Source organism: Protopterus annectens, chromosome 1.part0 (assembly GCF_019279795.1).
Source record: "Protopterus annectens isolate FY-2018-M chromosome 1.part0, PAN1.0, whole genome shotgun sequence".
NCBI lineage: Eukaryota > Metazoa > Chordata > Ceratodontiformes > Protopteridae > Protopterus > Protopterus annectens.
The window spans coordinates 112,261,170-112,405,348 of NC_056725.1; positions in this window are offsets into that span (position 1 = coordinate 112,261,170).

Here is a 144,179-nt window from a genome sequence, read left to right on the forward strand (position 1 = left end):
CCACCTTCTGTCTCAAAAGTGGCATGGATTTTGGTTAAGTCACAATGCATCCACAACTATCCTGACACTCTGTGACAACATTCTTCTTGAGATGAACAAAGGCCTAATTACAGGAGCCATTTTTATTCACATCACCAGAGCCTTTGATATCATTGATCATTTAGTTATCCTAGACCATTTCACTGAAATAGGCATTAGTGATGGCACACTGCCCAGGTTTAAAAACTACCCCTCTAACCCCACTTATTAGTGAATTTCAATTCTTCACCCTTTACATCAGTCCCTATGCAGAAAGGTGTCCCCCAAGGATCTGTTCTGGTTCCTCTCCTCTTTTCTATCTACATTAACAAACTTGCTTTTGACTTATCCATCTTCCCTTCCTGCTTTATGTTGTTGACATGGTTCTGTTTATGCTCCAACCACTCCTTTTCTCTTGAACTCGAACTTCAAGCTGATTTTCTTGCCCTTATTCAATGGGTCAGTAATAAGCAATTCCTACTAAACTCCTTTAAAACAAAAAACAATGCTTTTTTGGCACTAGGCAAAAGCTCACTTCTATCTCCAGGCCTCTAAAAATCCTCCATCATCTTAATAACACTATTGAAAATGTCACTTCATTCAAATACCCAGGGATTTGGTTGGACCCCTTACTAAATTTCCAGCTCCATCTGTGCCACACACACACACACACACACACACACACACACACACACACACACACACACACACACACACACACACACACACACACACACACACACAACAAGATCACCTCTTTCCTGTTCTGGTCTAATAGGGTCTCTCCTTTTTTATCTAGATACTGCAGAAATGCCACAGGTAATGGTATCTTACTGGCACAGCTAGATTACTGTCTCCAGCTAATTGCTGCACCTTCTAAAAGAAATGTATCCACCATTCAGTCCATTTCACATGCTATTTGCAGATTCATCACTCTCTTCCCTAAGAAATAAATACCTCTGCAAAACCATTGAAAAAGCTAACTGGCTACATGTGAAACAATATGCTGACTTTCTACTTGCCACTCAACTATTTAAACTTAACAAGAATGACACTTTCCCTCCACTAGCTTCCAGACTATTCACAGATGCACCAGCATAGAACCTTTGACATCTAAACCACTCATGCCCTCTCCTCCAAACCCCGCAAACTGGCTTTGCTGCACTAGACCATGCGTTCTTAATCCCTGGTCCCAAGCGCTGGGAATATCTTCCTTCTTTTCTTAAAGATCATTCCTCTCACCCCATTTTCTGTTCAAATATAATAGCACATTTCAAGACTCTAGGAAAATACAACTGCTATCTTTCTGGGCATATCATTTAACCTCTTCATTCTCTTCTGTCTGCATACCTTGCTCTGACGGCATTTATGGTTATGATTCTTTCAGCATGACAGCTGTGATTTCCCCTCTCTATGTAATGTATGTATATATTCTTTTTATTTTATTTTTTTTCACTGACTCTGCATATGTCATTTATCTATCGCCTTTATTCCCCCAAGCCAACTTTACTTACTTTGTATATAATATATATATTGCATTTTGTCATTGACTCTGTATATAATGTTTTGGATTGTTTTTCACCAGACTGATACTGACATTGGCCGAATGGGATCAGTGCTTTACTCCTGTTAACAAATTCAAAATAAAATAAGTACTGTTGCACAGACTTTCTAACTTCTTTCAGTTGTTCTTCAGCCTGTTGTGTTTCACATATTTATTTATGCTTCTGTAAATCCCTTACTTTTTAGGTCCTCTAGTTACCTGTGACTTTTATTCCATAGCACATTTGCTTTCTTTGTAATCACATTTTTAACCCCCAATTTACAATTATCCAAACTCTTTACAAGTTAGTTGCTATGTAAGGTCAAATCTAATAACTAGAAAATGCCACTGTTTATTACAGTTCACTCATACTTGCTTAAAATTTGTGTGGGTGCATGGTCTGACATTAATTACTGGATGTGTTTTCATGGTTCAGATCATATTACAGTATTATTTCAATATGTAACATCTGTTTAATCTGGCCCAATAACTACATTTTGCTGAAAATGTGTATATTCCACTCCATTCTGTCTTATTTTCATTACAGCCAAAAGCCCAAACACATGAACATCTTACTCCAAATATTTGCGCTGAGTTGGTAAGATGTCTTGGCTCACCAGCAACATTGTCCTTATTTCCTATATTGTGTCAGTCTACTGCTACTATCATACAGCCTTGATGAAAGGTTATAATTTCTCCTATATTCTCTATGCCTTGTCTCCCTATTTTTCTTGTTTAAAAAAACACCTTTATTAAATTAACACTTATGACATAGGCAATCATACTTTTATATAAATGAGGATAAATCATAATAACACAGTCCCAGTTGCAAGCATTTTACATTACAGACCCCTTTGACATAATTTTAGTTGCAAATGTTATACATCACTTATAATCTACCCAATCATTGTCAGTCAAACATTACATAGCTCATTCAAATCCTGCCTTCTTTTAATCCACATTACTCCCTACATGTATTGTTCCCACAGTTCCCATTTTTTCTATGTAATTTATTTCTACCATTTTCTAAAGATCTCAGTTCCAGTTGTTTTATCTCTGTTACTATATTCAATACTTTTAATATAGTTGGTTTAAATTTTGATTTCCATTTTCTAGTAACTGCTTTTTTGGCAGCCACCATAATTAGACACAGCAAGGCCTTACCATGTCTAGGCAATTCTGATTCTGTATCATAGCTCAGAACAATCATTTCCCTAGTTACACCAATTTGCTCACCCAGTATCTCTGACAGAGTAGTCTGCAGGGAATATTTAAAGTTTGCCAACTCATTACACTCTCAGAAATTATGTTCCCAGTTACCTCTTTATTCCCCATCACACCTCCAACATTTGCTGTCTACCTGAGGAAAATTTCTTTGGAGTTACTTGGGGTATAAAAATATATATGTAAATATTTCCAAGCAAAAATCCTAAATATTCCAGATTTTGTCTTGCTAGTATTCAAAGTTTCAGTAGTCTACTTGTTTTCCGTTGTTTTTTTTCCTGTTGTATTGCACTCCTTTTTGCTTGTTTGAGCAGAGTAGCATCATGCAATAGCATGAACTCCCATGGTAGACAGTAGGTAATGAACACCTGCCCTTTTATAGAAATTCATCTGATTTTACATTTAACTTTTAAATGGCTACACAGAGAAGCAGCTTGCATCCCTGTGCAAAAACTGTGGCACCCATGCGTCTACATTTTTGTGTGTGTGCATGTTTTGCATACTACTTTAAATTGTTATTTTGGGCTGGCAAGATGTTATGACACCCATGACTATAACACAGTGTTTGTCATGTAATACTTGTTATGTTTTGTTACACTAAGTTGCTAACTTTTTGTGGCATCCATTCCTGAAATGTATGTCTCATCTGCCATATAATACTTTGAGTTGTGTAACACACAAACCAATAGCTTGGGTCATTCTTATTATATATTGTGAATTTTCTTGTCAAATAGTACTAATATTGTTACTGTGCTATGCTTATGCATTAACTTTCATTACTTATACCTTTTACTGTCAGCTAAGCATCGAGTTATTTTTGCTGTATTAGAAATTACCATACCACCCAGAACGTATTGTACTTATCCCTGATCTAAATCAATAGATACTGTGACACCACAGTGTGCTTGTATCTCTTCTTTTGCAAGCCTTCTTGCATTAGATAAATCGAAGCACTGAAGGAACTGTCTCATGCCCAGTGGCAATCTCTGATATTCTCCAGGTACAGAATCCACTTGTGAGAGGGGGAAAACATATTTGAATTGGAGTCAAATTTCTTGTATTCCTCATGTACTCAGGCTATTAGTACATACTGCAGCCTACACCACCACATCATAACCCTTACACCAAGTCTGCATACACTGAGGTACTAAAAATATCCCTCCCAGTACCTCCTAGGCAACATACTGGTGTGACTAGGTAGTGACCCACTCAGACTTCACCCACCAAAATACATCCCTTTCCATCATGAAGACTGATCATTAACGTGGCATGTTGAGGTTTCTAAGAATACCAGGGCATATGTTATGCATGAAAATGTCCTCATTTAGAGATAACTCAATAGTTAGGCATACTGATGCACTACTCAACAGGATGAACAAAGACACTGTGATGGTCAGCTGTTTCTCATGTCTCAGATTTCATGATGTCACCAAGGCCCTTGAATGCTTTTGCTGCAGAAATGAATAGGACTTGTTTTTTTGGATATGTAGGAGTAAATGACCATCAGTGCATAGCAGCATAGTCATGGCAAAACTGTTTATGTCTGTGAAGCTGATAGACAACTAATGTTGAGCAGTACTGTGACACCATGGTGAATGATGCCAGAATACAAACAAAAAAAATGAATTGACCTCAACAATTTGTTCAGTAATTGATGTTATGCTGGGGCAGGTCAAGCAAGTTTCATCTTGCAGGAAAATGGTTAGCATGTTGTGCCACAGATAGCTTTCACCCATTGCTTCTGCATCTCAGACATAGCATTTAAAAGCTATGTCAGTCTGTGTCTTATAGACTTTTATAGACTCCTATATGATGATCTATGCTTGGTCTTCAGTGCTGCAGATTACTCTCTCCTGTTTCACCTCCTGCATGTCTGTATAACTGGAAATACCACAAATGCCCACGGTAGGGACTTAAATGTACATTTTAATATAAAGAGGCCCTATTAGCAGGATAGATACTGCTCCCAAAGGTAGTGTACCTTTGCAATAAGCAGAAATGGATAGGAAACAGTTATGTAATCCAAGTACTGGCTCCTCAACCCCTTATTGACAGGAGAAGTAAGTAAACATCTGTGGTTAGTGTCGTAATGGTCATCTATATCAATTTCCCAGTATACACATGTGAAATCTATGTCAGACAGTTTAATTTCTACCAGTATTTTGGATTTCCAATACCTTGCCAGGAAAGGACTCCTTTCCTAAGTCAAGGTATGATTAGAGTTTATATAATTAGTATTGTTTCATTCTTTGATATCAGCCAAGAATGTTCTTCTCTGCACCTTCAATGTTCCCAGAATTGCCCTCTTCTGTAGTTCATAAGGGGTTACAAATATTGGTAACATATCTAAATACAACTGTAAATTCTTTTTATTAGATCCATTGCTCCTACTACTATTGGAACTGTCTGAGTACATTTCTTCAATATTGCTTTCATTTCCTCCTACAAATCCTGATAATTTGTAACTTTGTGTCTCTCCATACATAAGGTATTGTAATCACTGGGTGTCTTTGTCAATACTTCTTTTGCCTTTTTTATTTTTCTATCAAGTACTATATCTGGTGTTTTTGAACTGTTGGTAGTGGGTGAACCCATGTGATATACACTTCAACATTCTCTATAGTGATTTTTGGTTCATGTTTCCAATGCTTCGGTGCTACTTCTGTAGTGTAGTTTTTGCACTATCCCCAATGCAGCAGTCTTGCTACATTATAGTGCCTTTCAGTATATAGGCCCTCTGCCATGAGTATATCAGCCAGCAACAAGATATACAGTTGTTTCCAGTTCCTTTTTTTTTTTTTTTATAGAACCTGCATTTGTTTCTTGAATCTTTCCAATGGATTTTATAAACCAATGTGTACATAGTCCAGTATCTTGAGATGCTATTGTTATCCTTTCATCTTTAGGTTTTAGTTCACCTCCCCTTAACTATTCATGTGTCAAATTTTGGTCAGTATGCAGTTGTTCAAAGAGATCTTTGTACTTGCCACTATATTTATAGATTTTCTGCAATGTTTTCTTCTAATCTGATCCTTCTGCTGACATTCTTATTTGTTTTTACCACATTCATTTGCTGTCTGATTTGTCTACTTCTTGTATGATTTCCAATCCTGCTTGACACAGAACTGCTTCTGTTAAATGAAGCAAAGATGTCACCTTTTCTCCTCATGTTTTAAAACTTTCACTATGTTTGGATCTGAAGAGGTCACCATATATTTGTACAGTCTCATGATTCTAGATCTAGACATAAAAACACTTTTGAGAAAGCCCACACCTCCTAGAGAGTGAGGAATATATAATTTTGAGATACATTGATTTTTATATATCAGATTGTTAGCACGAGGCATTTTTCTTGTTTTCATGTCCAGTTGATCCAGTATTTTTTGTGGTTAGTTGATTACCCCAAAACTGTAAGTTAAACATAGGGAGCAACTTGATTTAGAGCTTGGACTTTATTCCTAGATGTCAAGGCAATTTTCAGTATCTGAATTATCCCTTAATGTTTTTCATTTGTATTTATTCATATTTTATTGTTAATTCTTCATCTATTCCCAAATGTTTATACATTCCCTTTTGCTGAAGCTCCTTTATATCACATTCCTGTGATATCTATCCATGTCATACTTAAATTCTTCCCCTTTTTCCAGATGTCCTTCAAGGATGCATCTGCAGTCATCACATATGGGTTGTCCTGCCTCAGGCAGCCCTTCGGTCGGCCGGATTCCAAAGTCTGGGTCCGGCGTCGGCTGATGTCGCCCTTTCCCCGACGTCACAACGCCTGGGGTATAAAAGCGTCAGCCGACACCATCTTCCTCAGTCTTTCTTGCCGTGTGGTGCCCGAAGCAGAAGCAGTTTGCAAGTGCCGGTCAGCCAGCTCCTGTAATTTTGCTATCCGAAGACTTCAAAAGCTAAGTACCCCGTTGGGGACTCTTTCTTGCCTCAGCCGATGTCAGAAAAAGTTAATAATTGTTTAACTTGTGGGAAACAAATACCTCATAAGGATTTCCACTCTTATTGTCTCCCTTGCTTAGGCCCAGACCACGACGTCTCGGCCTGCTCTGCCTGCGCTTCCTTCAACCGACGCACTCTTAGACGTCGGTCGGAGTTCGCAGAAGAGTTTTTTGGGGATAGTTTTGCTTACAAAATGCCGTCGGAAACCCCGACATCACATTTAATTAAGAAATGGAAAGACAAGGACCGACACACGCGGACCGCGGTTTTGGCTGAAACCGCGGCTAGGCCTACCATGAGTGTCTCGGTCACGGCTGATACCGAGTCCTTGGAACTTCCGAACCCTGAAATAATACAACCGACAGCCTCGGTCCCGGAGGCTCCTACCAAGTCGGTAGGAGCTTTTTAAATTTTTTTTTCTCAATTTATCTAGCCATTACTTCATCCCATTTCATATCTTCTACATTAGAGTTCCTTACACTTTCTTGTAATTCTTCTGTCCATTCAGCATCTTTGTTATAATCAACAGGGTCTTTATAAATACTTCTCCAAAATGTGCCTATTCCTTCTTTTTTGGTAGTATTTCTATTACTTTTGCTTTGTTTCCCAATTTTCTATAAAATCTTTTTGGGTAATTAATGAATTGCTTATTATGTATCATTTTTATTTGTGTATACATTATATATATATATATATATATATATATATATATATATATATATATATATTTATGGACATATAAATGTATGTGTGTGTGATATATATATATATATATATATATATATATATATATATATATTTATGGACATATAAATGTATGTGTGTGTGTGATATATATATATATATATATATATATATATATATATATATATATATATATATATATACATATATATACATATATATATCTGTGTGTGTGTGTGTATGTGTATATATGTGTATATATATATATATATATATATATATATTTATATATACATACATACATACACATACACATATATGTGTTATGTGTGTATATATATATATATATATATATATATATATATATATATATATATTTATTTTATTTATTTTACATTTGTTAACCGGGAAATTCCGACTGGACCAGGTCCATTTTCAGCGGAGGCCCGGGGAGAAAAGCTCCAACATCAAGTTATACAAATACAGTACATCCAGCATAATACACAAAACAGGTTACATCATGTATGCTGAGCATAATAATATAACAAGAATTAATAAAAAACACTCCAAGTAAAAGATATAAAACATGGGTAAAAAGACAATGTCAGTCATACTTTGGTAAGAAAAGAAAATATATCAAGTAAGATTCTACAGTTAAAAGTACCCTTTCAGATGACCAAGCCTACAGGGGATCAGAGCTCCAGCATGTGATCAGAGAGGAATTTGAGGAGTTAATAGTAGTATGGGTAGGGTTATGTGATGCAAGGGCATAACTATGTACTAAGAAGGTGCGATTTGAGGGAGTTTTTGAATATGGATGTGGAGGGGGCAGTGGACACAGATAGGGGGAGAGAGTTCCAATTTCTGGCAACAGTGTGGGAGTAGAGCGCTTTCCCTGCATTATTGTTAGCCTTAGTGATGGAGAGGTGAGATTTTTCACTGGATCTTAGGTATCGGTTTGTAGTATAGATAGTAAGTAGGTTGGATAATGAGGGGGTTTTTTCAGGATATTTGAGAATATTGTAGGCTGTGCTTAGCTGGTGATAGTTAAGTAGCTGTGGTAGCTCAAGCCATTTTAGTTCTTTTAGTGCAGCACAGTGATGGGTTCTATAGGTTGAGTTAGTAGCAAACTTGGCTATTTTATTGTAGCATGATTCTAGTTTGTCTAGGTCACATTGTCTGATTTGGGTAAAGATTGGTGCTGCGATAATAGAGTTGAGAGGAGGTGGCTTTGTGCACGAGTGACTCTTGATTTTGTGAGAGAAAGGACTTATGCCTGTATAGGGAGCCTAGTTTTTTGTGTACTAGTTTTATGGTATGTGAGATGTGAACATCAAAGTGGAGATTATTGTCTATTTCAATGCCCAGAAGTTTGGTGTGGTTAGAAGGGGAGATGGTGGTGCCGTCATTAGAGGTTATGGTAAAGGAGAGGGTTTTTTTGATCTATTAGGGGTAAATAGTAGCAGTTTTGTCTTTTTGGGATTTAGAATTAGTTGGATCCCAGATATCCATTTTTCTACTGAGATAAAGGTATCTTGAGTGAGTGTACGTAGGGTGGTGGGAGATGAGGCGGAGCAGATCAGAGTTGAATCATCTGCATATTGTATGAGTGTGGCATGTTGTGTAGAGCATTTGAGGTTATTTGTGAAAATAGAGAACAACAGTGGGCCCAGTATAGAGCCCTGTGGGACACCTATGGTGGCTGGAAGTTGTGTAGACAGAGTTCCTTTCCACTGGACTGATTGTTGCCTGTCAGACAAGTAGCTTCTGAACCAGGCTATAGTAGAGGAGGTGAAGGATAATGATGTTAGTGAGTCTAGTAGAATGGAGTGGGAGACCATATCAAATGCTTTTGAGAGGTCTAGGAAAATGGCTGATACATATTTGTTATCATTCCTGTGAAGGTTTATATAATTAGTGAAAGATAAAAGGGCTGTGCTAGTGCTGTGATGTGGACGGAAACCGTGTTGTGTGGTAGATAGTAGATTGTGTGTGTTAAGAAATGTCATCAGTTGCAAGTGGATGCATTTCTCAAGAATTTTGGATAAGGGGCAAAGGATGGCAATAGGTCGGTAGTTGGAGAATTCATAAGAATTACCTCCTTTATGGAGAGGAATGATGCGAGATACTTTCCAGAGTTTGGGTATGTAGGATTCTAGTATGGAGCGGTTGATAAGGATGGAGACAGGATATGATAAGGAGTCACTAGCCATTTTTAGGTATGCAGCAGGTATATATATGCATTTCTATCTGTGCTGATATTTTTTATTTTATTATTGGTAAATTGTATATGATAAATCTTGATCTGTTTTGATATTGAGCATTGCTTTTACCATATCTGTCTTTCTGAGTATTTTTGATGATCCCTTTCCTTTTCTATATTCTTCTGATGGTGATACTACTTATCTTAACTGCTTTATAGTTTTCTCTGTTTGATATTTCCATAGTGGCATTTTACTTGTTTCCTTCCTTTGTTACACTGCATTTTTGTGGTGGTAGTTTATCTGTTATTAGTTTAGCTGCACAATGATGCATTCCGTGTATTTCTGTTATATCACATGGATTTTTCTTAATAGGCCTGATTGCTGTGTTCATATATGTTCTCATATTTTGGGTCTTTACTTTCTGTAATCTATTTTTTTCACTTATCTTAATGTCTACCCATCTCTCTTAAATCAAGCAGATCTTCCCTTAAGTAATTTTCTATTGAATTGAGAGCATCATCTTTGCTTTCTGTTTCCTGTGAGTAATCTACAGAAAGTTCCAGAAAATCTTCCTGTGACATAATACTGTTCAGATGCACCCTGCTTTATCTGCTGCTCCTTCAAATGGGAGCCCTTTGGTTCATCACTTCACAACATTACCTCCGTTTCCTGCTCTTTCCCTTGACGTGCAAGTGCAACTTCAACTGGACTTTTGTACTGGTCTCATACAGAAGGCTCAAGAGCATCATCAAGTTGCACATCTTCTTCAGATGCCTCCTGCTCTACCTGCTGCTCCTTAATCTGGAGACCCATTATTCCTACATGTTCTGATATTGTCTGTGTTGGATTGTCCACACTCAACCTCCCCCTTCACAGGTAATCCATATCTTCAATTTATTTGTATTTAATGTTACTAATCATCTTTGTTACATTCCCCTTTGTTTTCTTATTTTATTGTTATTGTGTTTTTGTTTTGTGAAATGTTCTATATTTGGGTGCCTTTGCATGTATTTTTCATCAAATATCCTTGGTGATGCTTTTTTTTTGTATTGATTAGTTTTGCTTCCAGTTTTCCATAAACCAGATCTTGTTTTCTTTCCCATGTATCCAACAGTTAGCTTAGAGTGTTAAGGAGCTGTTTACAAGCTGTTTCCAGTGGTACAAGGTTTTGCTGAACAATTCATATAACCAAACATAGCTTCCAGGCTGAGTCTGAAAAAGGTCTATGGAGATCACTGCTCTACCCTAGAAAACAAATATAAATACATTAAAATAAAAACATTTCTGAGTTTTGTTCTTTATATTTTTGCTCTTCGTCTGTAACTTATTTTTCCAGACAGCTCAAAGTTCCTTCATCTTTGGAATGTTTTTCATTAATTTGTTGTATTAATTTCTCAGAGATTTCTTTTTGAAACATTTGACAGTTTTTCATGTGCAAGTATTTTTCTTTCCTCTAATTTCTCTGTTAATCTTTCTAAATATCTTCTGCCTGGAAATCCAGGGCTTCTTGCTTTACACTAATAATGTATCATTTCTTCCTTATCTTTAGTAGTCCATTTTATCATCCTTATGGATCTCTTTTTGCTCTGTCAGTTTGTGTTTTTTTATGGATTTTCTTCCTACTGAGCCTGGCTTAACCCTATTGTAGGAATGTTTCCATATCCTGAGGATTATACACTGAGTTCTTTCCAGTCCTCGCACCAGTGTGTGTGCACTACAGTTGGGCACTTTTTATCTGGGGACCTGTGTGCTCAGCTGTATCTTTTACTTTTTTTTTTACCTATTGTTCTACATGATATATGCTATATAAAATACTGTATGTACATCACTGTCATCTTGGTGAGATTTTGTTATAAGAAGGTTAACCACATGAAGGTACTCACCAAGACTTGATGATGAATTCAGACCTGGCAATACTGTTCTCCTTTTCTTGCTGATTTTGCCAATACATTCAGAATCCTATTCAAATTGTGTCTGCATGTTCAGTGTAGTAACGTGCACTTTGCCGTGTTCTTAAAGGCACAGTGCACATTATTGCATGTTGAGTGCAGTGATGTGCATTGTGCCTTAAAGAAAAGGGTAAAGTGATGGGCATATGGCAGAGGCAACATTTCCACAGAAAATCAGGAACCTGAAAGAAACATTAGCTAGTTAACATGGCACTAATTTTGAGATAAGCAGCAGCCTGTCTGAAAACCTGGAGGTGTGAAGTACAACAGCCAAGTTGGATCCCTGTACATCATGGAGTACATGTGATGCAGCAGAGCTGGAATTTGGAAGAGGCCTTCAGGTTTCGCCTAATCTTTCAACCTCTCAACTTCCAAAATCATAGCAGGGGACCATCAAAAAATAATAGCAGAGGATCCATAATCACAGTACTTAAAATTTGCTTAAGCATAAATTCACATAGGGGATGCTGAAATTGTAAATTTTGGCCTCTTGGGGGTGAATGGGCATAACCTGTATAATTAGGACCATTGTAGTTCAAGTATACAAAGTTATAGTAGACAGGTAGAATAATTATATATCTGAAGATGTTTTGTCACTGATGGGTTCGGTTCCATGCCCTCAGAAACGAGTCGGCCTTATACCAAGCTTGCATGCACCAAAAACTCTCGAGCTAAGCTGCTACCCTCAATGCCCTTTACTCAGTTACCTCAGATCTCATTTGCCGTGCAGCCATATAGCAGCGTTTCACCGAGCTCTCCAGCTAAGTGATTTATCTTATACATTTACAAGTTTTTGTAAAAGTTTTTTCCCATTTATAGTTTGTACTTGATATCTCTATTTTCTCAGCTCTACCCACAGGTATGTCTTTCTTACCATTGTTGGCATTTCTAACTTTCTACCCTTGTGGAATCTTATTACCATTGTTGGTATTTCCTCTCTCTCTTTACTTCTTCATTTCCTCCACTTTCTTCACTCTTTCCCTTTCGTTTGAGAGTGTTCTGTTATGTTGGAAAAGAAGGGAACTACGGGGTTTAAACACTGCTCTTCTTACAGTTGTAAACTTCAGAATAGCGACCTCCATGAAGAGTGTGTGTACTGTTTGGGGGTTCCGCATTTGTCGGCGAAATCCCCGTATGATATTTGTGCTAGCTTCACTCAGCGGACGCTGAATGAATGGCAGAATAAACTGATTTTGAAGGGCCTGCTTGCTTCGCCTTTTTTGGAGGCTATTTCTGCGACAGAGGTCTCATCCCCTCCTTCTGTGGACAAGAAACGTCATCGCTCAGACCCCTCTTCACTGGCTGGTGACAGAGGTAAAAGCCATAAGCACAAGGTCCAAAAGTCTTCCTCAGAGCACCAAACTGCCTCCTCGGTTCCGACTACATCGGTTCTGAGCTCGGCAATAGCGAAGCTTACCAAGGTCGCCTCGTCGGCGCCTACCACAGCACTGAAGACTATGGTGCCATCTACTACCTCAGTTCTGATCAGCTTGTCTGTCTCTATCTCGGCACTGACATCACCCATTTCTGCTCCGATACTGGTTCCAATAACTTCAGAGCCATTTTTGACATCCACCCCTGTTGTGACTTCGGCTCCGAGCCCATTGTCACAACAGGGGTGGATGTCAAAAATGGCTCCGAGCCATTGTTGCTGGTTTCTAAGTTGGAATCGTCAGTGCCGTTCTGTGATACACCATGGACCCGATACTCGTCGACTGTGGACCCATTTGCCAGACAAACCTGCAGCCCCTTTTTGGACTGGCCTGATTCCCCCTCAGGGGCATCGGTGAGATCCACCAGGAGCCTTTCAGAATTGGATATGTGCACCTTTTTGACCAGATGCTGACAGCCAGGGGAATTTCAAATTTGCCTGGACACTATCCCACTCCATGCTTTGGGTCTATTACTCCAGTGGACCCCTACATACTCTCCTCCCTTGGATCCCTTGGTTCCAAGGCTCCTATATCCAATGTTTTGTAGAGGACCCCCTTCCTTGGCGCAGACGACAGTGTCTGAGGCCCCTTTGGGTGTCAGTTCTGTCAGAACCCACCGTCCCTCAATCTCATGCTTGGGGGGGGTGGAACCTACATTTCCAGTATCGGTTCCGACTGTGTTGTTGGTCCCAACTTCGGATCCAAGGGTGACTACTGCTCTGAGTTTGCTTGAGGCTCCGTCCCCGGGGGAGGACCGTGTGGAGTGGGGTGTGACTTTGGTTCCGGGCTCCAGCTCCTCTTCGGGCGGGCCCACTTTCCGGGTGATGGAGAGGGTGCTTGCTTCTAGCAATCCTCCTACGTTGGTTATTCCCCCAGTTCCTTCTGAGCTGCAGCTGTCAAAGGCCACCCCCCCCCAGGACTCCGAGAGAACAAGGCCCAGGAAACCCCTGCCCAAGGTATTTCCCTTTCTGTGTCTTCTTTGGATGCTCCCACCAAAGAACCCCCTCAGAAATGGGTGTGTAAGAGGAAACACATGGATTCCCGAGAGAAGTCCCTCACAGAAGATATGGACTACTGTGATGGGGAAGGACCCCCATGGTCACCCCCTGATGATGTCCCCTTCGGAGACATCATGGAAATCTTGAAACAGAAGGGTGACTGGAAGCCCTCTAATCCTTCCTCAGAGGAATCCGTATTCCTGCATGCCTTTCGTGCTCGGACCTCTACTTCTTGGGTGACCCCTCCCCGGTGATGAGTTGATTAAGCTCATCGTGCAGTGGGCATGGAAGAACCCGGACTCCATTGAGGCCATGCCCAGGAGATCAGACAAGGTACTCTCCCCTCCAAAGGATCGACCCCATTGGTCTAGAGGTTTGCAAGTGGATGCTATGGTGGTGGCGGCAGCCACGAAAAAGGACCTTGCTGAAGAGAGTCCTGCTGTTCACCCACCCAACAGAGAGTCCCAGGCAGTGGACAGGTTAGAGAAGCGAGTTTTTGCATCAGCGACCTTTGCAGTTAGGTCTCTGAACGTTTTGGCACATTTTCTGAGGCTCCAGAGAGATCTTATCTCCGAATTCTCCGGAACCCTCGTGGGTCAAGTACCGGATGGAGCATGAGATAAAGTTGCTTCCCAACTTGCCACCCTAGAGTCAATATCCAATTCATCCATGAGGTTGCTGTCACACGCAACCGAAGGAGCAGCTAGAGCTGCGGGGTGCAGGCATAGTCATGAGACACCACGCCTGGATGCACATTTCTGACCTTGTGGTCTCCTTCAAATCTTCCTTTTTAAATGCCCCTATCGAACCATCAACTCGGTTTGGTGCTGAGGTCAAGGATATATTAGCCAGGTGCGAGCAAGATGGAAAGACCTTGTCTGCCATTGGCCTACACTTTTCCAGATCTCATCGTTCCTTCTCCAGGAATCAGAGGAGCGGGAAGATGTGGCACAAGAAGTCTCAAGGTCCTTTGCAAAACGCACATTGTGAGGACTCCTCCAGAGGCAGAGGGGGTTCCAATAATGGAAGACACCTCTTTCAGGGCAGAGGGGGTCCCCGGAACCAGGGCTCCAGAGATTCCTTCTCGGGTAGACCGTATCAGTGCTCCTGAGGCGCTGCCCGATTGCTTTCCTCTGGAAGCAGTCAGGGAGCATTTTTTTCTGCACCAAGCTGCCTGGCTCTCCATTACAAACGATCAGTGGGTGCAGAGAATCCTTACCAGAGGCTACTATATTCCCCTAATATCTTATCCAAGACCTCCAAAATCCCTTTCCGATGTTCCACCCAGTCAAAGGGTGGAGACAGCTTCCGAAATGCAAAAGCTATGTCAAAAATGAGCCATCCAACAGGTCCCCCCAGATCAGTGTGGATCAGGGTTCTACTCTAGATTCTTTTTGGTGGCAAAGAAATCAGGGGAGCCAACTAAACAAATCGGTAGTTTAGACCAAATTCCGCATGGTCACGATTCAAACCATCCTTTCCTTTCTGCGGGAGGGTGTGTGGATGTGTTTATTAGATCTACAGGATGCATATTACCATATCAAGATGGACAAGCACTCTAGGAGCCTCCTTCCCTTCCGGTTGGGAGCCAATCACTACCAATTCAGAGCCCTGCCTTTCAGTCTCTCGACGGCCCGCAAGAGTGTTCATGAAATGCCTTACAGTGGTAACAGCTCATCTGAGACTTCAGGTGTTTCTGTACATAGATTGTTGGCTCCTCTCCACCCCCACCAAGCATCTTCTGGTCAGGCCACTCTGCTACATCCTGGTTCTAGCAGAATCACTGGGCATCACCATACATTGGGAGAAATCCAACCTTCAACAGTCACAACAACTAGAATTCATAGGAGAAATATTCAACACCCAGTCAAGCCTGATCTCACTTCCTCTTCACAGGCTTCAGAGACTAAGGGCACAAGTTCTCTATCGAAGAAAGTTGTCTGTAAGGAAAATTCTCCAAGCCTTGGGGTCTATGGCTGCAGCCATCCCTATTGTTCCCTTAGCCAGACTTCACATGAGATTACTACAATGACTTCTTCAGGCCCAGTGGATACCCAGTCTTCACCCCCTGAGCTTACAGATTCTCATCACCAACACTTGCAAACTATATCTCCTCTGGTGGATGAGTACAGAAGAAAATCTGTGGTGTCGCCCCTTCCAGTCTCCCCAGCCCAGTGCCATGGTGACCACGGATGCTTCCCTGATGGAGTGGGGGAGAACACTTCCAGGGAAAGTCAGTCCAAGGCACGTGGTCCGATGTAGAGGTCAACTTGCATATCAATGTCCTGGAGTTAAGAGCGGTGCCATTGGCGTTGCAAGCTTTTCATCTGCTTCTTCCATCCAGAATGATTGTTGTCCAGTCAGATAACATGTCCGTGGTCTGGTACATAAACAAACAGGGAGAAACCAAATCCTACCCCTTATGTTGCAAAGCCATGAGAATCTGACAGTAGGCGATAGCTTCCAACCGCTTTCTGATAGCAATGCATATCCCGGGGAGCTCCAACATGATTGCAGACAGGCTGAGCAGATGCATTCTCCATCCTCACGAGTGGTCTCTCAACCTGAGTGTGATGGTGGACATTTTCAGCCGTTGGGGCTAGCCATGCTGTGACCTTTTCGCCTCCCCCTCAAACACAAAATGCAGCAGCTACTTTGCCGTCTTTCCCCCTCTCGGGGAGTCACCGAGAGATGCTTTGATTCACAATTGGCCCACGGGTCTCCTTTATGCTTATCCTCCAATTCCTCTGATCCCCCTTGTTCTAAGGAAAGCTGTTCGGTTGAGAAGCAAAGTGATCCTCATTGTTCCATTCTGGCCTCGTCAAGTGCTTTTTCCCTCCTGTCGACCTCATCTGTTATAACCTCCTTGGATCCTAGACACTTGTCAGGACCTCATATGTCACCCACAAGGGCTGACTCCCCGAATCTGTCCACTGTCAAGCTGACAGCATGGTTTCTCCACTTCCGTTAGTTGCCAGGCAGGAAGCCCTCTCTTCACCCGTACGTGATATTATCTTGGCCTTTCATAAACCATCCACCAGGAAACTTTACAGGGACAAATGGAAAAGATTCTCTATTTGGTCACATAATCTGAAGCTAGACCCGTTCTCAGCCCCCTGTAGCCACTATTCTTCATTATCTGGCTGAACTGTTCAACAATGGGGCTTCAGCTTCCACCATTCGAGTCCATCTAGCAGTTGTTTCCAACTTTCATAATGGGTCAGATGGAGTCCCGCTTATCTCCTCTCGCCTTTGCAAGACTTTCCTCAAGGGCATTTTCCACAGCAGGCCTCCCATCAGGCAGCCGGTGGAGGCATGGAATCTGTCCTGCGTTCTACAGTCTCTTTCTCTGCTCCCTTTTGAGCCAGCTGCGACATATGATCTAAAATTCCTGTCATGGAAATCCTTATTTCTGGTGGCTGTAACCTCAGCCAGACGAATTTCTGAATTACAAGCATTATGTATCAAGAGCCCTTACCTGATCTTTCATAAGGACAGAGTATCACTTCGTACTAACCCATCCTTTCTCCCCAAAGTGGTTTCTGACTTTTCGATTAACCAGTCCATTGAGCTCCCTGTGTTTTTCCCAAATTTCACTAACAAGGGAGAATACTGCCTACATTTCTCGGATGTTCATAGACAATTACGTTTCTATCTGGATAGAACTAAATCCTTTTGCAAGTAAGATCAGCTTTTCATCTCCTTTGCAGGCCCTAGAATGGGAGGCGCAGTATCAAAAGTTACTTTGTCTAAATGGCTCAAGGATTGCATTGCCTTCACATATTCACTTACAGAGGCTACTAAGCCTGGCCAAATCAAAGCTAACTCAACTAGGGCTGTTACAGCATCTGTTGCCTTCCACTCTAGGGCCTCCATGGATGACATTTGTGCAGCTGCTATTTGAGCTAAGCCCCACACCTTTATTAAACATTACAGATTGGATCTGATTTCCAGGGGAAGAGCGGCCTTTGGTTCAATGGTTCTCAGGAATGTTCTTCCATAAGGGCCTCCCAGGTTCTTCAAGTAGCTGAGGACTCAGTCCCATCAGTGATGAATAGGAAGAAGATTAACAACTTCAGATAAAGAAGTTATGTCTTACCATAACACTCCATCTGAGTTGTTGATCTTCTTCCAGTCATCACACCCTCCCACTGACCTCCCTCCTAAGGTTCCTGGTGGATCTTCTGGGTCTTTGTGGTGTATTAGGGTTTCTGCGCAGAGATGGCCTCTGACTTATTTCTTCTATATGTTGCATGCAAACTTGATCTGAGGTAACTGAGTAAAGGACATTGTGGGTAGCAGCTTAGCTCGAGAGTTTTTGGTGCATACAAGCTTGGTATTTATGGTAAGACATGACTTCTTTTTCACAGCCTGCATACTGGGCAGTCTGTTAGACAATATGCACTGATTCTTCCTTTAGAAAGGTAACCAGGATAATATAAAAATTTTTTATCACAGTGAGACCAAGCAACTGAAAGGCTGAACAATGTAATACATGGAATAATTAGTCAGCTTACTGTAACAAGCATATGTAAAAAACCTTTGTAAATACCACTCAAGCACAAACACATCATAGCAGTATTTTAGTGTCCAGTTATGCTGTGCTATGTTGTATTCTATAAGGAGTGTGAGTGGTGACTATGGGTTGTGAATAACAGACTCGCATACCCCCTAATCAACCCCTTCCCTCATCAAACACTTAACTTGAATACCAGTACAAGGAGCTGTTGGCTGGGCTACATTGATTAAGAAGGGTGCTCGCCCCTTTAACAAAGTATAACAGAAAACAGCAGAAGCAGACCCTATGCAGACATCTTAATGATAACACACTTCTCACATTCACACATACAATAGGTAAGGGCAAAGTAATGTGTTATTAAAACTTTTGTTAAGATATTCTGGTGGCACTGTTGTACAAAACAAATTAAAACATCACACTAAGTAAAGCCCCAAATACTAGCAAAGGTTCTGTTTAAACGTGGACTATTAAGTCTAATTCAAAAATTCAGTTAGAGATAAGTCTTTAATAAACTGCCATAACCAAATGTCCTAGGAAGAAAAAACAGCTAGCCATTCTGCAAAGTTTCTTAATCACTGTATCTATAAAACAAAATAAAGGCTTCTATTAATAGGTGTTGTGAGTTTATCTCAGCCAGTTTAATGCTGTTTCATGGTGACTTGCAAGAAGCTTGCTGTCCTCCACCCTCAATGCACTTAACTGACAGTTCTGAACAGTAGACATTCCCCAAGTATGAGAATACATTAAATGTTTTAGAAGCAGTACCACCGTTTTGCTATGTATACAAACACTTAAATAAGCCACTAAATTCCACACCTCTAACCTGACTTACCATCTTGGTGTGGAATAAAGGTTAAGTAAACTTTACAGTGAGTTGGTGTTTGATTATTTTGCATAAAATCCTAGACCAATTCATCAAGCAGGCTTGAAACTGGTCTGGAGCAAAGAAATGAACAACAGTACATTACAGTTTTTTTTAATACATGAGTATACTCATTGTCTACTGCAATGAGCAACCAGTCCTGCCAAGGACAGTCTGTTTGCCACTGGTCACTCTTGGACAGTGAAACACACCAAGAATCTGCTGTCTCATAGGTTCATAGGTTCATACTAGGCTATCTGCCGTAGGGCATTTATAAGCCTAGCCAGAATGTGTTTGGCTTTCGCCACCCATTTTAAATTTATTTTGCTATGCCCTTTTTCGAGGTTAGTATACTGTGCCTCTGTCTAACAGTGACACAGAAGTGATACCCGGGGTAAACCTACGATCTCCCATCCACTCATCAAGATTCCTCTTGAAGAGAGTCATTGAGGGACTCTGCCTAACCTGGACTGGGATTTTATTCCAGAGTGAAGGGAGCCTCTGGGTTATGAATCTGTCCCTCCAGCATGTCCTATTTATTTCAGTGCTGAGGTTCAAGTCTCGAGCACGTAGCTCGATGGGATTTGGATTTTCTGAGGTGCAGCATGTCCATTAATTCGGGGTTGGACATGGCTTTATACGTCAGGCACAGATCGCTTCTGAACAGGCGGTATGCCACTGAGTAGAGCTGGAGTTTCTTTAACCGGGCAGCATATGGCATCTGTTTGAGCCCTTTGATCCTCTTGGTGAGGTACTTTTGGGGTCTTTCCAGTTGCTGCAGGTGTCTGATAAGGTACATCCCAAAAGGGCATTGTACTCAATTATGGGCCTGATGAGGGATGAGTAAAGAGGCACGATGACCTCCCTGATCTAGATGTGAATCCCTTCATGATTAGGTGGGCTATATAAAATGTTTTCTAACCACTTTGGCCACGTGGTTGTCAAATGAGAGATTGCTATCAACTTGGGTCCCCAGGTCCCTAATTACTTCTTCTGCACTTAATGGATTACCACCTATGTGGTAATTTGTGGGCACTTTGTTTTGCCAAAGGGGATGACTATACACTTTTTGGCATTTAGCTTGAGGCCATGGCTCTGGCACCAGTTGTCTGTTTCTATGAGGCCCTTTTGGAGGATGCTTGTGTCGGCTGGAGAGTCGATTATGGCGCCCAGTTTGCAGTCATCTGCGAACTTGGTCAGCCGCAGTCCTTCCGTGTTGGCCTGTACCTCCGAGAAATATATACTGAACAAGAGAGGTCCCAGGACTGAGCCTTGTGGGACACCACTTGTAACTGGTTTGGAGTCTGACATGGCTCCAGCAATTCTAGCCATGTGGGTTCTGTCCTTGAGCCAGTTTGCAATCCATCTAGTGACATAGGGGTTTATATTTAAGCTGGTGAGTTTATCTATAATGCCCGAGTGGGGTATTGTATCGAAGGCTTTTGCGTGGTCCAGGTAGGCTGTGTGGACCACCTTCCCCTCGTCAATGGCCTTGGTGACTGTTTCAAAGAAATCAACCAGGTTTAAGAGGCAGGATCTGCCCTTAACAAAGCCGAACTGGGTAGGATCCAGTGTTTGTAGGTCCCCAATATCTTTATTTATGAGGTTCATGATGATCCTTTCCATAGCTTTGCAGACCAAGCTAGTCAGGCTTATGGGGCGATAGTTTCCAGGATCTGTTGAGGCACCACCTTTATGGAGAGGGACCACTGTTGTTGTATGCCACTCTTTGGGCACATATCCTGTAGTAAGGCTGAGATTGAACAGTAGTTTTATGTTTGGGTTTAGCTCTTCTTGGAGTTCATGTAGAATATTGGATCTACACCGAGCAAATTAAAGAATGGAAACTGAAGTCTTCTACTGTCAAAGCCGAACAGCTGAGCAGTGTAATTCTCAAGACTGAAATTGAAATGCGCTTCCAAATGTGGAGCATTTGAGAGGTATACTAAGTTTTTTTCAGCAGCAGTCCATTTTTTGGAAGGGCTCTGTATGGCTGTGCATATTGTGGTGAAAAAAAATAAGATACTGGGCAGGATTCACGAATCCTCCGTGTAAGACTTAATAAGTCTTACACAGAGGCTGCAGTTGAACAGTATGATGTCAGCGAGCCATGAATATACATGAGGGCACGCTGACTCATCAATAACTCTTACACAGACTGAGTATGAAAGCAGGGGCGTGTCCGACTGCTGAGCAGTCTAAATGGCCACGCCCCTGCAAGTTGTTACAAAGCACAATGTCAGCACACAAGAGCAAGGTCACTCAAATGTAGTTGCACCCAACAGCACACTCCCTGACACTGGAAACCCCAATCAAAGTTATAAAACATAAAATATTATTTTTTTATTTTTAATCCACGATATAGCTGCCTGCATACCTCTCAACCTCTTAGAATAAGAAATCTGGACAAAGCCATTAAAAAACTGGTACAAATAGGGACATGTTTTAAATATTGCTCTTACAAATTAGAAAGTTGATAGAATAACAGGTTTTGCATCAGTATGCATGTTCTGTATGATATGAAGTCTAAAACTCTGTCATTATTTTCTAACTTCAATCTCTAATAATTTGCCAGAAAGCCACAATTTTATGAAAAATGGACCAAAAATATAAGGCAAAAATTTGGACATTCTGCGAAAATCTGTACAGTTGAGAGGTATGGCTGCCTGTATTTGCGCTTGTGTGTGCGGCTGTGACCATTGCCTAACCACAGTTAGCAATTGTGACAGCGAATAGCATATAAGAACTAATTATTCAAATTCTGCCAAGTAACAATAGTGTAATGGTAGAGTGTTAGCCCAAAGAGTAGGCATGCAAGGTTTGAGTCCCACCACTACCCTTCTTATTTTTTTATGTTTCAAATCAGTATATGAAATAATACCTGACATATATGATTAAAATATTATAAAAAGCAGTGAAATGTCCAATTTATTATTGAAGAAAATATATATTTTAAAGGCTCCAGATTTAAGCAGTGCTTTACCCAGCTAAATAGGGTTGCCCAAAGTTTAGCAGCGCTTTATCCAGTGCAATGTGTATGTGCGGACGTGTGCGCCGCACCAACCAGGGCACTGTAGGGACACATATCCTACACAAGGGTATCATACAGACAGATGCCTGTCATCTGATACATGCTGTATAGCAGTAAGCTGACTATGGCATAGTCATCCACATGTACTATACTTACTATCCCGTCAGTACCACATAGGTGGTAGCCCTCAACATGTATGTTGGGTACCAATGTGTACATACAGCCTCATGTTATGTCATGTGTCCCTTGGTATCCACATATCCATAGGTATTGTGGAGTTCCAAGGTGTGTCACATGAGACATTAGAGGCCTGGATGTATATCCACAAGGCGGTTGTACACCTATAAAGACTGTCTTATTATTGTCAGTCGTTGTGTATGAACATGTCTGACATATACCCCAGGCATATACCCTCAATCACATTACTGTTAAGTAACTGTCATGGGTGTGTGTGGCACAGATGACCCTGGCCATGGATCACGACAGTGGATGGCCCTGTCACATACATACATATGTGACCTACGATCTGAGAAACAGCGGCACAACCTGTCAATGGCAACAAATGTATTCATGTAGTATGCAGGCTTCACACCTATGTACTGATTAAGGGAACATGTACACATATATATTTGCCACGCAGATACCTGATGTGTGCAATGCACTTACTGTTGTAATAATAATATGTCATAACATAGTAAAAGCAAAACCCACACCGCATTGTCCAAGAGTGACACACACAGAGTCAGCACTGACAGGATTCAAATCCCTGCCTAAGTATGTTATGACACTAGAGAGAGACGCATTAGCACAGCATGCTATTTGCTTTACTGGTTGGCTACAGAGGCACTTTACAAACCACACACAGTATCAGGGCACTACAAACACTAGCATATCTGAGTGGGGCAGACGCCATAGCTCTTAAATATGTTCTATGCAAGTTCATGATTGTGCAATGTATGTTAGCTGTGTCAGTCTCACTCCCTCTAGAAAGTATTGCCGTCATGTATAGAGGTGGGGTATTACACAATGAATACTGATATTAATAACAGTAGACACTGCTTGCAACTGCAGCCACTAACATTTTTTTTGTCAGTTAAGCTTTTTAAGTATTCACTTCTCTTAGTTAACTCCAGTGTTGCAGTGTCTCTTGATAGAAACATAATGGGCTGTTGTTTTCAGAGTTTTAAGTGCTGGGCTGGGCTGGGTTTGTGTACTGCCTGTGTGATTGCCTGATTCTGATTATTTCCACCTGCTAGCTCTGCTGACTCTCCCTGGTTAACTTCCTACTGTTTGTTGTGCTTCCTTTTCCCTTTCCATTCCCTCAGGGGGGCGGACACAGTGTGCACCTTCTATTTCTTGACTTTAGCTAGGATACCTACTGACACACCTCTTCCAGTGATGAGCAATTGACAGCTAACACATGCCAATCTGCTCCAATGAGATTAGCTTCTTTCATACATACCCCCCCTCATGATGTCACCTATAGCCTACTCTGTTACTCCCCTTATCCTAGTCTTACACTCTACTGACTGTGCTCATTTGCTATGTAGACTTGGGATTCACAATCCTTACCCTCATTTGCAAAGGATTGCCTACTAATGCTTGGTTACATCTCTTAGACTGGGTTCCCCCCTTAGCAACCCCTACTCGGTAGCCATGTTGTCTTCAGCCTGCCATTGCCTTGCATTGTACATTACAAATTCACATAAAATCCACATTTGTGGATTTTTATTATTAGTTTTCTGGTTTTTAGAGCACAGCCCTTTAGTGCAAAGCTGCGCTACACTTAAACATCGGAAATCGGACAAAAAAAGAAATAATTTTTTTTTTCATTTTGCATCAGGAAACATTGCCAATGGCCATATATTTGACCAATGGCATGCTTCCTCTACTGGATGCGACCTTTATTTCGAGCTGTCACAGCTCCGTTTTGCTATTTGCAGAACGGTACTCAGTTGTCAACTGAGTACATTTCTGCAGATAACACTACTCTTACTCAGACAGGTTTGGGTTTCCTGAATCTAAAATCTACCTCATTTGCATGCCTTTCAGCTGCAATTGAGGTAATTTGCATGTCCCGGCCCTGTCCGTCTAAGAGATGTGTTAGGATCTCTCTTGCACACCCCTGCAGGCTGTTCCCGGATCGCTCGTCTGACATGATGGCTGCATGGAGTCTTACTCTACTCTTAGACTCCGTGCAAGCCATTGTGAATCCAGCCCACTGTTTAGTTTGTGTTAAAAATTCAAGTGGGTTATCATATTTGCTCATGCTACAGAATTAGTGAATAAATCTGTGTTTTTTGATATAATTAGTAATTCCTTAAACTAATTTACGCAGAGAATATGGGCAGTTGGCCAAATAATTTCATCATAATAGTACTGCTGACAATTGTTTGACATTTTAAGATATTGTTTCCTTGTGAAGCTGTTACCATTGTTTCCCTCAACTACTTCTACCATTGGTTTTGTGATCTGCCAAATGAGAATTATTTTTACTACTGCTACTGTAATATTATCTGTCAGTCCCAACCATGATATACTTAAATGAAACTGTTTGTGGAGAGTCTGAAGTGGTACCTGTCCATAAGCTGGTACATCTCTTAGCTGTACTGACAAATGTAGCCTTTTACTGTAGAACTGTAACTGCCAATAAAAAGCAAAGATGTTGACATAGAATCATACCTCCATAGCGTTTGAGCATTACACCATTCTAGAGAAAGCGTTTGAGCATTACACTACCCTAGAGAACTGATAACGTGCAGACTGGTTGAAAACCCTGTCATCATAGCTAAGAGGAGCTATTTTAAAATGTATACAGACATGGAAGAGTCTCATTACACACATTATTATAAACTAAAAAAAAGGAAATTTTAACTAGGGATAAGAAGTCCTGAAACAGAAGCCATAGCATTTTAACTGGACATTGAATACTGACAAATCATTAAGAGCATGGATACCTGACAACTCACTCAAGACTATAGTGCCTTTTTTGTATACTTCCAGTTTGCTGCCATACCTCCTTATGCTGTCTAGACCTTTTTTGGGTCTGGCTTTAACTAAGTAACTTACCAACTAATAATTGGCAATATTAGAAAGAGCAAGGAGTTGTTAACAAAATGACACTAAGACTGGTAGTCTAGGATGTTCTACAGTGGAGATGTTAATCTTTGTTCGCCACTTATTGTTCATATTTTCTGAACTGAGAGACCTACATTTTATTGAGGTACATACTGTGAAACACCCAATGGGGAGAAAAGACAATTCACTGAAAATGCTGGTTTAAATCGCACTGTACTGGAAATATTGCTAATTGTTTGTAATTATGAAAATAAGCAATATTTCCATATGTGCTTAATACTTCAAAAACAAGTGACTTGCAAACGTTTGCATGACATTAGGTCAAACCCTAGATGTTGTTGAAGAAAACTATATTTGATAGTTGAACTGTAGGTTGCATAGCTTGAGGGATATCCAGTATTATTAGTAGTGCTAATTATACCATTAAATATACGTTTTCATGTTTCTGTAAATATAACAATAAGCATGCACTTGTAGATGAATTTCTTGTCAGTGAAACCTTATGTCTAGTTAACAAAAAGTTCTAACAATACATGCCTAGCTTGCATGGTTTTCAAGATATGAAAATGTGTTTGTCAAAGTTTAAAAAAATATATCATTTGGGTTTGTGTATTATTATATATTATAGTAAATAACTATGAATGCACTGACTATTATCAATGGACAAGGCTCTCTATTCGACCTTACCAGCCAATCAGAAAAACAGTTCACTGTACCTATCCAGGCATGTCCAAAGGGCAGTTTCAGGAGACTCTCCAGTCCAACTGATGAATCTGGGCATTTTGAAGCAATGTTCCAACTGTCTCATGTACACAGACAACCCTCTCCTCCTACCACCAAACACTAATATATGCGAGAGATGCAATTATACAGCCAAACTGGAAGCTAAGCTCTCTCAACCCGAGACTGGATCAGACAGTCAAGAGGAGAAGGGAAATACTTGCATCACACCACCAGTCTCACAAAGACCCATTAAACCAGTACCGGCAAAAAACACACATAAATACACAAAAACATACTCAGAGGCTCTAAATAAAAAACTGCAAAAGCAACAGAGACCTCCAAAGCAGACATCCAAGCAACGTCCACCCCCCAACAGAAACCATGAAATACCTACTTCACAAAACCAGTGTGCCATGCAATAACAGCCCTTAAGGCAAAATAACATACCCAACAAACTAGTAATAAGTGACTCTATAGTCGGGCACACTGACGTCCCACCCACTCACTAGGCTGAACAAAGAGAAGGTTACCGTTAGCTGACTGTCGGGTGCCATGATCCCTGGACTACATGAAAAAAGACATGGAAGAGCTCTATGATCACGTAGCCCAAGCTGGTATGACCATGACCCCGAGTAGCATCCTGCCCTCACCAAGAATGATACCACGGTATAAAGAAAAAAATATCAATTTCAACAACTGGCTAAGTTTCTGGTGTCATTCAAAGGGGATCCAGTGTCTGTCTGCCTGGGATGATATGCTTGACAAGCCACGCTGCTTCACTAGAGACTGCTTGCACCTGTCACCCTTAGGCTTTCGAATACTGGCCAAGGCTCTTGCCACCCCCATAGTGCCTTTTTTTAGGCAAGGCTCAAAAGATAAACACACCGCCGTAAATAGCACAAGTAACAAAAATCTAAGGGTAATGCTACTCAGTGCCAAAAGTCTAAACACTAAAATGCACGCAGTCGAGGCACTCCTCAGTATGGAGAAAATCGATATATGTGCAGTAACAGAAACCTGGTTTAAGGCTCCAGAGAGCACCTCAGCACTACCTGGCTACAACTCATACCATACATTTCGGCCACAGAATCTGGACCGAAATACAAAAGGATACTCACACCTCCAGGTTAGTGGTACAGCACAATGCTTCAGAGACCATCCATGTGCAACTAACAATGGGCAAAACTACAGTTCAAATTGTAGCTTGCTACAGATCACCCGCCATGTCCTAGGACCACCATTCCACATTTCTGGAAACATTGGGAAACATAAAGGTCCAACCAAACACCCTAATATTGGGTGACTTCAATTTCCCAAACATTAACTGGGAGAACTACTCAAGTACTAACTCCCTTGCCCAGCATTTCCTAGAATTTATAAACTCAAATGCCCTGGATCACCTGGTCAACACTCCCACCAGAGGTGACAACATAGTGGACCAGGTCATCACCAACATGGGCGACCGGTGTTCCACACCGGACGTCAACCCCTCACTGGTTAGATCTGACCATAAGCAAATCACTCTGGATATCCACATTCCGCCCCCACCCCCAGTCAAGGAAACCACCATGAAAAACTTTTCCAAAGCAAACTTCACGTTACTTAAGACCAAGTTGGAAAGTTTCAAAGCCCCCATGCTAAAAGATTACGCTGTCCAAGCTGCAAAATCCTTTACTAATGCATTCTACGGGCATCTACAAGAATGCATGGATTGTGCTATCCCAAGCAAAACCAAGACTCACTCCTCCAAGAAAAAGAAACCAGTCTGGTGGACCCCTGCCATAAACAAGCTATACAATAGAAGGAGGAAACTAGTACAGAAAAGAATAAAATCCCAAGAAGGGAAGACATCCCTGATCAGTATCAGCAAGAAACTACAATCCCTCATAAATCATCCAAGGCTAGCTTCGAAAGAAAAATTGCCAAGGACTCCAAAGATAACCACAAGGCATTCTTTAGCTATGTCAAGAATCTAAGTGGCAATGCTCAGATCTGCTCAGAGTTAGTGCAGAATGGCACAAAATACACTGAACCGACCAATATCGCCAACATCCTGGCAGAAGGGTTCAGTGCAAACTTCACCCCCAAAAGGGCCCATTACCATACCAGAAGAATATAGAGCCCATGAAATCACAGAGACTCAGGTTAAAACAGCCCTCTCCAAAGCCAAAAACTCAACATCAATGGGACTAGACGGAGTCCCAGGCTGTGTCCTACACGAGCTCAAAGACGAACTAACCCCTCACCTAAACCCACTGTTCAAATTCAGCCTCTCCACAGGCTATGTACCCATAGAGTGGTGCACACCAACGGTTATTCTGCTCCACAAAGATGGAGCCACAACAGACCCCGGGAACTATCGCCCTATAAGTCTTGACTAGCTTGGTCTGCAAGGCTATGGAGTGCATCATCATGGAACTCATTAACAGAGACATTGGGAACCTGCAAACACTGGACCCTACCCAGTTCAGCTTTGTTAAGGGCAGATCATGCCCCCTAAATCTGGTGGACTTTGAGACAGTTACCAAGGCTATAGACGAGGGAAAGTTGGTACACACAGCCTACCTAGACCTCGCAAAGGTCTTCAACACCATTCCCTATTCTAGTATTACAGACAAGCTCACCAGCCTGAACATAAACCCCTATGTCACAAAATGGGTTGCCAACTGGCTCACGGACAGAATCCACATGGTGAGAGTTGCGGGAGCTAGGTCCGACTCTAAACCAGCTACAAGTGGCGTTTCCCAGGGCTTAGTCCTAGGACCCCTCCTGTTCAGCATGTACTTCTCAGAGGTACAGGCAAGCACAGGAGGACTATGGCTGACCAAGTTCGCAGACAACTGCAAACTAGGGGCTATAATTGACTCTCCGGCTGACACAGACATCCTCCAAAAGGGTCTCACTGAGACGGATACCTGTTGTCAAAATCATGGCCTCAAGCTAAATGCCAAAAAGTGCATAGTCATCCCCTTTGGAAAAAACAAAGTACTCACAAACTACCACATAGGTGGTAGTCCCCTAAATACTGAAGACCTAATAAGGGATCTGGGGACCCAAGTAGATAGTAATCTCTCCTTTGATAATCACATTACCAAAGTGGTTAGAAAATCCTTCCATGTGGCCCACCTAATCACAAAAGGGTGCACATCCAGATCAAAAGAGGTCATTGTGCCCCTCTGCTCATCACTTATCAGACCCATCATAGAGTACAGTGCCCCATTTGGTATGTACCTTACATGACACCTGCAACAGCTGGAAAGACCACAGAAGTACCTCACCAAGAGGATCACTGGCCTCAAACAGATGCCCTATACTCAGAGGTGATCTCTGCCTGACATACAAGGCCATGTCCAACCCAGAATTGATGGACATGTTCCATTTAAAAAAAAAACATATCCCCTCGAGCCACACACTCTAGAGATCTAAACCTCACCACAACAATAAATAGGACATGCTGTAGGGATAGATTCCTGTCCCAGAGACTTCTCATGCTTTGGAACAAGATTCCAATCTACATTAGGCAGAGCTGCTCGCTAACACTTTTCAAGAGAAACCTTGGCAAGTGGATGGGGAAACAAAGTTTACCCCGGGGATCACTTCAATGGCTCTGCTGGACAGAGGCACAGGGAACTAATCTAAGGGGGCAGCAAAAGCCAACACATTCTGGCTAGGCTTATAAATGCCTTTGGGCAGATAGCCTAGTACCTACCTATGAAAGAATAATACTGATAACATTGCTATTTGTACAGTTTTAATAGCTTTTATTGTTCACAAAATATTTACACTTGTCTTTCTTATGCTTTTTAAGTTTATTTTCAGAAAAAATGTTCTGGAATGCAGCATGTATGTAGACTGCCAGAGGTGTGACATTCCACATCACACGGATATTAATGTTAAATATTTTAAAACCATGGCTAAAAACTGACAGCAGTAAACTGAAAATATTAGACTTTTTAGCAGTAGACACGTTTAAAAGAACTTTGCTAGAAATTTAAGAAAATGGGTATTGCTAGGAGATCCAGATAACTCCAATAAACTAGCAACTTTAGTGGAACAAGTATTAGTTAATGACACAATGCTTAAACTGAATTGTCTGTCTGTCTGTATGTAGGTGTAACAGACTGCAATAAGAAGTATATTATCTTATGTGAAACAAAACACACAACGTAATGTGCTAAATTGCTTCAAATGTGTATTGGAGGTGGGGACAGATTAAGTTCTGTGTCACTAATACTGAAGAAAATGTTAGTAGTAGAAATATGAAGACTGACATGTATGCCACAAATGAGGATGTCCCTATTGAGTGTGACAAGACCATAGTTAGAATAAGTGAGTTGGCCATTGTGTTGCAGCTAAGTGCATTGTGTTTGTAGATGGAAGGTAGGTTCAAGCAATGCTGGAGTCTAGAAGATTTTCCCTTGTCAAGGGTCCCCAGTGTATAAGCATAAGATTAATAACAGCCCAAAAAAGAAGTAATTTATATTCATGGTAACAGAAAATAATATCCTCTCAAAAATTAAGGTTAAATCCCATGACTAGCTTCAAGAAAACATAATTAGTAGATGATACTTAGGACAAGAGATACAACAACCATGGTTGTAGGAGGGGATATTGAGCAAGATGCTTCCATTACTACTTACCCTGATTTGGGGTTAAAATGACCTCGTATGTAAAGAATGAAAGGGAAGAAATTATACATAAACTGCATGTGCCAAAAGCTTATAAGATGGTAGTAATGAAGTTAGCCTATAGCAACATGTTAAGAGGGCAAAACTAAGGCAAGAGTACAAGGCAGATTTTACTGGTTAGGCTTAATGAAAGACATACAAGACATTGTATGCTTCTTGTCCAGAGTGTTAGAAAACTCCAACCTATCTTGTATTTAAGAGCTTGTTCACTGTCAGTGTCTTTCATAGTGATGCCATTTGAATGTATTGCCATAAACATTGTGGGGTCAGTAGTAAAATCAAATAACTATATTAGTACAGAATACTAATAATATTGGACTGCACTAGAACATTTCCAGTGGCAGTGCTATTATGAAATACTAATACAAAGGTTTTTATCAGTGAACTGGTAGTGTTATTTTCCAAAGTCGATATGCTAAAAATGACTGACTGAGATCAGTTGTGTCATTGCTGTAAAATCAGGTGAAGGTATCAGTTTACCATCGTTAGATTGATAGATTAGGAAGATTAAATAAAATGATGAAATCCATACTAAAGAATGCACTAATACAGATGGTAAGAAATGGAACCAGTTATTACCCTAATTACTGTATACTATAAGAGAGGTACCACAAGCTTCAAATGGGCTCATCCAAGCCCATTTGAACTTTTACATAGCAGGAATCTGAGAGGATTGCCAGGCATTGCTAAGGAAACTTGGGAATAGGACAATAACATTTGAAAGTGTAATAGAGCACTGTGGTAGTTTACAGGATAGACTAAAGCTAGTGATGCACACATGAACTATGCAGACAATCCAGGAGATGCAATATTGAGTTTACAGTATAAATGTCTGACTTGGGAATTTATCTCTAGAGGTCAGATATTAATGTTAGTACCTTCCATGGAAAATAAATTCATGGCCAGATGGCAAGGACTGTTTGAGGTTGTTAAAAGAGTAAGTGCAATGAACTATAAGATTTGACAGCCAGGAAAGACAAAGTGGGAGCAAATTAATCATAGCAATGTACTGAAGCCATAAGAAAGAAATAGAATGTCCCACCATACATTGACAAGCTGAAGTTCATACAATACAGGCCAAATACTCTGTACCTGAAATGTAGTTAGAAGAGTCTTTGTCAAAAGCATAAAGGCAGGAGATACGATTTTTTTTCTTAATCAATAAAGAGCTTTCAGACATGGCAGTAAGATATAAACTAATAGAATATAATTTCATATTATTGTATTTTATATATGTGTGCGTATGTGTGTGTATATATATATATATATATATATATATATATATGTGAGTGTGTATTCATATATGAAAGTAGCTATCAACAGTAAGGCAAGGAATTAGTTTTTCAAGAAGTGGATGGTTCTGTCAGGGCCAATGGATGACCACCACTCGGGTATCCATGATTTTTTGGGACATCTCTGAATTTGGCTCAATATTTAGCTCTCTAAAACCAGTAATTACAAAGAGATAGTGGATTGTACTCATCAGATAATGACAATCATTAAAGCTACATAATTCTTTTACCTCTAAAAATGCACTCTAATTCAACTCCTCTTATTATATGATCTTTTAAAATCAATAGTAGTAACTTTTAAAAACGTGTCCCTGATTTGAGACCTTTTACCCTGATAATTGTTTGTTTGTGGTATGGAGGTAAAAGGTTGAGAATTTGTTATACAGAGCTTTTCAAGAGCATTACATTGTCTGGAAGGGCCATTTTAAGACCGTTCTGTGCTGGAGAAGAAACTTAAGGTGCTGCTCGTTAGTTTGTGTAAATAAGCCAATTGGTCAGTCATCCTTTGTTCATACTGCTTATATTAAAAATTGGTCTGTAATTTTTTGTTCATACTGTGAAATTACAAAATTGTTTTTTAAAAAAAAAAACAAGTGAGCTGTCAAGGTTTTTTTGTACAGTTGAATTACTAACTACACGTGTATTTATATATGTAATGCGTACCTCCAGTATGTGCTTAAACTTACAAAATATTACATTTAATAAGATATTTGTAATGTGTGTACTATGTATGAATAAAATATCAGTAATGTATAAATATATTTATGTGTATATAAAAATATATACACACACACACACACACACACGTGTGTATATTTCGGTGTATGTGAAAGTGTATGCATGTTATAGCTGGAGGGCAAATTACCAAAATAAATCCTTGGGCTGATTGCACAGGTTTGGATGGGGCACCTTGACAGACATAGAAGGAATGTTGACTATTGTGATGATCTCAAGTTTTGAAAATTCACTTAGGAAGTTGTAATCTGTTAAAATTTGAAAATAAGAAATACAGGATGCTTCTCCTCCATCCAACCACCAGTGTAAGGACATCCCTCACTTCCCCTTATTTATATATACTAATTCTGTGATCACACCCTCTGACAAACATGGACACCTCATTCCCCCAAAGCTGTGAGATATGATTTACAAATTACCATTCCCTGTAGCTCTGTGTGAAGTATTGGGTGCAAATGCCATCAAGATGTTTGGTTGTGAGTGGGACAGGCATCAAGCTGATGGGCAGAGGTAGCACTGTGCTAGGGCAGGGCCAAAGGTCAACATTGTTCCAGGCTCCAAACTGCCTTGTTTCAGCTTTGGCTGTTATAGGTTCACAGGTTCATACCAGACTATTGATACAGTAGACCATTTGTAGTCTAGCCAGCTAAGACATAAATTAATGCCAGACCTAGTCTTAGATTCAGCCCCTTTCCATAAGGGCTAGAGGGGGCTAGTCCGGGGGTGCACTTATTATTGCTTATCCCATTGTACATTATGCTTAAAAGGGTCATGGAGCTACAAATTTTACTCCTAATGGGGGAGGGCATTCCATAAAAGAGGCATTCTTTGTGAAATATATGTATCCTACCAACATATCCCATTTATGTTTTGGTGGTACTTTAGATCTCTTGAACAGGTGCAGCTGGTATTAGTTTTGTGAATATGTAGTAGGATACATAGGACTGGATCTTCAGAGGCTCTGTAGGCAAGGCAGAGATCTCCTCTCGAAAGGCTGTAGGAAATGTTAATGAGTAACAGCACTTTAATGGAGTCACGGTAACTCAAGGAGGACATGCCATTGAATGAAATTCTGCATTCTCTTGAACTGGGTCATAGTCTAGTTAAGTAGATTCTAAAGAGTCATTATATTCTATTACTAGTCTGATAATGGAGGAATAGTGGAGGAACAGTGACTTCCTTTGGATCTAGAAGACATATCTCAGGTGATTAGTCTGGCTATATAAAAGGATTTCCTAACAACAGTGGTCACATGGTAGTCAAAAGATAGTTTATTGTCAATTACAGTGCCTACATCCCTAATGACTGAGTCATTTATTTTTTTTTAATCGGGTCATTGCCTATGTGATAGGAACAGGAGTGCCCTGGTTTGCCAAAGGACACAATGCTGTATTTTTGGTATTTAATTTGAGGCTGTGGTCCAAGCACCATTTGTTAACATGAGTTAGACACCCCCCCCCGGGCAAGATGTAGGTCATCTGAGGTATTTATGAGAGGGCCAAGTTTGGAGTCACAGGCCTTTAGTGTTCTGTTTACCATCAGAGAAGTAGATACCAAAGAGGAGTGGTCTCAGGACCTATCCCTGAGAGAAACTGTCTACAACACTAAGACTGTTTTCTGATGGTAAGCTAGTTTGCTATCCAGTGGGTAACATAGGGGGTTAACATTTAATTGGATTATCTTATTAGTGATGCCTGAGTGTGGAATGGTATTGAAGATTTTGGTCAAGTCCAGATATGCTGTGTGAATCATTTATCTGAGTATAATGTATTGGTGATTTTTTCAAAAAAGTCCACCAGGTTTAAGATGCAGGATATGTGTTTAACAAACCAAAACTGGTTAGTGTCCAGCACTTGAAGACTTCCTATGAACTTGTTTATGAGGTCCATAATGATGTACTCCATTAAGCTAAGACTGGTGAAGCTATCAGGTCTATAGTTGCCAGGGTCAGTTATGGGTCCCCTTTGTGAAGTGAGATTACTGTAACAGTTCTCTACACTTCTGGCATGACTCTAGCGCGGAGACTGATATTGAACAGTCATAACAGAGAGTCAGCCAGGCAGTGCTTGCCGCTAGCAAGAAGACAACAAGCACATTTGCACGGCCCATGAATCTAATGATTTTAGCCTTGGAGAGAGCACTTAGGACTTGCTGTGAGGTGATTTGAGGGTATGGCATAGGCATGTTAATATGCCTTGAGTAATTTGGGAGAGATGGGGATAATGTTTGAGCTGAATGTATCCACTGATGTTGGCAAAATCCTCAGGAGTTGAGTGAGTGATTTTTTTTTTTATTAACTTAGAGAATTGGTGGTTATTGTTTTGTAGGTTGCAGACATAGCTGAAGAAGGCTTTATGATCATCTTTAGCATGGGTGGCAATTCACAATTTATACTTAGACTTGGAAGATTTTATTTTGTTTTTAAGTTCTTTGAGCTCTTATCTAGCAGACAGGATATTAAGTTTGCTTTTATGGGCTGGAAGTTTCTGTTATTGTATAGTTTTTTTGTTACTGGGGTTTCACCAAATGTGGTTATTCTTAAATTTGGACTAAATTTATGTTTTATGGGAACTGAAGCCTTAGTGCTAGGTTAGAGGTGGGCATATAATTTATCCATGAAAACTGCAGTGTATGTAGCAGGGTCATCTAAGTGAGGAGAGATGTTAAAGTTGAGTCAAATCTCACGCATAGATACATGCCCTAAGTCACAGGCACATACCAAAGCTGTTCTAGCATGTGGGCTTTGATAATTATGAAATTTGGGGCATGAATGGCTAGTTTAAAAAAGACTCTAGGGCTGTTAGCCTAGTAACCGACTACAGTCTTATGATCTTACAGTTAGTGTTACTGCACAATGGTCAGATATGACCAGTGATTTGATAACTGTGGTCTCTGAGCATAGGGAGGCTATATTTGTGAAAATCAGGTTCAATATTTTTGAGCGCCTCAGTGGGATTTAGACTAGTTCATCCAAGTAGTTTGCATTAATGAAATCCAGGAGTCTCTGCACATACTTTTTTGGGGGTGGTATAGGTTTCCCATTTAATGGAGAGATAGTTGGTTACCCAAGAGGACAGTGTTTGGGTCTGTGATGATGGATTTCAGTTTAAGATATCCTTCATCGTCTGTTGTTGTCAAAGATGGGTAGTGGAGTTGGTTACTATGTGGTATTGAGCTATGTTTACTGTATGAAGAATGTGAAGGAGTTCAAAGTCTTTGTCCTGCATTATGAATTTTGAGATGAAATAGTTTCTTAAGAAGACAGATATGCCCCCACCAGTTACAAAGTGTAGTTTGTCTCTGGGTCTGAAGGAGTTGTAGGTATTAAAATCCTGCACTGTAGGGGTGCTTTCCCCTCTTCTAGAACTGTATCAGTGGCTATGCATATGTCAATATTTTCAAGGGTTATGAATGCATGCAAGGAGTGCAACTTTCTGTTTAGGCTTCTAGCACTCAACAGTACTACTTTTATGTGATAGTGTGGTTTGCTTTGTGGATTCTTTTAGGAGACAGGCCTTATCTAAAAAAGGCACTGTGGTGGAAGAAAAAGTCTTACTAATATTCAGAAGCCATGACTACAGAGATGCAGCTCAGCCCTAGCAAAGCAGACGGGTTTGTCAACCATCTCATCCAAGGCTGATATATAAAGGATTCCCTTAGAATGACACCAGTAGTTATTTATTTTATTTGTCTTTGTTTACCGGGAAAGTCCAACTGGGTAATATCCATTTTCAGTGGAGGCCTGGGGAGAAAAGCTCCATTTGCTTACATTGCATTATACTAAGTTCCAGTTAAACACAGAGTAGTTACATTTCTGTTTACAATTATACACAAACAGTAGTTACATTTATACATTCTAAGATTTTACAGAGGTGGAATTACTAAAGAATAAGCACACATGCAATTTAGTGGATTGAACAGGCAGGAGTTATGTATAAAAATTTTCTAATTCCAGTATGAGGTTGAGAATATTATGTTTAAGGAGAGTATTTGGATAGTATTCTATAGTGAAAATGTTTTAACCCTGTGATGTGCATATATTTAACTAGGATTGGTAAAGATGTTGTTTAAGCAGTGGTTTAAAACTGCTGTGTTTGTCTAGGAATTTTTATTTTTGCATGGGGATACTGTTCCAGAGTTTAGCAATGCATTGGGAGTAGAGTGAGTCTCCCTCAACATTATTTGACTTGTTTGTAAGTAATCCACCACAGTTAATACTGACAAGTAACCACACCCAAAGCAGAACAAAAGTCAAATACATTTTTTGGCAATACTTAACAGGTAAATTATATGTCATATCTGGTAGCAAAAAAACAGTAGTGTAATCTGTGTTTGCTGGAAAATTCCTCTCTTGTTAATGTTTGCTTTGGGTATGGATGTTTCAGAAATACATATCTGTTCATGTCAAGATCTAACTGTGTTACAGGTCTTAAGATATTCCATCGCACTGAATGTCCAAAAAATTCCATCAGGAATATGGTGTATCTTCTCATCACATATTAGATAAACAGTGAAGTGATTATGGAGAAACTGTGCTAGTTTGAGCGGCCTCTGAAAGACACCGCAGTGACATAAAAGTAAAAACTAAGTACCTACTGTTCCTTGGTCCTAGAAGAAACGGTTCTGGAACAAACATGCAAGCATCACTTAAGTTGTTTTATTATTCCAACAAATCAAATCTGCACAGTAAAATTGGCTGTAAAGTGTGATTATCTCTATTTTTGAAATAATGACATTTATTGTTTTCAGTTATTTCCTAGTATTTCTGGAAAGAGGGCAGTATTTTACATTGTGACTCAACTACATGGGTGGTACATTTTACCTCCCCTGCTGTCATGTACACTGTGGTGATGTTGCCACCCACTTCAAAGGCCACTACTAAATGCTAAGCTAAGTGATGCCACTGCCAAAGTATTATAAAATAATTATAAATACAAAATTCATTCAAATTATTACAAATGCATTGCCTTTTGATTCTTTGGATTCTTGCAGAAACAAAAAACATTCTGTTATAAAATTATTTGTATTATACCTGCATCTCACAGAAAAATTGAAAGCAAGTGCTGCTAAGCTGAAATGCATGTTTATAAATTATACATTAATGCTTTAGAGTAGATATTTAAGAAAAACATTTTGTAAACCATCATTATAATTCATTGTGTGTGTGTGTGTGTGTGTGTGTGTGTATATATATATATATATATATATATATATATAAATCCTGTTACACACCCTCCCAACCTCTATCCCTCTTACTAGAAATGCTGCAAATGTTTATCTGAATACTGTCCAACAAAAGCATTAAATAAGCTGTTTCAGCACTTAATTTTGCCCAGCAGATATTTTCATGGCTGCTCCTGCCTGCCTTGCCTTTTACAGTTATGATCATTTTCAAATGCAAAGTGAGCCCTTCACTTACTTTTAACTGCCTATCCAAAACAAGACAGTTGCATGGCAATTCATAAAGACAAAAAAATACAGTATAAATTAGCAAGGAACTAACTAAAATAGACAAATAAATAAATAAATGAAAGATTTACTTTCCCAGATGAGTGTGTAACAGTGGAGGTAATATATGTAAGGGATTTGCAACTAAGTACTAGACTAGCAGTCCTTGTGGGCCATTCCAAGCCTAGCCAGTTTCCCTTTTCGTGTTCAAAATAACCAATCCCATTTGGTTATAGATTGGCCTTATCTATCTAGTGGTTGATAATTGTATATAATTATATATTATGCATAATGAGAATAAATGGGATCATACATTTGATAATTTGAGGGTACCCATGCATGGGATAAAGCATTTAGGAGCTGCCTCTGCCTGTTAAAATTGTCAGTGCAGCATGTAACCTTATCAGTTGTGCCCACCCACTACCTGCAAGACATGAAGAAGATGAGTCCCAATGTAAAACAGTGCCAGAAAAGGTATAAAGCATGCCCGCTAGTTTCAAGGGATGGCAGCCTGTTGTTTTATAATAAAATGAAGCTTTTTCTTAGTATGAGTATATCTATATACTCCTGTACTCTCCATTGACAAGAATGTAGTCTACTTTTACACAAGAACATGGACTGGAACAGATAACTTATGGACAGATTACTCCGTTATAAAAAAAGTCTTGTCACCAAGTTTGTCTGAAAAATTCTTTAGAAATAATACTTAACAGTAAACTAACTCAGGTACATCTGATCACTTTTCGTCTTTAAAGATGACAGATATAGTGATCAAATATGAAAATGGATACACTGAAATGGGTCATTTGTGATGACTGTTGTACTTTAGTTAACAAATTTAAAATAAAAAATAATAAAAGGATATTAATAGTGGCAAAAGTTATAGTGCCTAGTCCTAGATGTCCCACTTTGGAATCGTCAGTACCTGTTTGTCCACTATCACTCGCCACTAAAGAGCTTGCATTCAACAGCACTAAGTAGCAATCTGCATTCACCCTAGTAGCACGCAAATTAAAATATATTATAATAAATTAAAAAGAAAATCACTGCAAAACAGAACAAACTGAGATTCTCTTTTTTATTTATTCTCAAAAGAGTAACAAACATTTGATTTTATTTGTATACAAATCCATAAACTGCAAATACATTCAGGTATATAGTAGAATTATCTTTGGAAATACATCATGCAAAATAAATTTCGTATAAAATCCACAGAAGAAGAAGAATCACTTTGAAGTTGAGGTGAAGTTTTTGCTAAATGACAGAACACTCAACTTATAAAATGATAGACAACAGCCAATCTCTGAACATATATGGTAATACATTTAACAAGTTGTTTAAATCTGAGGCTGATTATTTAACTATTCGTCTCTATCTGCTAAGTATTCTGGATGCTTTACTTCTTGTCTGAATCCATAATGTTGCAAGTTCTTTCCCATTATATTTAAATGATAAAACATAGTGTTGTGCATGCCTGTGTGTGTGTGTGTATATATATCTGTGGTCGCATTTCTAAGTGTTCTTATGTACCATTTAGGCTTTTCAAATTGTAACTGTTATTGGTATTAACTTAGCAATGCTTTTACATCCCATAATTTATGGATCAATGATCATTTAGAAAGTATTTTACAGTAATAACTTCATCAACCAGAATCACAACGTCAGGGAAATGGAAGGATTTGCCTTTATTATTCAATGCATAAACTTCTGTGGAGAAAACAGTAAATCTTTTGAAACTGGCTAAGTTGTTCTGTTAATTCACCCCAAGGCTTCGACTCTAAGTGCAAATAAAGACACTTGTTTTGTTACTTCCTTGTTGAGTTCTTGCTGGGATGCTCTGGGGTTCTTTCTTACATATTCTGCTATGTTCAGGATGCATTCTTTCTAAAAAAAAAAAAAACACAGAAGTGTACTCAAAGTAAAAAGACTTCTCAGCATAATTTGTGTGCTTGGAATTTACAGTAGTGAGCAAAAAAAAAACTTTGTTTACTCCAAAGCATTACAATTTCAAGATATCTCAATTTCTGAATGCAGCCAGTTGCTTGTGGAACCAGGTTGGTATGCAGTACAGAGCAAAGCGTCTCGTATATCTATCAAAATTATTTGCCTTAGGGTTAAAAATGATAGCATGTACTGAACTGTATTGTAAATGTAAAGAATGGCATAAAATATCACAAATGTCAGCACACTGTCGGTACTTGTAAACATACTGCAAAGTTCTAAATGTTTTATATTTTTATTTACTACAACCATTGTGACAACCGGGTATACATAATAATATAAACAAATGTAAGATTTAAAAGAAAAAAACAGATAGCACTTTTAGGGATGAAGCTAATTATAATAACTTTTAACTCGAAATACAGTGGCATGATTAAGAAAAGTATGTGTGTGAAGTGTCACAACTATGCTGGGTCTTAGTTACAACTTCAAAAGCAAATAAAAAGACAACACTCTTAGTTACAACTTCAAAAGCAAATTAAAATGATTCATAAAAGTGAATTAGCTTGTACAACAAGCAGTTACATGCTTTTATTTAAAGTACACATCCATGTGTCTTATACGGCAATAGAATCTTAAATCTTTAGTTATAAAATACTTAACCTGTCACGATTGGATTTAGAATGAGCTGAATGAAAACAATACTATCTAAAATTGCTAAACATAACAAGACCACATTAATTTCCTCAATGGACCCGAACAATGCTTACAAAATAGCTCATATTAGTAAACTGGAAATACTCTCTAGTAATAACATCTTTATTTACAGAATATTAGAAATCTGAATAATTTGAAAGGCTGTATTTGCATAAATATGTACCTCTTTCAACTTTTTTATTATTTGTGTCAAACAAGTCACACTTTTTCCTCCTGTAAGAAAATACTTAAGTTGGGATTCAGAGCAGTTAGTGGGATGTAGCACTGATATGTCTGTGCTTCAGTAGTTTCAGGGAGCTAACTAATGATTCACAGACAAAGAAGAGCTGCAAGCAGAAAAATGCTCATTTGTATGTCTTTCAATCAACTAGTAAAGTTGGAAAATCAGGTCAGACCATAAAATGGTCTCCTTTGAAGTAAATAAAACCTGGAATCCCAGCTAAACATGGAATATTCCACAACTATGCTAAGGCTAACCTCCTGCTAATAAGTCAGAATCGGACAAAATTCCAAGCCCCCATAAACCCTGAGAACACTGCTGCCTATGCAGAACTGTTCACAGAAACCCTGTACAAGCATGTTAATAGCTGCATAGAGGCATCTGTACCCACCAGGAAGATGTACAGAACTAACTCAAAAAATAAGCCACCCCGGTGGAATCACAAATCAATACGATGTATAACAGGAGGAAGAAAATCATGGCAAAGATTAGAAGATGCAGTACCCAGTAGGATGAAAGCACTCATCAAACTAAACAAACAACTCAGAGGACAAATAATGTCTACCAAAGCCAAATTTTAGGTAAGTTTGGCCTCCCAGGCAAAGGACAACCCCAAAGCATTCTTTAGCTATGTCTACAACCTTAAAGGCAATACACAAATGTGTGCACAGCTTACTGTAAATGGAGCCATGTATACTGAGCCAGAAGATGCAGCAAACCTCTTGACTAATAAATTCAGCTCCAACTTTACCCATCTCTCCTGCTCAACCTTCCCTCAGGAAATACCATTAAATATAACTCTCCCTACTATCACTAGGGAACATGCCTTTAATGCTGTGTCTAAGACCAAGAACACTGCATCAATGGGCCCAGACAATGTTGCAGGATGCCTTCTAAATAGCATGAAACATGGCCTATCAGGGTCTCTGGAATTACTATTTAAATGTAGCCTCCAAACAGGCTTTGTGCCTCATGAATGGAGAAAGACAACAGTCCTCTCTTTGCACAAAGGTGGGCCACCTACAGACCCTGGAAACTACAGACTCACAAGTCTCACTAGTTTTTTATGTAAAGCCATGGAAAGAATTATCATGGAGATGATCAACAGAGATTAACTTCCAGCCCCTGGACCCAACCCAGTTTGGTTTCGTCAAGGGCAGATCATGCCCACTCAACCTGGTGGACTTCTTTGAGGAGGTCATCAAAGCAATGGATGAGGGCAAAATTGTTCATGCTGCCTACCTTGACCTGGCCAAGGAATTTGACACAATAACCCACTTGGACATTGTTGACAAACTCAAGAGGTTAGGTACAAACCCATATGTCACCCAGTGGATAGCCAAATGTTTCACAGACAGGACCCAGGAAGTTGGAATTGGGGAGCCCACCTCTACAAAGAGGCCAGTCAGAAGTGGAGTCCCTCAGGGATCAGTCCATGGGACCACTCCTTTTTGGCATTTACTTGTCAGAAGTCAAGGCCAATGTCAGTGGTCTCTGACTGACTAAATTTGCAGATGATTGCAAATTAGGAGCCATCGTTGAATCTCACACGGATACAAATGTTGACCAGGAGGCGGTGACACAGACAAACAACTGGTGTCAGAGCCATGGACTAAAACTAAATGCCAAGAAATGCATAATAGTATCCTTTGGGAAGTCATCCATCCCTGGTAGCTATCATATTGACCACACATCCCTTAGAGTTGACCCAATGGTCAAGGTCTTCGGGACCCATATAGATAGTAATCTAGCCTTTGACCATCATATCTACAGTGGTGAGGAAATCATTCTATGTGGCACAACTTATAAACAAAGATATGGCATCTAAGTCCAAGGAAGTCATTGTTCCACTGTATTCAGCATTCATCAGACCTATCATTGAGTTCAGTGCCCCCTTTGGTATATACCTAACCAGGCATATACAACAGTTGGAATGTCCACAGAGATTCCTCATTAAAAGAATACAGGGCATAAGTAAAATGTCCTATGCAGACCGCCTCAAGGCCCTACCCCTGTATTCTGTCTCCTACAGACTTTTGAGGGGATATCTATGACTGGCATACAGGGCGTTGTCAGACCCCACTCTGATGGACCTCCTGCATATCCACAAAATGGACAGCACCAGAATTACCCACTCTAAAGACTTGGACCTTTCTTGCGCTGTAAACAGGACCTGCTGGAGAGATATGTATGTATTCCAGAGACTGCCCCATCTATAAACAGGCTGCCCATCCATGTGAAGCAGAGTTCCTAACCCAATTCAAGTGTAACCTGGACAACTGGATGGGAAACTGGAAATTAATCCCTGGTTTGGCACCTGTGTCTGTAATGGACACATGTAACATGTAAATGGTTCATCTTCCAGGCCCATGTTTACATTTATCAAGGGTATCAGAACTTATCAGAGCTTTGGGATGCATGGCTAGGCTTAAAAAGGCCTTTGTGGTTGTTAGCCCAGTAAACACCTATGAACAACTCCACAGATATTCCCCTTAACAAGCCATATGATACCTTTATACAGACATCTCGTGCACACACATATAAAGACAGACACACACACACACACACACACACACACACACACACACACACACACACACACACACACACACACACACACACACAGTCCTTCAGATATACATAGTCACAGACATTCGGATAGACACCAAGACACACATGCACAAAGACACACACACACACAGACACACACACACACACACACACAAGTCCTGTGCTCATACATAGTCACAAACACACCTGAGTAGAGTCTTATCTCTCTCTCTCTCACTCACACACACACAAGCATACGTGGTAGCATTAGTTATCTGGTAGCTGCACGGCTAACTTACATTAACCACATCCTTGGACTATTGCATTTGCATGTGGTGCTGATTGATTAACTGCTATAGTGATATTTGCCATAGAATTCATACTGCTGTAGCAATACAGTGGTCTCTGAATTGCAGAACCCTAGCGGACTAAACAAGACTGCAAGAAACAGTTGTTTTTTGAATATTCACTTTATCCTCTTATGATTAATGGCGACCTGTTTAGAGTGATCCCATGTTTGCAAACTAAAATGTGTATTTTTCTGTACTGTTACTCTAACTAACCAGAAATTAAAAAAATCATCTGCATAACACTATTAGTCTAACTGGCCAGGATGTTCAAAATCATCTACATAATTAACTGTAATACCTACATATGCCAGGTAATAAAGTCAAATATGTGTCTGCATGTGTATATACTGAGAAAACAGAATAGCAACCATTAAAATAAGAATGACTATTCCTTCTAGGATTTAAATAACAATCCAGTCCTCTAAAGTACACGAAAAGCTGAATTTCCTTCCTCTAGTACTCCCAACACCTACCCATGATCAATGAAATCAAAGGCTTTACAAAACTCAGTAAACATTGTTAAGCTATCACCATTACTATCTAGCTAAAGGTAGCAGTAGTAAGGAATTAAAGCATTACTGGTGTTGTGGTCAGGCCAGAATCTATTCTAAGATGGCATCACTCTTTTCATGGAGACAGCTAATACTCCGAGCATGTTATGTGCTTATTAAGCACCTTACTAAGTAGAGTGACATTGCAATAGGATGAACATCTCATAAGCTGGAGGCAACACTACTGTTATGTACTGGCAGGATGCTCAGTGCCTTTTATGAATCTGGAAACTATATAGTGGTAAAGGAGAGAAAACATTTGCATGAAATAACTAGCACTGGCAGCAGTCCCTCTTCACCTACACAAGACTTAACAGCACACAACTTAATTACATCTATAACATCCTGTGCTCCAAATAAAATAACAGTTCATTACTAATTTCTTTCCTTCTCTTTACTTTCTTTGTCATCTTATCTTCCACAAAAAATAAATGCCTGTGCAGCCTGCTACCTCTTGTGTAACTGCACAGCATAACTCTTTAAAATGCATATGCTTTATCACTAATACTTATAGTAATCTACATTTAAAATTAGTGACAAGACTTTACCTAGGAATCTTCTTATATCTGTTAAGTCCCATTCCACACAAGAGCTAGGGTAGTCTTAATTTTTATTTCTGAGTAGATAACTTCAGATTAATACCACTTCTTAAATATAAATAGCTTCAGTAATGCAGTCCCAAATTATTGCCATATTTGAAACAATGCATTTGCTTAACTGTTTGCAGTGATAAAGGGGTAAATTTTCAGGGAATTCAACAAGGCTGATTGCTTACCAGATGGGAACACGATTGCTAAAACTACCTTCTTTCGTAACTGTTTATCAAGAGAGTACCTCAGGATGAGTAACTGAAGCTTATCCAACACAGAGCACAATCAGTTGTTTTATTATAATGTGTTTTTTTTCATATCATTTATTGGAAAACAAGTTATGTTGCCAACTCAGTAGCCTCAACTGGTGATGCCTGTACTGAAGCATCCATCCAGCCACGACCTGGTACTTAAAATACCTAGACAAAACTTTTGTGCTAGAAAACAATTCAGATGGTGAATACGCAATACTTTAAAATATGGATTCTATTTACTCAACAGTCAAATACAGTGGCTGGATATCTGGCTGGACCTCAGTATGTATTGCAAGTAAAAAGACTCCAAGCACTCACAGCTGCGGGCAATAAAATGTATCCAAAAAGTCCAGTATAAATCCAAGGTAGAGTAAAATCCAGTAAAGAAAAAATCCAAAGGCAAAGTAATATCAACGGTTTAATAAAACGTGAGTGCTTTCGCAGTACACCTGACCACTTCATTAGACTTTAGAAATACAATGCAACAACCTGTTTAAATACTATAACTTACCAATCACAAACACTTAGCATCATATTCATTAGGAAATTAAAAGTGTATGCACAGAAATAATAAAGCAACATTCTGAAACACAAAACTGAATACATCTAATTTCAGTAAGTGCAATTGTTTTTAAAAAAAGGTTTCAGGGGAAACTTAACTATTTAACCCAGGCAATTTATCCACTTTAAAGAACATTATCCATTTCTGTTCATTGGCTTTTGTAATGTTCTTTATGTCCCCTCTCTTCATGTTATCATGTATAATTTCCAGAACAAAGAATTTAAAAACATGTTCATCCCTTTTCCATAATGCCTCTTAGATGTTCCAATATTCTTTCTTTAAGACTACGATTCATCTTCCTATATAAAACATATGACATACGGTACAGAAACTAAAATAAATTATGTTTTTTGTTGTGTAATCTGCATAAAAGTTAAACTCTATCCTGACATCCAAATGATAGTGTGTAAAGTGACTGCCACTAAAAATGTGTCTACATGCTAGGCAATTTCTGAAGGAGTATGTACCCAGTCTATCAGAATATATAAATTCTTTATCACTATTAGCCTTATAACATACATGTCTTTTCAAAGATTTGTTGTTTATAAAGGAGAAACTCGGTTGAGGTGTTATCTCTCAATTCATCTATTGTACCCAAAATATTCCAATTTTTTTTTATAATATTGCAGAAAATGCCTATGACATTGGAATATGGTAATGTTACTCTCAGAGAATTATTAGTACTGCAGTTGTCTGTCTCTAATCCCTTACTATTTTCTTCTTGTGCTTCTTCACGTTCACCATAATATGATTTACATCTAGTAAATATATGGTCCCATGAGTTACTTATACAATTATCTATATCTTTTCCTTTATAACCTACATCCAAAAATTCCTGTTTAAGGTTTAGTAGAGCTAGTTTTAGTTGTAAATCATCATTATGCAGATGCCTGACTCTGTACACTTGTCCCTTGAGTGCATTACATTTCACATGATTAGTGTGCATACTCTTATTGTGTAGTAAATTGTTTTTCATTGGGTTTCTATAAAGGCTAGTTCTAATCCCTTGTAGTACATCTTTGTTTACCTTGACATCTAAAAAATCAATTTCTTCATTCGAGTATTTGTAAGTAAATTTTAAAAAAATGTGGTATGCTGTAAATATGTAATAAATTCCTTTAGTCTTTCTTTTGTCTCATTCCATAACATAAAAATATCATCTACGAAACGTATGTACCATTTTATGGAATTTTAAAAATTTTCGTTTTGAAGAACTTCATTAGTTTCCCAATATACCAGAACAAGGTTGGCTTAGCTATTGGCACAAGGTGTGCCCATAGCCACGCCAACCTTTTGTAAAAAAAGTCATTATCGAAGGTAAACACATTGTTTTCCAAGATGATATCCAGTAATGCACATATTAGCCTAATTTTATTTGAGTTAACACCCTTAAGGGTCAAAAATGTTCTTATATTGTCTATGCCCCATGTATTAGGTATGACTGTAAAAAGTGATTCAATGTCTAGAGCCACAAGCATATAATCACCATGTATATCTGACATTTTAAGGTATAAATTCTGTAAAAACATCTTTGTATCTTTAAGTATAGTATCACTGCTTTCTAGAAAAGGGTGTACATTTTTTTCAACAAATATAGAGAGGGGCTCTGTAACCCAGCCTCTTCTAAAAACTATCGGTCGCATTGGTGGTATGGTAGGGTGTTTGCTACCAATGGAGAATCAACTGTAAAGTATTTAAACAAATATTCTGATATCATACCTGTAATTAGCAAATCAAACACCAAAAACAACATTTTATCAGTATTCCCTTTTACAGCACTCTTAGAAATACAGACATATGTATTCTTGTCATTTAAAAGACTAAGCATTTGTTGCAAATACAAATCTTTGTCTAATACTATAACTCTCCCACCTTTGTCAGCGGGTCTAATTTCAATGCATGACATTTCCTTTAATTCATTTAGGCCTTGAGACATGTTATAGTAATTGGTTTTAGTGCCTCTACCGAATGCTTCCCTAATCTCATTTTCACACACTTCTAAAAAAATTTCTATAGTAGAATGTAGTGGAAGGATGTATGTGCTTGGTTTCTTAAAAATGTCAAAACATTCATTATTACCTTTAAACATTATGTAGAGTGAGTTTTCTACCAAATAATTTCAGTTCTCTAAGTATATCAACCATGTTTGCTTTCTGAGATGGTATAAAATTTAAACATTTAGCAAGTAACAGCATATGTGCTTCAGACAATATAACTGATTAAATGTTTATTACTAGACCTGGTTGTGTTGTTTCTAGCTCTTCCCTTTCCCCATTGGGTCGTTCATGCTGTTCAGATGCTGGATTTTGCCTTTCCTTATTCGACTCCTCGAGGGTTCTCTTATAGGTAGGGAATTTTTCAATAAAAAAATTTTCCTTGCAAAATATTATGAATAGTATCTCCCCCTGAGTTAGCTCGAGTTGTTTTTAGGTCTAGCAACCCTGTCATTCTCTCTTATTGATGAGTCCCTTTCAATAACTTGTTCAGTATCTGTTGTTGTACCATAACTTGCTGACATTGCCTCTGTATTATAGAGTGCTTTCCTGCATTCTCTTGTACATTTGTTACTTCCTGTATAACGTTCGAAGGTGGAATTGCTAGTTCTGGTGTTACAGCTAAAGAATCAGCTGTTTGCCTTATCATCGATTCCATAGAATTAGTGTTAATATTACTAACTTCACTCTGTTCCCCCGGCCTTATCATAGAGTCCTTAGAATTAATGTTAACATTACAAACATCACTCTGTTCCCTTGGCCATGAGAAAACAGCACCTTTTTGAAAATCACAGAGATCTCTGTGTAATTTACGAGCCTTGGTTGCCTGCAGCCATTTTTTGTACATAGTAATACTGTCATAAAGTGAATCCATTTTATCACAGATGATATCTGCTGGAAAATGGTCATAGATTTCATTTTGCAGTGACACTATTTCATTTAATAACTCTTCTAAGGTGTAAAAAAGTCAATTAGCAGATGCATGTACTGGACACTTAGATTTAAACTCAAAATCTGCCATTGCCTCAATAATTCCATATATGCTTGACCATAGCTGGGCCTGGTGAGAACCCTAAGTCCTCTCAGAGCTATTTGATGTTTCAAAGAGGCTTCAAAATGAAAACGTTGCCACTGCATATGCTTAAATTTGTACATCTTATCTTCTAATATTCTATATTTATCTTGGAATTTCAAGTACAGATTCTTATCATTTGACTCAGGCATAATTTCCTGAATAATATTAATATTTAAAAGAGGGTTGATCATAACTTCAAGAATGTTATTTAAACGCTGACTCTTATTTGGTGGAACTCCAACTCCATTCATTGGGTTATATGGGATTTCTACTTGCATTTGACTTAAAAGCCCTTCAGCCATGTTCAGTATTTGGAGAAAACAAATGGACAATATAGAAAAATAAACTCCAAATACCAAAATAAAGTGTCAGGAGAATATCATAAGAATAAATATTTCAAGTAAAAAGACTCCAGGCACTCACAGCTGCGGGCAATAAAATGTATCCAAAAAGTCCAGTATAAATCCAAGGTAGAGTCAAATCCAGTAAAGAAAAAAATCCAAAAGCAAAGTAATATCAAAGGTTTAATAAAACGTGAGCTCTTTCGCAGTTCACCTGACCAGTTCATCAGACTTTAAAAATACAATGCAACAACCTGTTTAAATACTATAACTAACCAATCACAAACACTTAGCAGCATATTCATTAAGAAATTAAAAGTGTATGCACACAAATAATAAAGCAACATTCTGAAACACAAAACTGAATACATCTCATTTCAGTGTTTAAGTGCACATGCTTTTAAAAAATGTTTCAGGGAAACTTTACTATTTAAGCCAGGCAATTTATCCGCTTTAAAGAACATTATCCATTTCTGTTCATTGGCTTCTGTAATGTTCTTTATGTCTCCTCCTCTCATGTTATCATGTATAATTTCCAGAACAAAGAATTTAAAAACATGTTCATTTCCCTTTTCCATAACATGTTGTGCTAGAGCATTTTCTGACTTCTTATTTATGGTAGTAAACATGTATGGTTTACCCAAAATACATAAACACCGTACGATACCACCAATGCGACTGATAGTTTCTAGTAGAGGCTGGGCTACACAGCCCCTCTCTATATTTGTTGAAAAAAATATGCACCCTTTTCTAGAAAGTTGTGATACTGTGCTTAGAGATACAAAGATGTTTTTGCATACCTTAAAATGTCAGCTACACATGGTGATTATATGTTTGTGGCTCTAGACATTGAATCACTTTTTAAAGTCATACCTAATATATGGGGCATAGACAATATAAAAACATTTTTGACCCTTAAGGGTGTTAACTCAAATAGAATTAGGCTAATATGTGCATTATTGGATATCATCTTGGAAAACAATGTGTTTACCTTTGATAATGATTTCTTTTTACAAAAGGTTGGCATGGCTATGGGCACACCTTGTGCCCATAGCTACACCAACCTTGCAATGGCATATTAGAAAACTAATAAAGTTCTTCAAAATGAAAATTTAAAAAATTCCATAAAATGGTAAGTACGTTTCATAGATGATATTTTTATGTTATGGAATGGCACAGAAGAAAGACTAAATGAATTTATTACATATTTACACCAGACCACAAATTTTTAAAAATGTACTTACAAATACTCGAATGAAGAAACTGATTTTTTAGATGTCAAGGTAAACAAAGATGCATTATTAGAACTAGCCTATATAGAAAACCAATGAGAAAAAAACAATTTACTACACAATAAGAGTATGCACACTAATCATGTGAAATGTAATGTACTCAAGGGACAAGTGTACAGAGTCAGGTGTCTGCATAATGATGATTTACAACTAAAACTAGCTCTACTAAACCTTAAACAGGAATTTTTGGATGTAGGTTATAAAGGAAAAGATATAGATAATTGTATAAGTAACGCATGGGACCATATATTTACTAGATGTAAATCATATTATGGTGAATGTGAAGAAGCACAAGAAAAGAATAGTAAGGGATTATAGACAGACAACTGCAGTACTAATAATTCTCTGAGAGTAACATTACCATATTCCAAAGACATAGGCACTTTCTGCAATATTATAAAAATAAATTGGAATATTTTGGGTACAGTAGATGAATTGAGAGATGATTTAACACCTCAACTGAGTTTCTCCTTTATAACCAACAAATCTTTGAAAATACATCTATGTTATAAGGCTAATAGTGATAAGAAATTTATATATTCTGATAGACTGGGTACATACTCCTGCAGAAATTGCCTAGCATGTTGACACATTTTTAGTGGCAGTCACTTTACACACTATTAATTGGATGCCAGGACAGAGTTAAACTTTTATGCAGATTGCACATCAAAAAACAATTTATTTTATGTCATATGTTTTATATAGGTAAGACGAATCATAGTCTTAAAGAAATAATACTGGAACATCTAAGAAACATTAAAAATAAGAAGTCAGAAAATGCTCTAGCACAATATGTTATGGAAAAGGGAAATGAACATGTTTTTAAATTCTTTGTTCTGGAAATTATACATGATAAAATGAGAGTAAAGTTTCCCTGAAACCTTTTTTAAAAGCACATGCACCTAACACTGAAATTAGATGTATTCAGTTTTATGTTTCAGAATGTTGCTTTATTATTTGTGTGCATACACTTTTAATTTCCTAATGAATATGATGCTAAGTGTTTGTGATTGGTTAGTTATAGTATTTAAACAGGTTGTTGCAGCATTGTATTTTTAAAGTCTGATGAAGCAGTTAGGTGTACTGTGAAAGCGCTCACTTATTAAACCTTTGATATTACTTTGCCTTTGGATTCTTTCTTTACTGGATTTGACTCTACCTTGGATTTATACTGGACTTTTTGGATACATTTTATTGCCCGCAGTTGTGAGTGCCTGGAGTCTTTTTACTTGCAATATTTATTCTTATGATATTCTCCTGACACTTTATTTTGGTATTGGGAGATTATATTTTTTCTATATGGACCTCAGTATCTCTGTATCAAAAACTGTTTTCAATGCCTTACATAAAACATTACCTCAGCCTTAGCTAATTCAGCACCAAAACCAACCTCCTGTAACACAGCTAAAACCCTTTAATCACAATCCCACAAAAATGGTCCTCTGAAAGCAATATAAAGTTAAAAACAAAAGATCTACTTCTGCCCAGAAAATGGAGGAACCTGTTGGAAATTTGGGTAAAAATAGTGGAGATGGCTTGGAAATTTTTTTGAATTGTAAAGAATGTGAGAATGCCTCAAAAGTCAACTGGGTTAAATTTCCTTTATGCATGTTAGATTAGTATATGGTTGTATCCTACCTCTCCTGGAAGAAAGATAGCTATCCTCTCTGAGTATTTATTCCACTGCATAAAGACAAAAATCCTTTCCCAAGCTTTGATGACCTCCCACCCACACACATACATACACACACACAATCTGAAAACAGTCAGCTATGAAACAAACTGATGGTCTGCAGTGGAGGCCCACACCAAAAAAAAAAAAAAAAAACCTTCTTAAATTGTTTGGTTTATCTCTCTTCTTACAGACTACAGATGCAACTAAGCAGGTTTTTACATCTGTGTATTAAAGAATCAGTTTAGTTGCTCTTGATAAACAATTTCTTTATAGAATCCTTTAACTATTCTTTTATGACATGTTAGCTTCCTGGCATGGGAGGAGTCACAGATCATGTAATTACATTTTCACTGTCTAGCCCTGATTCCAAAAGACTTGGCTCTCAGTGTAAATGACTATTTACACTCAGAGCAGGCTGAGAGCATGTATTTTAGAATCGATCCCTGGAGTAAGCCCGTTCATAGATAGACCTTACACCAAAGTAAGTCACTTGCACTGAGAGCTAGTCTTTTGGAATCAAGACAGACTTGCACTGACAGCAGTTCTTTTGGAATTTGGCCCTCTATGTATAGTTGCTGGGGTTCTCATAAGCAGGGTTTAAAATCTGCTCTTATAAACTGCAGTCATGTTGTTTTTCACTTTTCTAATATCAAGAAAGAAAAAAGTCATGTGCTTACCATAATGACAAATCTGATTGATATATTGTTCATACACTATAATTGTTTTAGTGGTTACTACAGGTGTCTTTTTCTTGGCAACATTTACAATCTTTTGCAAGCTCAAACTACTTCCTTCCTTCTAGGCTGTACTGCTTTCCTTGTCCAGACTAAGTTTACCCACTACAGTATATTAACGGCAGGAAATATTTTGCCTACTCATGAAGATACAGCTGTGCTCCTGGGTTTAACCTCCAGGCTGATACAGAGGTAACAGTCTGATAGACGGACAGGTGGATGGGTGTATTATAGTGTACTGACAATGGAAGAACCAGCTCTGTTGTTATAGTACATAACTCTTATTTCTGAGTTGATTCAGTCTGTATACTGTATTCAGTGGACTAGGCTCTCAGCAGAACAGGCTATGGGGTCTGAGGACAAAATACCCTACAAGAAAGTGGCAACAAAGTTTGCCACAGATCTTGAAATTATATCAAGTGTGTAAGGAAATGTAAGCAAACAGGTCCATGTTGCTGCACAAATGTCATCAAGAGAGTTTTTGAAGAATGCTGTTGAGGTTACTATAGATCTTGAAGAATGAGCTTTTGGTTTAAACTGTAGAGTTTTGTTACTGGATAAATAACAAAATACAGTACAGGCAAATAGCTATCTGGACAGTGTTACCTTTGCTATCTTCTTGTCTAGTCTGTTTTGGAAAAAGGAGTCAGATTACCTCGTCTTATATCCTTAGTGTATCTAGGCAGAAAAGAAGCTGTCTATGAACATCTAAGTAATGCAGTTTGAACTCTTCCTTATATAACACTCAGGGAGGAATATTAGAAGGTTGATTTTCTGGTTTAGGTTGAGATCTGATATCACCTTGGGTATGAAAGCTCAGTCAGTTCTAAGCACAACTCTGTCTCTGCAGAAAAGAATATAAAGTGGCTTTGAAGAAAGAGCATGCAATTCAGAGACTTTCTAAGCCAAAGTAACAACTGCTAAAAATATGGTCTTCCAAGAAATTTAAGGTAGGCTTTGGTTGCAGGTTCGAAGGAACCTGAACTCAGTTTCTGTAAGATGAAATTAGGGTCTCATTTATAGGTCACATCCTTGTAAGGGAACCTGGATAAGATGACTTCTCTTAGAAATACTTAGAAATAACAGATGATTAGTTAATGCCTTGAAAGTATGCGGAAATGGCAGCCAAATGAATTTCACTGTAGAAAAACTGGAGCCCTGAGCAAATAAATCTGATAAGAATCAAGAGAACCGAGGTGTCTAGAGTTGTGATTGGGTCCAGTCCTTGCTGATCTGCTCACATAAGAACCTTGGACCATTTATCTTTACATGTTTTAGAAGTGGAAAGTTTTTGTGATACCAACAGTTAGTGAACCACCCTGGGTGGGTACTCTGGGTCCCTGGCCATTACTGGAAGTGGAGAAACCATGTGGTTAACTTGGAAGGCCTGACTAAAGCTTGCTTGACAGGTATGACAGAATTATCTCATTATCAAGGGAGGCCACAGTAGGAAAATAATTGCCAGGACCAAAAAGGATGGATATGATAATGACTTTGGGTCTGCATAGTCTGTCTTTCTGAATGAACATCATCATTGAGGGTAGTGAAGGGAAAGCATAAAGGAGACCAGAGAGGGGGGAAAGAGTGGAAGAGATCATCCCTGTGAGGTTCACAATGAGGACAGGTTAGGGAACCAAGAAAAGAGGTAGCTAGATTTGGTGTTGGAAGGTGACATAAAAAGATGACAGCAAGGCTTCTCCTTGTAAAACAAATCCTTATTGCAGACATACTCAAGAGAATACTCATGAGGCATTACAAGGTATCTGTTCAGCTTGTTCTTTAAGGAATTTGCTTAATCCAAGATCTGTTTCACAGCTAGAAAGCACTGTGAGTTGATAGCTCACTCTCGGACCCTCGCTGCTTCCCGACAAATGGAGTAAGGACTGGTTCTTCCTTGCTTATTGATATACCATACAGAGTATGCAACTATTTTTTAAATGCAAAGGCACTAAAACACAGCTGATTAATACTTGCATTTTGAATAACCAACTTACCAGAAACACTTTTTGTGATCACTGAAGAAAAAAACATACCACTACAGTCAGACCAAATTTTCTGAACAGTGGTAGTATTATGGAAAGAGTTTTTTTAAGTTAAGATGTAGGGATAGGATTAGGGTTTGCTCCTCTGCACCATCTCTCTAATCTCTGCTAACCCTAACCCTGCCCCTGTCTCCAGCCCTATATCTTACCTTACTTTTACATTTTGTAACACTACCACTACACAGGACACTTAGAAACATGCCACATGTAAAAACAAAGATGCACAACACTATATATAGTCCCCTTACCTAACCCTAGTCAGTAAACACCTGTGCACAGACACACATAAACACACTTGCTGTCAAACACAGTTATCTTCCATTCAATTACACACATACTACAAACAGCAGCACACATGCACAACCCTAAAGCTTTCCGCTACCATCTTCAGCATAGACAAAACATTGAATGTATGGGGATGAAAATGTGTGGTTGTTGCTCCCTACTGCCCCAATATTCTGGTGTGCCATAAAATTACATTGAACAACCAGGTGATCTCTATAAAAAACAGATTACATTTTTGTACAACAAAGGTGGTATATTGTGCCCTATGTATGTTCTGCCCCTGTTTCTACATAGGAAAAATGGAGAGGAGACTGAGGGACAGAATATCTGAACATTTATATGAAATCAAAATGAGAAAAGAGAGTAACACCCTACAAGTACATAAAATGTTACCCACGCCATATGTTCAAATTTTGCATTTTGGAACAAATGTCTTCTAATAATAATGAAAGTACATGGACCTTATTACTTGAAAAACATTAATTATATTGGCAGTTGCATTTGAATGCCAATAATTGGCTTGGACTCAATGAACATGTTTCAATAGCATGTTTGCTTAAGTTAAAAGTACTGGAAAGATGAGCCCTAACTATAAGGCATATATTTACATACTTTTACCTTTATTTTTTCTCTTTTATGGGGAATGCATTCTGTTTCCATTTTCTGTATTTTATTTGTTGTTGCAATCTTTGTAAATTGTATTGACTCCATGTTAATGCATTGTGAATTTCTTTTTAGTGGCTTCTTTAAGATGATGTTTCAGTTCCTGGGGGCTTAGCGTTCATGTTATTGAACACAAAAGCTTTAAAATGAGTGTGTACTTCTGGCATTGTTATCTGATGAAGTTCATGTATTTTTTGAATGAAAGCACTTATACTTCATTATTTTAAACAAGTTTTTATTTTAAAAGGCTACTAAAGATAAGTTCTTGATTTTATATACAGCAGTTTGTTTCCTTGGGCCTTTCATTTATGGAAAATGTGTTACTCAATACATATGCTTCCTACGAAAAGAAGATCATCAAATGCAAATCAGTCTGCCATGTTGAATATCTCCCCTCATGCAGACAGGCGCTGACTCTCCTAACTATAGCACCAGGTCTTCTTTACAGTCAATGAAATGTGAATTTCTATTTGATGTAAGACAAAGGAAGAATATTATGATTTTGTTTTTCTTCAGGCATAACAGCATATTTGATGGTGCCACCACATCCTGTTACATCCAAAAATGACCTTTAATTGTTCATTGTAACAAGAACAATTACAATATAATAGCTAGAATTAATTATTTTTAATCCAGATGAAATATTCCTTATTTTGACCCAAGGTAAGTAGGTCACATATCACAAACTCCTTTTAAATCCCTGTGATATATGTCTAATCATAGCAAGTATTTGTGGAGTTCACACAACAGATGAATATAATTAGAAAAAAGCAACAACATATCCCCTTTGTCAAGCTTCTTTTCTTTTGCTTTTGTTTACTGGGTGGATCTGATTGGGTTTAGTCAGAAACACATTTTAAGCAGAGGCTCGGGGAGAAAATCTCCAACACATTGTAAACATGTTTAAACAAATATTCAATAATATACATGAACAGACATTAAGTAATACACATTAATAAGTACCCACCATACATTTGATAATTAGATTACATTGATATAAAATAAACTATTTCACAGTATAGCTGGAATAAGCTGAAGGAACACATTAAATTTTCACCAACAGAATGCATATAATTGAATAGACAAATAGTTAAAAAAGGTATGACTGCTACAGTCTGTCCCCCAGGTATGGCTGTACCACTCAGGATTTTAGTAGGCAAAGGCAAGCTCGATGTGAAGGAACAAGGCAGTAAAAGAATGTTTGTTTTAGCTGGGACTTAGGCACTCCACACCACTCTTCTGGTTTCTCTACCACTAAGCCACTGAAACAACTGACAAACTGCATTTAAATTGTTTTACTGCTGTTTTAGCTGCTTTTCTGTAAAAGAACAAAAAAGTTCTAGCTTGTTTCCCACCTTTCCTGTAACTAGTCTAGTCCAGATACAACAGATTTGCTATATTCAGGACTGTTTGCAAGTTTCTGAGCCCCCCACCCAAGCCTTTCTGTGTTGGAGGGAAGCCTTCTAGCTTATCAGTGGGAGTGGTAACCACTAGGTAGCCCATCTACCACAAGAGGAGTGTTTTCTGGCCCAGAAACTGTAGTTTATTGGCAGTTTTTCCATCCCTTTCAACTTTCTGGTTTAAAAGCCTGCATTTGCACGGGTTTGCACTTGTTTAAGCTCCGGGATCCAGAATTGGCATCCTGCAGACTGCAAGAGCAAAATGAAGGAGAAAGAGATACTCTAAGGGCCTCCATTTTGATTTTTCCTAATTTACTGCTTTCTGCACTTGTTTTTAGTCATTTTTGTAACTTAACTGTATTTATTTAAACTGTATTTGATTTAATATTGCTACACACTCAAGTGGACTAGCATGCACTGCATTTAAATTATTTTTACTGCTATTTTAGCTGCTTTTCTGTAAAAGAACAAACAAAAAAAGTTCTAGCTGGTTTCCCATCTTTCCTGTAACTAGTCTATTACAGATACAGATTTGCTGTATCCAGGACTGTTTGTAAGTTTCTGAGTCCCCCAGGCATTTCTGTGTTGGAAGGAAGCATTCTAGCTTATCAGTGGAAGTGGTAAGCACTAGGTAGCCTATCTACCATAAGAGGAGTGATTTCTGGCCCAGAAATTGCAGTTCATTGGCCATTTGGGCAGTTTTTCCACCCCTTTCAACTTTGGGCAGTTTTTCCATCCCTTTCAACTTTCTGGTTTAAAAGCCCACATTTACGTGGGTTTGCACTTGTTTAAGCTCTACACACCGGCACTGAGCTGAGGTAAATTATTACCAGTGCCAGAAAGTCTGCACTTCAGTTTTTCACTTAGATCTTTCTTGTTCTTTTACTTCTTGCACTTCAGTTAGCTTAATCATCTTGCACTTCAACAGGCTCTTGTAGCATTTATTGTAGCACACATAGGTGCTATTAGCACTAGCTGTTCCTATACAGTAACAGCACCAGTATTTATTAGTTATTACTACCTCTCCTGACATGATTGTAGGGCAATTTCCTGTGCTTTCTCCTGCTAACCTGGTGCACTTGGGCATTCTTAGACAGTGTAGCAACTGTCTTATGTACACAGACAACCCTCTCCTCTTACCTCCCAACACTCATACATGTGAGAGATGCACTTACATTACCAAATTGGAAGCTGTGCACTCTCCAGCCAAGACTAGACTAGCTGGTCAAGAAGAAAAGATCAGCACTTGCAGCAAACTAAATGGGACACACAGCCCTCCAAAACACCAGCTATCACAACTCACACATAGAAACACAAACCATACACCCACCTTCATGGAGGCTCTCAATAAAAAATTACCCAAACAACAGAGACCCCCAAGACAGATACTCACTCACCACCACAACACAACACCAACCACAAAACACGTAGCTCACCACAGTGTGCACTTCAACCTAAGCCCTTAAGGCAAAACACTTTGCCCAATGTACTAATCATAGGAGACTCAATTGTGAGGCACACTGATGGTTGAACAAGGAGAAGGTGACAGTCATTTGTCTGTCAGGTGCCAGGGTCCCCCACATAACACATGCACTCGGGTCACTCCACAAGTATAAATATGATTCAGTCATTGTCCATGTGGGTGTGAATGATGTACCTCCCTGAACTACATGAAAAGAGATGTGATGGAACTCTCGGATTATGTGGTCCAGGCAGGTATGACCCTAGCATTGAGCAGTATTCTATTGTCACCCAGAATGATACCACAGTATGAGCAGAAAATGATTGACTTCAACATTTGGCTAAGTTTCTGGTGTCATTCTACGGGGATCCAGTGTCTATCTGCCTGGGACAACATGATTGACAGACCTCAATGCTTTTCCAGAAATGGTCTGCCTCTGTCACCTCTGGGATTCCGGCTTCTGGCTAAGGCTCTTGCCACCCCTATAGTGCCTTTTATAGGCAGTGGTCCAAAGACCAAATTTCCACCATAACAGCTGCAAACAAATGCAATCTGTGGGTCATGCTGCTCAATGCTAGAAGTCTAAATCTCAAGATAGACTTGTTTGAAGCTGTCCTCAAAATGGAGAATGTTGACATTTGTGCTGTAACAGAAACCTGGCTTAAAGAGGCAGAAAGCACCCCTGTGCTTCCAGGCTACAACTCATTCCATACCTTTCAATCCCGGAATATGGTGGTGGTGTCTCCATATTCATAAAGGATATGCACACCTCTAGACTGGTAAGCCCAGCATAATGCATCAGACATACTCCAGGTACAATTAACACTGGGTAAGATGGTGATATAAGTCATAGCCTGCTACAGAACCCCAGCCATGTTCCTAGACTCTCACTCCATGTTCCTAAGCACCCTAGAATCTATCAAAGGTCCAGCTCAATGCTCTCATGCTGGGTGACGTCAACTACCCTTCCATCAACTGAGAACCCCAGCCATGTTCCTAGACTCTCACTCCACGTTCCTAAGCACCCTAGAATCTATCAAGGTCCAGCTCAATGCTCTCATGCTGGGTGACGTCAACTACCCTTCCATCAACTGGGAAAACTATTCAAGTACCAATGCACCGGCCCAACGCTTCCTGGAATTCATCATTTCCAATGCTCTGGACCAGCTCATTCTGACCCCCCCCCCCACTAGAGGAAGCAACATCCTCGACCTGGTTATCACTAACATGGGAGACCATTGCTCCACACCTACAGTCAATTCTTCCCTAGTTAAATCCGACCGCAAACCGATCACCATGGAAATCTCCATCTCACCTACATCCCCCACAAAGGTGACCACCCTAGAAAACATCTCCAAAGCTGACTTTGGGCTCCTAAAATCATAGTTGGCTAACTTCTCGGCACCCATGCCAATGGGAAATAGCTGCATGACTGCTGAATCATACAACAATGCACTGTACGAGCATGTACACAAATGCATGAAACTTGACATATCAAATAGAACCAAAACACTCTCCTCCAATAAAAGGAAGCCAATCTGGTGGTCCTCCGCCATCAATAAACTCTACAACAGAAGGAAGAAACTGTTGCAGAACAAAGTGAAATCACAAGACTGGAAAACCTCCCTTATCAGCCTCAACAAAAATTTGAAATCCCTTATCAAATCCTCCAAAGCCAGCTATGAAAGCAGAATTACCTCTGACAGCAAAAACAATCACAGAGCCTTCTATAGCTATATCAAGAACCTCCAAGGCAATACCCAGATTTGCTCTGAGTCATTGCACAATGGTACCTCATGTACTGAGCCAACAGATATAACTAACATATAGGTGACAGATTCAGTGCCAACTTCATCCCCCCCAAGGCCCTGTCACAATACCAGAAGAAAGCCTGGTACCCAACATTTCTGCAGCACAGGTAAAAGCTGCATTGTCCAAAGCTGAGAATACAGCATCCATGGGATCCCAGGGGGCTGTGTTCTATATGAGCTACAAAATGAACTGGCACCACACCTGTGTGCCCTGTTCAATCACAGAATTACCTCAGGCTTTGTCCCTGAATGGTGCACTGTTACAGTCATCCCTCTCCATAAAGGGGGAGCAACTACAGACCCTGGGAACTATCGCCTCATAGCCTCACAAGTCTGGTATGTAAAGCTATGAAGTGCTTCACCATGGATCTGCTTAACAAAGATGTATGTAATCTCCAAACTCTTGACCCGACACAGTTTGGCTTTGTCAAGGGGGGATCCTGCCTACTGAACCTGGTTGACTTTTTTGAGGAAGTCACCAAGCCCACCTCGACCTGGCCAAGGCCTTTGATACCATTCCCCACTCAGGTATCATTGATAAACTCACCAAAGTAGGCATCAATCCTTATATCACTAGGTGGGTTGTAAATTGGCTCACAGAGAAGACCCACAAAGTGAAAGTTGCAGATTCCAAGTCAGACTGTCAACCAGTCACGAGTGGAGTCCCACAGGGCTTGGTCCTGGGCCCTCTCCTGTTTGGCATCTACTTCTCAGAAGTCCAGGCCAACACAGCGGGAATCTGGCTGACCAGGTTCACTGACGACTGCAAGCTAGGAGTCATTATTAACTCCCCAAGTGATGCAGACATCCTACTAAAGGGCCTCACTGAGACTAATGACTGGTGTCGGAACCATGGCCTTAAGCTTAACACCAAAAAAATATGTTATCAATCCATTTGGAAAACTTATTACCACATCGATGGGAGCCCACTGAACACTGAAGGGGCTATAAGAGATCTAGGCAACCAGGTCAACAGCAACCTCACCTTCGACCACCACGTTGCCACTGTGGTCAGAAAGTGCTTCTGTGTGGCACATCTCATAACCAAAGGTTTTGTATCCAGGAAGAAAGAGGTCATCATCCTTCTCTACTCATCCCTCATTAGACAACTCATCAAATATAATGCCTCGTTTGCCATGTACCTGACCAGACACCTTCAACAGCTGCAGAGGCCACAGAAGTACCTCACAAAAATGATGCTAGGCCTTAAACACATGTCCTACATGTACAGATTTAAGAAACTTCAGCTGTTCTCAGTCTCTTATCGGCTACTTAGAGGTGATCTCTGCTTGACTTCATAGTTTCATAGTTTCATAGTATAGTACTAGGCTATCTGCCCTGGGGCATTTGTAAGCCTAGCCATAGTGATGTGGCTTTTGCCACCCCATGAAATGGTACAAAAATGTAAAGAATAAATCTAGAATACTGTGCCTCTGTCTAGTAGTAACACAATGAAGGTCCCCTTATATAATAGAATTAGTTTACTGTGCCCCTGTCTAGCAGTGACACAGATGTGACCCCTGGGGTAAACTTACGATCTCCCATCCACTCATCAAGATTTCTCTTGAAGAGAGTCAGTGAGGGGCTCTGCCTAATACGAACTGGGATCCTGTTCCAAAGCATGGGAAGCCTCTGGGTTATGGACCATGGCACTTACAAAGCCATGTCCAACCCAGCCCTACTTGAAATGCTACACCTAAAGAAATCCCAATTCCCCCACACCACATGCTCCGAGATCACAACCTCATTACCACAATCAACAGAACATGCTGGAGGGACAGGTTCATCACCCAGAGACTGCCCATACTCTGGAGTAAGCTTTCCATTCATGTTAAGCAGAGCACCTCACTGGCCCTCTTCAAGGGAAATCTTGACGAGTGGATGGGTAACAGAAAATTCACCCCAGGAATTACTCCATTTGCCGTACTGGATAAAAGCAGTGTGAACTAACATTGGGTGGCACAATGCCAGGGCAAGCTTTTGGGCTAGGCTTGTAAAGGCTCCAGGGCCATTAGCCTAGTACACACCTATGAATCTGCACAAGGAGCTGGGGCTCCTAGTGTCAGTAGTGTAAGTTAGAGGAACAGAGATATTAACTTACACCACTGACACTAGGATGACAATGAATGTTATTAAGAGACACTGGAACATATTAACAACTGACCCCAACATCCAGAGGTTTGTAGGTGACACTCCCAGCTTCTTATATAAGAATAAGAAAAAATCTAAAAAGATTACTATGCTATCCAGATAACCAGAAACCTGGTGTGTCTAAGTGTGGAGCCAGTGCATTGGCATGTGGAGCATGTAATTATTGTAACTATGTAGACAGTAGTGGGTGTTTTCAACATCCTGATAATGGACGTAGGTTTGACTTTAAGGTGCACGCACCCTGTCTGACTCCACATGTGGTCTACCTTGCCAGCTGCACGGTCTGCCAAGCATTTTATATAGGCAAGACATATAGACCTCTGAAAGACAGGATTTGGGAGCATATACAGTATCCATTGTGCTTCTGCCAACAATGCCTTGTCCAAACATGTTATGACCACTGATGTAAGACACTCTTTTAAGTTCATAGTGATTGACGTAATAAACCCCCAGTGTCTGAGGTGGTGATATTAGAAACCTCACTGAAACAAGGGAGGTCAACTGGATGATTAGGTTAAGAGCAGATCAGGGCAGTGATCGTAATGAAAAAATCCCATTGAGACCCATTCTAAAGGGACGAAGCCTTAGAAAGTTAACTGCTGAGTGTTATTAAAATATATATATAATACCATTATATACATTTTTTATTTATATATATATTTCTTTTATATGTATATTGTTGCATTATTTTATATTACTTTTTATAGCATTTGCTTGAAACAGATCAACGCTGGATCAGTACTGAAAGTGTATTGACACATTTTTCAGGAATGTTTGAGTGATTTTACTTCCGATATAGGTTGTTTTATTAGTTTCATTGTTTTTTACTATGCTTCAAGTGATTGGTTCAACCTCTTTGCCTCACTTTGATTGATGTTTGCATATATAAGTATGCTAGTTCATTCACTTTCTGTAAAAGGTCTGATGAAGCAGATGTGAAAGCGCTTACCTTTTTAATTTGATGAGTGAATAAACAATTTTTTATAACTCCTGGCACTGTTTTATTCCACTGGTGTTTGCTGTTACACATTTTCATTTTTATTTCTAGTGGTTTATTTATCTCAATGAGTGTATTTCTTTTCTTCTTTTTTTCATAATTTAATAATTATTTTTGCATTTCTTTCTTGCTTTTGTCTCATCTGTTATATCTCACAAGAGCTACTAAGAGTGGTAGAGTAATTAAGTTAGATCACCCATCTCAACTACAGAGCCATTATTTGTTTATTTATTTATTTGTTTGATTGACATTTGTTGACAAGGAAAGTCTGATTGAGCTAGAGCCCTTTTTCAGTTGAGGGTCGGTGAGAAAAGCTCCACAAGAGTATATAAAATATCCACAACAGTACATACATAGTTTACAGAAGTAACAATTAATGATTACATTCCAGACAAAATATAGTAATGAATACAGTTTAACAAGTAATTTAAAAAGCTAATGCTGTTAATAACGTACAGAAGCTGTTGAGAGCATCTGATAAACTTTTCACAGGATACCTTACTATAAAAACAAACAAGGAGGAAGTGGTTGAGATATGGAAGTCGGAGTCTTGGAAAAGTTCACAGGGACTGATATGAGGTTTAGTGAGTGGGAGTTGAGGGGACAGAGGTACTGAGAGCAGTAGGAAGAAGAAGAAAGTGTAAGAGGAGGTAAGAAGCAGAACAATTTGGGGCTAGAGGTGAGAGGAGTGGTGAAAAGGTAGAAGTAAGAGAGGTCAGAGAGAGTGGGAATAATAGGTGTTTTTTAAGGAAAGAATAGTTGAGAGGACAGAAGTTGATGTGGGAACTCTAACTAATTTAAAGCCTTGAGAGAATTACAGTGATGAGAGAAAGAGGTCTGTTTAGCAGCAAACCTGGTTACTTTGTTGTAGGTGGCTTCGAGTGTAGCTAGTAGGCCTGTCTGTAAGTTGGTTAGGATTTGTGAGTTACAGAGGAGGCTGGATAGAAGGTAGGCACAGGCAAGAGGGATACTAGGAATTTTTTGTTTCTGTTGAGCAGACCAAGGTTTTGATGGGTTTTCTTAATGCAGTGGTGAACATGCAGGTCATATTTGAGTTGATCATCTATAATGGCCCCTAGAAGTTTAGTGTGAGTTTCGACACTGATGACAGTTTTATTAAGTGATGTTAAGGAGAAGATGGGTTTGAGGTGGGTGAGGAACTTTGGAAGAAATAGCAGGAGTTTGGTTGTTAGTGAGCCATTTTTCAATAGAACAGAATGAGTTCTGGGTGAGAATGTGCAGGTCGGAGATGGTATCAGAGATAGAGATGATTGTAGAGTCATCTGCATATTGAATGAGGGTAGACTGTGGACAGGATGTGAACAGGTGATTAGTGAAGATGTTGAACAGTAAGACATCAAGAATGGAGCCTTGCAGAACCCCCATCTTGATGGGGAGGAAGGAGGATAGTGAGGAGAGCCATTTAACAGATTATTGTCTGTTGGAGAGGTAGCTAGCAAACCAGGAAAGGGTGGGAGTAGAAAACTTGAGGTCAGAGAGTTTGGAGAGGAGCATGGGGTGGGAGACAGTGTTAAAACCATTTGAGAGGTCTAGGAAGAGACAAGAAATGAGTTTGTTGTTATCTCCTGCCAGGGAAATGCAGTGGGTAAAGGAGATGAGAGCTATTGAGGTACTGTGGTTAGGACAAAAGCCATGTTGGGTGGGTGTGAGTAGGTTTTCAGAGGAGCAGACAGTCCAAGACTTGCTTATTTACACATTTTCTAGTATTTTGGACAGGGGGATAGTATAGCTATAGGGCGTTAGATAGTTCAGTAGAAATTTCACCTTTGTGAATAAGTACAGTAAAGAATTGTTTCCATAGTAAGAGAACTGTGGATTCTGATATAGATCAGTTTATCAGGATGGAAATGGGATGTGATATGGAGTTTGCAGCTAGCTTAAAGTAAAGTGGTGGTAGTTTGTCGACAGAGGGAGAGCAAGGCTTAAGGTTAAATAGGAGACATTTTATGTAGCTGGTGGGACCAGGTTTGAAAGAGAAGGAATTATTTTGGTTAGAGGTGGTGGTATTAGTTTACTGATGGAGGCTGGTATTAGTTTACTGATGGAGTCTAGAAAGTAGGAGTTAAGTAAGTTGGCTGTTTCTAAGGAGGTATTGTTAGGACAGGGGTTTGGTGTTGTGGGGTTTCCTGGGTGGATGATTTGACTGATACTGTTCCAGAATTTTTTTGGGGTTGTTGTGATATGTAGTCTGGGGATTTAGGTAGAAGTTTTTGTTGATGTTGACTTTTTTTTTTTTTTGTTACGAGGTTACAAAGTTCTTTATAGGTTTGTAGACGGGAGGTGGATTTAGTTTTTAGCCAGAGCTTCCAGACATTATCTCTTTTTTGCATGAGACTGCATGTGGATTGATGCCTCTTAAATAATGACATTTAAATGTGCCTTATCAGTTACAGATTGCCAGCATCACACCTCAGATAAATAGTGTAGCTTGAAGTCTGAACAAAGGCAGGGCTTTCAAGCCTAGTTTTCAGATGCAAATATCCTTCCCTTTAATAAAACTCAGTGCCACAAAGAAAGAAAACAAATATGTTAATCTAACTCTTCTTAATTTCTGTCAGGATATGATTTTGCATTTTTTCTATACAGTAATTTTTGCAAGAGTGCATGTTTCTTCTGGAGTTGGGGAAATAAGATTATCCTCAAAGACTTTAATTCTAGCTACAATATTTAAAACTGATCGGAACACAAACTGTCTCAGTCCACATAACACCTATTAATCACAGGGGTCAGATTTCTCACACTTGAGCACTGAACTACAGTTGTTACTTTGAAAAGAACAATAAACGCAGCTACTTTTTCAAGCCTGTCATTAAAACATTCCTTAAAATGCTGCAACAGAGACGGCCACTAATAATAATCAAAGGAAATACAGTAATTATAAATGCACATCGACGCTGACAGTGAAAAGTAAGCAGCCACAGCAATATTGTCAAATGACAAGAGGGAAAACTACAGTAAACTGTCCCCTCATCATAAAGATTTCTTTCCGTCCCTCTATAAGGTGAAGGCATTAGCTTTAAAACAAAATAATGCTAGCCATGGCAGCTTCCTTCGGATCATTTTGGGGTATAACAAATTAGAAAATAACAGTAACCATTTACTTTGATACAGAGGCAGTAGCAATGCAGAAAAGTTCAAGATTTGCTGAAAATAATATGTTTTTGTTTTTCAGTTTTTGGGTGTGGTTCTCCTTTAATTACTTAAATGCTGGCACTACATATCTCTCAAGTGTACCTCATTATGAGGAATGTACCTCATTTGGGGTCTTAAAAAGGTCATGTTCCTCAAAGTTCCACATTGAAAGGGTATGTTACATATTCAGTGTTAGGAATTTTTTAACTGATATCCATGGTAAATAGAAATGAATCATATTAATTCATTAAAAGATCTTTTTTTTACAAGTAAAATGATCATGTTTTAACCATCCTATGACCTTCCAGATGAAGTTGTTAGTAAGCCATTAGTATGTTTTCTACATTTTGCCCATTTGTTCCACATTATGAGGGCTAGTTTTCCTCATTTTGGAGATGAAGGAAGGTTGAGAGCTATGTGCTGCAGAATCAACCATTCACTTAGTTTGATTCTCGGCTGGGGTGCCTTCTGTGTGGAGTTTACATATCCTCCCTGTGGTCAGGTGGGGTTTCCTCTGGGTGCTCCAGTTTCCACCGACGTTCCAAAGACATGCAGTAGGTGGACTGGACACAGGGCCGGCCTTAGCTGAACTGGTGCCCTAGGCGAAGTAGTACTCCGGCGCCCCTTAAGCCCCACCCATACCGTGCTCATGAAACACCCCTATAAGCCATACCCACAGGTCAGTCACTCCCCAGGAAAGCCACTCCAGCCATTTCCTTCATTTAAATGCATATGAAAAAAAGATACCTTGTGATGCAGTTAAACTGAAAGTGAAGGACAGTGGAATTTTCCTTTAATAAACCTGCTTTATCAGTTGCCCCTTCACATATATTTTAGTATAAAGGTCACATCCTTAGAAAATTGAAGCTCACATGCCTTATTTCAAAGAGTTTCTTAAGTTAATCTAAACATTTTAATTTACTTTGGGGTAGGCAAGTGAACCTTACAGCTCAGTGAAAGTAGAATAGCAACCTCCCTCCTCCATATGTACAGTAGCTTAAGTTTGAATAGCACAAACACAGATAGACATTTGCTAAGCAATACAGTCTCGCACTGAAAACAGACTTAGCATGAGCAAAAACTTCTCTGCCATTGAAATGGCATGAAAACCCACATTCATAAAAAACACATCTGGCCAGTGGAGGCTTAAGTTTACCTTTGGGCTATTTTCAAAACGACCTCCTTGCACACATTTTTAGGGCCATGCATACATGTATGTGTTCTTTGAGTCACTTTCTGATTGTATTAAATTACATTCCTTGTATAATAAAGCACCACTTGTTAGTGTGTTTGTTTAATTTGTAGTTTTGAACATTTTTCCAGTAAGCAATAAAACAAAATGCATGACCCAGTAATGACAAACCTGCCCATTTCAAAACATTTTAACCATAAAGAGGGGATGGGAGTGGCTCATGGTTATGGTGTTTGCCTTACAAACACAAGGTGCATGGTTTGAGTCTTACAAGGGATAATTGGCTAGGCTTAAAATGGCTCACAAGGGCAGTTAACTTAGTACTAATCTATGAACCTATAAAATGCCACTCAAAGTTCTGTCATTACAATCCACAAGCCAATAAGCACAATCTCTGCAGAAGTAAAGTTCATCCGAATAATTCTACATTAAAGAGATTTTTTTAATAATAAACAGTCTGTTACTGGCAAACAGTTTTACATTTCAGTGTTTCATCTACCAATTCACTGCCTGCCGCCCTTGAAGAATTACTTTCCTACGTTACACCACAAAAAAATGATAAGCTGGTAAAATTGCAATAGGGAATAACTGAGAAACTGACAACAAGTTCATAGTTACTAGGCATTTTATACAAAAGGGGACACACTCGGGAATGCAAAACCCCTATCCCCCCTTAAAATGCACCAAATAATCAGCAAGCAGTGCATTACATACATGCCTCCATACCTCTCAATCTCTTAGTACAAGAATGCTGGAAAAAGCCTGAAACAGTGTGTGTGGGGGGGGGGTGGTGGCAAAAGAGGGACAGATTATAACAATTGCTCTTGCAGACTTAGAAAGTTGCTAAAATAACACCATTTTCTTAGCAGGCATTTTCTGAAGGGCATGAAGACAAACTCAAATGTATGACATTTAATTAATTCAGTCCTCATTGATTTGCCAGAAAACCACAAATTGTATGAAGAATAGGTCAAAAATATGAGGCAAAAAATCTGGGCAGTTGAGAGGTATGCTCATTACCATATGGGCATTTGCTAAAATTATCATAGATCTCCCAGGAGACAATGCTGTGAATGGGACCCAACAAAAATACAATCAGAGTAGAAGTCTTTGTGGGATATGTGCCTTCTACAAAAATATTGTAGAATCTTTTGCAGAGTGACCATACCCTAAATACATGCAAGGCATTTGACCCTAACCCACAACTAAAATAGGACAAGTACCACAATAAGGAAAGGAAAAAAAAACAATTTTCAAAATGGGGCACTTACTTGCCAGCCCTAGGAAAACAAGTCAAACTGCTGGACTGATGATGCTTTACATGCAAGACACAAACTACACTGCGGCAAGAAACAGCTTAAAATGCGTTGGCATCTGAAGGTGGAAGGGTGCAAAGCTCTGTAGGTTTATGACCACTGCACAAGTGATCCATATGATGAACATCACACAGCTACTAGGTTGTGCTCAGATTGCAGTTCTTAATAATGTTCCTGTCTAGAGATGGCAACAATAGTGTGCAATCATGAGCCTGTTACATAAATACTACCATTTCAGTGGGAGTAGAACTAAAGGAATAAGCACACCCTTTACTGAAACTTTATTAGGAACAGATAAATACACCAATAAAGTAGCTGGGACCTACAGGTAGCATGCAATTACCTTGCAAAGAAAGGCCTCCATAAGTCAGAAGGTGGGAGGAGAAAGACTCAATTAAAAAAAAAAAAAAAGGACATTGCAAGTCTCATCTTAGTGTCCTAAATCAGTTGGCTAATAAAAAACATAAGTCCAAATCACAATTTTAAGTGATGCAGAGAGTTCTTTGTTCTAAAACATATTAAGCTGCATTATAGGTAAACGAAGAAAAGAAGCAACAAATTAATACACACACGTCCTGAGGGTCACATGTTGAACAGTTGTAACAGAAGGCTGCCATCTCTTCAGATCTCATATCTAGGTTATAATAAACCCTGACCACTACAGAGGTGGTCCTACAAAGCTTTGCACCCTTCCACCTTGTGTTCCATCTGCTAGGTGGTGTCGATAACAGGGTATTGCATGTGCTAGAGACACGGCCGGCCTATTAGACACTATATATGCTACTATATTATTTCAAAATGTGATCATAAAACATGGGAATCACTGTTTAATAGGAAACACATAACACAAAACTGTGCTGATAAAACATAGGTATTACAGCTTATTTAATAAAAATATGCAATGTACCATTTTATTTTCTGCATACAAGCTTGCTGTTTTGAATCCTCAAAAAGCATATGCTGCCACTATATTATTAAAGCTGTGGTCATAAAACATGTGGATCATTATTGTACATTTAACATGAAAGTTAAAACAAAATAAAGATAAAACATTGGTATTAATATGATTTATTTAATTAAACTATATATTGTAACAATATGGCAAATAAACATAATTTGCTTCTCTAGTAAACAAATAGCAGTAGCAAAAGCCTTTAATACCAATTAACTGGCACCATTGTCTGGTAATATTCTTATCTGTTATGCTGCCATGCACTGGTAATCACTTCTAAATTAAAAAGAACCATATTGTACATCACCTGAACCTGTTGAAGCTTTACATGATTTGTCTGCACTCTAAGGGGGTTGCTGCTGTTCCATATAAACTTATTTAATCAGCAAACAGAACTGTATAACACAAACCTAGTTACACAAGCATATGCTGATTGTAAAGGTATGAAGAAATGTTGCTTCATACTGGTATGAATCTTAATTCTGTCTCATCTCTCATGTTTAAACTCATTCATCATTGCTAATAATTGCTGTTCATAAACAAAGCATATGCTTATCAAAACAGTATTGTCTCAAGACTTACATTAAAAGCAAAACATAAAGAAGATAGCCTAATATTGTTCAGCTCCAGCAATACAGAATAACTGGGTTCCCTTATTCACATAGCAATTATATATAATCAGAAAAAAGGCAGAGAGCACAGCTACATGTGAAAAAACACCAATTTAAAAATTCCACTTTTTGCAGTTACAGCCGGCATTCAAGATGCTGGTCTTGGCAAATTCAGCAGGAAACTATTTTTCTTGGATCCCCACATTATATTCCATTTTCCAGCATTAAGGATAAAAGAAGAAGATTTAATGAGATCAGCTACTTCTAAACTGAGTAAACTTGGTTCTGGTTCATCTGACCTTGGTTTCTTAGACCTTGCCAATAGTTTTGTAAATTATCTTTCTGAAATCTGTCAAATGTGAAAACCACAAATGACAAACCAGCAGTCAAAATATTGCATTCTGTGTTGCATGGGAGAATGACCACTATTTGTGCAGGATTCAATGCATCATTGAACCATATTTTGAAAATGTTGTCTCAGATGGCTGGGTGAAGGGCTTTACCTTACATTTTATCTTGGTATCTTTCACCCGGGACAGGTTTAGATGTTTATGAAATTGTTTTGTTGCTGGGTTAAGTTTCTGCAGACTGATCTTAAAAGAAAATATTTTCATTGCTATGCCCTTAGTCCACTTGTCCCTAGAAAGTACAGTACCTTGCACACAGACAGCACTGATATCCTTATACCTTTATGTATTTTCTTTACTTTGGCAAGACCTATCAAATCCTTATCGTTAAAAGCCTACAAACAGCCCTGCAGGTCTCCATTAGAATGTGCTTTTATTATACTTTTGTGACCCCCTCAAACCCAGAAACTGCAGTGATGTGCTGCCCCCCCCATCACAGACAAGTCTGTCACTACAGACAGCTACTTGAATCCAGCTCACCATAACGTGCCTGACCTTTTGTCACAGAATTTATTTCTGAAGGGAAAAAAAGTTCTTCTTCGCCTGAAGAGTAGGAATACTGTTTTGACTTCTCTAGCTTTGCATTTAGCCAGTAACATCATCTTAATCCAGGTGTCAGCCAGTTGTAAGACTAGTCTTACTCTGTCTGAATTTAAGGGGCACAGTTTATCTTGGTCTGAAAAAACATTACTAGATAGTTTATCAACTATACTGAGGTAATCAGCTGTGTATAAACCACAGAAACAGTTCCTTTTAACTTTAATGCAAATAAATAAATAAATGCACTTATACAGACAAAGTAACACAATGCTTTTCTATTTGTTAAACTTGCAAGTGGACTGTTTCAAAGATCTTGTCAATTGATTACCCACACCAAAAATGCAACATAAACAAGAAATTGTAGTGCTGATGGTTACAAAAAATAAAAGACTTGATAATATGCATAAGCAAAGGGTGGATATCACTATAAATAGGTGCATTGTGAAATTAAAAAAAAAACTTCCTTGTGTGTTATACAGTACTGAGGATGGGGTTAACTTAGCAAAACATAAGGAAAAGTGCTAGCTCAATGTTGAAAAAAACGAAGAAATAGTTGATGAATTTACTGTATCAGCATCTATATGCAATGCAGATGCATAAAGAAACAGTGCCATTTTTAAAGATGTGAATTCATTACACACACACGCTTTCTCTCTCATACACAAACAAACGATTTAAATTACACGCACACACACACACACACACACACACACACACACACACACACACACACACACACATACATTCTCTCTCATACACAAACAAACGATTTAAGTTACACACACACTTACCTTCTTTCTAAATTAAACGGCCACATGCAAACACATGGATTCATCGCTTAAAATAACTGCTGGCTTAAATTCCGCGTGGAACTTCAGAACGCATTTAAATCCACGTTAGCGTCATGATGCACACATAAAGAAGAAGACTCTTGTATCATGCATGCTGTGATGTTAAAGCCTCCTAGCCAATCTGCAACTGTAAGTGGGAGGGCACTCGCCCTCCCCCTCTCCCAATGGTTCAGGTGCCCTGGAACAGGGTGCCGAGAAGAGATCAAAAGTTACGCTAACTAAAATAAATAAATAGATAAATAAAAAGTGCGCCCTTTTCAAAGCCGGCCTGTACAGCGCCCTAGGTGGTCGCCTAGTTCGCCTATGCCCGGCCGTGATTGGACACTCTAAATTGGCTGTAGGTGAGAGTGTGTGTGTGTGAGTGAATGGTATGAATGAACTACTGCAGTAGGACCAGTCACCCAGCGGTGTAAACTGGCTCAAGATGATTGTCATTGCTGAAGTGACATCCCGACCCCATGTGGAAAATGGGAAAAGAGGTTGAGGATGGATGATGATAGATGGATGCTACAGAATCAGCCCTTTAATTACTAACATGCTGCAGAATTCAGCCCTTTAATTACTAACACTCTGCACAATCAACCCTTTAATTACTTACATGTTGCAGAATTCAACCCTTCAATTACTTACATACTGCAGAATTTAACCCATTAAAGGAGAACCACACCCACAGACTCAAAACACATGATGTTATGTAGTCCAATCTCGCCTACATTCTTACTCACGGGTTCGGAGCCGATATCGGCTCCGACTCGGCCAATTTATTTACTAGCTCAAAGTCTCTCATTGGCTGGGCCAAGCAGGTATCCCATGTTGCAGTGCTCCCTAACCCCAGATCTCGTTTGCCTCTCATGTAGCTAGGACGTGGTGTCACTTGGCTGTGGCTAAGTACCTTTACTTTTCAATTTCTCTCGAGAAATTTGCTGTTTTTTACCCAAAAAAAAAGCTATTTTAATAGCTGTTTGTGTATTTTGTGATTTAATTAGTGTGTTCTTGTCTGTAGTTGGTATCCCTAATTTCCGGTGGGCTAAGCCTGTTTGAGTTAGAAGACCTAGTCCTCCTTTCTGTGTGTTGTAGTTATTTAAAGTTGTCTGTGGCTGAATTAGCTAGCACTAGATCCTTTTTTTCTTGTTGTGGATTTTGTGTGTGTGTGTGTGTGTGTGTGTGTGTGTGTGTGTGTGTGTGTGTGTGTGTGTGTGTGTGTGTGTGTGTGTTTTTAGAGAACAGTTTCACTTAGAGGTTCTTGGTTGTGGTAGAGTGGTTACTGTTTTCCTGCCTGCTGTGTTTCCTAGTTTGGTTCTTTCAGAATGTCTAAAGAACAGAAGGAACATAAACCTTCCGTTTTCAAAAAATGTGCCAAGTGTGGTTACAAAATGTCCATCACAGATGGAAATTCTGTATGTGTTTATTGTTTAGGTGCAATTCATTTGCAAGAGTCTTGCAGCTTTTGTCACGTCTTCAGTCCGAGGGTGCTTCAGGAGAGAAAAAACAAGTTAATATTGAAGGGTCTCTTGAAACCTTCATTTGAGGAGTCCTTGGACTCGGCCTCTGGTTCTCAGGCCAAGCCTAAGGCTTCGAAAATGAAGAAAAGATCTCCGGCTCCATCTGTCTCCTCGGAGCCACCGGAGAAACTTTCAAAACTTGACTCTGCTTCCTTGGCTCCTATGTCCTCGGGGCCGCAGGAGGTATCTGTGGTGCTGGAATCGGCTCCGGCTCCTATTTTACTGGAACCAATTCGGAGCCGATCTCCCAGTGTTAGGCATGGTTCTCCTGACAGGAGATCCCATTCTTCATCACTGTCCTCCAAATCCTCCAGGCTTTCTGATTTGGATGTTGATAGGGTGGGTGCAGAGGCTCCTGCAGTCGCCTGTGTTGGCTAAATTATTTTCGGCTCCGACCCAGTCGGCTCCGGAGCCTGTTCCATTGGTTGTGTGTATGGTTCCTCCTCCAAGCGAGTCCTTGTCTTCGGAGCCAGAGTGCTCTGCTCAGAGTGATGTTCTTGCGCCAGCTCCAATACCCCTTAAAGGTTTATCGGTGCCGACATCGGCTCCGACCCTGTCGGCTCCTTCCACATGTTTCGGCACTCGGGTTTCCTCAGTCGGGCCCGAGGGGGATGTTAAGGGACACCCATCGGTTCCGAGCCTCTCTCTCGACACATCGGCTCGGAGGACCCTGACGCTGATCATGGCCTTGGAGGCCCGTCAGTCCTCGGATTCGGGGGGACCGGCCTTTGAGGCCATGTGGAGCGCACTGGCCAAGTCATCAGTTACATCACCCGGATCAGTCATTCCATCCTCTTCCACCCCGGCTAGAGCCTCTGATGCCCCCTATCCATAGATGGCAGAGCCCAAAGGTCTGGGGATACCCCCATGAGCAGTCCCCAACTTTCTGAGGGTTCCTCAGAGTCTAAGGCCCCCAGAAAGAAGATGTGCAAGAGGAAGCACATAGACTCCCAGGATGAGTCACTCACTTCTGATACTGACCTCGAGGAGTCAGAGGGGTCCCCCAAGTCATCCTCTGATGACGTCTCTTTCTCCGACATCCTGGAGATTTTGAGACAGAGGGGTGACTGGCCGTCCTAAACCCCCTCCAAGGAGTCGGTATTCCTCAAGGCCTTTGGAGCTCAACCCTCCACTTCCTGGGTGTCTCCACCCTTCGACAAACTGTTGGATTTAATCTGTCGAAGGGTGTGGGAGAATCCTGATATGGTGGAACCTGTACCCAGAAGACCCAATAAGTTCCTTTCTGCTCCCCGGGGAAAGAATTTCTGTCCAAAGGGGTTTCTGTAGATGCCATGGTGGTGGCGGCGGCCACACAGAAGGAAGTAGCTGAGACTTCTTCCTCCGTCCATCCTCCTAACAAGGAGTCTAGGATGATGGACAGATACGGGAAGCGTACCCTTTTGTCAGCAACCTTCGCCTTATGGTCACTGAACTATCTTTGCCATTTCACTCGGCTCCAGAGAGATCTCCTCAAGGAGTTAGGAGATACTCTAGTGGGTAACGTTCCTGAGGCGTTGGCACCCACAGTTAACGCCCAGGTGTTTACCCTAAATTCTATTGTCAACTCATCCATGAGGCTCATATCGTATGCAGCCGAGGGGGCGAGTAGGGCAGCCAGTTCAGGAGTAACCCTCAGAAGGCAAGCCTGGTTGCTCCTGTGTCATTTCGCGGAGGCCTTCAAGTCTTCCTTCACTGATGCTCCTTTTGATGGGTCCTCACTTTTTCGGACCAAAGTGAAAGACACCCTCACCAGATGCGAGCAAGAGGGAAAGACCCTGTCCCAAGGCTCGGAGAGAGGGGAAGATGTGGTTCAAGAAATCACAGAAGTTTTTCCCTGCCGCACAAGGTGACTCCCCCTCCAGAGGCAGAGGTGGGGGAGGTTATTCAGGAAGACATCGCCCTAGAGGCAGAGGAGGCCCCCGCAACTCGGGAGACCGTGATTCCTTTTGCGGTTCTTCCTACCATCGTTCCTGATGTGTTGCCCAACTGTGCTTCTCCGGAGCCAGTCTGGGGCCACATATCGTTACACCCAGAAGCCTGGGAAAGCATCACCCAGGATTGATGGGTGTTACAAATAGTTTCTGGAGGTTATGCCATACCCTTTTCATCAGACCCTCCTCCAGTCAGAAGATTCCCGTATGTTCCACCCAGTCAAAGGGATCACACAGCCTTAGAGGTTTCAAAGCTGCTAAAGAAAGGAGTAATCCAACCTGTCCCCTCAGACCAAATCGGATTAGGGACTTACTCAAGACTCTTTTTGGTGGCGAAAAAAACAGGGGACCTGAGACCCATTCTAGATCTCAGCCGATTAAACCACTATGTTCAAAAGTCCAAGTTCCGAATGGTCACCCTTCAATCCATTTTTCCATTGCTGGAAAAAGAAGTATGGATGTGCTCCATCGACCTCAAGGATGCTTACTATCATATCAAAATGGACAGGGCATCCAGGAGTCACCTACACTTCTGGCTGGGAGCCAGCCATTTTCAGTTTCGTGCCCTGCCCTTTGGTCTCACCACAGCCCCCAGGGTGTTCACCAAGTGTTTGGCAGTGGTGACAGCTCACCTGAGACGTCAAGGATTCCAGGTGTTTCTTTATCTGGATGACTGGCTCCTCACCGCTCCCACCAGGCATCTACTTATCCACGCCAGGGACACCACCATTACCCTCTGTCAGCGACTTGGTATAACAAACATTGAACTTGGAAAAGTCTGCCTTGCTGCCCTCGCAGTGTGTCATGGTTATAGGTGCAGAGCTAGACACCGTCCAAATGCGGGCCTTCTTACCTCAGCAAAGGATCACAATAATACAAAACAAGGTTTGTGCACTATTACCACTCAGGAAAGTACAAGCGAGATGGGTTCTTCAGCTTCTGGGCACCATGGCAGCTACCATTATGCTAGTGCCTCTAGCCAGGTTACACATGAGGCTTCTTCAATGGCTTCTATTTGCCCAGTGGTCTTTTCAGAAACTTCCCCTTTCTCACCTGATCCTGCTCACAGACCGATGCAAACAGGATCTCAATTGTTGGCTATGCTCCACCAATCTGGACGAGGGGAAACAGTTTGTTCCTCCATCACCTGTCACCACCGTGACCACGGACGCCTCCCAGATGGGGTGGGGGGGCATTATCTTGGCAGGACAGTCCAAGGCATGTGGCAAGATCACGAGGTACATCTGCACATCAATGTTCTAGAGATGGGAGCAGTGCTTCTGGAGTTGCGGACACTTCAGTGCTTTCTCCCTCTTGGGATGATTGCGATACATTCGGACAATATGTCCGTGGTATGGTACCTGAACAAACAGGGAGGAACCAGATCTTACCCCCTGTGCAGAGAGGCCATGCGAGTGTGGCAGTGGGCAATATCTTCCCAACGGATCCTAGTGGCAACGCACATTCCGGGGAAGGCCAATGTGATAGCAGACAGGCTGAGCAGAGCTATTCTCATGCCTTACGAGTAGTCTCTGAACCCTTGGGTTGCGGAACAGATATTCAACAGGTGGGGTCAGCCTTGCTGCGACCTTTTTGCCAATCCCCTCAATGCCAAATGCAGCAATTACTTCACCCTGATCCCCCCACAGGGGGAATCACCCAGGGACGCTCTAGTCCATGATTGGCCTTCCGGTCTGCTCTATGCTTTCCCTCCGTTTCCTCTGTTACCAAGAGTGATTCAGAAAGCCCTATCCTTGGGAAGCAAGATGATTCTAATTGCCCCATACTGGCCTCACCAAGTCTGGTTCTCCTTCCTCCATCCGTTCGTGGTGGACACTCTGTGGATTCTGGACCCAGTACCAGACCTACTGACACACATGTCAGGACAGTTCCACCCCTCCCTGCAGACCCTCAGGTTGACAGCCTGGCTACTCCACTTCTGTCGCTAGTCAGGCTTCATCATTTTCACCTGAGGTAGTACAAAGTTTATTGTCCTCTCATAGGTCGTCAACTACGAAGATTTATTCCAGCAAATGGAAGAGATTCTCTTTTTGGTTTCATGCTCAAGGAATCAACCCCATACACAGCTCCAATTCCTGTGGTCTTGGAGTTCTTGTGCATGCTTTTTCAGCAGGGTTCTGCTCCTGCCACTATTAAAGTACAGTTGGTGGCTATTTCTAGCTTTCATACCTCCTATGAGCCTTCCCTTATGGCTCACAAACTCTGTAAGGCTTTTTTAAAGGGCACCTTATTACTCCGGCTGCCTGTTTCTGAACCTATTATGTCTTGGGATTTAAACCTGGTTCTGCAAGCCCTTACTTCCCCACCTTTCGAACCGGCTGCCACCTGCGAGTTAAAGTTTCTGTCTTGGAAAACGGCTTTTCTGATAGCCATTACATCAGCCAGACGAGTGTCGGAGATTCAAGGCCTCTCCATCAAACCCCTGTATTTAATTTTTCATAAGGACAGAGTCTCTCTTCGTCCTAACCCATCCTTTCTCCTTAAAGTTACATCTACTGTTAATCTCAACCAGTCTATTGAGCTCCCAGTATTCTTCCCGCAATATTCGAACAAGGCAGAGTTTAGATTTCATCAACTGGATGTGCACAGACAATTGAGATTCTACCTACACAGGACCAAACATCTACAAAAGTCTGACCAATTGTTTGTTTCCTTTTCAGACAATAGAGCAGGATCCTCTATTTCCAAGGTTACCATTTCCAGATGGATTGCTAATTGTATTTCCTTTATTAATTCTTCAGCAGGGAAAACTCTACCGTTCCCCGTCAAGGCTCACTCTACTAGGGCTGTTTCTGCATCCATAGCATACCATGCTAGACTATCCTTGGATGATATTTGTGTTGCAGCCACATGGGCTTCCCCCAATACCTTTGTTACTCATTACAAACTGGATGTGGCCTCTAAGGGTAGGGCTTCCTTTGGTTCCACAGTCCTCAGGAGTATCTTCCTTTGAGCCTCCCAGGATAGAGGTGCTGGGGACGCTGTCCCGTGAGTAAGAATGTAGGTGAGATTGGACTACATAACATCAAGAAGTTATGTACTCACCATAACATTCAATGTATGTAGTCCATCTCGCCTCACATTCTTACGTACCCTCCCACCTGCCACCTTCCTGGAGGATCTGGAGGTTAGGTTTGGTACTAGAGTACCCTTCAATAATAATTGTTTTTTTCTTACCTCTTTGGTAGTACTATATTGCAGTTTTTGTTGTTGTGTGTATATGGCGTGTCTGTGGTTTTGCAGCAAACTAGATCTGGGGTTAGGGAGCACTGCAACATGGGATACCTGCTTGGCCCAGCCAATGAGAGACTTCGAGCTAGTAAATAAATTGGCCGAGTCAGAGCCGATATTGGCTCCGAACCCGTGAGTAAGAATGTGAGGACTACATACATCGAATGTTATGGTGAGTACGTAACTTCTAGTTTTTCATCATGGTTTGTTGTTTCCTACATTTTAACACCAGTCTAGGACAATTTATAGGATTTTAAATATTTTATATGTATTTTCTGAGTTTGACCACCTGGGGTCTAGCATCTTGAAGTGATCGTGATTGTTTAGTCAGTTTCTGGGTATCCCACAATGCAGTGCTTGTCAGTAAAAAATCGCATCACACAGGCCTCTTTCTTCCTAAAGCTCATGTCACTGCACTGATTGTATATGCTTACACTGCTGTCTTTCAGTCAGTTAGTTTTAAGTAATATTTCATGCCGTTCAATGACTACTTGAAACACACGCAGTGCAAATGCCATAGAACAGACTTTCAAAGGGCTTTTTACTGCTGCTTGTTTTTAGAATGGCTGCAGTATTTTGTGAAGCCTGAATTGTATTACTTTGACTCATCTCCCATCTCCCCTTCACACCTAACTTCTCTGGGTCAATATCATAAGATAGAAGAATGAAAACGTAGACTTAACTTTCATTGACATGGAAATATCAAAGCTGCAGTTTATCATTGGCCGTTCTGTTACATCTGCCCTTTCCCCGACTGTAGTGCAATCTCGTAGTTAGAATATTTAGTTAGGGGGCTATGGGGGGCAAAACCCCCAACTTAAATGTGTTTCTTTTTATTTGGTGTTAGTTGTTGGCCTTATTTCTTTCCCTTGGAAAGAAATTGGTGATTTGGCCGTTTGATAAACTGCAGCTTTGAGATTTTTGTGTCAATTAAAGGTAAGTTGACATTTTCATTTTTCGATCTTATGATATAGACTCATTTCCCTAGCTGTCAAAGTGCTATGGGTAACTTGAGCTGTTACCTGCTGTGATTGACAGCTCACAGCGGGAGACTTGACTCATGTACTGTTTCCTTGTTCTAGCCTTTACTTTCTGTATGGGTAGGAGAAGGGCCAGGGAGCAGTGACATCACAGCATGGGTAGGGTTTTAGGACGGTAATGGTGATGTCAATTTGAGGAGAGAACTGGCCAGAAAACTACCTGTATTCATTGGTCTTGATGACATCAATGAATTGGAGACTGCAGCAAGCTTTACCAGGGCGGGATAAAAGTTTCTTGAAAGTGAAACCACCACATTATAGTAAGGTACCATTCTGGTAGAGAGAAACAGGTCGATTTAAAATATTTTAAATGCTGTATTGTTTATTCACAGCAGGAACTGCAAATAGGAAGGAAAAGGACAGAGAAGTTGAGCATTTAATAACATAATTCCTTTGTTGTCCTTTAATGAATTACATGAAGTACAATCTACCCTGTAATTACTTACATGCTGCAGAATTCAACACTTTTTACATTTTGCTCAAAACATCAATGTATGTTGATGAGGGAATTTGAATATGCTCAATCAGATGAGTTACTGCACATAGTTCAACACAGTCTGTTGTACATATTTTCTCTCTCACAGGTATTAAAAGTAATTTCAGTGCAGTTTTTATAATGCTTAATGTGAACATCATCAGATACATCCTTTAGGTGAGATCTTGCAGTGCATGTACCTGTTACTAAGGAAGTCTCCCAACCAAATATGACTGAAGAGGGCTTGGAAGACCATTCTTAGTTACACAGTATGTACAGGCCTTTAAGCTGGCAAGATTTTGCAGGGAGATTTTTTTATGTATATATAAAATATTAAGCCATGCAGTATTTTTGGGGAAATACTGATTTATATGGTTTTGTCAAAGGGAGATCATGCCTGTTAAACTTGGTCGATTTCTTCGAAACAGTCACCAAAGCCATGGACGAGGGGAAGACGGTGCACACTGCCTACCTTGACATAGCAATAGCCTTTGACACTATTCCCCACTCAGTTATAACAGATAAACTCTCCCAGCTAGGCATCAACCTGTACGTTACCAGATGGGTAGCTAACTGGCTCACTGATAGAACCCACTCAGTTAAAGTAGGGGAAGCCACCTCTAGTAGTAGACACATAATGAGCAGTGTACCCCAAGGATCAGTCTTGGGGCCTCTACTGTTTGGGATATACTTTTCTGAGGTGCAAGCTAAAACTAGGGGTCTGTGGCTGACCAAGTTTGCAGATGACTGCAAGTTGGGTGCTGTGTTAAATTCCCCTAGTGATGTGAACATCTCCCAAGAGGGCCTTACCCAAACTAATAACTGATGCCAGAAGCATGTCCTCAAACTGAAGAAATGCATCATTATCCTCTTTGGGGAAAATGTAATCCCCACTAATTATGACATTAATAACAATGTACTAAGCATGTAATCACTAGTGAAGGATTTGGGCATCCAAGTTGATAGCAACCTGACTTTTGACCACCACATTGCCTCTGTTGTACAGAAGGCTTTCTACAAGGCCCACCTCATAAATAAGGGTATTTCATCTAGGAAGTCATAACATCCCTGTACTCCTCCCTTATCAGACCCATTATTGAGTACAGTGCCCCCTTTGGCATGTACCTTGCCAAGCACATGCAGCATTTGGAGAGACCACAGAGGTTCCTGGCCAGGAAAATCCAGGGTCTCAAACACCTATCCTATACAGATAGGCTAAAAGTCCTGTCCCTCTACTCAGTCTCATACAGACTGCTCAGAGGTGACCTTTGTCTGGCATACAAGGCCATTTCAGACCCGGCCTTGATGGAGTTGCTGCATATCTGTAACACAAAGTCCACTCACGCAACCCACATGCAAGGCCTTAACCTGGTCTATGACATTAATAGAACTTGTTGGGATAGATTTGTGCCCCAAAGACTCCCCTGTCTGTGGAACAGATTCCCTCTCCATGTTAAGCAGTGTACCTATCTAGCTCTCTTTAAGTGGAACCTGGATGACTGGATGGGAAACAAAATGCACCCCTGGGATCCCCCACCTGTGTCCCTGCTAGGCAGGGGAAATAGGTGCTGACTTTAAGGGAACATGAGCAAAATTCTTGGCTAGGCTTATAAGGGCCTCCAAGCCAATAGCCTAGTATCATCCCATGAACCTAGAAGAAAGGTGGCACAGTGGTACAATGGGTAATGCTGCCACCTCACAGCAAGAGGTTCTCCAGTCCAGTTTCTTACTGAGGTGTCTTCTGTGCAAAGTCTGCAAGTCCACCCTATAGTTGCATGGGCTTCTCTGGGTAATCTGATTTCCTCCCACATTCCAAAGAGATGCTGCAAGGTGAACCCATGACTGTTGAAAAAAAAAAAACAACAACTTTCAGCCAACAAAGCAATACATCCCGTTATCACAACAGAAGAATATTTACATCGCTGGATGGAGACTGGTATGTTGAGAAAATACTTTGAAGCAATGGAGCTCTGACTTCTACAAAAACAGAGTCCTAATACAAAATATTACAGGACAAAAGCAACAATCCCAAATCTACAGTCACAGTGGCTGGCCTAAGTACAGTCCGACTTCAGCCTTACCTTATATGCATCTATCTTGTCCTGGCTTGCCAGATGGTTGAGGACATCCTTGGCCACTTGTATTCCAGTTACAACAGTCAAAAGCTCCTTGCTTTCTTCAGTGTCATTAATCAGCCAATTCAGAAGAGCCAGCTTGTGTTAAAGTGAGAAGAAAAACATGGCTGTAAGTACACAGGTATTCTTAAGAAAGATTCTTGAGATGCACCAGATAATAGAGGACTTTATCTCTAGTACAACAATGAACAGTCTTAATGAGTTTGACTGGAAGTGTCAACCAGTAGTATTAATACTTAAATGTTCTGATGAATCTGTCATCTCAGAAACCTATATTAAGTAACATTATGTTGTCCTTTGCTAAAAATCTTAACATGTCCCCTTTCAGATAAACATCTCTCATTTTCTGATCATTTCTAAGCCTGCCTGGTGTACTTAGCAGACAAAGAACAGCAGAAAGACTTCAAAACAAAAGTGCGATTTAGTAATAACAAGCGGTAAAAAGTGTGATTTAGTAGTGACAAGCACTAACGTGTGCTCACAAAACCAAGCACTGAATGCTGAAACTCACTGACTCTATTAGAAAGTAACATGCAGGAGGGAGATTGCCCTTGCACCCCCAATATGAGGTGCTCTACCACCCACCTCCTGCTACTATGTATACCACCCTCTCACATTTTACATGGTCATAAAAAGAGTTCTCAGAAATTTTGCCTGTCAACCCAGGAGAACTTGTCTACCAGAAGGAAAAACAACATACAGTGTATTAAATATGAATGTCCTTTACCAATGTTTGTCTGTCTAAGGATAATCCAGTGCTGGCTTCAAATGTTGACATTATAAGCACACTTCATAAGAATAATGAACTTAAAAATGATTTATTCAACTACATGGGGGATTTTCAGATTAGTCATTATAAATAACTGCCGTTTCATATTCCCGTACTTAATGCTTACATCATGTGACTGAGTGCAGTCTGGCAGGCTGTATGGCTGAAGAAGATGCTTGCAGTAAAGAAATAAGATGGCTATTGCCCTGCTGTCTTCTCTTAAGATGCTAAACACAGATAAATAAAACATGGAAGCTGGAGTACCTGAACTCAGCAATCACTTAATGAACTGAACCTAAAACAACAGTTAAAAGGAGAAAAAGTACACCGCAAGAGAAAGTGTAGGACTACAAATCTGTGGCTACTACAGAATCAATGCACTGCAGAACTAGACCAGTCCCTTAAACCTCCAAGTGGACTGAAATTACTAGGGCACGTTGAGGAGCAGTAGATGTGGTTTACAGCAAGATTTACCCTTTACTTAACTGTAGCTGAGTTTACAAGAAAGGGGACAGTCAAAAAGTTGTACAATATCAGAGTGCAACAGTTATTGATACACTTTATGTTTTCAGTAGCTGACAGTAGATGAATTAGGAGCTAAAGTACTACAGACTTGTGGTGAGAAGATTTGAGACTGTATTCATAAGAATAATGGGCTACTTTGAAAGTAGGGCTGCTGTCTGGTTTTTTTTGACGAAACTGTCGGTTTTCAGATGAAATTTTTTTGTTGCACCAGACCAGAGGAGAAAGTAAATGTATCCAGCTCGAAGGGAGGGAGGCGATACACTACTAGCTACTACACAACAATGAAATGCTTTTTGCAGTATTATGCGCCCTGATTATTAATCCGCCCTGATTATATTATCCCTCTATACTATCCATAAAACAATTTTCCATGAAACTTTTTATCTTGCTTTTTGGGCCAACATTGTTTTGCTTTTTTTTTTTCTTCATAATGGCAAGGGACCACAAAATCAAAAAAAAAAACCTTACATCTTTCCATGTTCAGAAAATGTGCTTCTGTGCTAGCTGCATTTGATTTCTTTGCATTTTCTTTAGATCTAGAGGCTTGGAGTGATTCTTCATTCAGTCTTATTGCCATTTTACAGCATGCATGGCGGTCCGTCTCGCATCTAGTAAAAAAACTTTATATAAACATTGTTGTAGGAAGTTACCTGTTTTTAACCCGCAACTTTGGCGTGATATAAAAAACATTAATGAAACTCTTTAAGAAAGGTATGTGTTTAGTGGAAGATCCCAAACTAAAAGTGAATCTGAAGAGTTCATCATGGACGTGAAGTTAATCCTATAATTTTTGCATTTGTGCTCATTCACTACTGTCATACAGGATTATAATGGGAGTCAGACAAAGAGGCCAGTGAGAAGAGCTACTTTTTAGGTCAATCCTAATGCCTGTAAAGATAGTATAAATTTGGTATATTTGAGAAGAGAGGAAATATATTAAAAATTTGGACTGTGTTCAGTTGAAGGACTACAATTTGAAAACTATCAAGACCTTCAATCCAACAGAAACAGAATGCAATACATGTGACGAAGAAACCTAATGCAACAGCGCAGGGACATTATGCATGCAGTAAGTGAAAGTACAAATCATAGCACTGCCCTGCATTCAGGAAGGAATGTCGAAGTTGCGACACAAATGATCATTTCACAAAAAGTTTGTAGGAGGCAGTGGCAATGACAAAAGGAAATTCACACAATAAATGTGAATGATAAGTCACAGTTGCTTGATGTTTTCTTTTTGGGAACCATTACAAATGCAGTATGAGAGGAAGACTGTACTGTTACATATGTAGTTAATGGAGCTAATATCTGCTTCAGGGGTCCATACTGGGCACTCAGCTGGTGAAACTGAGCATACAGCCAGTAATGAATCTAACTCATGTCTTCCACTGGGAAGTTAGTTCTATTCTGGAACTGTGCATCAAAGGTGAAAATTTTGACAGTTATGTATGCTGGTATGATGAGTGGCTTAGTTCCACTAGGCACATTTTCTGGAGGGAAACCTGAGATGGTATTCCTACAGACTAACAGTAATGCAGCCATGGCATCAGAGTAAATCACCCTTCTCTTTGTAAGGAGTACCATGAGCTCTTTTACATCTACCTAAGCTAATCAACATAGGAAGATGGAAGCTTTGATTCAAGTCATATCTGAAGGACAGAATCCTTTGTTAATTATAAAATATGTGAAGCTATAAATCATTAGTCTGAAAATGAGACGGTTCACCAGGATTTTTAAAATAAATAAATAAATAAATGAAGTAAAGTCAGAGCATTAACTGCAAAAGCTATACTAAATGTGAAGGAAAAATATGGTTATGCCTTATTTAACCAAGATAGTAAAGCCCAATAAAAGTGAAATACATGCACAGAGGAGAGTAATTTAGCACAAACAGACAGAGGCTAAAGCAAAGCTTCACATTCTGTCAGTATAGAGAACTACGATGGCTTACTCAGGTTATGCAATGGGCCAAGGAACTGAAGAAATATCTGGAAGGGAACACTTTCAAAAGAAGGTCTTTTATGATGTTATAATGTCAGTTACTTCTTGAAACTATGTGCTTCAGCACAGTTGTGGCAAGTTTGTCTAGATAAACAAAGCATTTCCCAGAACAGTTCAACAACTTTTCAAAAAAAAAAAAAGTGCATTTACTAAGGTGTGCTTTGAACATTGACTTGTAAGAGAGCACAGCATGTTCACACATTAAAAATAACATGACTGCAAATAAATGACAGTTCATACACATTTAAATTACTTTTTGCTGACAGAAGAATTCAATATGGAGATCAAATAAATCAGAATAAGATAGTAGCTATTAGCAACACACAACCACCTACAAGTAAAGCAGGTTTGCAAGGGTTTCTCATTAGGGTGAACTATGTTGGTAAATTCATACTATTCTGACAGCATGTACTAATCAGTTAAGAAATCTTCTGCACAAGCCTCCTATAAGACTTGGGGCAGAGCTCATCTGGAAGACATGAAATCATTAATGTAAGCAGGTAGTATAATGAAAATTGAAAATTATAACTTTAGCAGTTGTTTGAAGGGAACCATAAGAACAGTTTTGGTACAGCAGTACGTAAGAGCTGACACCCTGTGGGCTATATCTACAGTACTGATATATTCAGAATGGAATATGCAAAAAGAAAAAAAAATATTAGCTTATGGGTGTGAAAATTTTTACGTGTCATTTTATGGCAGAAAGTGAGAACTGAAACAGGCCATAGACTTTTGGTCACTATTTCATAAAAAGGATAATCAAATACAATCTGTCATTACAGAGATTATTAATTCAAAAAATGCGACTTACATTTGGATTATCAAAAGGGGAAACAACTACTAGTGAAAGGTACATTATCGCAGGCATTTGGAAACACACAGCTTATGCTGTAAATAAGATGAAGTAATTCATGTTAGGCTGCTTCAGAAAAAAACTACCAAGTCTCAGAAGACAGGTGTTCTGTTACTGCAGAGAAATAGTAGAGGATGAAACTTTAAAGAAAAGAGACATTACACACCACTACCATATATGCATTACTGACATGTTATCTGAAAGATTATGCATTATTAAAGCCATGATGGTAAACAGTTGAGCAAACACTAAGGCTAGACATCTACAATTTATTGTGTAATGGTGTTCCCAGGTATAAACACCTGAACAGCCAACTTTGAGGAGGAATCAAGTCTCTCTCTCTCAGGCAAACATTTTCCTTACACACACCTGTCAGGACCTTGCTGTACTCCAGAATACAGCATTCCTTTCCCTGTCCAGGGAAAGCATTTTCTATTTTACACTGTTTATTGCACTTTAAGTTACTAATTGTTGCAAATTGTTTCTGTAGGCTACACACTAAAGTGCGCTAGCCGATTTACAGCATTTATAGCATTTACTGTCTGTTTTTTTTCCTTGTCTCTGTAATAAAACAAAAAAAATCTCTTGTTTTCCCGCCTTACTGAACTAGAGTAGTTCAGTTTCAGAGTTGCTGATCCCTGGGCTTTGTTTTTAGTTCCTGTTACTGATCCGTTGCCTTATTAGGAAGGAGGGAAGTTTCTTTGCTTACCAGTGGGAGTGGGAAGCACTGAGCGGCCTTTTTGTCTGATTTGGTGAAGTTTCAGCCAGAAACTAGTAGTCCATTGGTCGTTTTGGGCCAATTCCTAGCTCCTTTCAGCCCCCTGCTATAAAACACGCTAAGCGTAAGTCGATTTAGCGTGAATTACCACTGTTGCACATAAGAGCAGCGGCGGTTAAACAAGGTTAAACTATTTGGGCCATCTAAATTCCACTCTTCCAATTTTCCCTTAGAACTACCTTCCTCGAGCTGTACTGCTGATCTAACCAGCATATCCTATAACTGAAAAGTTCATCTCTACTTGATTCCCAAGTAGACTATTCTCTATCTGTAAAGCCTAGCACTTACTCCTACAGTACTTGCACCTTGATAAAGCACTCTTATTATAGATAGTACCCCACCAGCCTAAAACCCACTTCCCGGAGTCCTTTGAAAGTCTCTTTATCTACTACTTCTAGTATGTCGAGGTATCAGTTGCTAGTGTCCTCTCCAGCTCAACTGGTGAACCTGGGAATATTGAGGCAATGTTACAACTGCCTCATGTACACAGACAATCCTCTCCTTCTCCCACAAAACACAAATACATGCGAGAGATGCAACTATACGGCCAAACTGGAGGCTGAGCTCTCTCAACATAGGACTGGCAAGACCAGACAGGAGGAGAAGGTAACCACACACAATACATACCCAGTCACACATGGTACCATCACAACTTCAAATCATACACATACTCACACAAAGACATACTCGGAGGCTCTGATCAAAAATTTACCAAAACAGCAGAGGCCACCAAAGCAGACACCCAAACAACTACCACCTCACGACCCAACACATGCAACACATAGACCACACAGTCAGAGTGTCAAACAGTCACAGCCCTTAAGGCCAAACAAAATGCCAGACACACTTGTCATTGGTGATTCCATAGTCAGACACACTGGCGTCCCGCTCACCAGACTGAGTAAAGAGAAGGTCACAGTAAGCTGCCTGTCGGGCGCTAGAATCCGCCACATAACGCAAGCACTCAGGTCTCTCAACAGCAGGTACAAGTGCGACTCAGTCATTGTCCACGCTGGTGTCAGCGACCTGAGACGCACCTTCTTGGACTACATGAAAAGGGACATCGAGGAGCTCTCTGATTATGTAGCCCAGGCAGGTATGACCCTGACCTTGAGCAGTATCCTACCTTCACCTAGAATGATGCCACAATACAGTGATAAGATGATCAGCTTTAATAATTGGCTTAAATTCTGGTGTCATTCAAAGGGGATCCAATGTCTGTCTGCCTGGGATGACATGCTGGACAAGCCACGCTGCCGCAAGGGACGGCTTGCACCTGTCACCCTGGGCTTCGGATATTGGCAAAGGCTCTTGCCACCCCATAGTGCCTTTTTAGGCAAGGCTCAAATTCTAAACCTACCACCCTAGAACACCAAAAAGGAAAAAACTAAGGGTAATGCTGCTCAATGCCAGAAGTCTCAATCTCAAGATGCACGCACTCGAGGCCCTTCTCAATATGGAGAACATCGATGTCTGTGCTGTGACAGAAACCTGGTTCAAGGCTCCTGAGAGCACCCCAGCACTAACAGGTTTCACCTCATATCATGCGTTCCGGCCCCAAAATCCGGACAACACCAAGAAAGGAGGGGGGGTGTCCATATTCATAATGGACACCCACACCTCAAGGTTGGTGGTAACGCACGATGCATCGGAGACCATCCAGGTGCAATTAACCATAGGCAAGACTGCTCTGCAATTTGTAGCATGTTACAGGCCACCCTCTCAAACTCAGGAACCTCACATGGCCTTCCTGAAAACATTGGAGGGGATAAATGTATCTCCAAACACCATCATACTAGGTGACTTCAACTACCCTAATATAGACTGGGAACACTACTCAAGCCCGAACACTCTAACCCAAAGATTCCTGGAGTTCATAAACTCAAATGCCATGGAACAACTAGTCACCATCCCCACAAGAGGAGAAAACATACTTGATCTCATCATCACGAACATGGGATCAAAATGTTCAACACCGAAGTATACCCTCACTGGTGAGATCAGATCATAAACTAATCTCGCTGGAGGTCCTCATCCGCCCCACCTGAAACAAAAAGACCACAGTGAAAAACTTCTCAAAAGCCGATTTCACACTTCTAAAACTAGTGTGGTCTCCTTTAAGGCCCCTGAGCCAGTGGTAAACATTACTCAAACCGCTGAATCACTTACAAATGCCTTCTACCAGCACCTACAGGACTGCATGGATCAGGCAATCCCAAACAAAACTAAGACTCTCTGTACCAAAGGCAAGCGTCCAGTCTGGTGGACCCCAGCCATAAACAAGCTCTACAACAAAAGGAGGAAGCTACTACAAGATAGAGCAAAATCCTTGAAAGGTAAGACACCTTTGATCATTATAAGTAAAAACTAAGAGCTCTCATAAAATCATCCAAGGCAAATTTTGAGAGAAAAATCGCCAAGGACTCTAAAGAGAATCATAAGGCCTTCTTTAGCTATGTTAGAAACCTAGGAGGAAACTCCCAGATATGCTCAGAATTAGTTCAAAATGATGTGAAAATTACTGAACCTACACACATTGCCAACATACTCGCTGCCAGCTTCAGTGCAAACTTCTTGCCTCCCCCAAAAGGAGAGATATCTATTCCAGAGGATTGTAGCCCCCAAACATCTCCAACGCCCAGGTGAGAACTGCCCTCACTAAGGCAAAAAACACAGCATCCATGGGACCGGATGGTGTCCCCGGCTGTGTGCTTCATGAACTCAACGAGGAATTAAACCCACAGTTAGGACAGCTGTTTAATCTTAGCCTCACCTCAGGATACACTCCAAGGAGTGGCGCGGCGACTGTGGTCCCACTTCATAAGGGCAGTGCCTCCACAGACCCTGGAAATTACCGCCCCATTAGCTTGACAAGCCTTATCTGCAAAGCCATGGAGAGGATCATAATGGAACTCATAAATAAAGACATAGGGAACTTGCAGACTTTGGATCCAACCCAGTTTGGCTTTGTCAAAGGCAGATCCTGCCTCTTAAACTTGGTTGACTTTTTTCGAGACAGTCACCAAGGCCATTGATGAGGGAAAGGCAGTCCATACAGCCTACCTCGACCTGGCAAAGGCCTTGACACAATACCCCACTCAGGTATCATCGAAAAACTCATCAGCTTGAATGTAAACCCATACATCACAAGATGGGTTGCAAACTGGCTAAGTGACAGAACCCACAGGGTCAGAGTTGCTGGAGCCATGTCAGACTCAAAGCCTGTCACAAGTGGTGTCCCACAGGGCTCAGTCCTGGGTCCACTCTTGTTCGGCATCTACTTTTCTGAAGTACAAGCAAACACAGGAGGGTTATGGCTGACAAAGTTTGCAGATGACTGCAAACTGGGCGCCATAGTCGAAAACACATCTGACACAGATATCCTCCAGAAGGGCCTCACAGAAACGGATAACTGGTGCCAGAGCCATGGCCTGAAGTTAAACGCCAAAAATGCATAGTCATACCCTTCGGGAAAAACAAGGTTACCCCTAGCTACCATATAGGTGGCAATCCACTGAGCACAGAAAAGTCATCAGAGATCTGGGGACCCAGGTTGACAGTAGCCTTCGTTTGACACTCATGTTGCTAAAGTAGTTAGGAAAACCTTCTATATCACCCACCTGATCATGAAGGGATTCACATCTAGATCAAGGGAGGTCATCGTCCCCTGTACTCATCACTCATTAGACCTATGATTGAGTACAATGCCCGTTCGAATGTATCTGACCAGACACCTGCTGCAGCTTGAAAGGCCCCAAAAGTTCCTCACCAAAAGGATAAAGGGTCTCAAAATATGTCTTATGCTGCCCGACTGAAAGAACTCCAGCTCTATTCAGTCTCATACCGCTTGCTCAGAGGTGACCTGTGCCTGACATACAAGGCCATGTCAAACCCAGATTTGATGAATATGCTTCACCTCAAAAAAATCTAGATCCCTCAGAACCACAAGGGCGGGAGACTTAAACCTTGACACGGTTATAAATAGAACGTGCTGGAGGGACAGATTCATCACCCAGAGACTCCCTATGCTGTGGAACAAAATCCCGGTACATGTGAGGCAGAGCACCTCTCTGGCCTTGTTCAAGAGGAATCTTGACCAATGGATGGGAGATTGCAGATATACCCCAGGGATTACTTCAGTGTCACTGCTTGACAGAGGCACAGCAAAATGATAGGCATAGTTTTTATTCAAACTAAAGGGGTGGCGAAAGCCACATAACTATGGGCTAGGCTTATAAATGCCCTTGGGCAGATAGCCTAGTATGAACCTATGAACCTATGAACCTATGAACCTCAGATCTAAGCTTTTCATTTATTTATTTTGATTTCTTAACCAGGCTAGAAAATTTATCCAAATTGACTGTTTTCAGGCTGAGCCTGGGGGAATATAACAGAAGGCAGCAAAACTGACATTTTCAAATTAAACCATACATAATGATGAATAGTGAAGAATGTTTTACAAACAAGGTATTGGCACTACTATAACTATTCAAATTTAAAAGTATAAGACAAATTATATAAATGTCTGAAAATGCAACATAAGTAGTAAACGTTCACTATATATGCTAGTAGGTGTACAGGGGGAGGAGGAAGGAAAGAAGAAAAAAGGAAAAATTAAGGTAGGGTAAAAGGAATGCATAAATGACCAAAGGAGGGTTAAGGAGAGACTTAATGGGTACAATAACATAGTAGTGTGCAGAAAAGAACAACCTAGAGGAAGGGGAATGGCTTTACGTTATGCTGTCTAGTATATAGCACTTACATTAGGCTTCATAATTATTTGTTAGAGTTTTGTATGGAAGTCTTGGTATAAAGGGCATGTTTGTATCTTCAGTGGGAGAGATTTCTACATGCTGGGTTTTAGTACTGAGAATCTGTGGTCAGTAGTTTGAAGTCTATTCCTAGGTGTAGGTAAGGTGTGGGATTTTATGGGATTGTGATCTTACTATAACCTAATTATATCTTTTAGTTAATCTGCTGTCAAAAACAGTGGAAGTTCTCTTGGTTTAAGAGTCTACAGGAGATAAACATTAGGAATATGGTGCACCTCTGTTTAACTGGAAGCCATTTTGTCTTTTGAAGGACATTGCATTGATGTTCCCTTTTGAAGGCCAATTATTAGATGCAGTGTGGAGGGAGGCCAGATTTTTCTTGGAAGTATTGGCTATAACTGGGAGGCCATATTATAGCTGTGCCATCAGAAACCCTTTGTTTATTGTTGCTCTGGCAGCAGAGGAGAGGAAGTGGTATATTCTTTCATACCAAAAAAGTAGGAGTCAACTTTTGATTTCATCATACATATATGGATGTTAAAAGTTTAGGTTTTGTTGAAGCTAAATACCTAGGTACTTGAAGTAACTTGTTGCTTCTAAGAGTAGCCGGTTACTAAACTGAAAGTCCCACTGGGTGGGGACATTAGACAGTTTCTGTTTGGTACAGAAACCATAGATTTTATTTTCTTGTTATTGAGTATTCATTTATTTTTGAGCAGCTAGTTGGAGAAGAGGGAAGGGTCTTCTTCAAGCTCTGTTTTGATGGCAGAAGGAGACAGCTTACATACAAACATACATACAAATATTTCAAGCACAGGAATTCATGCCCTTCTAGCCTGCCAATATACCAAAACAGTTCATATCAAGTTTTTCAACTATTGATGTGCAGTGAACATGGGGTTTTGAAGACTAATTTGTTGCTAGATAATTCCGCAAAACTGAAATCTAAACTAACGCACAGATTAAATATTGATTATATGGAAGTATAACAGTCACTATATAAACTAACTGGAGTAATGCATTCAGTGGAAAAACTGCAGAAGGAATGTGTAAAGTTTTAAAAGAAAAATTGTTTGAGTATAAAAAAAAATAAAACAAATGTTTAACATCAGGATCTAGGCAAACAACATCAGAGGGATACAGGTCCATAAGAATAAGAAACCCGATTAAGGTAAGAGACAAAAAATGTAAGAAATGTAAAAGAAGTCAATCTGCAGCCTTGAAAGCTGTAATAAACAACCTGGACAAACAGATTAAGCAAAGTGTGAGACAAGATCAAGAAAAATTTGAAAAAAATGTATATAAATATATTGAGCATAATAGAAAAACATTTTATAAATATAAAAACATTTTATAGATATATAAGATGTGGAAGGAGTAAAGACATACAAATTGATAAGCTGTGTGTAGATTCTAAAAATGTATTCTCATACACAATAGATTATAGATATACTTACAGAATCTTATGCAAAACAGTTTGGCTTCACAAAGCAGGTGATATGTTTTCCTAGTGACATCCAGGTAATCTCAGATACTGAAATTAAGATTATATTGAAAAAGAACTATGCAAACTGTATCCAAACATGGCACAGAGAGGAGATGGAATTAGTAATAATGACTTCAGAATAACTTCAGCAAGAAGTTACAGTACCATTATATCTATTATTTACTAGGTTGTACGAATGTGGGGAAATTCCTAAAGATTGGAGACATGTGCTTATTAAACCTATCTTTAAGGGAAAGGAGAGTAGGACAAACCCAGAGTCATGCAGACCCTTAAGTCTACTTTCACGATGTGGAAAAATAAGGGAGAAGGTAATATTGGATATGTTATTGTCAGAACTGGAAAAGTTGTGACTTGAAACCATATATCAGCATGCATATGTTGAAAATTGATATATTACCACCTATAACATGATGTTCTATAAAAATATAATAACAGCTATGAATGAAATATTGTGTTGTGATGTAATTTATATAGACTTAAATTAAGCATTTGATAGGGTCATACACAAAACACTGATCAATAAATTAGAACACAACTAGGCACTGATATACTCTTGACAAGATGGATAGCTGCACGGCCTACAAAAAGGATGTGGCAAGTATCATACAGCAACTGAACAGGTGAAATTCTTGGTTACAGTCAGGGTGTCCCACAGGGCTCTGTCCTAGGCCTATACTTCTTTAAATTGAATCTTTCAGACCTATCTTTTTTACCGGAGGTGTTTTACAGTTTGTATGCAGATGACTTGAAATTGGGTAAACTGTTCACATGTGGTTACAGATAGGGCATGCCTGCAGAAGAACTTGACTAATTTGACTATTCGGGCACATGAGAATAATATTCTGATATCTCTGAAGGTGAGACAATTTTGGCTGAAGAAGGTGAGGGTGGTACTCCTTTCAGAGCACAGATGTGGTGTGAGGAAGAGTCCAAGATTTTCTTGGACATTCTCCATAAGCACTACAGCTGGAGGCTCCTTCAGGGGGGCTACCAGGTCACAGTATAAATCACCGATGGTACTGACATCCTACATGGGAGGGGGAATGCAGTGTCTTCATAATCACAGTGACATCAGTTGATGCAAGCCTGACCTCTTTTACTGATGGAATGAAGAAGTTAGGGCATGATCATCACCTCCATACTGTAAGTAAAACATCTTTTAGCTACCAAAACACCCTGCCAATGCATGCCACCATCACATTTTTCTTGATGCCCTTTTTATGCCTCCAGCCTCTGCGGCGATCGAAAGGAATAGGGAGATGCACAGGAGTAGATTAGAGCACCTAGGAGAATGCTGCCGTTTGCATACACACTGTTGTGAAAACTTTCTGTTTGCATAGTAACATTTGTAGCTATTAAAATAATTATGTATAACATTCATAGAGAAGTACCATGCCTGTCAGTACTGGTATAGCAGTAGTAGTATTACTGTGCAATGTCAGATGTGCATTTCTGCAGGCCTCCTCCCATATTGGTAGAAGTGGATCATTATCTTAATTCTATGTACACTGAGGCTGATAGGATGGCTGTGCATTCAATCAACCCCCTCACGTTGCTATGGCAAAGTATATTTATTTGTAATTCCACTAATATCAATACACCACTATAAGGTCCAATTATATAATATCCATCACCTGTGCTGGACATATTTATTGTGTGATCAGCATGCTTACTATGTATACATGCAGTTTTATTATTGTCAGACTCATATAGCATCATTGGCTACAAAAATAGATGTGCTGTCTTGATAAATAGCTCCTGTAGTTAGTATTCTCTTACAGCAGAATGTATGCAGGGACGGCTTTTGGCTTAACCCCCCTCCCATATGTTATAATATGACAAACTGGCTGATGACATATCTGTGTAAGTTCTACTCGTAAAAGGTTATAATGCTTTACTGTATCGGTATGAACACAGTTAAGAATGCAATAGTCACTGATTTTGAATTTCTCATCCACACCCTCTTTGTCGTTCTCTTACATACATTTATTTTTTTCTCTGTATTTCTATTACTATTACATGCACAGCAGCCTGCCCATAACCACCAGCAAGGCCTGCCCTACTTCAGTCGGTAGTAGAAATAGCACAGTCACCACCAGAGGCACCTAGCACATCTGGGTCCCAACCTGCCACAGTTGCCTCCACACCTCCTGCCGTACCTGCAGAATCTGTTGCAGGTAGTCCTGCACTGGAGGGTGGTACAGTAGTTACCAGCCGGTAGAAGCACAAGTGGACGTAACACTTTTGTCATCTTCCAGGAGCTGGTAGAGCTTGTGGGGGAGATAACAAAGACTAGTTTGGATACCCACATCAGCCGCATGGAAATCATGCTCTGGCAACTCATTTAGGTGCATTGCTGCCCAGCTTTGACTCCACCTTTTGAGACAAGCTCCAGTAGTGAAGGTTTCCAGGGTGATGGGTAATCTCCCATCTGGCTTAAGATGGCAGAGACTATATTTTTGAACACCTAGTCCTATCACCAAACCCAGTGTCCCTCTCCCTTTTCTGACTATGCCCACACCCGTATGTTGTACAGTCCTCCTCTCACCATTGTGTTCCATCTGTTTTTCCGATGTCTGATTCGCCATTGTCTTCCCCCTCCATCACTGTGTTACCCCCGTACCCTGTAAGTAATGTGTGCCTTTCCCTGCTACCTAACCTCCCCCTCTTACCCACTTCTTACAACTGACTTCCTTCCCCAACATTCCCTTTTCTAAATAATAATAATGATGATAATAATAATAATAATACTAATAAATAAATGGCACCTCTCCCACTAATCATAGTCCTACCCATATCCCTCAACTTCCTAGATACTCGACTAATGTACACATGATTTGCTCCAAATGTTCATCATAAAAAGAGTAGATTTTTAACATATTATTGAGAACTTCCATCATTAAATAATTAAAACTATTGTTGTATTTACCAGGAATATTGAGCTAAGGAGTTGAGAGGTATGTTCCCCTCCCACCTCCATCTTGCTCATTCCTTATTTGTTTACCATGTGCTCTACCCTCTGCTTGCTTCCCCTCTTTATTTTTGTCCTATCCTCCCATTTCCAACCTATAATCTGGAGAAAAATAGACAAGACATCACAAACACACATACAGAGTCTCACAAAGGCCTTATAAAAATAATCACCTTTCTGTGTTCATACCTTGCATGATAATTGACAAGAGGGCAACGTCAATATAAAGATAGAACCACAGAAAAATTACACTTTTTGACCTTTGACCTATGTCAAAAATTAAGTCTAATCTTTGTTATGCACTACAATTGTGCCATTGGTTGCACAAATAAGTTAAACATCTCTGTTTGTCACCATGCCAGTTTGAAATAGAGTAAAGCGAATGCCTTTTTTGTAAGTGCTTCAATGACTCACTGTATTCATAAAAGGATTTTTACTGTCACTGCACTAGGTGGGCGGTTCTTATCCCACAGGGTTGTCTGCTGTTTTACAATGCTTGGTTTGCAATCTGCAAATGTGCTATATTTCCCTGATGTGTGTTTTATAATCCCTTTTAATCTGCTTCAGTGGATGCCCTTGCAAATGCTCTCGCATGAAAATATCACTAGGTAAAGCATAGGATCAAATCCCTTGAAGCCCAGCTTTCTTTTCTTGCTATCAGTCTGCACATATGCTACAGTTCTCTGATATTTGTGTTTTAAGAATCCTTTTAGTCTGACTGCTTCAGTGGCTCCCCCTGCTAGGGAAATGAGGATATATTGGGATTTGGACTGAAGTGATGGGTTGACTCCCCTGAGGATATCCCTTTTTATTGACATTCACATTATAGTACAGCCCCACACTCTTGATATTGTCAGGAATGGTGCAGGTTAGTACATCATATTACTTTACTGTATTCACTTCACCTGTTATCCTGCATTCAAATATTGTCATAAAACCTTCTCCACTGTGCTTTGCTAATCTGCTTTACTGAGCAAATCCCTTTGCACACTTCATATATTCATAGGTACTTACTAGGCTACTGATCTAAGGGGATCTTTAGAAAACTAGCTCTACATTCCCATGAAGTTTTTAGCCTTCGTAATATAAGTATTAATATCCCAGAGATCATAGGATCATAGGAGATTACTAGGCTAATGGCTCTGGTGCCCTTACAAGCCTAGCCAAGAGGTTATCCCCAAAAAAGAAATCTCAATCAGCACCTGGTGCCCCTATCAATGAGGGACACAGGTCAAACCCCTGGGACAAATTTGTGGTTGCCCATCCACTCATCAAGGTTGCGCTTGAAGTTGGTCAGCAACGTACTTTGTTTGACGTGTATGGGGAGTCTATTCCAGAGACAGGGCAGCCTCTGGGAGACAAACCTGTCTCTCCAGCAGGTTTTGTTAATCTCACATATTAGATTTAAGCATTTTGTTTCAGATGTGTAGAATACCGTATTTCCCCGAAAATAAGACTGGGTCTTATACTTTTTCTCCCGCCACAATATGCATTAGGGCTTATTATCAGGGGATGCCTTATTTACCCCTCCCCCCATACAACAATCTACATTTATTCAGGCAGGATGGAGTGGATGGAGAAGAGTGTCAGGAGTGATTTGTGACAGACGAGTACCAGTAAGAGTGAAAGGGAAGGTCTACAAGAGGGTAGTGAGACCAGCTATGTCATATGGGTTGGAGACAGTGGCATTGACAAAAAGGCAGGAGTTAGAGCTGGATGTGGCAGAGTTAAAGATGTTAAGATTTGCACTGAGTGTGACGAGGGTGGACAGGATTAGGAATAAGTATATTAGAGGGTCAGCCCATGTTGGAAGGTTTGGAGACAAAGCCAGAGAGGCAAGATTACATTGGTTTGGACATGTGCTGAGGAGGGATGCTGAGTATATTGGGAAAAAGATGCTAAGGATGAAGCTACCAGGTAACAGGAAAAGAGGAAGGCCTAAGATAAGGTTCATGGATGTGGTGAGAGAGGACATGCAGGTGGTTGTGTGACAGAGCAAGATGCAGAGGACAGGAAGAAATGGAAACAGATGATCCACTGTGGCAACCCCTAATGGGAACAGCCGAAAGATGATGATGATTCATGTACAAAAATCATCATTTATTTATGTACAGAAATTGACATTTATTTGGTACTTTTCTGTTACTGGGCAACAGTTCTAGGTAACACATTAACAGTTGTGTGAGAAGTCTACATACAGTGCAACAGACATTTCAACTTCAGAATATGTACACCATGGCTTTCACAGTGCAATATTTCATGCTTAACAGAAAGTGCAGAAAAATCTCAATACATGTGTATTGGAGGAGGGGAATAAAACAGGTGAATAGCTGACACTTTCTGAGTGGTGATGCTTTCTTTATTCCTTACCCAAACCGTAAGAGAAGAATGATGGAAAGTCATAAAAATGAAGTCTGGGAACTAGTGGCCTTACTTTGTAATTACCCCTTGATAATGAAACGTTACCTTAATACAATAAAGTAAAAAAACTGACAAGAGCTTGCTGGCAGCTGAAAGCAGAAGCAATCCATTCTGTTGCCCCGATAATGGAAAAGTTATTCAAATACAGTCATGTCATCTTCTGGAACATTGTCATAAGTTTCCAACCCCCGAATTCCAGCCTGAATTTCTCACGACTCCATTTCCTGTAGAAGCATTGGCCCCAGTCTGTCATGCCTAGCAATAGAGCTCTCCTTAAATGAGCACTGCTTGTCCATGTAGCCTGCTCGTAGTGCGTTGGCAACACAGCTGTCAGTGATTTTTATCCCATGAATTCTTCACCCAAGTCATGACCTCTTGCAGGCTAGGCTTCACAAAGTTTCCCTGCTGATTTCTCTCCATTCTATTTTCAATGTAGTCATTGAGTTCCATGTGCAAATGATCCTTAAATGGCTTGTTTATTGCAATATCAAGAGTCTGGAGATAGGCAGTCATTCCTGCAGGAATCATTATTTGAGCTATTCTTCTCTGTGCAAGGAACTTCTTCATGTCTTTAGCACGGTGAATGCTGGCTGAATCCCAGACTAGCAGACCTCTTTCACCACCTTGCAAAACAAGTGGCAGCATTACATCAACCCACTTCCTTATAACTGCTTGTGTGCACCAGGCATTTTCGGTTTCAAGAATGTAAATACCTGAAACATGTTCAATCTCATCTTTCTTGCCCTTACTAACGATTAGAGGTGGGGTTTTCTTTCCATCTAGATGAATTGCCAAAATACAGGTAACACGTGCACTTTTGTAACCAGTGGAGGGAATGTAGATTGACAAGGCACCCCTGTGATCAATTGTTGTTTGAGATCCTTGGCCCGTAAACACTGCAGTTTCATCCATAGCAATCATGTTGGAGAGTTGGTATTTAGAAAAGTCGATGCCATCAACAAAGGACTTGAATGCAAGTGCACGTTTAATAACTTCACTATCTTCCAGCTTGAACAGTGTTGTTGATCTTCTTAGAGACAGTTCATTATCGCTAAAGGAAGCCATCCAGCCAATGTTGTGATGTTTTGAATTCTTCTGGGGATATTTCTAACTGTGGTGCCATTGCAAGGGCAAATGCTTGAATATCAGCCCTGTGCACATCCAAATGGTTAAGAAGACACAACCACACCTGTTCATTATCAAGTGCACACGTTCTACGTCCATTGTCTGCACTTTGACCAATCAAAGTACACTTGCCAGTGTTTATGGGCCAAGGATCTCACCCATCAAGTGTGAGTGAGGATTAGGGTTACAGTAAAAATTGTGGAGGACTCCCTGGGAAAGAATCTTATGACTTTATGCAAAGAGAAGAAGTTGGGTGTCCGAATGGTCCGAAAATGGTGAGCAGAGTATGATAACCTTAGTCATCAGATGTCAATAATATTGTTATTTTATAATTCAACACATTCGTCGTGTGTTGTTGACGAGCTTAACTGGGGCTTATTTTTGGGGTAGGGCTTATATCATGACCACCCTGGAAAACCACGCTAGGACTTATTTACGGAGAAATACGGTATTTACTTGTTAACCCTATTCATAATGGACAAGGGTGCTAAACCAGGGGTGAATTTGCAGATGCTCATCCATTTGTCCAGATTACATTTGAATAGCATAAGGGAAGTACTTTGCTTTATGAGGAGAGGAAAACAATGCCAAAGATACGGTATTCTCTGTGATGTACGTCTGTCCCTCTAACACGTTCTGTTTATGTTGCAGAAGACATTAAGATCTCTTGAGTGGGTGCTTATGCTACAACTGCACTTATAGTTTTGTAGTAGATCAGAGAGTCTCTGTACTCAAGGCAAAGATCACCCCTCAGTAGCCTGTATAACACTGAAAAGAGGGATGAGTCTTTGAGGCTGTCATTGTAGTTTTTAATGATTTAGGCCCTTGATTTTCTTCATGACAAAATGTTGTCATTATTCAAGTTGTGGTAAGTGTTTAGAGAGGCACACCCTGAAAGGGGCATTATACTCGATGATAGGCCTAATAAATGCCAATTACAATGGAATAATCACATCCCTGCACCTTGCTGCCATACCCTTACTAATAGTCTGTGCGATGAAAAAAAAAAATTCTTACAATAGTCGACACATAGTGACGAAGGACAGTTTGTTGTACACACAGGTTCTTTGGTCCTGAACTAGTAACGCAATTTTCACGGGTGTGTGTTGTCGACATGGTAGTTAATGGAGACATTATACTTGCTAAAGGAGAGTATTATACATTTTTTAGCATTTCATTTCAGTCCAAGTCTATGATAGTGGCTGTTAGTTTGGGAAAGGCCTTCTTGGAGGACCTTGGTGTCATCTGGAGAGTTTATGATGATACCAAGTTTAAAGTCATCTGCAAATATGGTCAGCCACAGAACCTTTACATTATCTTTCAGCCCTGAGAAGTTAATGTCAATGAGGAGTGGTCCAAGGGCTGTACCTTGGAGTACCTCACTACTGACAGGTCTTCTGGAGGAGGTAGGGCCACCTACACTAATTTCTTTGGTTCTATTTGTGAGCTAATTTGCAATCCAATTAGTTATATAGGGATCAACATTTAGCTATGAGAGTTTATTAACAACGCTTGAATGCGGGATGGGGTTGAGCACCTTTGCGAGGTCTAGATAAGCAGTGTGTACTGATTTTCCCTCATCTGTTGCTTCAGTAAACTTATCAAAGGAGTTGGTCAGGTTAAGCAGGCATGATCTGTCCTTGACAAAACTGAACTGGCTTGGGATAAGAGTTTATATATTACCTATGTTTTTATTCTCTTCTGTCCACTTGTGTAGTTTCTGTTACTACAGTGAAACCTCTACACCACCCTTAACCATCCACGTTTTCTTCCATTTCATGGAACATTTTGCTGCATACAGATATATATATATATATATATATATGTATGTATGTATTTACACACTTACATTGCTGTACTTTACATCAGCTTTGTCAATGTCATTTTCCACCTATGTATGTGAACTTGAGAAGACTTCTAGAGGTGCTTGTGCTTATTCAGTATTTACATCTTACTTTTACTTTTTTGCTCTTACTTTAATCTGGTCACACTGTGATCTGGCCATTGTGTCCAACCATGATGAGGAGCTGATTGTCACACACAATGGCCTTGCCGCATGCACAGGCAATAAGCATTGAGACTTGTAATGCAAGCAGTGTAAATAGTGCAAGCTTGGCTGAGATCATGGGTGTGGCATTTCTGAATTCTCAGGAAGGCGTTTCATAACTTAAGTACAAAACAGCACCATGCTCAATAACTGGCTGATCCAGTGTTATGCATAGTAACTAAGTTACAAGTATTTCTTCTTTAATGAGGTTTGCAATTTCAGACTTTTATACAAGTGTAGTGGATGTGTGTGGAGGATAGAGTTTTTTTGCCTCATATTTTTAGACTGTTGCTCATACAATTTGTGAGTTTTTGGGTTTATTGTGGCAAATCCGTGAGGAGAGAATTCACTAAATAATGAGAGGCATTTGAGTTTCAGACTTGATATTTTTCAGAAAATTCATAATAACACAATACCTTTTATTCTAGCAACTTTATAAGTTTGTGAAAGCAATATTTAAAGTTTGTCCCTATATTTGGGGCTTAGTCCCACCACTATTTTTGGCTTCACCCACATTTGTTGTGCTAAGAGGTTGAGAGATATAGTGTGTGTGTGTGTGTGTAAATGTAAGAGGCAGGTAGGTGTGTGTGTTTGAGTGTGTAAGAGGGAGATAGGTGTGTGTGTACATGTTTAAGAGAGAGGGAGGGAGGTAGGTAGGTAGGTGCATACCTCTCAACTGCCCTGATTTTGTTGGGATTTGTGCCTTTCTTGTTGAGAGCTATGGGTAGGTGTGTCTGTATGTGTAAGAGGTAGGTAGGTTCCCTATTAAATCAGCAAACATTTAAAATAGAGAACACTGTTTAATTGAACCTTTTTATTCAATTTGGCGAAATCCCGAACACGTGGAACAGCAATTTTTTTCCCAGGGAAAAAAGTCACTGGGCTGTTTTCGGGACTTTGCCATTTCCTCCACTATGGTGCGATCTCGGAGTTGGTATATTTAAGTAGGGGGGATGTGGAAGGCAAAACCCCCCACTTTATTTTGTGTTTTTTTTTTTATGGAGCAGCGATTTTTTTTCCCTGGAAAAAAAAAAAAAAAAAAAATCGCTGTTCTGTGTGTTTGGCATTTTGCCATTTCAGCGATTAGACAGCGTTCGCTGTTATAATATAGATCTTGGTAGGTAGCATATGTCTCAACTGTCCAGAGTTTTGACCCATATTTTTGGTCTGTTCCTCATAAAAAGGACTAAAGGTTCAGACTTTTTATCCTTTGGCATACAACGCTCAAACAGCGATTGTTTTAATTAGTTCCTTATAAATAATGTTTTTTTTATTTCTGCATTAGCAGTCCCCAAAATAATTCTCCTATTTTCACCAGTCCCCAAAAGTTGAAAACCACTGCCCTACAGTACAGAATCTGTTAAATATATTTAGTAACACAATTTGGGAATATGGCAGAATACTTGTTCAAATCAGCATGCATGGCAGGTACTTAACCTTAATACAAACCCTACCAAGAAATGCATAGTTAACTTTCAGTTATGCTTTGTACTATACTATGTTGCTTATTGTGTGATCTGCTTACAAGAAAAGGAAGATACAGCTAAAGCCAGCTTTAATTCTAGTGGGATAGGACAACAAATACCAAGGATTAACTCTGAGTTACGGAATGAATGCAGTGTCGATGCTGCACTGGACAGCATCAAAATATTATGAGGGATGTCATTATATGCTTCCATTAGAAGCCAAAGATAATTCTGAATTGAGAAGGCTGAAGGGAACAGGCTACATACTGGGAACTAACTGGTGTTAATTAAGGTGATAAAAAGTATTAATAGATGACAGAGGCTGGTAGAAGGTTAACTTGTGATAGGCAAACCTGCTCCAGGAAAACCAAAACAAATGGCACAGAGTAATGCAGAGCAAAGTGTGCTAAGAAGTACTAGAAAAACCTTGGCAAAGTGCATACTGTGGCAGCTTTGATTTGTAAAGTTATAACATCCCCATCAGTAAACAGCAATAGTTTGTTACAGAAAACAGGAAGCATCCAGTGTAATAAGCAGCAACACCATGCTACAACAATTGTCAAATCATTCATTACTCATGTTTTTAGTCACACACAGCATTAGTCCTTCAGAGCACCGGCAAGTCAGTAATTTACTGCACCAGTCAAGAAACTGATAAAGTTAGACAAACAATTACAGTGCAAAATGTTATCACCCTACCCCAAGTTGCAGCATACCACAATTAAGTCAACAAGGTCCACATAACGTTTTCAAAAAACATCATATTTACATAAGGTTCAAGCTCCATGGCTCACTTTATTTTAAAACTCTTGATTTCAGAGTGTTTATATCTGCTATGAAATTGAAAAATAAACTTCATTTAAAAGAAGACTGGAGGCCGTCTATGCATGTAACAGTAACACCTAGGTCTAGCAGAGTGTCTGAATTCACCTTTTGACATACACTACCATTAACTGCTGGAGGCTACATGGTGACGATATCAGCATTCTCTTAGAAAATAAATGCTGAATGCATTACGTAGATGGCAGAGAGAAGGAAAACAGCATCAGAAACCAGGAAATGAAAGGAAAAATGGACAGCAAATGTTGCAAGTTTTACAGAAAAAAATGATCAAACAGTGGCACCTGATGTACAAGGTTGGAATCCGTCATCCTCTCTTGCGACGTGGATATCACTCTCTAATATTCTGCCTTCCTCTGAGTTACACCCACTATGCTGCTCTTCGGCCTACTACAGGTCTTACTAGTTATTTTTCTTCTGCTCTTCCTGATTTGTGTATAAAGTCTTTCTTTGTGGATCTTGCCACTGAATCTGCAGTTTCACTGTGCCCCCTTGTGACTAACAGGAAACAGTGCAACAAGGCAGAGCTGTAAACACAGTACCAAACTAAACTATCTGAATTGCTAGGCAGGATGTCACAGCCTACAACTCTAGGGTTGCCAACTTTTCACGTCAAAAATTCTGGACATGTATGTGAAAGGAAAACGCGTGTAATTTTGCTACCCGAAGTGCAAAATAATATTGTTTACATTGATCAGAGATGATCAAACTATTATTATAAGATAATTTTTGCAATAACAATACTACTGTATTGTACAGTATTTTGCCAAATATAAGGTTTGAACTCATTTTCTCAAATAACCATATAACTACCCACCAGCTGTACTGTAAAACAAACAAACAAAAAAATTCTCCCTTGGAACCAGTTGTTGTTTGTCTTTCGGCTTTTTCCCGGTAAGGGATTGCCACAGTGGAACTCCGGTCTGCTAATGACTGGCAGTAGATTTTTACGAAATGCCGAGGTGCCAGCTCGACACACAACCTTCAACGAAGGCACGCCCATTTACACACGCATGTCTTTCGAATGCTGCCCAACCACAGGGAGGATATGCAGACTCCATACAGAAGGCACTCCCAAGCCAAGCCGAGAATCGAACGGGAGAACCTCTTGCTGTGAGGTAACAACGCTACCGCTGTACCGCCATGGTGATGGCTAAAACATATTCCTAAAATTATTTTAACCAAATCAGAATAAAACATAAACATCTGCCGATACAGGGCAGTTACAACTAAAAAGTTTTTTATAATCTACATTTTTCACAGAACAAGACGTCTGCAACTGTGGTTGACATAAATGTGGAAATACTGAGAAGAAAACTGAAACAATGCATGCCACCAGAAATCCTCACCATCTGCTGTGTTAAACATGAGCCATAATTCCATAAATTAGCTATAATTAGTCATAAAAAACTTACATAACATAAAAAATTGTCCAGAAGAAGGTGATTTCACATCAAAAAATGTGCACAGCTCTCAAACTCCCATCTCCAAAATGTACAGTACTACGAACCGTTCCTCTCAACCTCTTAGAGCAAGAAATCTGGACAAAGCCCCAAATAATGGAGGGACAAAGGCCCATAAATATGGACACTTTAAAATATTGCTCTTAGAAACTTATAAAAAAGATAGAGTAACAGATTTTGCATTAGCAAGAATTATCTGAAGGATATGAATTCAAACTCAAATGTATGCCACTATGGTTTCATAAAACCATAATTGAGATAGTGTAGTGTTTAGAGTCCTGGCTTTACATGCAGGTGTTCATGGTTCAAGTACCGAGACAGGCAATTTATCTCAATAAACAGAACATGCTGGAGGGACAGGATTCTAACCCAGGGACTGCCCATACTCTGGAACAAACTTCCCATTCACGTCAAACAGAGCACTTCACTGGCCCTCTTCAAGAGAAATCTTGACAAGTGGGTGGGCAATAGAAAGTTCACCCCAGGGATCACTTCAGTGGCCCTGCTCAATAGGGGCACTGGGAACTAACCTTGGAAGCACGATGCCAGGGATTCTTTTGGGCTAGGCTTATATAGGCTACAGGGCCGTTAGCCTAGTACACATCTATGAACCTATAAGACAAGAAATTTTTAAAGCTGCTTGTATTTCTTAATAACTGGATTAATATCATTGAGAGTGAACTTCTTTCTGACGCACTCTGATCTGAGGTTGTGCACTACACTCCAAATGGACTCAAGGGCAAAACCATAAATAATAAGGGTCAAATGTTCAGTTAGACTTTTTAAATACTGGTTCTACTAACGTACAAAATTGACAAAATAAAAGGACTTAATTTACCACACAACACACACACACACACACACACACACACACACACACACACACACACACACACACACGCTTTCTATATCTATAATGTTATAACTGAGGAAATAGTTAAAAAAGCACATAGTTTGTGGCCCATGCTTCTAACGGATACATTTTTGAACTCTATATTACCTGACTTTGTGAGTATTGCATATAAAAGAGCTGGGAATGTGGCTGATATTCTGATACATAACCGATTGTGTTTACCAGATGTTAATGTTAGTCAGAATTTAAGCACAAATAAGAACACTGTTCCATGTGATAGTTATTCCATCTGTGACTATGTAGTGAGTTCTTTTCCCTATATTAATGGTATTAAATTTACAGCTAGGTATGAATACAGTTGTAATACTGAGGGGCTAGTGTATGTGCTGAGATGTGGATGCAATAAGTTCTACATAGGGGAAACGTATAGGAGTTTTAGGGTCCGGTTACAGGAACATATTAGGGACATAAAAAATAAAAAATACTAGAGAGTCCCCTTGGGAGCCATTTCATGACAGCACACAATTCTGATCCTGATTCTCTTAGGCGTTCTGTTCTGGAAACATTGCAAGTTGATATAGGTGAATGTGTGGCCTTAAAAAATAAACTTTTAAAAAAAGAAACCCTCTTGATTTTAAAGTATGGTACTTTGGAGCCTCGGGGACTCAACAAGGAATGTAATTGGAAGTATGTCATTTAAAGTGTATGCTTAATTGATTAATTGTCTTGTGCAATATGCTGTATTTATGTAAAGAGTGTTTTGCAGTGTTTTTACTCTTGGAAGGCCGTGCAAGCCGAGGCGCTAAGTGTTTCATTAAAATTGCTTACTTCTTGGATCGGTGGTCTTGATGGTATTTTAATGCCCATTCTCTAATACTGAAACTGCAAACACTAATTAACAAATCTAAATTTCCCAACCCACTTTACAAGCTAACCACAAACATAAATCACTCATTGATTGAACTCTTATATCATTCCATCTTGCTTGATAATGCTGACAATGTTTACATTTTATGTAGTATAAGGTTAACCAACAGAGCTGTTCTTTCACTTAACCAGTTGAATAGGTAAATATAAATTACATAAACATTCAAAAGAAAAAAAATAACAAAATTCTATACACTCTGAAAGATCTGACCACACCGCATGCACCAAGCCTATGAACCAGTATTTGTAATTCCATTTCTTTTTAAATAAGCCCCGTAAGTTTTTTACTGTACAATCACAAACAGGGAAGCTTAACCTTATATGTGCCTGTCAGAAGTCTTATAAAAGTTTCTAAAACTTCTGTATAAATGTACCACAATTTCTTCATAATTCATCAAACTTTAGATGTGAATAATGACAACAGTTAATTTAAAACAATTAGCTAATCAAGGCACCACGCAATCATTTCAAAGTTGCCATGCAATATTAATGACAATCAGCCATCACTGTGTGCAACTCCAGTACACTCCTCCCCACCTCTACAGCCCACACTGTGATAAATAGGTGTGTACTTATCTTTCCAGTTCTATATAGCATTTCTTTTTCCTGCACTAACCATACAACTGAGGCGCTCAGTGACTGTTTATTACACACACATGGTGTTGCCGAGTTTCGCAAACTACATCAACAAACTGAAAATGAAGTTGTGCCACATAAGGGATAAGACATCTAATATTTCATATTTTTCTATTTTCATAGATGCAAAGTACTTTTATTTGAATACTTAAAACATTTTTAGTTCCATGTGAACATTGTGAAAAGGACTTCCTTGTCTTAGCTCTCAACCTTCCATCTCCAAAATGAGGAAAACTAGCCCTCATAATGTGGAACAAATACTAATGGCTTACTAACAATTTCAACTAGGAAGGCCATAGGATCGTTAAATATGCTGGTTTTACTTATAAAAGAAGATCTTTTAATGAATTAATATGATTCATTTTTATTTACCATGGATTTCACTTAAAAAAAAAAATTCCTAACACTGAATGTGTGACAGAGTCTTTCAATGTGGAACTTCGAGGAACATGAACTTTTTATGACCCCAAATGAGGTACGTTCCTCGTAATGAGGTACACTCGAGAGGTATGTTCCTTGTAGTACATCACCTGGATTATACCATAAATCTTTTTTGCCTGGAAGGTGGCTAAACACTTACTAGAATTTCTTTAACTCCCCCTTCTGAAAGCTGTTGTGGATCTGCCCATACTGTGAATTCAGCCTTACCATACTTAGAAGAAATACTCGCAATTGACTTAAGAGGTTCTAATTTGTACAGGCAACAGTCTTTCTGTTTTCATACTCTTAATACGAATTGTGGTTTATCCCTGGCAAAATTCATCCTTGGAGAAAAGTCTTTTTGAAACAGACCACTTGTGACGTCTTCTTAAAAGACTGTTTCAACTGAAGTTTGCCAGACCTCTAGAACTTTTCATATACAAACGTTTCACATAAAGGCATCCAAAGTTTTAAGTGGCTTCATGTCCATCATCCATAACCTGGGAACGTGTATGTAGTTGCCTTCACTTGCCAGTGCTTGCGTATTTGAGCCAATTGCCTTCCAGCCCAAAAAAACACACCCTGGAACTGGTCAAAATTTCTCGCAACTAACTTTGATTTTATTTTTTCCACACAAGGCAATCTCCATTTTCAGGACAGTGTCCCTTAATTCTGGACAGTCCAGAAGAATTCTGGATGGCTGGCAACCCTAAATTGTATTAGCGTACATAATTTCTTCACTGAGCGTCAAATTTTACTTCTGCCTTAGTGTCTTGCTACACTAGAGGGTGCTTTTTCTTCATTTTCCACATAAAATATTGCTTTTGCCATTAATTTTATGTACAAAATCAGGTTTATCCAATGAGTAAGGCAGTCAGCTACAATTACATGCACAGAGTGGAGACACAAGTGGTTCTGGCTCAGAACCCTGCTTAATTTGTAAACTTGCCACTAACCAATAATAAGTGACCATAGATTATACTTTAGTATTAGACATCCAATAAAAAAGGATAACACTATGTTGAGTGATATCTCATGTTTCCTCAAATGTGATAGCTACCTGTTTCTTTAACTTCAAGAATGTTTTATTATAGTTATAATAATGCCTCTTAATAAAAACATTAGGGTGCAAATGTATGCATCTGGAACTGAGTTTATATTGATTGTTTTTTTTTGGTCTTTCAGAAATCCTTTATTCCCTCAACCTTACCAGTTAACCATCTACTGGCAGACTGTTTATGATAAACCTCCTTCCAATTTTATCAGGATTAGGAGAGCTCACATTATTTACTTTATTTAGAAATTGCTGGATCATGGTGCATAACACTACAGTAGGTTGCATCTCAATTCTTAAAACTCTGACTCATACAAGTCTGTGCCCCAACATAAACCTATAAATTATCATTCATGGTAGGTTAATTTCTAAACAGCTGGAAAATAGTTTGTCATAGCAGTGCTCAAAGGGGGTGGGGGTTGAGGGTAATCTCAGACCCAAAAAATTCTTGCCCTATTTCTGCAGTGTCCTGCTTACCAAAGGTTCTGACATACTGATTATGGGTCTATATTAAAATCTCGAAGTCTGACAATATCAAATACAATATTGTCAACATGAGAATACCGAAAGCGCACTACATCGAACACTTAAACAGAAAATCTCCGTAGGGGGAGATTTCCATTTACTTCAATGTAGTGCATTCTCGGAGTTGGTATATTTAAGTAGGGGAGGTGTGGGGGGTGCAGGGGGGCTTGCCCCCCTGCCTACACACTATTTAGTTTTTTTTTTAAATTTAGTATTTTTTTTTTTTGGTTTCGATGGTTTGAGACTTCGATCAGTACAGTTTGATCTTTAGTGATTCGAAGTTTTAAACCTTCGAGAAAATCTGCAGCATATTTAAGGGTTACTGCTCATGTCCAGGTTTGTGCATACATGTACATATACCTGTCTGAATCACTCTTTACAGTCCAAACAGTACTGCAGTATCATCTTTTATGAGCATAGTTCATCAGCCAAAATATATTTCACTATGTTAGCTAGCCTTCATCAAATGGCCTACAGCAGTGTTTTTTCAACTGGTGGTACATGGACCACATCCGGTCCAGCAGAAATGTCCTGCCCGTCCATGAAAGACTAGGACCCACTGATTGGGAGAGGGCCGCTGTCCAGGACACTTATTTTTTTAATTAAAAACAAGTTTTTTTAAGCATGCCCTTTGCATCCGATCACATAGAGGTGACAGGTGTGTGTGAACTGTTCTCCTCTTCTACGTCTGTGTGACTTGCTGTTTATGTCATTGTCTTCCTTATGAGTGCAGTTTGAATGTCAGAACTGCCAGAAGATGCTTGAAATGCAGACCACGAATGGACACGTGAGAAGTGTGTGTGTGTGTGTGTGTGTGTGTGTGTGTGTGTGTGTGTGTGTGTGTGTGTGTGTGTAAAAGAGGAATGGAGGTGTCCCTCAACTGTCCAGACATTCACAGAACGTCCAGATTTTTGCCTCATATTTTTAGACTGTTCCTCATAAAACTTGTGTTTTTTGGGGTTTATTGTGGCAAATCTGTGAGGACAGAATTCACTAAATAATGACAGGCATTTGAGTTTCAGACTTCATATTCTTCATAAAATTCATGATAACACAATACCTTTTATTCTAGCAACTTTATAAGTTTGTGAAAGCAATGTTTAAAGTTTATCCCTATTTTTGGAGCTTTGTCCCACCATTATTTTTGGGTTTGCTCAGATTTTTTGTGCTAAGGAAATGAGTGTGTGTGTGTGTGTGTGTGTGTGTGTGTGTGTGTGTGTGTGTGTGTGTGTGTGTGTGTGTGTGTGTAAGAAGGAGGGAGGGAGGTAGGTGCATGCCTCTCAACTGTCCCTGATTTTGGTGGGATTTGTAACTTTTTGGTCGAGAGCAGATGTGTGTGTTTGTGTGTAAGAGGTAGGCAGGTAGCATACCTCTCCGCTGTTCAGATTTTTGTAAAATGTCCACATTTCTGCCCCATATTTTTGGTGTATTCCTCATAAAAAGAGCTGAAGTTTCAGACTTCATATCCTTTGGCATACAACACTCAAACAGCAATTGTTTTAATTGGTTCCTTATAAATAATGTGTTTTTAATTCTGCCTTAGCACTCCCAGAAGTAATTCTTCTATTTTCTCCAGTCCCCAAGTGTAAAAAAGTTGAAAACCACTGCCCTACATTACAGCATCTGTTAAATACATGTAGTAACACAATTTGGGAATATGGCAGAATACTTGTTCAAATCAGCATGCCTGTCAGCTACTTAGCCTTAATGCAAACCCTACCAAGAAATGCATAGTTAACTTCAGTTATGCTTTGTACTATACTATGTTGCTTATTGTGTGATCTGCTTACAAGAAAAGGAAGATACAGCTAAAGCCAGCTTTAATTCTAGTGGGATAGGACAACAAATACCAAGGATTAACTCTGAGTTACGGAATGAATGCAGTGTCGATGCTGCACTGGACAGCAGCAAAATATTATGAGGGATGTCATTATCTGCTTCCATTAGAAGCCAAAGATAATTTTGAATTGAGAAGACTGAAGGGGACAGGCTACATACTGGGAACTAACTGGTGTTAAATAAGGTGATAAAAAGTATTAATAGATGACAGAGGCTGGTAGGAGGGTAACCTGTGATAGGCAAACCTGCTCCAGGAAAAACCAAAACAAGTGGCACAGAGTAATGTAGAGCAAAGTGTGCTAAGGAGTACTAGAAAACCCTGGGGCAGCTTTGATTTGTAAAGTTACATCCCCATCAGTAAACAGCAATAGTTTGTTACAGAAAACAGAAAGCGTCCAGAGTAATAAGCAGCAACACCATGCTACAACAAGTGTCAAATCATTCATTACTCATGTTTTTAGTTACACACAGCATCAGTCCTTCAGAGCACCGGCAAGTCAGTAATTTACTGCACCAGTCAAGAAACTGATAAAGTTAGACAAACAACTACAGTGCAAAATGTTTTCACCCTACCCCAAGTTGCAGCATACCACAATTAAGTCAACAAGGTCCACATAACGTTTTCAAAAAACATCACATTGACATAAGTTTCAAGCTCCATGGCTCACTTTATTTTAAAATTCATGATTTCAGAGTGTTTATATCTGCTGTGAAATTGAAAAAGGAACTTCATTTAAAAGAAGACTGGAAGCTGTCTATGCATGTAATAGCAACACCTTGGTCCAGTAGAGTGTCTGAATTCACCTTTTGACACACACTACCCTTAATTGCTAGAGGCTACATGGTGACGATATCAGCATTCTCTTAGAAAATAAACACTGAATGCATTACGTAAATGGCAGAGAGAAGGAAAACAGCATCAGAAACCAGGAAATGAAAGGAAAAATGTTCAGCAAATGTTGCAAGTTTTACTGAAACAAATGATTATGGCACTTGATGTACAAAGTTGGAATCTGTCATCCTCTCTTGCGACGTGGATATGGCTCTCTGATATTCTGCCTTCCCAGTATGCTGCTGTTTGGCGTTCTACAGGTCTTACTAGTTATTTTTCTTTTGCTCTTCCTGATTTGTGTCAAGTCTTTCTTTGTGGATCTTGCCACTGAATCTGCAGTTTCACTGTGCCCCCTTGTGACTAACAGGAAACAGTGCAACAAGGCAGAGCTGTAAACACAGTACAAAACTAAACTATCTGAATTGCTAGACAGGATGTCACAGCCTACAATTGTACTAGGGTTGCCAACTTTTCACGTCAAAAATTCTGGACATGTATGTGAAAGGAAAATGCATGTAATTTTGTTACCCGACGTACAAAATAATAATGTTTACATTGATCAGAGATGATCAAGTGATTTTTATGATAAGGTAATTTTTACAATATCAATGCTACTGTATTGTACAGTATTTTGCCAAATGTAAGGTTTGTACTCGTTTTCTCAAATAACCACATAACTATCCACCAGCTATACTCAAAAAACAATTCTCCCCTGGCACCAGTATGATGACTAAAATGTATTCCTAAAATTATTTCAATCAAATCAGATTAAAAGTTAAACATCTGCCGAAACAAGGCAGTTACAACTAAACAGCAAGTTTTTTATAATCTGCGTTTTTTCACAGAATAAGAAGTGTGACATAAAGATGGAAACAGTGAGAGAAAAACTGAAACAGTACATGCCACCAGAAAACCTCATCATCTGCTGTCTTAAACATGAGCCATAACTTCAGTCGTAATAAATCTAACATACATAAAAAAAATGTCCAGAAGAAAGCGATTTCATGTCAAAAGTGCACTTCTCTCAAACTCCCATCTTCAAAATGTATACTACTATACCTCTCAACCTCTTAGAGCAAGAAATCTGGACAAATCCCCAAATAATGGAGGGACAAAGGCCCATAAATATGGACACTTTAAAATATTGCTCTTACGAATTTATAAAATAGATACAATAACAGGTTTTGCATTAGCAAGAATTGTCTGAAGGATATGAAGTCACACTCAGATATATGCCATTATGTTATCATAAGACAATAATTTTTTAAAGCTGCTTGTATTTCTAAATAACTGGATTAATATCGAGAGTGAACTTCTTTCTGACACAGTGCTCTTGCTTTTAAAGGCCATCTACTATAATATTTACTGATCTGAGGTTGTGCACTACACTTCAAATGGACCCGACAAAACCATAAATAATAAGGGTCAAATGTTCAGTTAGAGTTTTCAAATACTGGTTCTACTAACTTACAAAGTTGACAAAAATAAAAGGACTTGATTTACCACAAAGCACACACACACTTTCTGAAGTAAAACAAACAATTAATTACCTGATATGCATAAATTTCTTAAAAATAGAAAATTAAAAAAAGGAAAGACAAGCAATTTTAGAGATACATAAACAAAGGCTAAATTGGGTTTAAACCATTCTCGGCTCTACAAAGTGTGCTCTTCACTTTTTCCCTTAGAACTGATCTAGTTCTCATAATAAACACCCTATTCTTACTCTAAAGCCTGACACTCGCTCACTAAAGCAATTATATAAGTCAGCACTAAAAAATTAAAAGCACTACACCCTCACAAACTCCCCTTGAGTACCTTGTTCCCCATTGGCCCTTTTTTTCAATTATAAAGGAATTCCCAATACTATTCTAGCATGCCCAAAGGTCAGTTGTCAATCTCCTCTCCGGTCCAGCTGGTGAATCTGGGAATCTTGAGGCAATGTTACAACTGCCTCATGTACACAGACAACCCTCTCCTCCTCCCAACAAATTCCAACACATGTGAGAGATGCAACCATATAGCCAAACTGGAGGCTAAGCTCTCTCAACTCAGTACTGGCATAACCAGTCAGGAGGAGAAGGAAACCACTCACTACAATTCCAGTCTCACATAGACCTACCACGACAGCAAACCAAACACATAAACACACAAAAACATACTCGGAGGCTCTAAATAAAAATCTGCCTAAGCAGTAGAGACCTCCAAAGCAGACACCCAAGCAACTGCTACCCAAAACAAAACACGTGCAACACATAGCTCACAAAGCCAGTGTGCCGAACAGTCACAGCCCTTAAGGCTAAACAACACACCTGATGCACTTGTAATAGGTGACTCTATCGTCAGGCACACTGACATCCCGCTCACCAGGCTGAACAAGGAGAAGGTCACATTGAGCTGTCTGTTGGGTGCTAGGATCCGCCACATAACACAAGCACTCAGGTCACTCCAAGGCAAGTACAAATATGACTCAGTCATTGTCCATGCTGGTGTGAATGACCTGAGACGTAACTCCCTGGACTACATGAAAAGAGACATAGAGGAGCTCTCTCAGCATGTAGCCCAGGCCGGTATGACCCTGACCTTGAGTAGCATCTTACCCTCACCAAGAATGATGCCACAATATGAAGATAAGATGATCAATTTCAACAATTGGCTTAAGTATTGGTGTCATTCAAAGGGGATCCAATGCCTGTCAGCCTGGGATGACATGCTCGACAAGCCATGATGCTTCGCTAGGGATGGCTTGCACCTGTCACCCCTGGGCTTTCGGATATTGGCAAAGGCTCTTTCCACCCCCATAGTGCCTTTTTTAGGCAAGGCTCAAAAGACAAACCCTCCTCCATAGGTCTCACAAGGGATAAGAAACTAAGAGTAATGCTACTCAATGCCAGAAGTCTAAACCTCAAGATGCATGCACTCGAAACTCTCCTTAGCATGGAGAAAATCGATATCTGTGCAGTAACAGAAACCTGGTTCAAGGCTCCCGAGAGCACCCCAGCAGTACCAGGTTATACCTCATACCATGCTTTTCGGCCCCAAAACTTTGACCGAACAACAAAAGGAGGGGGAGTATCAATATTCGTCAAAGATATCCACACCTCCAGGTTGGTGGCACAGCACGAAGCATCAGAGACTATCCATGTGCAACTAACAGTGGGTAAAACTGCCTTCCAGTTTATAGCCTGCTACAGACCACCCTCCCAAACCCAGGAACCCCACTTGGCCTTCCTGAGAACACTGGAAAATATGAAGGTCTCTCCAAACACCATTATACTGGGTGACTTCAACTACCCAAACATAGACTGGGAGCATTACTTTAGCTCCAACACCCTAGCCCAAAGGTTCCTAGAATTTATAAACTCAAATGCTATGGAACAACTTGTTACCACTCCTACAAGAGGGGAAAACATACTGGACCTGATCATCACCAACATGGGGGCTCTATGCTCCAGACCAGAAGTGTATCCCTCACTGGTAAGATCAGACCATAAACTAATCTCACTGGATATTCACATCCCGACTCCACTCCCTGCCCAGAAAACCACAGTGAAAAACTTCTCTAAAGCAAATTTCACACTCCTCAAAACCGAGGTGGAATCCTTCAAAGACCCCGGGCCTGTGGAAAATATGTCTCAGACTGCAGAATCCTTTATAAACACATTCTATGCACACCTTCAGGAATGCATGGATCATGCAATCCCAAATAAAACCAAGACCCAATCCTCCAAAGGCAGGCGTCCTGTCTGGTGGACCCCAGCCATAAACAAACTATACAATAGAAGGAAGAAGCTACTACATGATAGAGCAAAATCCCAAAAAGGGAAGCCATCTCTGATCAGTATTAGCAAAAAACTACGGGCACTCATAAAATCATCTAAGGCCAGCTTTGAGAGAAAAATTGCATAGGACACTAAGGATAATCACAAGGCTTTCTTTAGTTATGTTAGGAACCTGGGTGGGAATTCCCAGATATGCTCAGAATTAGTCCAAAATGACAAAAAATACACTGAACCCACAAACATTGCCAACATCCTAGCTGACAGGTTCAGCACAAACTTCTCCCCCCTCCCCACCAAAAGGACAAATATCTATCCCAGCAGATTGCTGCCCCCCTGACATCTCAGATGCTCAGGTAAGAGCTGCCCTCTCCAAAGCAAAAAACACAGCATCAATGGGACCAGACGGTGTCCCGGGCTGCATCCTACATGAACTCCAAGAAGAGCTAAACCCAAACATAAAACTACTGTTCAGTCTCAGCCTTACTACAGGATATGTACCCAAAGAGTGGCGTACAACAGTGGTCCCTCTCCACAAAGGTGGTGCCTCAACGGATCCTGGGAACTATTGCCCCATAAGCCTGACTAGCTTGGTCTGCAAAGCTATGGAAAGGATCATCATGGACCTCATAAATAAAGATATTGGGGACCGACAGGCACTGGATCCTACCCAGTTCAGCTTTGTTAAGGGCAGATCCTGCCTCTTAAACCTGGTCAATTTCTTTGAAACAGTCAACAAGGCCATTGACGAGGGGAAGGTGGTCCACACAGCCTATCTAGACCTCGCAAAATCCTTCGATACAATACCCCACTCGGGCATTATAGATAAGCTCAACAGCTTAAATATAAACCCCTATGTCACTAGATGAGTTGCAAACTGGCTCCAGGACAGAACCCACATGGTTAGAATTGCTGGAGCCATGTCAGACTCCAAACCAGTTACAAGTGGCATCCCACAAGGCTCAGTCCTGGGATCTCTCTTGTTCAGTATATATTTCTCGGAGGTACAGGCCAACACGGAAGGACTGTGGCTGACCAAGTTCGCAGATGACTGCAAACTAGGTGCCATAATCGACTCTCCAGCTGACACAAGCATCCTACAAAAGGGCCTCATAGAAACAGACAACTGGTGCCAGAGCCATGGCCTCAAGCTAAATGCCAAAAATGTATAGTCATCCCCTTTGGCAAAAACAAAGTGCGCACAAATTACCACATAGGTGGTAATCCATTAAGTACGGAAGAAGTAATTAGAGACCTGGGAACCTAAGTTGATAGCAATCTCTCATTTGAAAACCACGTGGACAAAGTGGTTAGAAAAACATTTTATATAGCCCACCTAATCATGAAGGGATTCACATCTAGATCAGGTGAGGTCATCTTGCCTCTTTACTCATCCCTCATCAGGCCCATAATTGAGTACAATGCCCCTTTTGGGATGTACCTTACCAGACACCTGCAGCAACTGTAAAGACCCCAAAAGTACCATCAAGAGGATCAAAGGGCTCAAACAGATGCCATATGCTGCCCAGTTAAAGAAACTCCAGCTGCACTCAGTGGCATACCGCCTGCTCAGAGGCGATCTGTGCCCGATGTATAAAGCCATATCCAACCCGGAATTAATGGACATGCTGTACCTCAGAAAATCCAAATCCCATTGAGCTATGTGCTCGAGAGACTTGAACCTCAGCACTGAAATAAATAGGACATGCTGGAGGGACAGATTCATAACCCAGAGGCTCCCTTCACTCTGGAATAAAATCCCAGTCCAGGTTAGGCAGAGTCCCTCATTGACTCTCTTCAAGAGGAATCTTGATGAGTGGATGGGAGATCATAGGTTTACCCTGGGTAACACTTCTGTGTCACTGTTAGACAGAGGCACAGTATACTAACCTCAAAAAAGGGCATAGCAAAATTCATTTAAAATGGGTGGCGAAAGCCAAACACACTCTGGCTAGGCTTATAAATGCCCTAGGGCAGATAGCCTAGTATGAACCTATGAACCTATAAGACAGCTAATCTCTTCTGGCATGTCCATTCTCTAATACTGAAACTTATCCTTTCAACCTCACCAGTTCACCATCTACTGCCAGACTGTTTATGATAAGCCTCCTTCCCATTTTATCAGGATTAGGAGAGCGCAGATTATTTGCTTTATTTAGAATTTGCTGGATCATGGTGCATAACTACAGTAGGTTGCATCTCAGTTTTTAAACGTCTGTGATTTGTACAAGTCTCTGCCCAACACAAACCTATAAATTATCATTCATGGTGGGTTAAATTCTAAACAGTTAAACAGTTTGTCATAGCAGTGCTCAAAAGGGGGTAGGGGTTGACGGTAATCTCTGACCCAAAAAAACTCTTGCCCTTTTTCTGCAGTGTCCTGCTTACTAAAGTTTCTGACATAATGATTACTAATGCTTCAGTGGACACATGGATTCTAAAAACTGATGTAACAGTGTTAACTGGTTTACTTATGCTTTTTTGCAGGATGATTTTTTTTTTGTGCATTTTAGTGCAAAAAATTAATCTTATGTTGAATTTTGCTGCAATGTATTCTATGGGGTGAAGGGTTTTTGTCCTTTTATTCACTATGGTATAACTGTGGAGTTGATAGAAATAATTTAGTGAGGAGAGAGCCTTTCACATGGGGGATTCTGAGGGTGGGGGTGGAGAGTATGCATGCCCCTTGCTTTTTTGTGTGTTGTGTTTTGGTTTTCAACTTATCATTTTCAGACTGTATCTTTTTGAAAAGGCTGAATTGAAATACTATGCTTCAATGAACTGTAGGCAAACTGTTTCTTGTATACTGAGGATGGTTATAAACACACTACTGAAACATGGAAAAATGCTAAATTATACAACGACCCCCCCATTAATATTCCAAAACGTGCACGCTGATTGGTCAGCATGCACATTGTAAATCAGACTTATACTAATGGAAAAAGGTCCGGTCGCCCGGACTTTTTTCCATTAGTATAAGTCTTTTGTTTTGTTACAGCAACGGAGAACGCAAGATCTCCATTGCTTTTTAGAAAGTGTCTCGCTATGTTAAAAGAATTTAACATAGCGAGACAGCTTTAAAAAAGCAACAGAGATCTTCCTTTCTCCATTGCTTTTTTAAAGCTATCTCGCTATGTTAAACTCCTTTAACATAGCAAGACACTTTCTAAAAAGCAGCAGAGATCTTGCTTTCTCCGTTGCTTCCACTCACAGCTCTGATGTACTGCGTAAGCATATGCATGCGCAGTACATCAGAACTGTCACAGAATACCAGACAGCTGTGGAAGGGCAGCACAGAGGCATTATACAATGCCATTATTTAAGAAAAGTAAGTATTTTTTTTCTTAAATAATGTCATTAATATAATAACCCACTTCTGGGTGTGGGTAATGCTGGATTTACCCACGGTTGTCTTAGTTTGGCCATTTGGGCTTCACCCTCATGACCAAACCACACCAACCGTGAGTAAATCCAGCATTACCCACACCCAGGCGTGGGTTATTGCTTAATTAACTGATTCTCTATTGGTGATCTCAGAGCTGTAGCTAGAAATTCTGGAACCCTATGATGTTCCCTACAGTATATAAAACACACAAAGTTCTAAATTGCTTCAGTCCTGACTACAAATTTTCATAGAATGTTCCAATTTTTGACTCATATTTTTGGTCTGTACCTCATAAAATGTGCTGTTTTCTGGAAAATCATTGACAATTGGAATCATTACATAATAACAGACACTGGGGTTTCAGAGTTCATATCCTGTAGAAAATACATGCTACACAAATGCAGTTATTTTTAGTAACTTTCTGAGCTGAAGAGAGGAATATTTAAAATGTGTCCATATTTTTGGACCTTTGTCTCCCATTATTTTAGTCTTTGTCCAGATTTCTTGCACTAAGCAGTTGAGATGTATGTAAACCAGTATGCTTTTATGTAAAACACATAGCAGTTTGACTGTCCTCACTAGGGTATTAAATGAACTACAAGAGATCAGTTATCACTATCTAATCCTCCACTTTGATCTCTTCTCAGCATTTGACAATGCTGAACATAGTTTCTTATGGAATATCTTCAGCTTTACTGTGAAATTTCTGGTACTACCCTTGTCTGTTTGCCTCTTACCTTGTGAGATGGACACAGACGGTAGTAGCTGGGATGAACTCTTTCTCTTCCAGCCCCTAGTTTCTGAAGTGCAACTAGGCATCCTTGCTGGGCCCTGTTGCTGTTTTTTTCTGCACCCCAACCCCAGGATCTTATTCAATGGTTCCAGTACCTACATCCTGTTGGCCCATTTCTGCTGGGTGAATGGTACCTGGGTATTTGCAGGCTAGGCTGAGTCCTACAGGCCATTTATTCTTCCACATAAATCTCTCTCATCACTCTGATCCTTGGTGAGAGTTGGGTAGTATTATGTTGGCCAACTTTCAGGTCCTGGAGTGTGCTACCATCTCCCTTTGGGAACACTTCTCTTCCCTTGTGTCTCCTCCAAGCCCCCAGTTACTGCTTTCAGGAGGAGATGTCCCACTGCACACCAATTTCTCCTCAGATGCATAATGTGAGTACATTATTTCATCAAGGACTTGGGCAGAGACACCTCCCTCCTCCCAGAATGGATGAACTGACAGTGGACCCACACTCCGATCCTTCCTGGTCAGCACATACAGGTACTAAGCTGCTTATTGAACTGTGGTCATCTGAAGCATAGTCAAAGCTTCCTCCTTTAAGTCATAGAGCTGGCTCAAGGTCTGTTATTATTTTCCATGTATATTCTTCCACTGGGTAAAATTATTCATGGAGTGGTTTATGTTATCAATGCTATGCAGTTGATCTCCATCTGTGCCACTCCTTTTTTAAGTATCAAATCCCCATGGCTAACTCCCTAGCAGATTATCTGAAGTCCACACAGTTATAGATGTGTGCTATTCATTTGAAGTTTAACATCCCTGAAACTGTAGCAATGGGAATACATATCACATTGAGGATCTTGAACTGCATTGCTTATGGGGGATTACCTTTGTTGGTAAGGTGTCAGTCGCTGGAGTTATCCTTGATGACAGACTGATACTTGAGAGCTGGTACCAGCTGTACTTAGGGACTTCCATTTACTATCCAAGGAATAAAACTTGGATCAAACTCCTCCTTCTACCAAATGACCTCTTTAGCCTCATCACAGCTTGATTACTTCAGACACCTTTACCTGGGACACCCTAATTCACAATTCTGTCATCCTCAGCTGGTGTAAAATTCTACAGTTCAGCTTATTTACTGGTTCTCCTTATTGCCATTATATTGCACCAGTTCTGTAAAGTCTCTACTGTCTACTGACCTGATTATGTATCACCTTTAAAGTTCTGGTGTTGTTATGCTTACCTAAAGGACTTCCTGATTCCTTACATACTGACCAAGTCCCAGTCCTGTGCTACTTTGAAGCTGTTGTAGGTTCCTAAGATGAGGCTGGAATCCTCAGGTCTTCATTTTTATTTGTTTTTATCACCTGTTGAACCTTCGGCCTATGGTATACATAGGAATCTCCACACTAGTCAGGTTTAAAAGGTTGCCATATCAGGAGACTTAATATATTACATACATATACAGCAGGTGTTGTCTAACCTCCTTGAAGTCTATATTTCATCTGAACTCTATGGAAGAACTGTGTACCACATGGACACAAATCAGTCTAGCTAGCCCATTAGCCTTAACTCTGACTGTATATTCCTTTGTGACAAAGGTCTCTAAAATTCATCTATTCCACCTTGAGCTTGATCTCTCATGATTTAATTGTGTGCCAGACCTAATTTTAACAGCAGAGCTTTGATTTATTTAATTAATTGTATCTTTTTTATTGTATTGTGCTTACTATGTCAAGCATCTTTTGTTTAAATTTATACTACGGACAGGTGTATATCGGTGAGCATACTGGTTCATATCATGCACAGCCTTCCTTCCAGCTATTTTTTTCTTTTTCAAATATTTTATCAGGTAAATCTCAATTAGCCTAGGGCTGCTTATGCAAACAACACATGGATGTTTCACCCCACAACACACATATGCAAAATCTAAGAACTAAGTACAGGACACAAAAGCACAGTATATGGAAATGATAACTTAATTACAGCATTAATAGAAAATAAAGGTACAGATAAACACATGGTGTTACAATACTTTAAATTTTAGTAATAAAACGATAAACAAACTGGGATTTTACAGCTTTTCATTTGTTTTCATAAAGGTGTTGTGAGGCACAAAATTACTCTGTGTACTATATATTTATAGCTATATGCATTCTGGTTAAGGAAGTTGCAGATTGTTAGTAAAAATTAGGATAAAGTAGGTTAGAAATGAATTAACAGGGTTAGGCTTTGGTTGAACCCTGCCCATGTGTAGTTTGGAATTTCCAGTAAGCTACAGCAGTTCTAACTTCAAGTTTATTTAAGTGCCTGAACTGAAGCACTATACAGATCATCAGTAATAAACATAACATATAACAAGTTGTTGTAAAATCCAGTCATCATTCATGAATAAGCAGCATGAAACAAATAGGTTTTAAGACCACTGTTAAAGCCTGCAATAATAAAAATGTCCCAAAGTCAACCAGGAATATGATTCCTTAAGACAGACCTTAATTTTTTTTTAATTTATTTTACATTTGTTGACCTGGCTGGATATATGTCCATTTTCAGTAGAGGCCCGGGGAGAAAAGCTCCACAAAAAGATGGGTTTATATAATCAAGAGTTGTTATACATTCAAATCAGAAATATTATACAAAAGGAAGGTGTTACAAAAAAAAATGGTTCATAAGCATTACCAAGAAAAATACTTTGCAATACTTGAAATAAAAATGCAAGAACATTTCTTTTTTTTTTTTTTTTTTGTTTAAGGGTGAAAAGAGGTTGAGGGAATAGAAAGTTTAGTCAGGGTTTGTACAGGACAGAGATGTTGGGAATTAAGCACAGTTTTTAGCTGCCTCTTGAAGGTACAAACAAAAATACTAAAAGAACCTAGAAAAGGTTTGAGGGGTGAAAAAAAGGTAGAGGGAATAAAAGTTTAGTCAGGGTTTGTACAAGGACAGAGCCATTGAGAGTTAAGCAAAGTTTTTAGGTGCTTCTTGAAAGTGGGTAAAGAATAGCATTGAGTTCACTTGGAAGCTTGTTCCAGATAGGTCCAATACAGTTGGAGAACAAACAGTCCCCAGCTTTGTTGTTGGATTTTAGGGTGCCACTGTAGCTTTGTGGCGGAGCAGAAGGAAGATAGATTTTTATAAGGAGAAATAAGGGTACTAAGTATTGTGGTATTAGAAGGTTGATAGAAGATTTTGTGGGTGATGGTAAGTTGCTGTAGTCGTATTTGATTTTGTAATTCTAGCCAGCTTAGTTGCTTAAGATTTGAGCAATGATGGGTTCGAAAAGAGGCTCCTGTGGCAAATCTTGTAATATTATTATATGATATTGCTAGTTTATTGAAATTAGATTTTGATAAGTTTGTAAAAATAGGTGAGGCATAGAGAAGGGTAGAGAGTAGGTGCATTTGTGCTATAGTCCTTCTGGCTGAGGTAGTAAGGAAGGGTTTGAGTCTGTAGAGAGATCCAAGTTTTCTATTGACTGACTTGATGGTTAATATGGGCATCGAAGCTGAGATTATGGTCTATTGTGACACCTAAAAGTTTGGTAGTAGAGTCAGGGGATATTATTGTGCCATTGTTAGAAATTATATCGAAGTTAAAGGTCGAAGATTTCTGTGATGGTGTAAAATGTAATAATTTAGTCTTTTTGAGATTCATTAAGAGGCAATGCTGAAAGAACCAGTTTTCCGCTGCTGTGAAGACTTGTTGCGTAGTGGTCTGAAGCTTAATTGGGGAGGATGCTGAACATATCAGTGTTGAGTCATCAGCATATTGTATACATATGGATTGAGGAAGGGACATATATAGATTGTTAATAAAAATAGAAAAGAGGAGAGGTCCTAGTATTGAGCCTTGTGGCACTCCTATTATGATGGGAAGAAGAGATGAAATGTGATTATCCCAAAGAACTGCTTGTTGTCTATTTTCTAAGTAGGAATTAAACCACTGGATAGCTTGAGTGTCCAAGGCAAATGATTTGAGGATGTTTAGTAAGAGGGAATGGTTGACCATATCAAAGGCCTTAGAGAGGTCTAAGAATAGCGCTGAGGACAGCAGGTTGTTGTTCTGATTTTTATTAATATGGTCTGTGAATGACAAGAGTGCTGTAGTAGTGCTGTGATAGGGTCTGAAACCGTGTTGGCAGTCTGCTAGAAGATTGTTTTGGCAAAGACGGTCAAGTAGTTGACAATGTATACATCTTTCCAAGATTTTAGCTAATGGAGAAAGTAAGGCTATGGGATGGAAGTTGGAGAGCTCGAAACAGTTACCACCCTTATGTAGAGGAATGATATGAGAAACTTTCCAGAGGGTTGAACTAAAGCCTTCAGTTATGGCTCGATTAATTAATATGGAGACAGGAAGGGCAATTACTTTGGCTGCAATTTGTAGGTATTCAGCTGGGAGAAGGTCATCTGAGGGGGTACATGGTTTGAGTTTTGTAAGAAGAGTAAAGATAAGATCTGTTGAAACTGGTTGCAGTTTGAAAGAGGGGGGATTTTTGTTGAGGGAATAAGGTGCTTGCGTGGACTGTGGAGATAAAGTTGAAGCAATTGAGGTGACAGTGTCTGAGAAAAAATTGTTGAAAGTATCAGCAATTTGGTTAGGCGTGTTCTAAGTGAGGTTAGAAGGAGTGGGTGTTTTAGAGTTACCTGGATGTAGTAGGTTATTGATACTTGACCAGAATTTCTGGGGGTTTTGGTGTTGGGTATGTTGGAAATTCCAATAATATTTTTTTTTTATCAAGGAATATGTTTCTTTGTTGCATTCCTCAGTTGTTTAAAGGTTTGGTGGTCTGATGGGTTTTTAGTACTACGCCATTTGGCCCAGGTTCTATTTCTATTTAACATTTTTTGTTTGGTTTCTCTTGTTAGCCAAGGAGCAGGCTTTGCTTTGGTTTTAATTAATCTAGTAGGGGCATGGAGGTTGAGGATTTGAAGGAATTTGTTGTTAAAGTATGAGGCTGCTTCGTCGAGAGGTAAGTATTTTAGGGGAGACCAATTACAAGCTTTGAGTTCTAATTGGAAGTTAGTTTGGTTGAACTTGCTTTTGTTCCTGGTAGTTCTAACTTGAGTATTATTGGAGATAGGGCTGTTTTGTCTGGTGATAAAAGTGGTTAAATGGTCACTGATATTATCAGGTAGTGTGCCTGTAGTATAAATCATAGGGTTGCTATTAACTAAAATCAAGTCTAGGGTACTTTGTTTGGAGCTGGTTTTGTTTATTCGAGTGGGGACAGTAATGGTTTGGATAAAGCCATAGAGGTTTATGTGAGAGGCGGGTTTTTGGGAGATGCAAGAATTCCAATTGATATTAAAGTCACCTAGAAGTATAGTTTCCTGAGGGAAGGAGTTTGAGAGCCAGTACAGTAAGTTTTTAAGGGTATTAATATTGTTACCTGGGGGTATATAACAACAAATTATATAAATGGATTTATAAGTATTAATTTGTAGTTTGGTGATTAAGATTTCACTATTGTTTTGTAAGGGTGGTTTTGTATCTAGTAAGGTAACCAGTAGTTCAGTTTTGTAAAGTATAGCTACACCTCCGCCCTTTTTGGTGTGTCGGTCAAGCCTAATGATGTTATATCCTGGAGGTAGTATGCCATTATCCTTGGTATCTGCTTTTAGCCAGGTTTAATAGCTGAAAGAGTGGCAACCTCAACAATCCCAGTTATATGTTAGTATAACAAGAAGATTTTGTGAAGTGGAACAAAGAGAGTGGGAAGGATTACAGGTATGTAAAAGGTTCTTCAGCTAAAATAGCCATGACTGTTGAGTGACAGATACACCACAATAAAAATCATGTGATATCTTAAAGGAAGCCAGTATAAACTTTGAAAAACTGGAGTGATATGATGATGTTTTGGAGCACCTGAACATAAATGTGCATAAGTTATACACATGCAATGTCTAACTCAGGAGGACCAACAAATAAAGCATTAAAGTAGTTCAAATTAGATAATATCAAATCATGCACCACAACAGAAGGTTGTCAAGAGGAACAAGGTGCTTGATCAAGGAGATATTCCAAAGGTGCAAACAAGGTGATTTAACGATAGCTAAATATGGTTCTTTAAAGTGAGCTGATCATCAAGACTCCCTCCAAGGTCATGCACCATAGACATAAAAATTCAGTTTGTCACCACAATACTGAATATCAGTGAAAATAAAGGGAAAACTTTGTCTGGGAAGCATAAATCACCATTGCTACTGTTTTAGAGTTGTTGAGTTTAAGCCTATTGATGACTATCCAATCATGGATAAATTCCAAGTTATAAAAAAAGGAATTAAGGAAGCATGCAGATTCATGAGGGAGCAAGAGGTACAGCTGTGCGCTATCAGCATAGCAAAGGCACTGCAGACATCTGGAAAGAATAACATCTCCTAGTGACAATAAGTAGATGGTCAGCAATAGTGGACCAAGAATAGAGCCTTATGGATCTGCACAGACCAGATGGTGAGTGGAAGAAGAATTCACACCTGAAACAACCTTCCGGGTATGTTCTGATATATAAGAAGCAAACCTATCTCAGACAGTAGTAGAAAGACCATGATAATACTCTAATCTAACAGAATAGAGTGGCCCCCTAAATCAAATGCCAATGAGAGATCTAGCAGGACCAAAACAAAATAAGATAGCTGATTTCTTGCAAACTAGGAGATCACTAAAGACTCTTGTGAGAGCTATCTTAGTAATGTATCTTGCTATGAATCCAGGCTGGAAAAGATCTGTAATGGCCTGATTAGTCAAAAAAGATTCCAGTTGAATGTAAACTACTTCTTCAAGAATCTTTCCCAAAAATGGGAGGTTAGAGTTGAGACAATACTTATTAAAATTTTCAGAATCTAAAAAATCCTTTTTCAGGACTGGGATCACCAATGCCTCTTTTAAACTACAGGAAAACACATCAAGCCTAAAAGAGGTGGTAATGATCTCATAAGTGGACTTATGTCCTCAAGGGATGCTACCGCAACCCAAGAAGAGCATGGGTCTAAAGAGCAGGTAATGTTCCACATGCTTGAAATCAGAGAATTCAGGCCATTGATGTCAGGAATGGCAAACTTTTCCCAAATAAAGTGTGACCCTTCCTGATATTGATCAGTATTAGGAAAAAGAAAGGTAGAGTTAAGTAAAAAAGAGTGAATGAGAGAAATTTTAATAGAAAAATAATGGGTCGTTAGTTTACATTATTCAACAGAAAAAGACCTCCTGCTGTTAAGACAAAGAGGACTTGAAAGAGAGTTCACTATTTTAAATAAAGCACCTGGATGATTAGAAGCATGAGTAATATGTTAAGAAACATAATCAGATTTAGAATGACAAATTTCAGAATGCTAGTTTATCTTCTAAAGTACCAGTTCGATGACACTTATGCTCAAACCTGCAGCCAGTCCTCCTTATCATTTGAAGAAATGAATTGTTTTTAGTTCTTATGGAAATAGGTTGACTGGATGCATTTGATCAGAGGCAACTAAATCACGAGAGAACATTAACAAAGTATTATATGTATTAGCAAGTTCTTCCAGGTCAGCAGATATGGTTACAACAAATGAATGAATAGCAGAATTTTGTCAGAGGAAACAGTAGAGATATTTTGAGAAGAAATAAAAGAAATTTCAATGGAACAAAAAGTTGGATAGGTAATATTAAATTTAACAGAAAAATGATCAGACCAAATAACTGGACTGATATCAATATCTAAAATAGAAACATCAAGTTGAAAAAAAAGATCCAAAGTATATCCTTGGAGATGTGAAAGGGAGTCAATGTGCTATTTAAAACCAAAACAATTCATAATAGACATTTTTTTAAATAAAAGCCACTGATGTTTCATCTAATCTAATATTGAAATCTCCATCTATTAACCAATATGGAGATGTTAATCCTCGATCCTGGATTCATTCCCATGCAATGCAGCACATGGGGCAATGAGAACCCTTCAGCACTCATTGTTTCCATATCAATTATAGGTTTTACAGGACTGGATTGCTAGCCCGAGACCCAACCCTCCTTGGAGGGTGCACCACACACTCACATGTACATACTCACACCTAGGACCAATTTAGAGTGTCCAGTCCACCTACTGCATGTCTTTGGGATGTGGGAGGAAACAGGAGCACCCAGAGAAAACCCACGTGACCACAGGGAGGACATGCAGACTCTGCACAGAAGGCACTCTAGCCGAGAATTGAACCAGAGAACCTCTTGCTGTGAGGCAACAATACGAACCACTGCACCGCCTGGAGATGTTAATACATGAAATAAAAGAATATCTACCAGTTTTTGTAAAAAATGGTCTATAATTTCCCTGAGGATGATAGATAACAAAGTATCTAAGTAAAGTACCATGGCCAAAAGCATATTTAAAATTATTCACTGACCCAGTCTTAATGTGACTAAACTTTATGATGATAAATTATCGCAACACAATCTCCTGAAAGGTTAGATTTAAAATAGCAATACCACTTCCTGATTGGTTAGATCTAAAATAACAACGCCACCTCCTGAATGGTTAGTTCTGAATTAGCAATACCACCTCCTGAACAATTAGATCTAAAATAGTAACACCAGCTGCTGAATGGTTAGAGCTAAAATAGCAATACCACCCCCTTAACGATTAGATTTAAAATAGTAACACCACCTCATGAATGGTAAGATCTAAAATAGCAATACCACCCTCTTAACGATTAGATCTAAAATAGTAACACCACCTCATGAATGGTAAGATCTAAAATAGCAATACCACTTCCTGAACTGTTAGATCTAAAATTCTGATAAATCATATATCCAGAAGAAACAAGCAGAAAAAATAAAGCAACAAATGTCATTAAACCATGTCTCAGTAATACAAACTAAGTCATTACTTCAGATTAGGTCATATAAAAGAGTAGTTCTATTCCCAACAGAATGTGCATTAAAATAAATTGCACAGGTTGAAATATCAGAGGAATATGTATTTCAAATAGGAACTGGTGTTAATATGCACCGTCTAATGATAGGTCTGTTATGAATTAAAGCACACCTCCAAGTTAATACTATAATAGTGTTAACATCCCCATAACACTGGTACTAGATGAAGAATGATACCAACCTGCCCTACATCTTTTGTTTATGCATGACTCAGAGCAAAGTGCAATAACAGCTGGAGAAAGCAGAGTCATAGTAAAAGAGGTTAGAGACAGCAATTGAACAGAACAATAAGAAATAGTCATTATGAAATAACTGTAAAAATATATACCAAAATGCTTAAAATTATCATGTTAAGGTTACAGAAAGTTTGGCAACAAAATTAGCAGAGATTTGTCAGTAACAACAATTACCAAAAGCAACTTAAACTAAACCAGCTCCTAAAAATAAAATGAGTACACTGAGTCCAACTAAAAATTCACAGAAACAGTCCATAGGACTTACTTTATTAACTGAATAACACTGAAGAATTTTCCAAAAAAAATGGAAGTTACAGTATAGAAAAACCAGAGGATAAAAGTAATAAAATGAATTCAGATTATAAAAATACGAACTTGCAAGACAAATAATCTAGCAAATTAAAACCAAGCCCGAAAGTATTAGTAGCAATAGTTCCAGTAATCTGTCCAGATTTGCAGCTTCACTCAAAACAAATGGAACAGATGTTGTTGTTGTTGAAATATTTGCTGCTAAAAGCTGCTGGAACCTTTATAGCATAGTACCTGCCATCGGTCAGGTCCTTCCACTAGATACAATCACAGCCACAAAACTCAACTTGCAAAAAACAGCAAACAAAATCAGTATCCACAATCCACCAATGAGAATGACTGCTAAATCCTTAGAAGAAAGCAGGTAAAACAAAAAAGTGCTGTCATGAGCATCCCATCACATGAAGCATCAGACACCCATATGGAAGCTCTAAGGACCCAAAAAGCACAAGGGATTCTTCAAGTGCAAAGCTTCACCCATAGTACTGTACAGTAAAATCATATGTACAGGCCAGTACCCATAGTGTATAATAAAAATCAGGAAGAACAAAACATCCTGTAATCAGCCCAATTCAGCAAACGCACAAATCCACCAAGCAAGAAAACCTTGCTGGAGCACTACGATCATAATGGGCTCATCGAGGTCAGTAATCCAAAACGTGAAGAAATTTGAGGTGCTTGAAAGACTCAAGCACTAGGGGTACTGAAAGTCACAATAAACACTGTAAGAATGCTGGCAGCCAACCTGCTGCCATCTTTCATCACAGTTCACAGTGGGGGTCAAAGAATTACTTCTTTTTCATTCCTAGAATCTATGAAAATTTCAGAACTCTACTTATGTTTAGTTTGGGATTTACAGTAAGTTATAACACTACTTATTTCTGTGAGCATTGCAAAACTCTACCCACATGTAGTTTAGGATTTACAGTAAGTTATAACACTCCTAAATTTAGTGAGCATTGCAGAATCCTACCCATGTGTAGCTTGGGATTTACAGTAAGCTACAACAATCTTAATGTCTGTGAGCACTGCAGAACACTACCCACATGTAGCTTGGGATTTACAGTAAGGTACAACATTTCTAATGTCCGTGAGTAGTGCAGAACCCTACCCACATGTAGTTTGGGATTTACAGAAAATTACAACATTCCTTGTCTCTGAGAGCATTGAAGAACCCTACTCCATTTGTAGTTTGGGATTTATAGTAAGTTATAACACTCCTAATTTATGTGAGCATTGCAGAACCCTACCCATATGTAGCTTGGGATTTACAGTAAGGTACAAAATCCCTAACTGTGAGCATTGTAGAACCCTACCCATGTGTAGTTTGGGATATGCAGTAAGGGACAGCACTCCTAATTTCTGAGAGTTTACCACAAACAACCACAAAAGAGCAGTACTACTTTCAGTAACTATTCTAAGTTAAAAAGGCTAAACATATTCTTTGCAAACAGTTCCATTTCAATTAGAAATGCTCCCAGAACACACTTTTCCCCACTTTATCCATTCAGCAAATCAGTACAAGATATCTGGAAACTTCCCCACTCAGATCAGAACAAAATTTCCTTCCTGTTATTGATTTGATAAACAAAGAACATTACAACAACAAGTAACAGTCACAGGAATATCAGCACAGAAAGGAACCTCTATAATTGTACTGCTAGCTAGACTGTTGAAGGGACTTGTTATACTCTGGTTTTGGTGAAGTAAAACATGTAATAACCTAAACTACTGACTTCAAACACCTGCTTTGTGAATATATATATATATATATATATATATATATATATATATATATATATATATATATATATATATATATATATATATATATATATATATATATAAAACATAGACTAGGTTCAGGCCTTTGCTGAATCTAGTACAGTTTGTGACCTTTGGAGCTTGTAAAACAGTTAATCTTTTGACTGGAGTGGCCCCACTGTGTCCTTGTGAGAGGAAGGTACAGTTTGGACTGATCTAACTAGAGTTACTGTTGCAGGGCTCTGTTTAGGGTGTTATGATCGGATAATTCGAAATTTAGTTGTTTACTTTTTTATGCTTTAATAAACCTCTGTTTGAACTGGTTTATGTTTGTTTTCTCAAAGCTGGAGTGAATTAGGCCTTCTGGCCTTGCTCTACTCTTTTCCAAATATTTGCTGATAGACTACAAAATATAAGTGCTTATTTTCAACTGTTTTCTGCACTTTCTGATTAACTAAAACAATATGTGCTGCATATCTGTTTGTTTAAACTGTGCAACTGTATCTTACTACATTTTTTAGATTGTCTGCTAACTGAATTCCTCTTACAACTGTAATTACTGTTCATCTGCTTGTTTTGTTAATTTTACTTGTTTGCTGCACTTGAAAAATACTAGCATAGACTAGGTTCAGGTTTTTGCAGAATCTAGTACTGTTTGTGACCTTTGGAGCTTATAAAACAGTTAATCGTTTGTCTGGAGAAGCCCCCCTGTGCCCTTATGGGAGGAAGGTACAGTTTGGACTGATCTAACTCGAGTTACTGTTGCAGGGCTCTGTTTAGGACATTTTGATTGGATAATTTGAACTTTGGCTGTTCCTGTTTCTGTGCTTTAATAAGCCTCTGTTTGAACCAGTTTGTGCTTGTTTGAGCCTGTTTGCACATCACTCAACATTGTGCATTACTGGTGGAGGGATTGCTGGTTACAGACGCCTGCTCTCTATCCTTGCAAATATTACCTAAACCAGAGTTCTCCGTGCCTAAACCTACTAATAACTGTCCCTGCTGTATTCCCTCTTTAATTGTTATAGCCAGACCAAGATTATTCCAAGGACCATGAACTGTCAGTTTCCCTCCTTTTATCATACCAGTGTAGTTGACATGGATCTACTGAGGAAGTGTAGGAACTGCCTCATGTAAACTGACAGCCCCCTTCTCCTAAATCCTTTCTGTAACATTTGTCAGAGATGCACCTACATTATGAATCTGGAATCACAGGTCTCTCACACAATAGATAGCAATACAGAGCAAGTTGTCAGCCCACCTAAATAAACTCTTAATCATGACACACAGCATGCACATAGACCTGCATATGTGGAGGTACTCAAAAAAATCTACTTAAACACCAGAGACCTCCAAAACACATGCATACTAAACCAACCATAACACCCAAAACACACAATGCACATAATGACAGAAGCATAAGTGTCTCATCATCAAAGCCCATAAGGCACCGCATGGCCACTCCAAATATCTTAGTCATAGCAGACTCTATAGTTAGACATGCAGATGTCCCCCTGACCAGGCTGAACAAGGAGAAAGTCATGATCAGCTGTCTTTCTGATGCCAGGATTTGTCAGATCATGCAGGCACTCAAGTCTATCAACAACAAGTACCATTTTGATTCGGTCATAGTACATGTTGGTGTGAACGACTTGAGATGTACTTCCCTGGACTACATGAGGAGGGACATGATTGAGCTCTCTGATTATGTGTCACAGGCAGGTATGTCTCTAGCCTTGAGTAGCATATTACCCTCGGCTAGGATGATACCACAATATAAACAGAAAATCATTGACTTCAATAATTGGCTTAGTTTCTGGTGTTCATAGGTTCATAGGTTCATAGGTTCATACTAGGCTATCTGCCCTGGGGCATTTATAAGCCTAGCCCAATTGTGTTTGGCTTATGCCACCCCTTGATTTGAGTATACTGTGCCCTTTTTAAAGTTTAGTTTACTGTGCCTCTGTCTAATAGTGACACGGAAGTAATCCCCAGGACAAACCTATGATCCCCCATCCACTCATCAAGATTCTTCTTGAAGAGAGTCAGTGAGGTGCTCTGCCTAACATGAATTGGAATTCTATTCCAGAGTGAAGGGAGCCTCTGGGTTATGAATCTGTCCCTCCAGCATGTTCTATTTATTTCTGTGCTGAGGTTCAAGTCCCTCGAGTGCGTGGCTCTAAGGGATTTAGATTTCCTGAGGTGGAGCATGTCCATTAATTCTGGGTTGGACATAGCTTTATATGTCAGGCATAGATCGCCTCGAAGTAGGCGGTATGCAACTGAGTAGAGCTGGAGTTTTTTTAACCAAGCAGCATATGGCATCTGTTTGAGTCCCTTGATCCTCCTGGTGAGGTACTTTTGGGGTCTTTCTAATTGCTGCAGGTGTCGGGTAAGGTACATCCCAAAGGGGGCATTGTATTCTATGATGGGCCTGATGAGGGATGAATAAAGGGGCACGATTTCCTCTCTTGATCTAGATGTGAATACTTTCATGATGTGGTGGGCTATGTAGAAGGTCTTTCTAACAACTTTGGCAATGTGGTTGTCAAAGGAGAGATTGCTATCAACTTGGGTCCCCAGATCCCTAATTACTTTCTCTGTACTTAATGGGTTACCACCTATGTGGTAATTTGTGGGCACATTGTTTTTGCCAAAGGGTATGACTATACACTTTTTGGCATTTAGCTTTAGACCGTGGCTCTGGCACCAGTTATCCGTCTCTGCGAGACCTTTTTGAAGGATGTTTGTGTCAGCTGGAGAGTTGATTATGGTGCCCAGTTTGCAGTCATCTGCGAACTTGGTGAGCCATAGTCCTCCCACGTTGGCCTGTACCTCAGAAAAGTAAATACCGAACAAGAGAGGTCCCAGGACAGAACCTTGTGGGATGCCACTTGTGACCGGTTTCGAGTCTGACATGGCTCCAGCAACTCTGACTCTGTGGGTTCTGTCTTTGAGCCAGTTTGCGACCCATCTTGTGACATAGGGATTTATATTTAGGCTGGATAGCTAATCTATGATGCCCGAGTGGGGTATTGTGTCAAATGCCTTTGCGAGGTCCAGATAGGCTGTGTGGACTACCTTCCCTTCATCTATGGCCTTGGTGACTGTTTTGAAGAAGTCGACCAGGTTCAAAAGGCAGGATCTGCCCTTGACAAAGCCAAATTGGGTAGGATCTAGTGTCTGTATATCCCCAATGTCTTTGTTTATGAGTTCCATGATGATCCTCTCCATAGCCTTGCAGACTAGGCTAGTCAGGCTTATGGGGTGATAGTTTCCAGGGTCCGCAGAGGCACCACCTTTGTGGAGTGGGGCCACTGTTGCTGTACGCCATTCTTTGGACACATATCCTGTAATGAGACTGAGATTGTACAGCAGTTTTACTTGAGGGATTAGTTCTTCTTGGAGTTCATGTAGGACGCAACCCGGGACGTCATCTGGTCCCATGGAAGCAGTGTTTTTTGCTTTGGAGAGGGCGGCTTTCAGCTGAGCATCAGAGATGTTTGGGAGGCTGCACTCTGCCGGGATAGATACTTGCTCTTTTGGGGGGGAGGGGGTGGAGAAATTTGCACTGAACCTGTCTGCCAGGATATTGGTGATGTCTATGGGTTCAGTGTATTTTTTGTCGTTTAGAATCAACTCAGAACAAGTCTGGGAGTTGCATCCCAGGTTCCTAACATAACTGAAAAAAGCCTTATGATTGTCTTTAGTGTCCTATGCAATTTTTCTCTCGAAGCTGGCCTTGGAGGATTTTATGAGGGATCGTAATTTTTTGCTAGTACTGAAAAGAGATGCCTTCCCTTTTAGGGATTTTGCTCTATCATGTAGTAGCTTCCTCCTTCTGTTGTACAGTTTATTTATGACTGGGGTCCACCAGACTGGACGCCTGCCTTTGGATGATTGGGTCTTGATTTTGTTTGGGATAGCATGATCCATGCATTCCTGAAGATGTCCGTAGAATGCGTTTATATAGGATTCTGCAGTTTGGGCCGTAGTTTCCACTGGCCCTGGGGCCTTGAAGGATTCCACTTTGGTTTTGAGAAGTGTGAAGTTCGCTTTTGAGAAGTTTTTCACTGTGGTTTTCTGGGCTGGGGTGGGGTCGGGATGTGGATATCCAGTGAAATTAATTTATGGTCTGATCTTACCAATGAGGGATATACTTCTGGTATGGAGCATAGAGTCCCCATGTTGGTAATGATCATGTCTAGTATGTTTTCCCCTCTTGTGGGAGTGATGACTAGTTGTTCCATAGCATTTGAGTTTATAAATTCCAGGAACTTTTGGGCTAAGGTGCTGGGGCTTGAGTAATGCTCCCAGTCTATGTTTGGGTAGTTGAAGTCGCCCAATATAATGGTGTTTGGAGAGATCTTCATGTTCTCCAATGTTTTCAGGAAAGCCGAGTGGGATTCCTGACTTTGAGAGGGTGGTCTGTAGGATTCTATAAACTGAAAAGCAGTCTTGCCGACTGTCAGTTGCACATGAATGGTCTCCGATACTTCATGCAATGCCACTAACCTGAAGGTGTGGATATCCTTGATAAATATGGAAACTCCCCCTCCTTTTGTGGTTCGGTCTGGGTTTTGGGGCCAAAAAGCATGATATGAGGTATAACCTGGTAGTGCTGGGGTGCTCTCTGGAGCCTTGAACCAGGTTTCTGTCATTGCACAGATATCGATGTTCTCCATACTGAGGAGAGCTTCGAGTGCATGCATCTTGAGGTTAAGACTTCTGGTGTTTAGCAGCATTACCCTTAGTTTCTTGTTCCTTGTGCTGTCTATGAAGGTGGGTTTGACTTTTGAGCCTTGCCTAAAAAAGGCACTATGGGGGTGGCAAGAGCCTTTGCCAATATCCGAAAGCCCAGGGGTGACAGGTGCAAGCCGTCCCTAGCGAAGCAAAGTGGCTTGTCGAGCATGTCATCCCAGGCTGACAGACACTGGATCCCCTTTGAATGACACCAAAATTTTAGCCAATTGTTAAAATCGATCATTTTGTCTTTATACTGTGGCATCATTCTAGTTGAGGGTAAGATGCTGCTCAAGGTCAGGGTCATACCGGCCTGGGCTACATGATCAGAGAGCTCCTCTATGTCTCTTTTCATGTAGTCGAGGGAGGTACGTCTCAGGTCATTCACGCCAGCATGTACAATGACTGAGTCATATTTGTATTTGCTTTGGAGTGTCCTGAGTGCTTGCGTTATGTGGCGGATCCTAGCGCCCAACAGGCAGCTCACTGTGACCTTCTCTTTATTCAGCCTGGTGAGCGGGATGTCAGTGTGTCTGACAATAGAGTCACCTATTACAAGAGTATCAGGTGTGTTATTCAGCCTTAAGGGCTGTGACTGCTTGGCACACTGACTTTGTGTGCTATGTGTTGTACGTGTTTTGTTTTGGGGTAGCATTTGCTTGGATGTCTGCTTTGGAGGTCTCTGTTGCTTAGGTAGATTTTTATTTAGAGCCTCCGAGTATGTTTTTGTGTTTTTATGTGTTTGGTTCGCTGTTGTGGTGGGACTATGTGATACTGGAATTGTGTTGTGTGAGGTTACCTTCTCCTGACTGGTTACATGAGTTTTGAGATGAGAGAGCTCAGCCTCCAGTTTGGCTATATGGTTGCATCTCTCACATATATTTGAACCTGTTTGGAGGAGGAGAGGGTTGTCCGTGTACATGAGACAGTTGTAACATTGTCTCAAAATTCCCAGATTCACCAGCTGGACTGGAGAGGAAACCATTGACTGACCTTTGGACATGCTAGAGTAATATAGGGAACTGAATTAAAATGGACCAATAGGGGACAAGGTAATTGTAGAGAGTATAAGAGTAAGTAGTGCTTATGGTTTATTAGTGCTAACTTGTAAGATTACTTATTTGGACCAGTGAGGGGCCTTAGAATGAGAATATGGTGTTTAATTTGAGAGATAGAGCAGTTCTAAGGGAACAAGTGAAGAGCAGACTTTGTGGAGCCAGGAATAGTTTAAACCCAATTAGGCGGCGCTGCCCGATGTTGCACTATGCGCAAAAACGTGCAAAACCACGAAAAAGAGGGTTTTAAGAGAGGGAGATCAAGGAGTTTGGAAGTGACCCAAAATGGACAATAAAACTACAGTTTCAAGGCAGTAACCACTCCCACAGGGGCAGGCAGGCTGCTCAATGTTTATCACTGCCACTGATGAACACAGAGACTTCCCTTTAGCCCAAGCAAACAATGGCCTCCAAGAAACTTACAAACAGTTCAGAACAGCAAATCTGTTACTGAACTTTTTTAAATCTCAGAAAAGTGGGAAAAAAGCAAGATTTTTTTTTGTTTTTTTTAAGGAAAGCAGACGTTCACAAGTATCAACAAGTTAGAACAGTGCAGTAAATGACCCCACACTTGAGTGCTAGGCCAGAGACAGATAAAATGCAAGTTTTAAGAAAAAAAAATGATTTTAAAAATAAGTGCAGGCAGGAAATTCAGTAATCAGCTCTAGACTGTGTTCTAAATACAGTTACCAACACAGAAATCAAGTTTAACAAGCCAGAAAATGCTCAAAAGTAGGCGGCAATGCAGAAAAACTTAATAAATAATCTGAAGCAAAATACTTAAAATCTCAAAAGTGGCTCCTTTCTTCTCTCAGCGTTTTCTCCTCTTGGTCGGTGCTTCACCAACAGCCAACAAGTTCGAAAAGATGCCAAAACCATGAGGCAATCGGGTTTTAAGAGAGGGAGATCAAGGAGTTTGGAATTGACCCAAAATGGCCAATAAAACTACAGTTTCAAGGCAGTAACCACTCCCACAGGGGCAGGCAGGCTGCTCAATGTTTATCACTGCCACTGATGAACACAGAGACTTCCCTTTAGCCCAAGCAAACAATGGCCTCCAAGAAACTTACAAGCAGTTTAGAACAGCAAATCTGTAACTGAACTTTTTTAAATCTCAGAAAAGTGGGAAAAAAGCAAGATTGTTTTTTGTTTTTTTGTTTTTTTTAAGGAAAGCAGAAGTTCACAAGTATCAACAAGTTAGAACAGTGCAGTAAATGAACCCACACTTGAGTGCTAGGCCAGAGACAGATAAAATGCAAGTTTTAAGAAAAAAACGATTTTAAAAATAAGTGCAGGCAGGAAATTCAGTAATCAGCTCTAGGTTGTGTTCTAAATACAGTTACCAACACAGAAATCAAGTTTAACAAGCCAGAAAATGCTCAAAAGTAGGCGGCAATGCAGAAAAACTTAACAAATAATCTGAAGCAAAATACTTAAAATCTCAAAAGTGGCTCCTTTCTTCTCTCAGCGTTTTCTCCTCTTGGTCGGTGCTTCACCAACAGCCAACAAGTCCAAAAAGATGCCAAAACCATGAGGTAATCAGGTTTTAAGAGAGGGAGATCAAGGAGTTTGGAATTGACCCAAAATGGCCAATAAAACTACAGTTTCAAGGCAGTAACCACTCCCACAGGAGCAGGCAGGCTGCTCAATGTTTATCACTGCCACTGATGAACACAGAGACTTCCCTTTAGCCCAAGCAAACAATGGCCTCCAAGAAACTTACAAACAGTTCTGAACTTTTTTAAATCTCAGAAAAGTGGGAAAAAAGCAAGATTTTTTTTGTTTTTTTTTTGTTTTTTTTAAGGAAAGCAGAGGTTCACGAGTATCAACAAGTGTCATTCTAAGGGGATCCAGTTTCTGTCAGCCTGGGATGACATGATCAATAGACCTCAGTGCTTTGCCAGAGATGGTCTTTGTAGATCAATATGTGTGTGTATGTACCTTTAAGAAGCTATCTAAGGGCTTGCACAAGTGTATAAATACTCAGCACGTGTGAGCCTGACTGCCATTTTGTAGTAAGCCATTGAGATGTAAGCATGTATGTAAGGTCTGTCTGTTAATCAGTTCATTTATATTTTAGGATACTGCTATGCATCCTGATGTATTTCTTTGTATTAAAGCATCTAAACGAACTACCCTGCCTGCTTGTCTTCTATGTTAGAGAGGGACGAGTGACATGGTGTCAGAAGAGGCATGTCTAAAAGGGCATGGTGTTTAAAGAAAGCATGGCCAAATTGATTTGTTGCCAGAAAGAGCACCAGTTTCTTCAATTTGAGTCCAATAGTTGGTATTGGATGAATATATAGGAGTGAATCAGCCCTACTGCATGTATAATTCACAAGAAAGGTCAGAAACAAATTTCAGATATTAAAACTTGCTCAAGTAATTTCTTATTCCCAAAATATGAAATGAAGCATACAGAATGCTCTAAATTATATTTAAATAAATTGAAATGCCTGGTATTGATAAAAATATTCAGATTACTACAGAAAATGTTAGAAATAAAGTCTGAATTGCATAAAATGAATAAAATAAGAGGAAACAACAGCATTTTTGTTAAGTATGTCTTTTTCATATTAATCAAAGATATCCAAGTTATCAGAAGTGTATAAAGAGTTGGCATGTTTGTGCAGTATTACAGTAAAGTTATTTTGCAAAATACAGCCATTTCAGAGCATATTTCATAAAGTGCAGTATTTCAAAGAGTTTATTGTGCATTTGAATGTTACTACAAGCTCACAGAACAGTTTGTTCATTGCATAATTACAAGGGCCATATTTTTCAGTGTGTTTGTGCATACTTTGTGCACATGGCAGATAGATTGTGTTTCACAATAATAGGATCATAGGATCATAGTAGGTTACTAGGCTAATGGCCATGGGGCCCTTACAAACCTAGCCAAGAGTTTATTCCCAAAAAAGAAACCTCATTCAGCATATGTCACCCCTGTCCATGAGGGACAAAAGGTGGTAACCTTGGGACAAATTTGTGCTTTCCCATCCACTCATCAAGGTTGCACTTGAAGAGGGTCAGCAAAGTACTCTCTTTGACATATATGGGAAGTCTATTTCAGAGATGGGGCAGCCTCTGAGAGACAATTGTCTCTCTCCAGCAGGTTTTGTTGATGTCACATATTAGATTTAGGCCTTTTGAGTGGGTAATGCACAAAGAGTTAGACTTACAGATATGGCACATCTGATCTCTAGGGCAGTGTCTGATATTACTTTGTAGGTAAGACACAGATCACCTCTGAGCAATCTGTATGATACCGAGTAGAGTGATAATGATTTGAGCCTGTCCACATAGGGCAGGTGTTGCAGGCCATGAATTCTGTTTGTGAGGTATTTCTGTGGCCTTTCCAGTTGGTGCAGGAGTTTGGAGAGGTACATACCAAATGGGGTGTTATACTCAATTATAGGCCTAATGAGGGAGGAGTACAGAGAAGTAATAACCTCATTTTTTCTGGATGAAATCCCTTTATGTATGAGATGAACAAAATAAAAGGCTTTTCTGACCACTGCCACTATATGATGGTCAAATCTGAGATTGTTGTCAACCTGAGTACCCAGGTGTCTTACCACAGGTTGTGTGCTAAGGGGATTGCCGCTGATGTGGTAATTAGTAGGGGCTGTGTTTTTGCTGCATCCGAGTGACGGATCCAGGTGCATCTGCATTTAACTCTTACTGATGCCTCTAGTCATCAACTATATTTGCATCAATAATTCCAAAACATTCCTATGTACAAGGTTTTAAAATATTTTGTCTTAAAGCTTGCACAATAGCAAACTCAATTGCATTAGTAGTTGACCTCTGTCTAGTGCAGCAAAACAGATATTAACTGTTTTTATGATATTAATTTATGTAGATATGATTTTCACATTTTCTAAATATATGAACCACTAAGTAATAGACAGAACTCCTTAGCCTACCTTCCTACTCCCCCCTTATGTATGATGCCCCTCTTTTCACCAATCTCCATCTTGGCCTTCGGTCCAAACTTGAATCCTGCTACCACAAGATCTCCAAATTTGCAACCAATTCAAAAAACTGCCACTCCCTCCTCACCCTCAACTGGCTTGAACTACCCAACTACCTCAGTTACCTACAACTCACCATTGCCCACGAGCTGATCTTTAAACCTGCCAACTACCTAGCTATCACTACTTCCTTAAAACCTTACATTCCCAACCATTTACTCAGATCCAAAAACTAAAATCTCCTTCAGGTCCACAAACCTGCACAACCATCTGGCCATCTACTGCTGTCCCACTCCTTAGCCAAACAGTGGAACTCTCTCCCCATACACCTACATAACCTATCTAACCATACAAATTTCAAATCTCAGCTACTCTCATCTTTCTTCCAAAGGGAAATGCCCTTGCCACACTCCAACTTAACCCCCCCATTCCTCCTTGCACTGACTCATCCAACTACGTCTACTATTACTCGACCAACAGTGAACAATAGTAAACTCAATAACTGAAGAAATGAACAGCAAGGAATCCAAAACAACTGTAGAATGAAGAAGTGTAATCCAAAATTGTTAAGCGCTTTCTTCCCTGTACAGTTAAGGGACTTCCTCAGAACAAATTTAAAAATCAAGACCTTTCTTCATTTCTTCAGTTATTGATACCTCTACTTTTACTTCATCCCACCTAAAACAATTTCTCCTCTACCAAAATCTAATTTTCTCTCTAATATCTATTGTACTATACTCTCCAATCTCGAATATACTATTACCCTCTCCATGCAAAATATTTTCCTAACCTACTAAAGGCTAGTAGCTATATATTTTGAAATGTTAAACCTACAAATGAGTTTATAACAAAATTATTCACTTTATGTAAATGTTGAAATTTCTGTATTGAATTATGTCTTTTCATTTTTGTAACATTGTGACAAGCCAATTGTAAATATCATGGAGCTTATCTGTAAATGTTTAATTAGCTGTATGAACTATGTCCTTTTGTAACATGTGAAATGTAACTTGCAATTATTGTGGAGCTTTTCTCCCTGGGCCTCCACTGAAAACGGGTTCTTCTTGGCCCAGTGGACTTCCTCGGTCATCAAACTTAAATAAATAAAATAAATAAAAAACTAAAATAGCCTCATATGAAAGCTCTCAGCTAGATGAATAAAATTCTACTGACAGTATGTGTGTAAGTTAAGTGGTTGCTGAGATATTTAGGTGGTTTAAAATATTACAAATGTAATAGTTACTGTATTTACTTGACTTATAAAATT